Source organism: Littorina saxatilis, linkage group LG4 (genome assembly GCF_037325665.1).
Source record: "Littorina saxatilis isolate snail1 linkage group LG4, US_GU_Lsax_2.0, whole genome shotgun sequence".
Taxonomy (NCBI): domain Eukaryota; kingdom Metazoa; phylum Mollusca; class Gastropoda; order Littorinimorpha; family Littorinidae; genus Littorina; species Littorina saxatilis.
In genome coordinates this window covers 44057851-44201366 of record NC_090248.1, presented here as the reverse complement: position 1 = coordinate 44201366, position 143516 = coordinate 44057851, and the positions used below count along the sequence as shown (strand labels likewise).

General features: G+C 43.0%; 7 protein-coding genes across 9 annotated transcripts in view; 4 read left to right on the top strand and 3 right to left on the bottom strand.

The window, feature by feature from the left end:
- The window catches only part of LOC138964846 (traB domain-containing protein-like), a 9012-nt gene extending 7086 nt beyond the window's left edge, over positions 1-1926 (bottom strand). Inside the window, exons 1-3 of the mRNA XM_070336897.1 lie at positions 1861-1926; positions 1137-1412; positions 1-175 (exon numbers count right to left, since the gene is read on the bottom strand). The exon at positions 1-175 is cut by the window's left edge and continues 88 nt beyond it. Of these exons, the coding sequence (XP_070192998.1) occupies positions 1-175; positions 1137-1412; positions 1861-1882 (473 nt within the window). The 5' untranslated portion in view covers positions 1883-1926. The remainder of the gene's footprint in view (positions 176-1136; positions 1413-1860) is intronic.
- Positions 1927-1932: 6 nt separating this feature from the next.
- On the top strand, positions 1933-20902 carry LOC138964840 (uncharacterized). The gene is made up of 12 exons (XM_070336887.1): positions 1933-2062; positions 3508-3860; positions 6251-6361; positions 8469-8648; positions 9065-9530; positions 10106-10284; positions 11793-11936; positions 12337-12580; positions 14523-14653; positions 15481-15623; positions 16780-16869; positions 19739-20902. Exons 2-12 carry the CDS (start codon positions 3762-3764, stop codon positions 19929-19931), a joined length of 1980 nt encoding a protein of 659 aa, XP_070192988.1. The 5' UTR covers positions 1933-2062; positions 3508-3761; the 3' UTR covers positions 19932-20902.
- A 27783-nt stretch (positions 20903-48685) lies between these two features.
- LOC138964842 (probable cytochrome P450 CYP44) lies at positions 48686-71322 on the top strand. 2 transcript variants are annotated; one of them, XM_070336888.1, is made up of 10 exons: positions 48686-48835; positions 61822-62106; positions 62754-62982; positions 63640-63830; positions 64441-64633; positions 65268-65442; positions 66236-66402; positions 66981-67059; positions 67752-68001; positions 68510-71322. In XM_070336888.1, the coding sequence occupies exons 2-10, from the start codon at positions 61860-61862 to the stop codon at positions 68662-68664; spliced, it is 1686 nt and encodes a 561-aa protein (XP_070192989.1). In that variant the 5' UTR covers positions 48686-48835; positions 61822-61859; the 3' UTR covers positions 68665-71322. The 2 variants fall into 2 exon arrangements, with proteins under 2 accessions (XP_070192989.1, XP_070192990.1); XM_070336889.1 differs by lacking the exon at positions 48686-48835 and adding an exon at positions 60647-60853.
- A 2-nt stretch (positions 71323-71324) lies between these two features.
- Positions 71325-97588, bottom strand: LOC138964839 (polynucleotide 5'-hydroxyl-kinase NOL9-like). The gene is made up of 14 exons (XM_070336886.1): positions 97514-97588; positions 91917-93621; positions 91333-91552; positions 90796-91111; positions 90375-90462; positions 89484-89581; positions 89154-89187; positions 88559-88695; positions 86699-86850; positions 75788-75873; positions 75226-75451; positions 74703-74772; positions 73897-74030; positions 71325-73347 (listed from the first exon to the last, which is right to left on the bottom strand). Exons 2-14 carry the CDS (start codon positions 93575-93577, stop codon positions 73252-73254), a joined length of 3318 nt encoding a protein of 1105 aa, XP_070192987.1. The 5' UTR covers positions 93578-93621; positions 97514-97588; the 3' UTR covers positions 71325-73251.
- A 20-nt stretch (positions 97589-97608) lies between these two features.
- On the top strand, positions 97609-107935 carry LOC138964845 (uncharacterized). Of its 2 annotated transcripts, none has more exons than XM_070336895.1 (6): positions 97609-97715; positions 98306-99239; positions 99543-99790; positions 103432-103515; positions 103885-103961; positions 104638-107935. In XM_070336895.1, exons 2-6 carry the CDS (start codon positions 98321-98323, stop codon positions 104693-104695), a joined length of 1386 nt encoding a protein of 461 aa, XP_070192996.1. In that variant the 5' UTR covers positions 97609-97715; positions 98306-98320; the 3' UTR covers positions 104696-107935. The 2 variants fall into 2 exon arrangements, with proteins under 2 accessions (XP_070192996.1, XP_070192997.1); XM_070336896.1 differs by having other exon boundaries at positions 97625-97689.
- Positions 107936-108134: 199 nt separating this feature from the next.
- Positions 108135-119702, bottom strand: LOC138964849 (U3 small nucleolar ribonucleoprotein protein IMP4-like). Its single transcript, XM_070336901.1, has 9 exons — positions 119537-119702; positions 118187-118295; positions 117774-117857; positions 116951-117060; positions 115547-115679; positions 114335-114489; positions 111621-111715; positions 110404-110474; positions 108135-108896 (listed from the first exon to the last, which is right to left on the bottom strand). The coding sequence occupies exons 1-9, from the start codon at positions 119537-119539 to the stop codon at positions 108787-108789; spliced, it is 870 nt and encodes a 289-aa protein (XP_070193002.1). The 5' UTR covers positions 119540-119702; the 3' UTR covers positions 108135-108786.
- A 226-nt stretch (positions 119703-119928) lies between these two features.
- Positions 119929-132136, top strand: LOC138964836 (pre-mRNA-splicing factor ISY1 homolog). Its single transcript, XM_070336880.1, has 11 exons — positions 119929-120069; positions 120698-120720; positions 122596-122647; positions 123140-123248; positions 124049-124161; positions 126309-126370; positions 126969-127024; positions 127700-127822; positions 129049-129161; positions 130356-130442; positions 130841-132136. The coding sequence occupies exons 1-11, from the start codon at positions 120067-120069 to the stop codon at positions 130946-130948; spliced, it is 849 nt and encodes a 282-aa protein (XP_070192981.1). The 5' UTR covers positions 119929-120066; the 3' UTR covers positions 130949-132136.
- Positions 132137-143516: the final 11380 nt, after the last annotated feature.

Sequence of the window (143516 nt, the reverse complement as noted above, 5' to 3'; positions counted from 1 at the left end):
ACGGTGTCCGGTAATACGGGGTTTGATTCTCGGCGTCTAACCGGAAAAGCCAGCTCCACGTTGTCTTCTACATCTGATTCCTCTCCTTCTTCGCTCACCCAGTCATCGTCATCGACATCATCGTCATCTTCTTCATCGCCATTTTCAAAATCTTCATACCTCTGTACAGGTTGATCTGAAAGTGGAAAATGAAACAGTATAAGATTAATGCAACTCATCAAGAAATAAAAGTTATATGAAGTCTTATATCGCGCGCGTATCTCCAGACTCGGACTCAAGGATCTATTTATGCCGTGTGAGATAGAATTTTTTACACAATACATCACGCATTCACATCGACCAGCAGATCGCAGCCATTTCGGCGCATATCCTACTTTTCACGGCCTATTATTCCAAGTCACACGGGTATTTTGGTGGACATTTTTTATCTATGCCTAACCAATTTTGCCAGGAAAGACCCTTTTGTCAATCGTGGGATCTTTAACGTGCACACCCCAATGTAGTGTACACGAAGGGACCTCGGTTTTTCGTCTCATCCGAAAGACTAGCACTTGAACCCACCACCGAGGTTAGGAAAGAGGGGAGAAAATTGCTAACGCCCTGACCCAGGGTCGAACTCGCAACCTCTCGCTTCCGAGCGCAAGTGCGTTACCACTCGGCCACCCAAAGTGCCAGCTTGTTCTTTCAAGAATACACTGTATGCATGTGTCTTAACGAATAACATTAACCATAAACTCTTTCTTTTTCTTTGCACTTATAATACTCCAGAAGAAGAGTACACCAATCCAAATGATATCCATGAAACTTGATCCAAAACTACCCCTTTGAAAGCGGGACTATGCAGCTTGCAAACATGACTTTGGTATACAGTTAAAACCCTTTTTAAGACCCTCTAATTTATGACTCCCCCCCCCCCCCCCCCCCCTTCTTAGACCCTGTTTTCTCAGGTTTGTTGTTTAAAACCTTCGTAAATTTATCCTCAGTTTAAGATTCCCTCCTTTGGTAAGACCTGGTTTTCTGAGATTTTTGGAGGATTTAAAAGGGGGTTTCCACTGTATCAGTTGTATTGTCTGTACCTGACTTTCTGATCTTCTAACAATTAATCTACTGTAAGATAAATTGTGAGCCACATGTACCTCTGCCAGTAACAGGCTGTTTCCCTTGGGCTGCTGAACGTACTGTGTCACCCATACTGCCATTCAAAGCCGCACTTCCTTCTGGTGATGCCTTGCTGTCAGTCTCTAACAAAACACCATTCATTGCTATCTGTTTGGTAGCATCAAGTCCGTGACCATCCATTGTGGAAGATGAATTTGTTGCTGCTGCTACTTCTGTTTTCTGTGAGTCACTCTGCCCTGAATCTCCACCAGACTGAGCTGCTGGGTTGGTCTTCACCTCCCTTTTTCTAAGACCTGAAAAGAACAGATTTTCAATTAAAAGTAAGACGTACAAATACTATCCTGACACTAAACGCGTACATGTATGTTAATACATGTCAGTGTCACAAGAAAGGTGTATAACTACAAGGAACTGCTTCAGTGGTAGCCTCAAAGCAGTCAATCGCTGGCACACTATACCTGGTCGTAATGGCGAAAATATAAACGTTCAAATGAATGACTGTCGTTATCTCCGGGTTGAATGCATTGGTGTCAGTCTGTTGCAATACAACTTACAAGATGAAGTGAGTAGCACCATATGGACTACGGTTTACTGACACACAAAAATGCACATAAAAAGACCGTCTACAACTTCTAGTAATGTAAATTTAGTTCTCTGTCATTTGCTGTACATCCACACAACAAGGTATGACACGTCGAAGCTGAAATCAAGAGAAAAACGTTTATATTTTCTTGTCATCACCTTCTGCAATATCGTCTGCCATGACTGCAAACACAACTTCCTGTGGGGTGCCGCTTCCTGTGTACACACGAAGTGATGACGTGTTGCGCACTGCCGTCGTGGCTTTTGGCCATTCAGCCAAAATACAAACACAAACTTTGCGTGGTGCGTTGCGGTAAGAGTGTGTAAGGTGATGAAATGAGAGAACTGTGATCATAGAATGGTAAGGAATGAGCGAAAATGTGAACAACTATTTTTCGCGCTTACAGACAAAAAATATCTGCAAACAGAATGGGCTCGAAGTCCTAGAATTAGAAATGTTATCAGTCGCACATGTTGTGTGGATAGCATTTCACTTTTCAGAATGTATGGGGCGATTTATGAGAGATGTTTCCACATGTCTAATAAAGTCCGGTTTGATAGATCTATCTGCACATTTTCTCACCATTTTTTGTATAAATCTTCAAATTCCCACAGTCTAAAGGATAGTGGAAAACATGTATGGACACACACAAAAGAACCAGCATGACACCTCCCTTCCAGGATCACTGAAGTGGTATGGAGTTTAGTGCCGGGCAGTAGTGTGCCGTATTGAAAGATCGCAAAATGACCCATTGACTGTTTCTTGGGTTTAATTTTGATCTGCACAAAGTCAGTGGATCTTTTTCGGTTCAGAGTCAGGTGGATGTGACAGATTTCGTTATTAATGGGTGAGTTATGTTGATCTTCACAAATTAGTGTTGTAATTAAATTCGGGGAGGTATTTCTGCTGCAATCTATAGGCCCCTGAATTTGCATAACTTGCTCTTTTAAGCATAGAAAGTCATTGAATTACCATTTGCATTATGGAGTGAACTGCATGTACAGATGCGTTTTATGTACACTGCATGGGTTGAGAAGGAAAACATCAGCATGGCCATTTAGAGAGAAAAATACTGAGACAAGCATTTGAATGAACCCAGGAAGGGAGACAATTTATGGCGAACAAAAGTATGCTTTTTCTTCCACTAAAAACACAAATGACAAAATTATGCTCACTTTTGGATCTCATTCCATCATGCAGTTACTTTCACTAGTCATTCTTTGGATTGATAACAGTGACTTGTATCACATAATATATATACTCGCAATATAAATAATATGGAACTGCAGCATGGATTGTGCATTTACAACACTAAAGTTAAATATTAATTACTTAACATGTATTGTTCAGGGGGGGGGGGGGGGTGTTTAAAGCTAGAGCTCCTTCACAATTGTTGCGTCTTGCTTTGCCTTTGCACTGAGGTATGTCATTTGCATACTTGAGTGACGATTCTTGCATGAGTCACTGAGTGTCACTGACAGGTGAAGGTCGCTGGCTTGCAAAAGCATGCACACACCAAAAAAGTTAAGACAAAAGAGATAAGTGGCCAGGTGTTCTAACAAAATTATCCTAGCTACAGAATGTAAATTTACCCCATTTTGAGACTCCCTCCTTTTTAAGACCTGATTTTCTCAGATTTTTGGTGGTCTTAAACGGGAGGTTCCGTTGTAGTGGCGGTGATGGCATGTGTGTGTGTGTCTAGATGTGAGTGTATTTCTGTCTGTCAAGCTATGTCAGGGAGTTTGCGTGCATGCAGAAAATGATAAAGTAGCCAAACTGACTAAAAATATGTTCTCTCCCAACAGGAGTCTGGCTGGTATATAGGGAGACGCAGAGACACACTCACACAGACAGCTTGCAGAGACACACTCACACAGATAGCTTGCAGAGACTGACTGAGAATGAGACGCAGAGACACACTCACACAGACAGCTTGCAGAGACTGACTGAGAATGAGCTGATGAGACACTGACAGCTAGCTAAACTCACATCAAGTTTTCCTGGCCAAAACATACTCCAGGCTGGATAAGAAAAAAGTGGATACTTGGTCAGACCGACCATGGGGAACATTGAAGCCCACGACTTTGCTCCGGTGCGGCCAGATGAGAGGAAGGAGCTTAACCTTAGCAGGAAGCCAACTTACAAACAGTATCTAAAGGTAACGATAAAGTATAAATAATGAAGAAATACCAAGGGGTTGATATTCAAAAATTTTGAATGATAACACTGACATTTCTGAGTTGGACAGCACTGCCATTAAGATTGTGAAGAGTTATCGCAGATGCTACATCATGAATCAAATGTGCACAAATAAGAATGTGTCGCTATATTCTAAGAAACAAAGGGGTGGAAGCTCTCTAATAAATTAATTAAATATGGTCCACATGTGCAAGAAGAATTAGGCAACAACAACAAAATAGTCTGTTTACGGTATCCCGACCGACCCTATTTTTTCGCACGACCCTAGCATTTTTTTTTTTGGCATTTGGGAAAAAAAAGAATAAAAAAATTATAAAAAAAAGTCTTTGGTTTTTTGGCAAAATAACTTAAAAATATGTTTATTTGGAAAAAAGAAAAAACAAGTCGCGTAAGGCGAAAATACAACATTTAGTCAAGCTGTCGAACTCACAGAATGAAACTGAACGCACTGCAATTTTTCAGCAAGACCGTATACTCGTAGCATCGTCAGTCCACCGCTCGTGGCAAAGGCAGTGAAATTGACAAGAAGAGCGGGGTAGTAGTTGCGCTGAGAAGGATAGCACACTTTTCTGTACCTCTCTTCGTTTTAACTTTCTGAGCGTGTTTTTAGTCCAATCATATCATATCTATATTTTTTGGAATCAGGAACCGACAAGGAATAAGATGAAAGTGTTTTTAAATTGATTTCGAAAATTTAATTTTGATCATAATATTTTTAATTTTCAGAGCTTGTTTTTAATCCAAATATTTCATATTTATATGTTTTTGGAATCAGAAAATGATGAAGAATAAGATGAACGTAAATTTGGATCGTTATATAAAAAAATTTTTTTTTTACAATTTTCAGATTTTTAATGACCAAAGTCATTAATTAATTTTTAAGCAACCAAGCTGAAATGCAATACCGAAGTCCGGCCTTCGTCAAAGATTGCTTGGCCAAAATTTCAATCAATTTGATTGAAAAATGAGGGTGTGACAGTGCCGCCTCAACTTTTACAAAAAGCCGGATATGACGTCATCAAAGACATTTATCGAAAAAAAGAAAAAAACGTCCGGGGATATCATTCCCAGGAACTCTCATGTAAAATTTCATAAAGATCGGTCCAGTAGTTTAGTCTGAATCGCTCTACACACACACACACACACATACACCACGACCCTCGTCTCGATTCCCCCTCTATGTTAAAACATTTAGTCAAAACTTGACTAAATGTAAAAAGAAAATCCCCACCTACCGACCCTATTTTTTTGGCCTATGTTACCGTAAACAGACTTTTTTTGTGGCCTTAGTAAGAGTAATGCGTAACCATAGACCAAATAGCCTGGACCGCCAACTCGTCACGTGACCCTTCGAGGTTACGACTCTCGACTTTCAGGGGCGCGTCGCGTCCGGTTTGAAAGGCCAGCGATTCGAAGACAGTGAAAAGAAAGCACGCTCCAGTTATTTGTGACAATGGGAGGTGACAATGAACTGGATTTTCCAAAACTCCAAACTAAACTTAACAAAACTCATCGAAAAACATGTTCCGATATGCACTTTTGCGGAGTTTATTTTAGCATTTTCAGATCTTACCTCGGCAACTTCGTCCATGTTTACAATCGACACCGGATATCACGTCCCCCTGATTTCTGAAAGGCTTGTAAGCGTAGGTTCCTAAATGCGAGAGGCCGCTACCTCGTAATAGAGAGAAAGAGCGGAGAGAGAGCTAGTTGGCGGTCCAGGATGAATTGTCTATGGCGTAACTAATCTCATGCCACCTGAGAGTTTAAGAATTACGCATTGGAATGAACAAGCAACTTTCATCCAAAAAGAAAAATGATCACCGCAAGATCATATCAGTCGCAATAGTTTTAGCCTTCGTTAAGTGTGAAATTGTTGGCATTTACTTTCATTTTCAATGGAGGTCTAACGAATGATGTCTCACAACATGCGTGGTCGTCCTTGGCGGTCAAGAAAGCCGCCGCGATCATTGCGCAGACGACACTTCTAGACCGCCAATATATTTTGTGCGCATCACGTGCTCCACATAAATCGGCCGGAAACGAAGCAATTGGGAACCAGGATATGTTAGAGCAGAGATTGGAGTTGAGGCAGGGGTAAATATATATATATATATATATATATAAAACATCAGAAATTGTGAAAGAAACAATTGAAAGTCAGCAGAGACTTTCTTCCGATATATATATATATGTTAAAACAAAAACAGTTTTTGTGCAGGTTAATGGGTGTGCATGCTTGGACAAGTGCTCATAGAGTCATACACACACACACACATGCACACATCCTTATTCACGTACACATGGATACTCATTGTCTAAATGTATACTTTTCATTGTCTCTACCAGCATCTGAATGGAGATGTGCATGAGGCGTGTCTGAGGGAGCTGCCATACAGTTTACGTGACTCCATCAGTCTGTATGAGATCATGAAGGTGGCTTTCAACGCTCTCACTGAGGTATGTCAGGACAGAGCTTTCTTAATGCCTAGAAAGATAAGCTCATGCAGTGTGCGCGCTAAGAACACCTAAAACTTACTTGTGCAATCTCAAAAAGTTTCTTCACAGTACAGTATGACCCTTGGAGTTGGAAAATGTTACATGTGCCTGTAATGTGCTGCCCCTCCAATGACACTTTTAAAACCTATACTAATCTGAGAAAGTCAGGTCTTGACATGGAGAAAGCCTTAAAAAAGAGAAAATAGGTAAATCGACAGATATTATGAACAGAATATGTGGATAAGTAGGGACTTAAAAGGGGTAAGCCTTAAAATTGTGACCCCACAGCTTCTTCCTACCCAGTTTCGCTTACTGCACATTAGCCCTGGGCTGGCCTCTTTTGACAGGTGTCACGTTTATTTCAACAGTGTTTTATTGCGGCTGCTTAAATGCCAGCACAGTTTTGGCCATGAGAAAATGAACTGTCAGGAGAGTACAGTGATTGATTCATAAACCAATCTCTGATGATGACAAATGTAAACTAAGCTTGGTGGTTGAGAGACTGTTAAAGTATCTCCCATCATGCATTGATGACAAAGTTTGAATCCTTACTCCTTAGTTTAAGTCTGAAGAGATTGTTTTATCATTGAGGGCAGTTTGCTTACCATTGAAAACTGCATCAGTGTGCATGTGCACATATGTTTGTGTGTATATATGTATGTGGGGGAAATGGTGGATGGTTGAAGGAGAAAGAGAAGAAACAGAAAGTTGTGTGTGTGTATATATGTATGTGGGGGAAATGGTGGATGGTTGAAGGAGAAAGAGAAGAAACAGAAAGTTGTGTGTGTGTATATATGTATGTGGGGAAATTGGTGGATGGTTGAAGGAGAAAGAGAAGAAACAGAAAGTTGTGTGTGTGTACATGCACAAATGTGACCCTCCACCACAGAATGAGTTGCATGTCACCTTTGCATGATTTTCATATTTTTACATTTTCCTAAAGAGTTTTTTATGCTCTATCCAGTGGTGAAAACCGTTTTAGAAAACAGCGAAAACTGTTTGAGTTATAAGCCTGTGGATAAGGTGACCCTCACACTGTTACCAGACACCCCCCGGACTTATATTAAGCCTAGCGCAGAACCGCGCGGGGTGACATGCGACTCATTCCGTGGTAGAGGGTCACAAATGTGTACTGTTGAGTGTGAGAGACGACGGGCGCAGTGGCGTGGTGGTAAGACGTCGGCCTCCTAATCGGGAGGTCGTGAGTTCGAATCCCGGTCGCTGCCGCCTGGTGGGTTAAGAGTGGAGATTTTTCTGATCTCCCAGGTCAACTTATGTGCAGACCTGCTAGTGACTTAACCCCCTTCGTGTGTACACGCAAGCACAAGACCAAGTGCGCACGGAAAAGATCCTGTAATCCATGTCAGAGTTCGGTGGGTTATGGAAACACGAAAATACCCAGCATGCCTCCCCCGAAATCGGCGTATGCTGCCTGAATGGCGGGGTAAAAACGGTCATACACGTAAAAATCCACTCGTGCTAAAAACATGAGTGAACGTGGGGGTCTATGCCCATGAACGAAGAAGAAGAAGAGTGTGAGAGACAGAGATGTGACTGGGTCATGAAGTAGTCCCCCTTTCACAGCAGCTGCCCTGCACTGACAAGAGTTGTTTTCCGGCCTTGAGTATGTGCTATTTATAGTACAGTGGAACCCCTCCTGTGAGACCCACCAATTTAAGATCTCCCCCCTTTCAAGACCTCTCCCTTTTTTAAGACCTTGCTTTTTCACATTTGTTGTTCATAACCTCTATAAATATACACCCCTTTAAGACTACCTCCTTTTTAAGTCCTGAATTTTTCAGATTTTTGGAGCTCTTAAAAGGGAGGTTCCACTGTAGCTGTAGGTTTCTTATGCGTCAGACAGACAGCACACCTTTCAGATGTAGAGAGCTGTTTGTCTCATTCTCAATTCAAAGCCACCACCACCAACAATAACAAAGTGCCTTTAGATTAAAAAAAAAGACAAGTCCACTTTCACATGGTTTAATTTAAGTTGCCGCCAGAGCTGCCTGGGCGATTGCCTCGCCTGATAACAAGACACATCCACATTCACATTGTTTTACTTTAGTTGCCGCCAGAGCTGCCCCTCCGACTGCCTCACCTGCGACACCTGGACCTGAGTTACAATCAGCTGGAGGAGCTGCCCTGTAGCTTTGGTCTGCTCTTCCACCTGCAGACCTTGCTCATACAGCACAACCGCCTGCATGCCTTGCCCGACACCTTCACGCGCCTCGTCAAGCTGGAAAAGGTTGGTAGAAGGGAACGTGTGATTTCATTTCATTTACTTTAGTATCTAAATGCTGGGGAATTCGGGTGGTTTCCTCCCAGTGGAAAGCTAGCAGCAACAGAGTCGCGCTACCCTGGTGTGTGCGGGTTTAGGTGTAATCAGCCTCCTGAGCTTATGGCAGAATGACTGAGGTCTTTTATGTGCCACTGTGGTGACATGGGGGTGGGACATGGATACCATCTCTGAGTCTACACAAAAGGGGGATTACATTGTGCCACTGCAGTGTTGGATTGGTGAGGTATGACAAACAACACTTCTGATACAAATAATGAACTGATCTCAAAATCGTCAACAAAATGTGACTCAATTGCATGATGCTGGCGAATTTTTCACTTTTGAAAGCAGAGTCCTTGTAAAAGAAATGTGCTTGCTTACAGGTAGACCTGTCACACAACTCCATACGAGAACTTCCCGACGACCTGGGGGAGATGGAGAACCTGCAGTCTTTGAACGTTGCCCACAACAAGCTGAAGCACCTGCCCCTCTCCCTCGGTAATTCCTCCAAGCTCAAACTCCTCCTCGCCGGCAAGAATCGGCTAGACTCGCCCCCGCAGTCTGTGGTGGACGAAGGCTCGGCCAGCACGGTGCAATACCTTCACAAGCAGTTCATGGCGCACCAAGACCGAAATCCCCCCAGACCCTTGACGCCGTTGAACGAGTTTCCTCGTTGCCGTAGTAACCAGCTTCACAGTCCGGTGGTGAGCAACCCCCACACGGCGCACATGCAGTATATTCAGGAGCAGACGCACACCACCAACACCCCCATGCGAATCAAAACGCCCCTCATGCCGCCCTTTGAATCGTCTTCCTTCGATGCTATGGAGCTCCGGGACAGGATTTTGGGTGAGTGGTTTGAATGGTGTTGTAGGCAGAGTGCAGCATAGACTGATGGAGAGATAATCTAGATGTCAAAAGACGCTTGGGAAAAAAAGCTAGGTGTATTTGTAGAGGTTCTTTTCAGATAGTTGCGAGATCTGTTCTCCAGGTAGACGGACGCAGTGGCCCAGTGGATAAGATGCCGGCCTCCCAAGCGGAAGGTTGTGGGTTCGATTCCCGGCCGCACCCGGTGGGTTAAGGGTGGAGATTTTTCCAATCTCCGAGGTCAACATATTCAGACCTGCTAATACCTTATCCCTTTTCATGTGTACAGGCAAGCACAAGACCAAGTGTGCACAGAAAAGATCCTGTAATCCATGTCAGAGTTCGATGGTTTATAGAAACATAAAAATACCAAGCATGCATCCTCGGAAAGCGGTGTATGGCTGCCTAAATGGTAGGGTAAAAACAGTCATACACGTACAAACCCACTCGTGCAAAAAGCATGAATGAACGTGGGAGTTTGTGCCCATGAACGCGGAAGAAGAAGAAGAATATGTCCATCTGTCACTCTCTATTCAGAAAGTTTTTACCCGAAACAGGCTTAATCTACGGGGCAGCAGTAGGCGATGTGGTGGGCCTGGCCACGCGATGGATGACCGCTGACCAGTGTCAGTTTCACTACGGCCACTGTGAGATGCTGGACTTTGACGACACTGTGCAGGACCAACACAGGATTCCGTGGAGACAGGGAGACTGGACCAGCAACTTTGACGTCTTTGTGAGTTCTTCCCCAGTAAATACAGTGGAACCCCCCTTTTAAGGCCTCCACAAATCTGAGAAAATAAGGTCTTAAAAGGGAGGGAGTCTTAAATTAAGGGATGGGGTCTTGACAGGTGGGTTCCACTGTAAATAGTGGCTGATAATGGGATGAATATTATGTGTGAAATGTGAGTGTTATATATATACAGTGGAGTCCAGCTATAACGAACCTGGGTATAACGAAATCCCTCTTTTAACGAACTGCCATTGATTTCCCGGCAGACAGCCTTCTATTTCTTACTTGTTACTTTCCGGCTACATCGAACCTTTCGAACTCATTTGCATAACGAACCCCTCTTTTAACAAACACGTTTTCATCGCCCCAGAGCCGTTTTGTCTCTAAAAGTCACAAGGCTACAACGAACTGATGTCAATAATTGTCTCCAAAGACAAAAATACACAAACACAAGTGCACATCGCGTGATGAGCGAACTCTGAACAAACTAACAGCGGGAGGTGCACAGATCGAACCAAAACCGAAAGTTGTGGTGACGTCATGACATTTTGCGATGTACGTCAGCGAAGCTCATGCACAAGTGGTCTGTCTTGCTAAAAACAATGGCTGACGAACATGGTTTCGAAATCTGGAACTGTTTTTTTGTTTTCTTCGATCCGTGACCGAGTGACGCGATATAGAACCACGCGTTCATTTGAATCAATACTCTCCTCAGGCAGTGAAGTCTCCTAAATTGCTCAACACTGTGGACAGTCCGGAGTGCTGTTATGTCCCGTGAATGAGCGAGTCAAAGTTTTATCGTGAAAACTGACGCTTTTCGTGCACCTCCCGCTGTTAGTTTGCTAGAGCTCTCCATGGATTATATTATGAAGCTGTTGAAAACATGCAGAGATTGTACTCTCCAAGGAAAGATCGATGGGACGATCATTTCTCAAGGTGAGTGGGAAAACTTGTCTTGAGGCCATTTAGGGTTGAAAACTCTACAGCGAATTACTGAACTAAAATGTATCTCCCTTGAGATTCGTTGTACCCGGACTCCACTGTATATCTCTCTCTCGCCATGAGGGAGAGGGGGGAGGGAGGGGGGGCAGCAGTTGTCTGTGAGGTATTTGTCCTAGATAGGCACTTGTGGATGGGGTGAATGTGTGTGTTGTATAGGTGTGTCTGTCTGGGTGTGTGTGTGTTCATTTGTGAGTGCATGCATGTGCATTTGAGTGTGTACAAATGTGTGTGCATTTGTGTGTGTGTGTGTGTGTGTATGCATTTGAGTGTGAAAATATATGTATTGGTGTGATTGTGTGTGCATGTGTGTGTGCTTCATAGTTCTCCAGTGAATAATCTTTGTGCTACCATTGTTCAGATATCCAAATAATTCTTGCGGACTCAGTTATTGTGAGGGGTACAAATAGATGATTTTTGTATCTTATCCTCGTTTGTCTTTTCATCAGATGTTTCCTGAGGGGTGTAAATCGATGGTGCTTGTATCTAATTCTTTTCTGTCTTTTAATCAGATGTTGGTGTTGGACTCGCTGATCAACTGGGCGGGCGTGGTGGATGAACTGGACTTTGCCAAAAGACTGTCAGCGTGGAATGATCATGGTTTTCTGGAACTGGGAGACACGTCAGGAATACTCATTAGTTCTACCATCACACAGGTACTAACTGTTATTTTGACGTAATAGACAAATTCCGGAAATAACTCTGTCAGGTTTGTATGGGTTGTGAAAGAGTGAATGCCCTTGCCTTTTACTCGGACAAACATTGGAGGTGCCAATCACTAGCTCAGGGTGTGTCGGAAACACGTGTGAAGTTATTTGTCAGAGGAAAAGCAAGGGCATTCACTCTTTCACAACCCATACAAACCCGACAGTTATTTCCGAAAATCATCTATTGGAAGATTATGCAGGTGTTTTATGTTGATGTAATTTGATGTTTGTCAGATCAGTTCTGAAACTGGACAGAAGAGCTACAACAGTACAAGACAACAAAAAAAATCAGATTAGTGAAAACGTTTGCTCAGCTTTAGTGTAATATACATTATTTCTCTTTTTTCAGGTGGTGGCAGAAAGAAAATTTACAAAAGGCCCCCACAATGCAGCAGGCACAGTTTTACAGCGTCACAGAACCACAGAAAATGGCAGTATTGTTAGTGACGCTGAAACAGAGAGCATAAGATCAAATTCCAGCATGACGTCATCCCTAGACTCTTCGTGTAGCGGACCAATCAGGGTGCAGGAGACATCGTCGTGCTTGGAGTTTGGAACAGACAATGGAGCTGTTACTCGCGCTGCTGTTTTGGGTGAGAAACAAATCTTAAATGATCAGAGAGAATAAACGAAAATAACTGTTGGGTTTGTATGGGTAGTTAAAGAGTGAATTCCCTTTGCTTTTCCTCTAACAAATAACTTCACACATGCTCCTTTCCACATGTTTCCGACACACCCCTCGCTAGTGATTGGCCCCTCCAATGTTTGTCCAAGTAAAAAGCAAGGTTATTCACTCTTTCATAACCCATACAAACCCGGAATTCGTCTATTAAACGCTGACTGAAACTTTATTGAGGGACGATGTGCAGCATTTATGGAACATCAACACTCACTTTGGATGGGCATGCCAGGGTACTGTGTTTGTGTAACGTTACCTGTGTTCTTTGGAGAGACTTCATTGGCTGTAACCCAAATAATTTAGACGCGGGTAATCCCATGTTCAGCCTTTTGCTTTATTTTGAATGTGACTTTTGGGGGGTTATAAGCACAAGGAGTTTTGTGGCTTTCTTTGGTTTTTGTTTTGTTTTGTTTTTTGATTTTCTGAGCTTCCTCTGGGTTACTGCTAAGTTTGTTTCCAGTTCCTCAGTTTCGAGCTCCCTCCCTATTTCTACATAATTATGTTGCTGAAGGTTGGTAGAATTGGTAGAAAGATCTTCTGATTATCATGTTTTCGTAAGAGCAAGTACCGTATTTTCCGGGTCATAAGGCGCGATTTTTTTCCTCGAGTTTGACCCCTGCGTCTTGTATAACGAAGCACCGTGTATGAAATACGAAAAAAATCAAAAAGACTGCCTGAGTACCAGTCAAACAACTTGTGATAATGCATGTTTCAGCTACTAGGTACTACCCTGGCCAAGTTTCCTCTCAAGACATCAAAGAGACCGCCCCATAGGTTAAATTCGGTCACTAACCCGGTGCAGGAAGTGTTTCCTCTCAGATATGACAGGGGAACCACCTCTCATAGCAAAAACTGGGTCATTGACCCCTGGGAAGAAGGTCAGTGTCTATAAACAAGGCAACCCAGCTATCACAATGGACCTGCCTTTGATCTCGCGGCACGTACAGAGCACACATATTTCCACTCTGTATTCTTCCTTTGATGTGCGGCTTATTTTCATTCTTCGACCGTTTGTTACCGGTATACTTTTTGAATTTTGGTGCGCCCTATCGGCCTCCTGCGCCCAATGGGTGACTGGATTACAATTTTTTTTTTAAAGAAGGGGGTGCGCCTTATGCGCTGTAGCGCCTTGTAACCCGGAAAATACGGTAACAAGGCAGAAAACTGCATTCAATGTAAATCCAAAAACAAAGAGACTACTAACAATTCATTCGCTTGCGGCTTCGTGGCAGGCGGAAGGAAAAACCAGCCAGATGAGTTTTCGTTATTGTTTGTCTGTGCACTTAAAAGACCGTTGGGTCGATATATTTGTGAATGTATTGTTTTGTCAATAACAAACGTTCCAACAACCTACCTTTCTTGTTTTTTGATTCTGCATTCAATGTATTTATTTTCCAACAGGTATTCCAAGCATTCAAGTTGTTTCTTTTTGACAGGTATTCCAAGCATTCAAGTTGTTTCTTTTTGACAGGTATTCCAAGCATTCAAGTTGTTTCTTTTTGACAGGTATTCCAAGCATTCAAGTTGTTTCTTTTTGACAGGTATTCCAAGCATTCAAGTTGTTTCTTTTTGACAGGTATTCCAAGCATTCAAGTTGTTTCTTTTTGACAGGTATTCCAAGCATTCAAGTTGTTTCTTTTTGACAGGTATTCCAAGCATTCAAGTTGTTTCTTTTTGACAGGTATTCCAAGCATTCAAGTTGTTTCTTTTTGACAGGTATTCCAAGCATTCAAGTTGTTTCTTTTTGACAGGTATTCCAAGCATTCAAGTTGTTTCTTTTTGACAGGTATTCCAAGCATTCAAGTTGTTTCTTTTTGACAGGTATTCCAAGCATTCAAGTTGTTTCTTTTTGACAGGTATTCCAAGTTTCCATGATTTGGCAGAGGTGGAGGAGAACTCAGTACGGATCTGTCGAGCAACGCATGCCGACCCTCGATGTTTAGCTAGCTGCGTCTTCGTCTCTCTGCTGGTGGCGTCCATGTTACAGGTAATGTTCATCACAAGTTAAGTTCATTGCAGGTACAGTGGAACCCCCCTTTTAAGACAGTCCAATTTAAGACTCCTCTCCTTTTAAGACCTTGCTTTTTTCTGCTGACAACCTGTGTAAATGTACTTCTATTTGCAGACTTGTGCCGATTTTCTCAGAGTTTTTGATGTCTTAAACGAGGGGTTCCAGTGTAATGTTCATCTGTGACTGTTGTAAGTTGTACTTAAGTTTATGGGAGATTTATAGAGCGCTTGACGTTCTCTAAGCGCTTTACAATGAATTGGTGAGAGGTCAAGGTTGGTGAAGTAGCCCGCACGTTGAACATCTCTCATGCTGGGTATTTTCGTGTTTCTATAACCCACCAAACTCTGACATGGATTAAAGGATCTTTTCCGTGCGCACTTGGTCTTGTGCTTGCGTGTACACATGAAGGGGGTTAAGTCACTAGCAGGTCTGCACATAAGTTGACCTGGGAGATCGGAAAAATCTCAACTTTTAACCCACCAGGCGGCAGCGACCGGGATTCGAACACACGACCTTCCGATTAGGAGGCCGACGTCTTACCACCACGCCACTGCGCCCACTAGCTGATGATTTGAAATCAGGAAATCATGTGTGTTTGCTTTGGTCCAAGTTATTGATTCTCTTGGCGTTGTTTGATTTATCAGGTAGACTAAACATCAGTATTATTATCACATTTGATTCTTGAAAGAGGGCTGTAGGAATCTCATCACAGTGCAAGCTATTTAATTATCATCTATGAATCTACTTCACTGTGACATGCATAGTCAGCTTTAATGTGCGTACATTTGTTAAATTTGTTTCAGGGAAAACTGAGTTCTTCAAACACACTTTCTTCAGACGTGGCAAGCGTGATAGAAACAGCCAAGGAGAGAGCGGAAAGTTATCTCTCTGACCCCAAACACAAGGAACGCTTCTCGCAGTGTCTCAAAGTGGACTCCATTGCTGGGTACGTGTCAGGAGATATGTTTGGTCAACTTGCATGCTGGGGTGGTGTGCATGAGAAAATGCCCACCTGGGTGGGACCCAAGCACTGGGATGTGTTGGTTGAAATCAAAACTCTCAGTTTCAACCAATCTGAACCAATGCTTGGTTCCCACCCAGTGGAGCCCTTTCTTGTGTATACCACCCCTGGTCTACCTGTTTTTCTGTCTGCTTGTCTGTCTCATCTGTCCGTCATCTTTTTGTGTGTATACATGTTTGTTTTGCAGTGTGTTTGACTGCTTGTTTATCTGTCTGTTTGTCTGCTTTTCTCCGTTTGACTACGTCTGTGCACATGTGCATGTCTGTTTTTGTCTCTCGGTCTCTTTATGATTCTGTTCTTTCCTGTTTGTCTGTCTGCTTCTCTCTCTCTCTCTCTTTCTCTCTCTCTCTCTTTCTCTCTCTTTCTCTCTCTCTCTTTCTCTCTCTCTCTCTCTCTCTCTCTCTTTCTCTCTCTCTCTCTCTCTCTGTATGTGCATGTGGGTCTGTGTGTGTCTGTGTGCATGTGACCGTGTGTGTCAAAGTATGTGTTTTAATGTATACCATTACCAATGACCATGTTGGCATGTATGCTATGAACATTTTTTTTTCTCTTTGTCTGATTTAATAACCATGTTTTTATGGTTTTTGTTTTGCTTCTTCTCCTGCTTTAATATTATGCACTGCTTAATTAATTCCCTCTTGGGCGAGGGCTGGATGAAAAAAGATCTTTGCTGTATCTACTCCATTACCCTCGAAAAATAAAGTTGGTTCGTTCGTTCGTTCGTTCGTTCTCTCTCTCTCTCTCTCTCTCTCTCTCTCTCTCTCTCTCTCTCTCTCTCTCTCTCTCTCTCTCTCTCTCTCTCTCTCTCTCTCTCTTTTAATTTTTACTTCTTTAGTGTTTCTGTTTTAGTATAAAATGTGTGTGTGTTTCTTGTTCCAAGGACATAATGTAAGAAGAGGCCCAGCCTTAAATCTTCATCCTTGTCAAATTAATTTCAGATCAGTTCAGTTCAGTTCTCTCTCTCTCTCTATTTCTCTCTCTTGCTCTCTGATTTTCTACCTACCTGTGTGTCTGATAGATTTGATGTTAGAAGGCAGACTGTAAAGACATAGGTTTATAGTCGAGTTGCTCATGTTTTTAGGCTGGGAGCAAGGGAGAAAGAAGAAATGAGTCATACATTTAAACCGGTGACTGCTGCAGTGCTGGCATTGCAGTGGAATGGCAACTTCAGGTACGCAGTCCTTCTCACGTTTTGATGTTGTCAAACTTTTACTTTAACTGTCTTATTTCAAACTTTTTTCATCTATTTGTAGTTTATAACTCTTAGGAAATGTTTGTACTTAACCAGGAATTGGAGCCTATAGGGTTTTAAGGTCTAAGCTAAAAAGAACTTTCATAAAGTTTGAAAACATTTCCCATTGTTGTCAGTAAAAAGAGTTGACAGTAACTATTGTTGATAAGCATGCTTCAGTACCGTACTTTCCGGGTCATAAGACGCGACTTTTTTCCTCGAGTTCGACCCCTGCGTCTTGTATAACGAAGCGCCTAATCCGTGTATGAAATACGAAAAAAATCAAAGAGACCGCTTGAGTACCAGTCAAACAACTTGTGATAATGCATGTTTCAGCTACTAGGTACTGCCCTGCCTTTGATCTGGCCCACACACGGATTTCCACTCTGTTAAACTCGGTCACTGACCGGTCACTGACCCCGATGCAGGAAGTGTTTCCTCTCTCAGATATGACAGGGGAACCACCTCTCATGGCAAAAACTGGGTCATTGACCCCTGGGAAGAAGGTCGTGTCTTTTAACAAGGCCACCCAGCTATCACAATGCCTTTGATCTGGCCGCACACACAGAGCACACATATTTTCACTCAGTTAAAGTCGGTCACTGACCGGTCACTGACCCCGATGCAGGAAGTGTTTCCTCTCTCAGATATGACAGGGGAACCACCTCTCATGGCAAAACCTGGGTCATTTTGGTGCGCCCTATCAGCCCCCTGCGTCCAATGGGTGACTGGATTACAATTTTTTTTAAAAAGAAGGGGGTGCGTCTTAGATAACGAAGCGCCTTGTCACCCGGAAAGTACGGTAGTTGTTTAAATACTGGCTGTCCTCTTGGCTTTCATATGTAGGGGTACAGCGACACTAACAATTCGACAGAGGTACTGTATCACCTTTCCGAGCTCATATTCTGAAGGCTGCTAGGTTGTTTGCATTCTGTGAAGACTTAATTAAGGCAATCTTGCAGAAAATGAAAAGTCAAATGATTTCACAATAGTGATAATGATAATGACAGCTTATGATAGTTTGAATTGAAAAAATATTCTGTGTTCTCCGCGCATATTTCATTTCATTTCGTTTACTCTATTACCCCACGGCGGTTCCCCCTTTCACAGATGGCATGATTAAGTTTGCTGCTGGCGCCTGCCCATGCAGCCCCTGCCCTGCTTATCTGTTATCACATTCCTGGCCCCGCTGGGGCTTCAGCCTTCTTTGTTCCACTTGCTGGCAGCAGAAAATGAGTCAATTTCCCACGGTTTAATTGCCTTCCTGCCACTGCCTGGCAGCAGAACCAGATTTTTTTATCTAGTTTATATCTTGAAGAGCCCTGTCTGGAGCACTTTCCATGTGGTTTCGTCTTAAAGACTTTTTGTCTTGTATTAGTTTCTGATCATCAGAGTACATGTACGCTGTGTGTTTCATTTGTGTGGCATTGTGTTGTGACAGGCAAATTTTTCACCCACTGTTCAGCAGAAAAGAAAGGATTGAATCATAGTATTATTACAAGTGACATCACACACAGTTATTTTGTGCAGCAGTGTGACCTAATATTTCCAGTTTTCTTCTTTGTCTTCATGTGACAGTGTATGTTTGGTATGCAGTGTGTTTCATAATGGAGCATACTGAAACTGAACATCTAATTTGTGTTAATGCATTGTGTAGACTGTGTGGGGAACGCTCTGCAAGAACAAAAAAAGATCGACATTGTAATGTGAAACTGTGTGTGGACTATGCGGACAAACTGAAAAACTTTTTTAACATTGATGTATCTTCTGATATTAGTGCAAAACATTCGACCACGTTTTGTCAGAAGTGCTATTCAAAGCAAGTAAACCGTACGCCCTCAAACACAACAGCTGATCGTGTTAAGGAACAAGCTCAAGCCATTAGTAACATTTGGTGTCAGTATGATTCCAGCCGACCCTGGTTTGCTGGTGTCAGTATAATGTGAACAGCCTTCTTTAAATCTACCCCAAGATACATGGAAGTAAATCTAGCTATAACAACAACAACAACTGCCGTGTGCTGACATTTTGGAATACTGTTTTCCTACTTGGATACCTGTAAGCGGGCTCAAGAAAAGATACCTCACACACACAAGGTAAAAATCTTTTAAGTGTCAGCATGAACATCTGTTAACATTAACCTTGCAGATTTGTTTTTAATGTGTTCTGTCTTCAAAAGTGGACCGTGGCGCGATCTGTAGCCACTCAAATACATGTCATTAATTACATTGTGCCGTGTGTACTGTTCTCTGTCTGTCTTCTTTCAGCAGGCTACAGCAGTGGCACACCTACAGCATAGTGGTCATATTTAGTATCGTTTGAAAGTTTATGGTCTTGACTACAAGGCTATGTGTAAATAACACACATGCTGACATCGTAATTCAAGAGAACTAACAAGATAGAAGTGTTTTCAAAACACACAGCTTACTCGCAAGGCAGAGATAGCAGTGCGTAGCTGCCGAGAGGTTGAGCTAGGCCGCACTCTGGCCTGCTAGTAGAAGGGAGCTTTTCTCTTAGCCTTCTACTGCTGAGATGGCTTGTGTGGGTGATGCTATCGCGCGGTTGTACAGTCACTACTGTGTAGCCAGCGCTGAACCGGGGGATGGGTGATTAATTACCGCTGGCGGCCTGGCACTGAGGAAGGGGTGATAAAGGGGTCAGATTCCGGCTGTGTCTGTGAACTAAACCTAATAGCAGAAACTGCCGTGACCCCAATGCTGGGAAATTCAGGTCGCTTCCTCCCAGTGACGTATTTGACGTAAGTATTCCATAAAATAATCTTGCCGGCTTTTTGCTCTCTTTTTTTCAGAGATTTTCTGATGCAGCTAGCCATGGAGGGGGGGGACAGTAACAGCAACTGCTGTGTGGGGGGAGCGATTATGGGACTACGCACGGGCTACAAACGACTGCCAGCTGCCTGGATTCAGGGACTTCGAGCGAAGCAGCTCACATGGCTCAACCTTCGCATCAACCATTTGTTAGACATGATGGGACTTCCATAAAGGGTTGTAAAAACGGTTGAATTTTTGCGGTGGTTACTGTTGTTGATGTTGTTTGTTATCGGGTGATTCTGAGCTTTGAAATGAGCCAATACACAATGTTTTTCAAATTTGACTGGACTTGATAAATGATACACAATGTACAGTGTTAGACAAAGAGGAGAGAGGGTTCATTGATAGTGACAAAGAAGGGGGCCAAGAGAGGGAGTTGTGTGTGTGTGTGCGTGCATGCATGTGTGTGTTTGTGCATGTGTGCGTGCAAGCATGCATGCGTAAATAAACAGACATTTATGCTCATAACAAAATGATGCCTGTTTATGCCTCTGAATTGTTTGCAAAATGTACAAAGTATACAGCATTCAAATTTGTGATCGTCCTCACTGATTGTGGTTTAAAGAATGGTTACCAGGGTTCAGGTGGATTATGCTCATACACGGTTATGTTAAATAATGCTTTTGCACATGTACGTGTGTGTGTGTGTGTGTGTTTTAACCGAATGTGATGTAGGGCTTTTTAAAAGTGTCATGTTTAAAAACAATGTTTGCTTGTGATTCATTACTTTACACTGGTTTGTGATCAGGGTTTGCCTGAACCGGCACGGTTGGCCTAGTGGTAAGGCGTCCGCCCCGTGATCGGGAGGTCGTGGGTTCGAACCCCGGCCGGGTCATACCTAAGACTTTAAAATTGGCAATCTAGTGGCTGCTCCGCCTGGCGTCTGGCATTATGGGGTTAGTGCTAGGACTGGTTGGTCCGGTGTCAGAATAATGTGACTGGGTGAGACATGAAGCCTGTGCTGCGACTTCTGTCTTGTGTGTGGCGCACGTTATATGTCAAAGCAGCACCGCCCTGATATGGCCCTTCGTGGTCGGCTGGGCGTTAAGCAAACAAAACAAAAAAACAAAAACAAGAGGCGAAGCCTTCAAGGCTCACGTAAGAAATCGACAAACAGTAACACAAACTCAATCACTCCGTCACACACACACACACACACCCACACGCACGCGCGCACGTACGCACGCACGCATGCATGCACGCACACGTACACACACACAGACACACACACACACACATACACACACACACACACACACACACACACACAGAAAGAGCATAGGTGAAACTGTGCAAGAAAGCGAGACACTAGATCTAGATCTGTCTGTCTGCATGTAGCCTACTTACAGGGACACGACTGCCAACTAGTCTCGGCCCGCTCAAAAAAACAATGACCGAGACTTTCAGTAATTCCTTCGCGTGAAGTCAAACCCTCTTACGTCATAATGTGACATCAATGTAATGTGACGTCTTCAAATGTTAGAGTTTCTACCACATACATACATACGCACAGACAGACAAAAGTTAGCATCGCATAGGCTACACTTACGTGAGCCAAAAAGGGTTTGCCCCCACCCCAAAAATATGTGTGTTACTTTTTATTTAACAAATTAAAGTACATGATGCTCATCTATATTTGCTGACCTAGTTCAGAGCGATGTAGAAGTTGAACAGAATTAGTATCTTGCATTAATTTAAATTGTCAGAGTTGTGCTATGTTCTGCTTTTGTACTTGCTACAGTGGAATCCCCCTTTTAAGACCTCCAAAAATCTGAGAAAATCAGGTCTTAAAAAGGAGGGAGTCTTAAAATGGGGGTACATTTACACAGGTTATGAACAGAACATCTGAAAAAACAGGGTCTTAAAAGGGAGGGAGTCTTAAAAGGGGGGTTCCACTGTATTTGTTTTCCGGACCTTCATAAACTATGGGAAGGCTGGTAATTATGTACTGTCTAATCGTTGATCATGTTGCCGATTTCAAATCATATCACTTTATCAAGAGTTGATGACCATGATTTGTGACTTTAGTTTTGAGATATTATAACTGTAAATGTAATTTGCCTGCCATATCAGTGAGGAAGGAATATTTATGAATCGGACGAATCCAAGAAATCCTTAGAGTTAGTAATTATGTGCGTGTGTGGGTGCATGTGTGTGTATACATGCTTGTGTGTGCAAAAAAACAAGAGACAAAAATCATACACACATATATTTGGAAGATGATGTTTGGTGTATGCTGTATATCCTTTTTTCAGCACCATATTCCTGCAAAGCAGACTTGGCACTCCACAATTTACTGCAATGTTGTGCGCAGCAAATTAATCTACTATGAAATTGTCATATTTAAATTCATGCAATCATTAAAACATTTAGGCAGCATCTGTCTGCTTTCACCATGTCTGTTTAATTGGTTTCATTTGACTTTTTGTGTGTTCCTTTCCCATTTTGGCTTTTTGGCTTTTCTATTTCTTCAATTTGGGCTGTTACTAAACAGTGGAGAAAAAAACAAACTCTTTCTCACTATATAAATGAGTAGTTTCAGTAAATGGAGTGTTAAGTATCCAATGTTTTTTTTATAATCATCAAAATTGATTTGCAAATTTGTACAACAGGGTTTTTCGTCCTCTTATGTTATGTGCTTGTTGTGCTTTTATTGTTCAGAGGACTGTACAGGTCATGATTGGTCAATTGACAATATTCATGTTTGTCATTCACTAAACTAACAGAGTTATGAAGTACGCAGGGTTATCTGCATGGGTATTTTGGTTTCAAACTCATAGATGCTTTATGGTTTTGGTTTTTGTGCTTTGAAATGCAGCAATATGTGCTTGTGCCATTCAAGATATTACAGCAAAGGGTTTTTTCTTGGATCTTATGGTTTACTTGTTTATTTGTCTTTATTTTGTTGCTTTTTGTACAATAGTTCTTATTCAATGTTAAGTGTAGCTTGCTTTGAAATCTTTGTATTGTTATGCATGCCAAATTGCCAACTAAATGAGGTTGATATTCAACAGAGTTGAAATGTACTGTGTTGAGCTTATTTCAAAGGCAACTGTTAAACCATAATCCTTCATGTTTCAGCTGTCATTCATGTACTTACCAACATTGGCAGTTGAGCTTTTGCTTGCCACTTTGAAAGCTTCAGTGAAATCAAAAAGGTAATTTATTGACTCACCTGAGTAATCAATGAGTCACAGTAACGAGCAGTAGTCAGATGTACAGCGAGCCTGTCAGCTGACTGACTGGCCGTTCATCTCTGGGCAAACTTCTTCTTCTTCTTCTGCGTTCACGACCATGCTTGCTTGTCAGTAACGTCTTTAGAGCAAAGTCCACAGTCTGCCGCAGAGGACAAACCTAATGTTGACGTTTTCTCAAATGCTATTGAAGATAGATCTTTAAAACTTCACATTCTTTCAGGGTTTGATGACCTCCAGACATGAATTAAAAGTCTGATTGACCCTCGTCAGATTTCAAGATCACAGCTTGAGTGTCAAGTTTGTGTACAAATTACCATTTTCTTCAAATTTTTCAAAGCTGGATCTATAATTGATTGAAAGTTCACACACTTCCAGGCTTAGATGACCTCTAGACATCGACAAAGTCTGGTTGACCATTGGAGAACTTCAACATCACAGCAGGGTCAAGTTTTGGTCATTTTCTTGAAAGTTTATGGAGCCAAAACTTTTAAACTTCACCCACTTACCTGACATGGTTGACCCTAGTCAAATTTCAGGTATAAGAATCGAAAATCATTATTTTTTTGAATGCAAAGCATAGATTAGGAAGTTGTGTGTGTGTGTGTGTGCCTGCATATATGTGTAACTTATTCACATTGCGTACGATGAAGGAGAGTCTTATTGCTGTTTATTGCACTCTTACTGTTGTGTTGTTTGATATGTGCATAATTGACAGTACGTTGTGTGAACTTCAGTTGCAGTAACTGGTTTATGTGATGTGTGTGTGTGTGTGTGTGTGTGTTTGAATTTTTTTTTGTAACGCAGTTAATGCACATATGGCTGACGGGCGCAGTGGCGTGGTGGTAAGACGTCGGCCTCCTAATCGGGAGGTCGTGAGTTCAAATCCCGGTCGCTGCCGCCTGGTGGTTTGAGAGTGGAGATTTTTCCGATCTCCCAGTCCCAGGTCAGCTTATGTGCAGACCTGCTAGTGCCTTAACCCCCTTCGTGTGTACACGCAAGCACAAGACCAAGTGCGCACAGAAAAGATCCTGTAATCCATGTCAGAGTTCGGTGGGTTATAGAAACACGAAAATACCCAGCATGCCTCCCCCGAAATCAGAGTATGCTGCCTGAATGGCAGGGTAAAAACGGTCATACACATAAAAATCCACTCGTGCTAAAAACATGAGTGAACGTGGGAGTCGTAAGCCCATGAACAAAGAAGAAGAAGCACATATGGCTATTTTGAAATTTCAACATTATTTATTGTGGTGCTTTGGCACTTTACCAGCATATAAAACAATCCTTAGAGAGAGACAGAGACTCTGTGTGTGTGTGTGTGTGTGTGTGTGTGTGTGTGTGTGTGTGTGTGTGTGTGTGTGTGTGTGTGTGTGTGTGTGTGTGTGTGTGGGAACATGCATGGGTACATGTGTGCTACGGCTACAAAGCTATCCTAAATCAAAGATACCAAATGCTTAACGTGTACATGATGCTTGGGAAGGAGCAACTGTATATCATTAGATTTTGCTTGCAAAGTAATTATATGAATATTTTTGATACATGGTAAAAGACAGATCATTGAAAACAAAAATGGATTGATTTTTTATCATTCTCAGAATCAAAAAACAAGAAAGGTAGGTTGTTGGAACATTTGTTATTGACAAACTAATTATTGTTACAGTCAACTAAATTATCATTCTCAGAAACTGGCCAGAGATGGCAACAAGTAATTGGTTTTGTAATTTGTGAGGGTCCAATTCCTGTACCTGGTGATGTGTGGGAATGGAAATTTGGTAATGATTTTGCTACTAATGTTTTGTTCTCAAACACTGCTGTACCTTTGGGTTGGTAGATGGTGGTAAGCTTTTGAGAGAAAAAAAAGCTAATTTATTTGTTGTGGATTTTGTTACCACATGTAAGTAAACTTTTCTTTAAATGAAAAATAACCTCAATGTTATATGTTGGTTCCCTAATTGTCTTTTGGAACTTGCAGTTTGCTTGTTTGAAATGTTCTTGTTTTAACGGATGGAGAATTATAGACGATTTTAGGAAATAACTGTCAGGATTGTATGGGTTGTGAAAGAGTGAGTACCCTTGCTTTTCCTCAGACAAACTTATGAGCACGTGGTTCCTGTAATCGTGTATGAGACACACACCTTTGCTAGTAACTGGCCTTTTATGTCATGGTGATAATAATGTCATGGTGATAATAATGTCATGGTGATAATAATGTCATGGTGATAATAATGTCATGGTGATAATAATGTCATGGTGATAATAATGTCATGGTGATAATAATGTCATGGTGATAATAATTTCATGGTGATAATAATGTCACGTGAGGGTGTGTGTGTCTCATACACGTGTACAGGAACCACGTGTCGTAAGTTTGTCCGAGAAAAACCAAGGGAACTCACTCTCCCACAACCCATACAAAGCTGGCTGAGTTATTTTCGGAATTCGTCTATTGATAATATGAAACCACTTTAATAGTTTTATCTGTTAGTCCTAATGCGATAAGTATGTGTTGATTAAAAATGAAAATCAAGTATCTGTAACAGACTGCAGATTATATTATGTTTTGTTTAAATTGACTTTATCCTGTAAATGGATTACTCTGTGATCAATGAATGTCTCCTTTTGTGATACATTGTTATAATTATATAAGCATGAAAATTACTTGTACTTTTTATTTGTCATTAACTTCAGCCTGTGAAAGTAAGGGTGACAAACAATGACATTTGAATCATGACAAACTGTTCCAAAAGTGAAGTAACACATGACAAATTCTATCTTTTTTGTTTTATTGTATATTTCAATGCTATTGTGTCACTTGACATTATGTTGAATGTATTGTACAGAGAGGGCGAACTGGAGAAGAAATGAAAACAATCACTTGACTTCAATTTTGATTTAATCTCTTGTACGTGTGTGTGTGTAGATGTGTGTGTGTGTGCGTGCATATACACATGCATGTTTGTCTTTTTCTCTTGACACAGGCAGATGGCATAGCGTAACAGAGGGCTTCTGTACATACATTTCTTTATTCTCTAAGAACTTGCTCTGTCTCACTCTCTCTCTCTCTCTTTTTCTTTCTTTTTTATAAAGGCCTTAATTGAGCCTGAATTTGGCTTTGCAAAGTCTTTTTACCGAAAATTCAGTGCCAAAGCTTTGTGCAGCGAGCTTCCTAAAATATACTTAGTGAATATGTCTTCTCGGGATTGATACAAGGCTTAAGTAGGAAGAATAGATGTATGTAATACATATATATTTTATTTATTTGCAGCATGAACTACTGTGTACATAATGTGTACAAAAACTAACACACAGGAGAATACCAGAAGCGTATTCAGATCACACACACTAACTCATGTGCACACGCAGACACACATAAAAACACACCGAACATATGCACAAATAAACGCAGAATACTGTAAAAAGAATTCACGCGTTAACCTAAGAGAATTTCAATGTCATATTAGGGTAAATTTTGGGTCAAAAAGAACAGTTTCTTAAACGTTTATAGTTCCAGAGCTTTAAAACTTCGCCAACTTACATGTACGTTCGATGACCATCAGACATGGCCAGAGCTTGGTGGATCCATGTCAATTTTCAAGGTTGAGTTCAGGTAAAAGAATCCTCTCTAACCCTAGCATTCTTTTAGTTGAAACATGGTCGCGAAAAGAAAAGAAAAAATCTAAAAGAATGCGATTTTTGGCCGACTTCTGGAAGGCCCCTTTGGACCGGTACCACTGTACTGAAGTTATCTGACATCTTAGGGCTGGACACCAAGTAAGTTACCAGACGATTTTCGGAAATAACTCCGTCGGGTTTGTATGGGTTGTGAAAGAGTGAATGCCCTTGCTTTTCCTCTGACAAATAAAGTCACACGTGCTCCTGTCCCCATGTTTCCGACACACCCCTCGCTAGTGATTGCCCCTCCAATGTTTTTCCGCTAGTAAAAGTTAAGGGTATTCACTGTTTCACAACCGGCATACACTGACCGACAGAGTTATTTTCGGAATTCGCCTATTGCTTGTCACAAGCACAGTCACTTGCCGTGAGTGGGATAAGGTCGGAAATAAGTTAAATTGTTGCAAAATCCGCCTGCCATGTTGCAAAAAATGCCACAGAATAATTCCCACTACTAGCGGGTTTGATGACATGAAGATTATAATCAAATGTGACAAAAAGGAAATCAAGCTGTGTGTTACGTCCATATCATGTATGATCAGTCATGCCTTATCTTTTGTTTTGATTCCTGTTCGGGTTCTTATACAGTGAAACACATTTTTAAGACCCAACATTTCAGACTTACCCCTTTTTAAGACCATGATTTTTCAGATTTCCGGTATATTACCCCCATTTTAAGACTCCCCGGCTTGTGTGTGTGTGTGAGTGTGTGTGTGTGGTGTGTGTGAGTGTGTGTGGTGTGTGTGTGTGTGTGTGTGTCACAGTGTGTGCGTGAGTGTGAGTGTGCGTCTGTGTGTCTGGCACAATGCGAGTGTGTGCGTTTGATCGTGTGTCACGTGCGCGTGTGTGCGTGCATGGGTCAGTGCGTGCAAATGGATGTTTTTCTGTCTGAGCAGTGTGTGCATGTGCAATCATGCATGCATGTTTTTCTATACCATATTCTTCGTCTTCTTCCTGAATATTAAAACAAATAAAATTTGCCTCAGTATAGACTGAAAATTGAAAGATCGAGTTTAGCAGCGATTTAATATTTTCCTTGTTTAATTTTCAGTTTCCTTCTTTAAATCCTCCCTATCAAAAGTCACTAAAGAACCTTGAAATAGAATAGCCGAAACGTAGAATGCCCCAGAAACAAACAAAGCGTTACAAAAACAAGGAAGTACTGTGCAGGTAAAGACCATGAATCTACAATTCTCCGCAGTTCGCCATCTTGCTGGTAGTCCTGTGGGTTGTTCGCTTTTCCTACTGCTGTCCTCCATGCTGGTAGTCAAGGGTATGGAATTGCAGCACGCGATTTGCGGGGATATGTTCACAAAGTGTGATATGGTGCGTTGCCTCAACGATGAGAGGAATTGTCAGTATCCGTACAAGCTGGCCCCTGGCATTTGTGGCGGCTGCTGCCCTGACCGCTGTGTATTGGAGCCAGTTGGTAAGGGCTAAAAGTTTGTGTGTGTGTGTGTATGTGTGTGTGTGTGTGTGTGTGTGTGTATGTATGTGTGCACTATGGCGGGAATAGTTTTCAGTGTGTCTGCATGTGTATTCAAGCTCCTAGTTGTGTGTGTGTGTGTGTGTGTGTGTGTGTGTGTGTGTGTGTCTGTATGTTTGTGTGTGTGTGCGCATATGTGTGTGTGAGTGTGTGTGTTTGTGTGTGTGTTTGTCTGCCTGTCTGTCTGTCTGCCTGTCTGCCTGCCTGTCCGTGTATTTCTCAGTTTGTTTCATTGGTGTTTTTCTTTCATAAGAAGGATATACAGCCTACATGCACACACAAACTATAGTTCATTCTCAAATGCTTTTCCAGACGAGGGTTTTCCGTGTAGCAAAGAGGGTTTCACCATTAAGGTTGGGGAATCGACAGACTTTGCCGCTATTCTCAAACGTGAGACCCGAGGAGCTCGGGTGGGACGGAGAGCAGCTAGAAGTCTTCACCGCATAACTGACGATCCCTGCAAATACTGTATGGTTTGACTTGTGACCGCGTCACAAAAACCTGCGTACGACGTCATCCTGTAACGGAGTCATCCAGTGACGTCAAAAGGACCAATAACTGATGATCCCTGCAGATCTGGTTCGACGTGTGACTGCGTCACCAATACCTGCGTACGACGTCATCCTGTAACGGAGTAATCTAGTGACGTCAAAATGACCAAATAACTGATGACACCTACGGATCTGGTTTCACGTGTGGCCGCGTCACCAATATCTGCAAACGACGTCATCCTGTAACGGAGTTATCCAGTGACAGTGACGTCAAAATGAAAAAGTGAAACTGATGTGTTTTTTCAGGGGTGCGATGTGATTTGAATGGCTTTGAGGACTTAATGTCATGGTGATTAAATATGTCAAGTACTTTTTTCGAGATTAAATTAGGTTACTAAAGTGTGTGTGTGTGTGTGTGTGTGTGTGTGTGTGTGTGTGTGTGTGTGTGTGTGTGTGTGTGTGTGTGTGTGTGTGTGTGTGTGTGTGTGTCATGAAAACAAACCAAAACAAGCGAGAGATATTAGTCACATGAAGGAAAATAAGAACGTAAGCTCTCATCCACGAGGAGAGATCAAATTAGGGAGAAAAACGCTTACGAAGAGGAGAGTAAATATTGAAAAGTTGGAAGGGAAAATCACACAATGAAATAATACGAGAAAAACACCACTCTTATTCAACTTATTTGAAGTTAAACTTTCTGCAAAGTTTCTCAAGGGGCGAAAGCAGTACACCTCGGAGTGTGTCAACGAAATGTACTTCAGTGAACACAATGACACGGTTTGCACGTGCTATAGGCAAACGCAGTGCAGATACTTGGCGACAGAAGAGCCCTGTTCACTTTCCACTTGACCCTGTATTGACTCTACGCGAAGAGAGTCTCCGATTTCTCAGGTGACGAATATATAGGTGCAAGCTCTTTGAATTGGTGAATCGTTTCATGTTTTGTCGCTTAAAGGCACAGTAAGCCTCCCGTAAACCACCACACTGGAGCTCCCCGAGCGTCTACATACAGTACAAGCATACTTCCATTTGAACGCTCACCGAACGGGAACATCCTGGCTGCTTTCTGTCGAGCGTGAGAAATTTTCAAAGAATTTATTTTCGTGGACTTGCTCCTCTACAACAATGGCGCCTCGTTTTGGTGCTGGACGGCTGTTATGAATATTCAATACCGGAAATCACGCCCGGACAGTAAGCCTCCCGTAAACCATCACAGATACTGTCAGGCTTTTACACACAGTACAAACACCCTTCCATTTGAACGCTCACCAAACGGGAACATCCTAGGTGCCCTACGTAAAGAGCGAGCAATTTTTAAAGAATTAATTTTGCAGATTGTCTCGAACACTTTTTGGACCCATCCTGAACTCAGGTCAAACATGAGTTACTTCCCTTCGGGTCTCATTCTATCGATGTAAACTGGCGATAGCCGTGGATCGATGATTATCAAAATGTTTTTGGACCGTGGTGCGTTTTTGCGCTAGACCTAACTTTTAAAATCTAAAATTGACAGCTTAACACAAACATTCTTTAATCATAAAAGAATTCTTTTTTCATCAAGACAAGATCAGTACAATTCGAAGTTGTGAAAGTTTGAAAAAAGAAAAGCCCGGAAGCAGGGTCACGCAAGGGTCGTAGCAGACGACGGTTTATGCATATCGCCGTTCCTCTCAACAGCCATCGCTAGAGTTCTTGTGAACCACAGCCGTTTGTTTCGTGCATAAAAACGTGCTATTGTAAATAAGCTCACATCGAGTCGCATTCAAATGACTAACTGACGACTACATTGTGAAAAAGGGGAAACTGGATCACACAGGTTCACGATGGCTCAGGGGTAAGATAAACCACGCAAAAATAAATTCTTTGAAAATTGTTGGCTCTTTACGGAGGGCACATAGGATGTTCTCAATCGGTGAGTGTTTAAATGAAAGGGTGTTTGTACTGTGTGTAAAAGCCTGACCGTATCTGTGATGGTTTACGGGAGGCTTAGGACCTACTGTGCCTTTAAACGTGTCGGGTGAAGCGTGAGCCGGTAGAGCTTTATCGTTTACATTGGTGTCATTTTACGAACTTTGTACAGGGGAAAAAACGTGACGGTTCACAAAATGAATCATACAATCATTCATTCGCTCGGCTTCCTGACGAGTGGACGTAAACTGATAGAACTATCAAGATACGTTTTGTGTGAATATTTGTTTGTCTGTTCACTTAAAAGACCGTTGGGTCGAAATATCTGTGAATGTATTGTTTTGTCAATAACAAACGTTCCAACAACCTACCTGTCTTGTTTTTTGATTCTGAATTTTGGAACGTTGGCAGTCTCTTCGTTTTTGGATTTGGTTCACAAAATGGATTTAGTTATCTAGACGGTATGTCTATAAAATGTATGAAAAGGCCGGGATTTCTGCTTAAATTTGGTTTAAGCCAGGATTAAATTATACCGTTCTGCAAAGGAGGGGGGGGGGGGGGGTGCGTATATTGGGCGCCCCAACTATGAGTGTCTGGGATTTCACACTTTTCTTCAAGTTTGTAAAGTAAAAGTACTGGACAATTAAGAAGTTACATACGAATTAGCCAGTATAACGTAATTATACAAATAAGTATCAGTGATTTTTTGCTCTTGGAATGACATTTAAAAAAAGGTGTTCCCATTTGAGATAACTTTGTAACACGTTTTATTTTATGCTCCTCAAGAATACAACTTTGGGCAACGTGCCACGTAAAACTACACGCAACAAGGATTCAGTAGGTACCAAACATGCCTTGGTCAGAAGTAGAATGTAAATGAATCTTTATAAAGAAGTAGGCTACTTCAAACGACAGCCACAGCCACGGTTGGGTTCACGGCATCAAACCGATGCGACTTTCCGTCATATCATACACGTAATCAATCACATAGATGACTAATAAACATGTAAACTACATGTATACGTCTGTGGTCGGACATAAGAAAGGAGAGCTTCCCCCGGGCCTGTGCATGTGTTGTTCGTTGTGCGTGTGTAAATTTACACAACAAACTGACCACTATTGATCTCAATACAATGGTGTGCACGGGTGCTACATTATTTGTGTAGAAGTTTTTTCTTGTACATTTAATGCGTACATTTTTTTCCACAATACTGTTTGTCCTTTATGACTTTGTTGTAAGAGACATTTCGAAATAACATTATTTTTACATTTATTCCTGTTTTTTATATTTAGTCAAGTTTTGACTAAATATTTTAACATCGAGGGGGAATCGAAACGAGGGTCGTGGTGTATGTGTGTGTGTGTGTGTGTGTGTGCGTGCGTGCATGCGTGCGTGCGTGTAGAGCGATTCAGACCAAACTACTGGACCGATCTTTATGAAATTTGACATGAGAGTTCCTGGGATTGATATCCCCATACGTTTTTTTCATTTTTTTGATAAATGTCTTTGATGACGTCATATCCGGCTTTTCGTGAAAGTTGAGGCGGCACTGTCACGCTCTCATTTTTCAACCAAATTGGTTGAAATTTTGGTCAAGTAATCTTCGACGAAGCCCGGGGTTCGGTATTGCATTTCAGCTTGGTGGCTTAAAAATTAATTAATGACTTTGGTCATTAAAAGTCTGAAAATTGTAAAAAAAAATAAAAATTTATAAAACGATCCAAATTTACGTTTATCTTATTCTCCATCATTTGCTGATTCCAAAAACATAGAAATATGTTATATTCGGATTAAAAACAAGCTCTGAAAATTAAATATATAACAATTATTATCAAAATTAAATTGTCCAAATCAATTTAAAAACACTTTCATCTTATTCCTTGTCGGTTCCTGATTCCAAAAACATATAGATATGATATGTTTGGATTAAAAACACGCTCAGAAAGTTAAAACAAAGAGAGGTACAGAAAAGCGTGCTATCCTTCTTAGCGCAACTACTACCCCGCTCTTCTTGTCAATTTCACTGCCTTTGCCATGAGCGGTGGCCTGACGATGCTACGAGTATGGCATTGCGTTTCATTCTGTGAGTTCGACAGCTACTTGACTAAATATTGTATTTTCGCCTTACGCGACTTGTTTTTCTTCTTTCCCATCATTCCTTTGCTCTTAAAATAATGCATAACAACTACCACAAATTTCAACAAAAACAGATTGCAACAACATTCCTATTTTAAGCTCAGCCACACGCCGACATGGAAGCTCAATCGTTCTTTCAAACTCATCTTCTCTTTGTCGTATTTGATTTCTTTCTATTTCATAAGTCGAGTGCATATGATTTCGGCTCGTGTTCATCGTGAGATGGACTTAGTTTCTTGTCTTTTGTTGTTGTGGGTGAGCTACAAAAAACAATATTACACCCACTCCCGCTTTTTTTCAACCCCTCCCCTACTTTCATTGTTTTGGGACAGCTTTAAGGTGAGAGTTGCAGCTTAAAAATAATGATATACAAGTGTTTTATAGTCATATTAAAACTGTTACGTGCCATTACTGACTTCAGAGCTTACTTGCGTATTGCTGTTGGCCATGACAAATTTGCTTTTCTGTTTGTGTGCGTTTCAGTTTAAATAAAAAGAAGTAAAAGTAGCCACTGGGCAAGCTCACTTTTCTGAATGTGTGGCATATTTAAGATGAACAAAGTTGGTAGACAACTTCAGTTCATAAAATTAAAAGTTTACCCCTTGCTACTGCTGCATAGCTGTGTCTTATTTGTTATTAAAGATCAGCTGCAAGCAGAACGAGACTATAAAGATATGTATTTGATGTTTGGTTTAATTCTGTTGTTTTCGAAGAGAAGTTCATCCTGAAAGGATGTAAAATTATGAAGTTGAAACTGCTGCACAATTATCTGGAACTTTCTCAAGGACTGGAGGTAACTCATGGCATATGAACCAAATTTGAAATTTTCTTCCGGTGTTAAACGATCAAATTATGTTGATTCTAAGTTTTTAAATTGTCTCACAACCTGTTGTTAAATGTATAAGCAACTTCACAACAAAAAACTTGTAGAATATTCAGGAACTTTGAAGGAGGTAACTCTTGGTATCATGACAAACCGGCGAATGCTTGTACGATTAACCGTTCTCACTTGTCAAAATTAGGTGAGCACTTTTGTCTTTTATGAGTCATTCTTTCATAAATTTACAAAGCTCCCATGTGATAGTTACTTGGGCACATGTTGGCTCTTCTAACACCTGGGCGAAGCCGGGTCCTAACTGCTGGACAGACAGACAGACACACACAAGCAGCCAAACACAGACGTACGGTTGGAAGACACACAGACAACAACCCGCGTCAGGATTGTTCAGGTCTATGTGCACCTTTGACAATTGTCTGAAATTAAATATAACAGCCATGTTTCTGGTATCACGATTTCTTTCTTCTGCACAACTCGTGCCTAACACCTGGGGTCCCAAATCACAGCACGCAGTCTCAGCTTTCCCCCGCTACAGGTAAGACGAGACATCTGGGTGGCGTTGTCACAGACATTTGATCCGACAGCTACTGGCACGCAACGAAAAGTTGTTATAAGTGTTTTGTTGCTGTAGACAGCCTGGCACATAACAATCCGCTGAAAACGTAACATTGGCTTTGATGGGTCATGGGATATGTACGTTTCACCACCGATTTATCCATGAAATCGCGTTGTATCTCGTCTCGACAGGGTGAATCTTATCTGGGAAACACCTAGGCAAAGCCGGGTCCTGAATGCTAGTTTTGTTATAAAAAAAAAAATCATTGAAAATACATGTACGAGTACCGACTTGCAAAACAAACTGGACATCCTAATGGGTTAAGCTTAGCTTCTGGTAATGTATGCCGAAACTAGATGAATACCCGCTTCGCCGGGTACGGCTTCGCTGGGAAGAAGTTGAGCCGAATACCCGGCTGCGCCGGGGACCCCGGCTTTGCCGGGTGTACGCCGGCTTTGCCGGCGCACCGCACGAAGGAAGGGAGATAAACGCGCAAAACACTGGAGAAGAGTAATACCCGGCTTCGCCGGGACAGTGACCTTCAAAAAATAGTATAACGGGAATATGGATTGAGCGTTGTCGACAGTGACCTTCTAAAAATAGAAACGGGAATATGGATTGACGCCACACGAAGGAAGGGAGATAAACGCTGAAAACACTGGAGAAGATAAGGAAGAGTTACTGGGAATGGATCCAGAGAAAAACCAAAATCGGTTCAGCGCTGCGCGCTGAGAGCACGTGTTGAAATATCTCATCGACCAGGTTGTGTCCGGGGTGTACCTGAATATGGCCACCAAATTTGAAAGAGATCCATCGAGAACTTTGGCCGTGCATCGCGGACACACACACACACACACACACACACACACACACACACACACACACACACACACACACACACACACACACACAGACACAAGTCGTATATATATATAGATAGATATGAAGTGGGTACACTAATATTTTGCTAGTAAGCAACTTGCATCATTGTGCTTCATTTATTAATGACTAGAGGAATACCCGGCTTCGCCGGGGTGAATCGCGAGACAGAGACAGACAGCGTGGCGGTTCACCACAATCACCTTTGAAGGCGAAGTCCTGTCAAACGCGATTGAGAATTTTAGAGCTTATTTCTAAGCCCTATATTATCTGTTATGGCTTCTCAAATGCCAGAACATACAGACAGACAAAAGTCGCCAGACCCCATCACAAACAGAACTCTACAATCCACAGGTGTTGCCTCCACACACACACACACACATAGACACAGACACAGAAGCCGTATATATCTATCTATATATAGAGATAGATGACAGTGGATTTTTCGCGTGGCTATAAATTGATTCGACCTTTTCACTTTTACAGTAAGTTACGGGTACATGCAAGGAAAGCCCACAACTTCTAAGGCGAACAACTCTGCAGAGTCTGCTGTGAAGGGCGACGGTAGTCTCCCTGTCACACTCGACCCCCTTTGAATGAACTTAGGTCACTCTCAGGTGGAATGGGAACAGCACGAAAATGATTCAGTGGCCTGAACATTTCATGTGGAGTCCCATCGCTGTCGACGACGCCAAATGTAACTGAGTGCCTAAACACCACAATCACCTTTAAAGGCAAAGTCCACTCAAACGGGATTGAGATTAACTGTTATGGCTTCTCGAAGGAAGGCTTGAACTTACTGACACACCAATGCCGCTAGACCACATCACAAACAGAACTCTACAATCCACAGGTGTTGCCCACAAACACACACACACACACACACAGAAGCCGTATATATATATATATGTATATCTATATCTATAAATATATAGAGATAGATGACAGTGTATTTTTCGCGTGGCTATAAATTGATTCGACCTTTTTACTTTTACAGTAAGAACAACTTACGGGTGCAATCGTGACATTCTAAAAAGAGTAACGTAGTAACGGGAATATGGATTGAAGCCACACGAAGGAAGGGAGATAAACGCTGAAAACACTGGAGAAGATAAGGAAGAGTTACTGGGAATGGTGAAAAGAACAGAAAAACCAAAATCGGTTCAGCGCTGCGCGCTGAGAGCACGTGTTGAAATATCTCATCGATGAGATTGTGTCCGGGGTGTAGCTGAATACGGTGTCCACATTTGAAAAAGATCCACCGAGAACTTTGGCGTTGTGATGTGGTCTAGCGGCTTTGGTGTGCCGGTATGGGGGCCCGGGTAGCTCAGGTGGAACCAACATCGGTTCAGCGCTGCGCGCTGAGAGCACGTGTTGAAATATCTCATGCTCATCGATGAGGTTGTGTCCGGGGTCTCTCTGAATAAGCCCACCAAATTTGAAGCAGATCCATCGAGAACTTTGGCCGCGCATCGCGCACAGACAGACAGACAGACAGACACAAGTCGTATATATATATAGATAGACTAGTGTCTGTCTGTCTGTCTGTTCGCGATGCACGGCCAAAGTTCTTGGTGGATTTTTTTCAAATTTGGACACCGTATTCAGCTACACCCCGGACACAATCTCATCGATGAGATATTTCAACACGTACTCTCAGCGCGCAGCGCTGTGCGCGCTGAACCGATTTTGGTTTTTTTTTTGGTCTGGATCCACTACCAGTAACTCTTCCTTATCTTCTCCAGTGTTTTCAGCCGCGATTATCTCCCTTCCTCCGTGTGGCGTCAATCCATATTCCCGTCAATCCATATTCCCGTGTTGACAACTTCCTTGGCGAGTGCGAACTTCCTAAATTAAGTGAAGACGAAATGCAACAATGTGAAGGTATAATTACCATTGAAGAAGCCTCCAATGCTCTTAGGATGATGAAAAACGGGTCTTCGCCCAGTCTGGACGGTCTGACTACTGAATTTGTTAAAATATTTTGGTGTAAACTGAAGGATGTAATTGTGCAATCCTTTAATTACTCTTTTGATCATGGTTCTTTGTCCTACACCCAAAGGGCAGCAGTTTTAACCTTATTGCATAAAGGAAAAGATCTGCAAAAAAACAAACTTACAAACTGGCGACCCATCTCACTGACAAACACTGATTACAAAATTTTAGCCAAGTCTCTTGCAAATCGACTGAGTAAAGTAATAAATAAAGTGGTCAATGAGGACCAGGTCGGTTATATGAAAGGAAGGCATGTCTCATCCACTATAAGAACTATAGACGATGTGATTGAATATTGCAGAATTAATAGGAAACCTGGGATTTTATTAGCCTTGGATTTTCAAAAGGCATTCGACAGTATATCCAAAAAATATATGATTTGTGCATTTCGTAAATTTGGCTTTGGAAAAGATTTTATACAATGGGTAAATGTGTTGTTTAATGAAACCAGAAGTTGTATTGTGTACAATGGGTGGCTGTCGGAAAACTTTGATGTAAAATGTGGCATTAGACAAGGATGTCCGTTCTCACCGATGGCATTTATTATTGGTCTGGAATTTCTGGCTATACGATTTAGGCAGAGCAACGAAGTAAAAGGCCTTAATGTAACTTGTAGAAATATTTTAAAAATTCTATTATACGCCGATGATATCACTTTGTTTTTGAGAGACGCGGATGACGTTACAATGGTTCTACAGATTATAGACGTATTTTCGGAGGTGTCAGGCTTGTGCTTGAATAAGCTAAAGTCTGAAGCAATAGGAATTGGATCAAGTAAAAATATCAATTTTAATTTTGAGGTAAAATGTGTTCGGCAGATTAAAATATTAGGAGTAAACTTTAACAGCGAGAAAAGCGCATCCGAAATTGAACTAAACTGGTCAAGTAAAATTGATAAAATTAAGCAAAGCATCTTCACTTGGGAAAAAAGGAACCTGGGCATTCCTGGAAAAATTTGCATTATCAAAACTTTTCTGCTCTCGCAGTTAGTTTATTTAATGCAATCTATTTGTATCCCTGACAAAGTGCTGCAGGAAATAAACACAATATTATATCGTTTTTTGTGGAGGAAAAAAGACTGTAATAAAAAAGCATTTGAAAAAGTAAAAAGAGTTGTTTTAAATAGCAGTACCGAAAAGGGTGGTATTGATATGATAGACGTCAAAACAATGCAAAACTCCTTCTTATGTCAATGGTTAAGCAAACTCTCATCTGGCAACCTTTCATGCAAATGGACATGGATCCCAAACAAATATTTTGAAGGGTTCGGTTGTGGCTTTGCCTGCTTTACTACAGCTATTCGACCGTCTAATAAAATCGATATTTTGGACAGCTGTTGCTCGAACATGGTTAGAACATAATACAATTTCTCAGAACGATTGCGTGCAAGACAACTGCTTATGGAACAATCCAAGTATAAGTTATCAAAATAACGTTCTGTATTATGAGAACTGGGCCCGGTCAGGCATTACGTATGTAGGAGACATGTTAGGTAATCACGGTATCAAGTCCTATCCCGCTATCCAAGTAAGTGTTTACGCTTCACCTGGCCTCTACTTGGAATATATTGTAGTTCGATCAGCAGTATCTGAATATATTAAGAAAAGCAATTATGATCCTAACCAACCTGTATTGAAAAGACAAAACAATCTTCTTTTCAATAAAACGAGTATTAAAAGTGCCAGGCAATTCCGTGAATATATTGTTGAAGAAAAGTACACTACCCCGAGATCTATCAACTTCTGGCGTGATATGTTTGGCATTAATGTCGACCAGTCACATTGGAACCTGGCCAAAAATGTAACCCAAGAATCCAGATTAAGAGAGCTGCACTGGAAAATATTACACACGATTTATCCAACAAATGTTCTTCTGTATAAAATTGGAATACGAGATAGTGTGAGATGCCCCTTCTGTCCAACCGAAATAGATTACGTTGAACATTTTTTTGTTAATTGTAAGAAAATAAAAGTGCTATGGAGATACGTTGAACAAATTATTTATGAGAAATATAAAATAAGAATAGTCTTTGGAGTAGAACATATTTTGTGTGGTTATATCAATGGTGCTGACTCAATAAAATGCAAATATATAAATCACTTGATTTTATTAGGAAAGATGTGCATAAGCAAATATAGATACGGAACTCCCACTGATATTATAATAATGTTTGACAAAGAGAAACAAATACGAAACGTAGAATAGTGTATCTATATACTTCTTTTCTGGCTTCCCTCACCGCCCCCTCTTTCTTTCGTTTCGCTAAAAGGAGAACGGTACCGGGGTAAAGGCGGAACTTACATTGTTATACTAAACACCACTTGTATGAAAAGAGAACTGTTACTAAGAAAACTTTAGCACGCTTACAATTTGCTTTTCCTCTTACTTATTGTGATTGTTACTATGTTAACTCCATCATGACACCGCCACAAACAACACCTAAGTCAACCCAAACACAGACATATATGTAAGACAATAACCAACATTAAAGATGCAAGATTTTGTCCATTGTAGAAAACCACATACAATTGATAAATTTATAAAACGCCAATGAAGAAGGACGCTCAGCTGTAGAGAGAAAGAAAGAAAGAAGAGAAAAGGAAGAAGAAAAAAAATAAATAAATAAAAAAAAAATTAGGGTTTCATTCTTTTCATTTATTTTTCAGCTTGAAGCGGACTGCATGCAACTGAGGCAAAAAAAAAAAAAAAAAAGAAGAAAAGGAAAAAAAAAAATTCCCGTTACTACGTTACTATTTTTAGAAGGTCACTGCACGTTACTATTTTTAGAAGGTCTCCAGTGTTTTGCGCGTTTATCTCCTTTCCTTCGTGCGCCGGCGAAGCCGGCGTACACCCGGCAAAGCCGGGTCCCAGGCGCAGCCTGGTATTCGGCTCTATTTCTTCCCGGCGAAGCGGGTAATCATCTAGTGTATCATATTTTTGCTCAGGGACGCCGAACTTTGCACACCTGCAAGGCCTGTCCTCAATCAACCGTGTCTTTCCATTCTGACCGTCCTCTTGCTGCCTTGTGTTGGCTGGAGCGAAAGAATGCGTCCGCATTCGCCTGTTTTGCTACAGTGTTTGTGTTCCATGTGGCTGTTTGGACTTCTGGGCTGAGCGTACACGATAAAGTTACCACCTAAACGGGAGCCTCCCGCAGTGTATGGTTGGTTGAACCTGAGGTGTGTTGTGATTTCAACGAATCAGTACCCGCAGTTTGTTCTGTCCCCTTTGGGTGGCACCTCAGCCCTGGCTATCAACTGCCAACTGATGCATAACCGTGCCGTGGTGTAATTGTTTCGGTGGTGTTTTTGTGTTCCCGGAGATATATACCAAACTCTTTGTTTCGTTAAAGCCCCTTCGCTGCGGAACGCAGGTGCTTTTTGTCTGTGTTTGTGTCTTTGTAGCCTATCCCGTTCCTTGTGATCGTGGTTTGTTTGTTTGTTTAACGCCCAGACGACCACGAAGGGCCATACCAGGGCGGTGCTGCTTTGACATATAACGTGCGCCACACACAAGACAGAAGTCCGGCGCAGCACAGGCTTCATGTCTCACCCAGTCACATTATTCTGACACCGGACCAACCAGTCCTAGCACTAACCCCATAATGCCAGACGCCAGGCGGAGCAGCCACTAGATTGCCAATTTTCAAGTCTTAGGTATGACCCGGCCGGGGTTCGAACCCACGACCTCCCGATCACGGGGCGGACGCCTTACCACTAGGCCAACCGTGCCGGTGTGTGATCGTGGTGACTAACCCCAGATCTATACACTGTTTAAGGATACTGTTCTGTGCTTCGGTGTGCTAGGATTTCCTATGTTGCTCCCACAGGAGCTTGTATCCAACCACCGGTCGATAATTATTTACTCCTGCATGCTTATTATTTACTGCTGCATGCTTACCCTTACTACTACTTAAATAGTAGTAGTAAGGAGACTGTAATAAGGCGTAAATAAATGGAATAAGGAGTAAATAATGATCGACCGGCGATTGGATACAGGCTCCTGTGGTTGCTCCTCCGTGTCTGTGTGTGTGTGCGTGTGTGGGTGCAGAGCGATTCAGAGTAAACTACTGGACCGATCTTTATGAAATTTTACATGAGAGTTCCTGGGTATGATATCCCCAGACTTTTTTTCATTTTTTGGATAAATGTCTTTGATGACGTCATATCCGGCTTTTTGTAAAAGTTGAGTCACACCCTCATTTTACAATCAAATTGATTGAATTTTTGGCCAAGCAATTTTCGACGAAGGCCGGACTTTGGTATTGCATTTCAGCTTGGAGGCTTAAAAATTAATTAATGACTTTGGTCATTAAAAATCTGAAAATTGAAATTAAAATTATTTTTTTATAAAATGATCCAAAATTACGTTCATCTTATTCTTCATCATTTTCTGATTCCAAAAACATATAAATATGTAATATTCGGATTAAAAACAAGTTCTGAAAATTAAAAATATAAAAATTATGATTAAAATCAAATTTCCGAAATCGATTTAAAAACAATTTCAGAATTCTTTTTTCATCAAGACAATATCAGTACTATTCGAAGTGGTGAAAGTTTCAAAAAAGAAAAGCCCGGAAGCAGGGTTACGCAAGGGTCGTAGCAGACGACGGTTTATGCATATCGCCGTTCCTCTCAACAGTCAAAAGCCATCGCTAGAGTTCTTGTGAACCACAGCTGTTTGTTTCGTGCATAAAAACGTGCTATTGTAGATAAGCTCACATCGAGTCGCATTCAAATTACTAACTGACGACTACATTGTGAAAAGGGGAAACTGGATCACACGGGTTCACGATGGCTCAGGGGTAAGATAAACCACGCAAAAATAAATTATTTGAAAATTGTTCGCTCTCTACGGAGGGCACCTAGGATGTTCTCAATCGGTGAGTGTTTAAATGAAAGGGTGTTTGTACTGTGTGTAAAAGCCTGACAGTATCTGTAATGGTTTACGGGAGGCTTTCTGTGCTTTTAACAGTGGACATGCTTATTAATGTTGAAGGCCATGTACGTTCATTCACTCGGTTTTGAAAAATTAACGGACAACACTGAGTGCACCCCCCCCCCCCCCCCTTTAAGACTTTGCTTTTTGAGTCACTTGAGAAAATGTGACTCTATGTAATCCGTCCGTAGACACCACCTTAACGTTGGACTTTTCTCGGAAACTATCAAAGCGATCGGGCTCATATTTTGTTTAGTCGTGACCTCCAATGACCTCTACACTTTAACGATGGTTTCGTTGACCTTTGACCTTTTTCAAGGTCACAGGTCAGCGTCAAAGGAAAAATTAGACATTTTATATCTTTTCTCGGAAACTATCAAAGCGATCGGGCTCATATTTTGTTTAGTCGTGACCTCCAATGACCTCTACACTTTAACGATGGTTTCGTTGATCTTTGACCTTTTTCAAGGTCACAGGTCAGCGTCAAAGGAAAAATTAGACATTTTATATCTTTGACAAAGTTCATCGGATGTGATTGAAACTTTGTAGGATTATTCTTTACATCAAAGTATTTACATCTGTAGCCTTTTACGAACGTTATCAGAAAAACAAGGGAGATAACTAGCCTTTTCTGTTCGGCAACACACAACTTAACGTTGGGCTTTTCTCGGAAACTATAAAAGTGACCGGGCTCAAATTTTATGTGAACGTGACTCATTGTGTTGTGAATAGCAATTTCTTCCTGTCCATCTGATGCCTCATATAATATTCAGAACTGCGAAAGTGACTCGATCGAGCGTTTGCTCTTCTTGTTTCATATTTCTGTTCATAACATCTGTGAATGTACCTCCATTTCAAGACTCCGTGAATATTAAGACCTGGCTTTCTCCCATTTTGGAGGCTTGAAATGGAGTTTCTATGGCACTTTGAGAGACTCGGCCACCCTGTGTTGGATTATCACGTTTGCACCCGCCGGCAGTCCCCTTTTGTTAAACAGGGGGACAACACCCCCCCCCCCTTTTAAGACCCCCCTCTCCCAATTTAAGACTTCCCCCCTTTTAAGACCCTGCTTTCTCAGATTTTCTATTCATAATGTCTGTAAATTTCCCTCCATTTTAAGACTACCTGCTTTTAAAAACCCGATCTTCGCAGAGCTTCGGAGGTCTTAAAAAGGGGGTTCTACTGTGTCGCTTTGCAAATCTCATGTCCTATATCACGGGGGATAACCTGACATAAGCGGGGCAGAGGGTGTACGCGGGGCCTGACACGATTGAAGGCACGTTTTGTCAGTTTTCTTGGATTTGTTTGATTTACGTTGGGATTTAAAGTAAGCTACAGATTCAGCGATGCCTTACATTGTTTCTCGATGCATAAAATGCCATAGAGCGGTTATTTGTCCGTAAATTACCCTCAAAGCTGAACATGTCGGCGATCGAGCGCCGGAAATGGCTGTTCGATGGGTTTTGGAAATAGAAATGTGCTTTATTTCACAAAATCAGCTCGTATTTGACATCGGTTTGGGATTTTAATGGACGATGGAGTCATTGAAGATGCAAACAAGTGCTAATTCGGGGGTAGAATATATCGACCCTGTAGACGAGAGGCGGTCACATGTGAGAGATGAGCGTACGCGGGGCTGCAGATTCATAATTTGTTTTGATCAGTAACATACAGTCTTTTGTTATAAAAAATTTTTTTTAATCAAATCAATCATTAGATCTCTCTCTCTCTCTCTCTCTCTCTCTCTCTCTCTCTCTCTCTCTCTCTCTCTCTCTCTCTCTCTCTCTCTCTCTCTCTCTCTCAATGATAGATAAAATCCATGATAATCTGCACTCGCCAAAAACATCAACTTTTAGAAATAACTCCGAGTCTGTCCCTAAATGAGCACCCCATTGAGCAAGTAGCTGAGCACCGTTTATTGGGACTAATTGTAGATAATAATCTGAGATGGCATACTCACAGCAATGAAATTTGCAAGGAAATTGCTAATTATGTGTTATCAAATTTCTCTTATCAAAGTTGCAATGCATTATTAATTTTGACACACGAATTCTTTTACAAGGCCCACATGGCACATAAAACCCCACATTGATTATGCTTCTATAGTCTGGGACGGGTGTAGTGAGGTTCACTTGAAGAAGTCGCTCCAGCCGGAAGAGCTGATAAGTTAATTCTGCCCAGTTCATCTCTTCCTACCAACGAAAAGATGGAAAGTATAGGGATGTTAAGCTTAAAGAAGCAGATTTTAATAAATGTTCATTTATGTACAAGTCGTCTATCACGAAGCCCCAACCTATCTTGTACAACTCTTCAAATCATCTCCGTCATATTATCCAAACATTAGAAATAACCTTGTTTTGCCAAGGCCCCGCATTGATTTGCTTAAAACAAGTGTTTCTAATATGGTGCATAACTTTGGAATTCACTGCCTGTAAATATCAGGTCATTTCTGTCATTATCTTCTTTTAAAGTTCGTCCTTAATTGAGCACGAAGTCGACTTGGTGAAGCATTGCGAAGTCTTTATACCGAAAACCCACAGCTACCGCAAAGTACTTTGTACCCTACTTCGCTTTGCAAGTTTTGACATGCGAAGCTACGCCATAGCTCTGCGACGAAGTTGGGGTTTTTGATTCAAGATGGACCGAGAAATCACACTCGAAATAGCAGAGTGCATTCCCTTAACTTCGCGCGAAGCTATGCTGAAACTTTAGTCCGTCCCAAATGGTTTAGAGAACGATTTAAATCTTCTCAAGAAAAAAGCAGTTCTAACCTTATCGAACACACTTGCAATAGCATTTACTGAATAGCATTAAATGACACAGTTCGTTTGAATGGCTATTTAGCTCGCGTAAACCACACACCTGTTTTCGTGGTTTATCTAACCCCTGAGCCATCGTGAACCCGTGTGATCCACTTTCCTTTTTTTACAATTTAGTAGTCAGTTTGTGATTTCAATGCGACTCGCTGTATCTGCAATAGCACGTTATTGTGTACCCCTGAATCTAAAACACAACAAACGGCTGCAAGTCACACGAACTAAGCTGTGGCGGTTGACCGTTCAAAGAAACTGGCGACATGCAGAACATTCGTCTGCTACGAGAAACACGTTTTGCGGGACACGCTTCCGGGCTACCGTGCTTTTTATATTTAGTCAAGTTTTGACTAAATATTTTAACATCGAGGGGGAATCGAAACGAGGGTCGTGGTGTATGTGTGTGTGTATGTGTGTGTGTGTGTGTGTGTGCGTGCGTGTAGAGCGATTCAGACCAAACTACTGGACCGATCTTTATGAAATTTGACATGAGAGTTCCTGGGATTGATATCCCCATACGTTTTTCTCATTTTTTTGATAAATGTCTTTGATGACGTCATATCCGGCTTTTCGTGAAAGTTGAGGCGGCACTGTCACGCCCTCATTTTTCAACCAAATTGGTTGAAATTTTGGTCAAGTAATCTTCGACGAAGCCCGGGGTTCGGTATTGCATTTCAGCTTGGTGGCTTAAAAATTAATTAATGACTTTGGTCATTAAAAATCTGAAAATTGTAAAAAAAAATAAAAATTTATAAAACGATCCAAATTTACGTTTATCTTATTCTCCATCATTTGCTGATTCCAAAAACATATAAATATGTTATATTCGGATTAAAAACAAGCTCTGAAAATTAAATATATAAAAATTATTATCAAAATTAAATTGTCCAAATCAATTTAAAAACACTTTCATCTTATTCCTTGTCGGTTCCTGATTCCAAAAACATATAGATATGATATGTTTGGATTAAAAACACGCTCAGAAAGTTAAAACAAAGAGAGGTACAGAAAAGCGTGCTATCCTTCTTAGCGCAACTACTACCCCGCTCTTCTTGTCAATTTCACTGCCTTTGCCATGAGCGGTGGACTGACGATGCTACGAGTATACGGTCTTGCTGAAAAATGGCAGCTACTTGACTAAATATTGTATTTTCGCCTTACGCGACTTGTTATATTTAGTCAAGTTTTGACTAAATATTTTAACATCGAGGGGGAATCGAAACGAGGGTCGTGGTGTATGTGCGTGTGTGCGTGTGTGCGTGTGTGTGTGTGTGTGTAGAGCGATTCAGACTAAACTACTGGACCGATCTTTATGAAATTTGACATGAGAGTTCCTGGGTATGAAATCCCCGAACGTTTTTTTCATTTTTTTGATAAATGTCTTTGATGACGTCATATCCGGCTTTTCGTGAAAGTTGAGGCGGCACTGTCACGCCCTCATTTTTCAACCAAATTGGTTTAAATTTTGGTCAAGTAATCTTCGACGAAGCCCGGGGTTCGGTATTGCATTTCAGCTTGGTGGCTTAAAAATTAATTAATGACTTTGGTCATTAAAAATCTGAAAATTGTAAAAAAAAATAAAAATTTATAAAACGATCCAAATTTACGTTTATCATATTCTCCATCATTTGCTGATTCCAAAAACATATAAATATGTTATATTCGGATTAAAAACAAGCTCTGAAAATTAAATATATAAAAATTATTATCAAAATTAAATAGTCCAAATCAATTTAAAAACACTTTCATCTTATTCCTTGTCGGTTCCTGATTCCAAAAACATATAGATATGATATGTTTGGATTAAAAACACGCTCAGAAAGTTAAAACAAAGAGAGGCACAGAAAAGCGTGCTATCCTTCTTAGCGCAACTACTACCCCGCTCTTCTTGCCATGAGCGGTGGACTGACGATGCTACGAGTATACGGTCTTGCTGAAAAATGGCATTGCGTTCAGTTTCATTCTGTGAGTTCGACAGCTACTTGACTAAATATTGTATTTTCGCCTTACGCGACTTGTTATATTTAGTCAAGTTTTGACTAAATATTTTAACATCGAGGGGGAATCGAAACGAGGGTCGTGGTGTATGTGTGTCTGTCTGTGCGTGTGTGTGTGTGTGTGTGTGTGTGTGTGTGTGTGTGTGTGTGTAGAGCGATTCAGACTAAACTACTGGACCGATCTTTATGAAATTTGACATGAGAGTTCCTGGGTATGAAATCCCCGAACGTTTTTTTCATTTTTTTTGATAAATGTCTTTGATGACGTCATATCCGGCTTTTCGTGAAAGTTGAGGCGGCACTGTCACGCCCTCATTTTTCAACCAAATTGGTTGAAATTTTGGTCAAGTAATCTTCGACGAAGCCCGGACTTCGGTATTGCATTTCAGCTTGGTGGCTTAAAAATTAATTAATGACTTTGGTCATTAAAAATCGGAAAATTGTAAAAAAAAATAAAAATGTATAAAACGATCCAAATTTACGTTTATCTTATTCTCCATCATTTGCTGATTCCAAAAACATATAAATATGTTATATTCGGATTAAAAACAAGCTCTGAAAATTAAATATATAAAAATTATTATCAAAATTAAATTGTCCAAATCAATTTAAAAACACTTTCATCTTATTCCTTGTCGGTTCCTGATTCCAAAAACATATAGATATGATATGTTTGGATTAAAAACACGCTCAGAAAGTTAAAACAAAGAGATGTACAGAAAAGCGTGCTATCCTTCTTAGCGCAACTACTACCCCGCTCTTCTTGTCAATTTCACTGCCTATGCCGTGAGCCGTGGACTACGAGTATACGGTCTTGCTGCGTTGCATTGCGTTCAGTTTCATTCTGTGAGTTCGACAGCTATTTGACTAAATGTTGTATTTTCGCCTTACGCGACTTGTTTTAAACTTTCAAAACTTCGAGTTGTACTGATCTTGTCTTGATGAAAAAATAATTCTTTTATGATTTAAGAATGTTTGTGTAACAAGCTGTCAATTTATTATTTAGATTTTAAAAGTTAGGTCTAGCGCCAAAACGAGCCGTCCAATTGTCTGATCAGACAATCCGGCTGGCCACGCACAAATACTTTTTTGAAAATTGCTCGCTCTTTACGGAGAGCACCAAGGATGTTCTCCAGCGGTGAGTGTTTAAACGAAAGGGTGTTTGTACTGTGTGCCTGACAGAGTCTGTGATGGTTTACGGGAAGCTGAGTGTGCCTTTAAGGGACGAATTCTCGTTCCGGAAGCTTCGCGAAGTCGACTTCGTCCAATTCAGGACATGCTTAAAAGACAGAGCTCTCCGAAAGCACCTCTCTAACGACTAGATGTGCATACTGTGCGTGTGTGTGTGTGTGTGTGTGTGTGTGTGTGTGTGTGTGTGTGTGTGTGTGTGTGTGTGTGTGTGCCACGGTGTGTGTGTGTGTGTGTGTGTGTGTGTGCCGTTATCTTAGGGCAACAGCTATAGGGTACGTGTGTTTCTAGGTTGATGAACATTTTGTACCCACGTGCTTCTGCTGACCCATTCGCGGTCGGCAGCCCCGCGTATGCTCATCCCTCACATGTGACCTCCTCTCGTCCATGAGAGTCGGTCGATATATTCTACCCCCGAAATAGCACTTCTTTGCATCTTCAATGATTCCATCGTCACCAAGAATCCCAAACCGATGTCATATACGAGCTGATTTTGGGAAATAAAGCACAGTTCTACTTCCAAACCCCATCGAACAGCCATTTCCGGCGCTCGATCGCCGACATTTTCAGCTTTGAGGGTAATTTACGGGCAAATATGAACCGCTCTATGGCATTTTATGCATCGATAAACAAATTAAGGCATCGCTGAATCTGTAGCTTACCTTAAATCCCGACGTAAATCAAACAAATCCAAGAAAACTGACAAAACGTGCCTTCAATCGTGTCAGGCCCCGCGTACACCCTCTGCCCCGCTTATGTCAGGTTATCCCCCGTGTATATAGCTTATGTAAAGCCCCCAAAAGTCGTCAGTCCCCTTTACTGGATGACGTCAGTTATGGTTTGCGCTTTGTGATTTGGACACGATTTTAACTCAGTCCCTGATCGCTTGGGGCGGTTGCGTGAGTGTTCTATGCCTTGCAAGCATTGCTTCAGTGAACACTCTCTGACGTTCAGACAGCTGTCGGGAAAAGTTACAGGTACTTTTATTTTTCTCCGTTGCACACATTTCTGGCCGTTTGTGAGAAAGGTTATTTTCACTGAACTTTTTTGGGTCTGTTTTGTTTCTGTTGCCGTTGGATTTTTTGGTGGTGGTGGTTTCGTGTGTGTGTGAGTGTGTGTGTGTGTGTGTTCAGACATAAATCATGCTCATAAAGTGAAAATAGCCTAGCTCAAACTTGGCATATTGGGGTAAAGTCACAATGCCAAACTTAGCATGGGCGGAACCTTACAGCGGCTATAAAAAAAGCTGAAATCAGTCCTATCACACGGACCAACATTCATAGAAGTTTTTAATTCAAACGTTGGATCTGAATGTTCTATTTTTAGTATATTATGCACGAATGAAAGGATATGTTTTTAATGGCCCTCCCTCAAAGAAGAATACGGCCTATCATAAACAACATGTTGGATTAGTAACGATGTTTTCTTAATAATCTGACCATATTTTTTTTAAACAACTTCCATATCCTTGTCTTTTCCTCAGGTTGGATAGGTTCCTAGCTCTCTTTCGAAGCTATGGTGTTTGTGGTTTTTACATTTAGTCACGTTTTGACTAAATGTTTTAACATAGACCGGGAATCGAGACGAGGGTGGTGGCGTATGTGTGTGCAGAGACATACCGTAAAGTACCTTGTAAGCGCCCACCCCCCCCCCCCCCCCTGTGCACCAATTCAGACCCAAAGTAGGGGGTGGGCGCTTACTAGGTACTACACCCTATGCACGAGCAGTTTTCAGTAAGAGAAATGTGATCTTTGATCACTTCGTAATCATATCTTCTTTCTTTTTACATTTAGTCAAGTTTTGACTAAATGTTTTAACGTCACAGAGGGGGAATCGAGACGAGGGTCGTGGTGTGTGTGTGTGTGTGTGTGTGTGTGTGTCTGTGCGTGTGTAGAGCGATTCAGACCAAACTACTGGACCGATCTTTATGAAATTTGACATGAGAGTTCCTGGGAATGATATCCCCGGACGTTTTTTTCTTTTTTCGATAAATGTCTTTGATGACGTCATATCCGGCTTTTTGTAAAAGTTGAGGCGGCAATGTCACACCCTCATTTTTCAATCAAATTGATTGAAATTTTTGTAAAGCAATCTTCGACGAAGGCCGGACTTTGGTATTGCATTTCAGCTTGGTGGCTTAAAAATTAATTAATGACTTTGGTCATTAAAAATCTGAAAATTGTAATATTTTTTTTTATATAAAACGATCCAAATTTACGTTCATCTTATTCTACATCATTTCCTGATTCCAAAAACATATAAATATGTTATATTTGGATTAAAAACAAGCTCTGAAAATTAAAACTATAAAAATTATGATCAAAATTAAATTTCCGAAATCGATTTAAAAATAATTTCATCTTATTCCTTGTCTGTTCCTGATTCCAAAAACATATAGATATGATGTGTTTGGATTAAAAACACGCTCAGAAAGTTAAAACGAAGAGAGGTACAGAAAAGCGTGCCATGCAGCACAGCGAAACCACTACCGCGCTGAACAGGCTCGTCAGTTTCACTCCGTTTTGCACAAGCGGCGGACTACGGTCATTGTGAAAAAATGCAGTGCGTTCAGTTTCATTCTGTGAGTTCCACAGCTTGACTAAATGTAGTAATTTCGCCTTACGCGACTTGTTTCATCTTCCATTGTTTTTCTTGTTCGTATTGTCATTAGAAGAGCTTAGGGAGACAAATGTCGTCGCATCCTTTTTACATTTAGTCAAGTTTTGACTAAATATTTTAACATAGAGGGGGAATTGAGACGAGGGTCGTGGTGTGTGTGTGTGTGTGTGTGTGTGTGTGTGTGTGTGTGTGTGTGTGTGTGTGTGGAGCGATTCAGACTAAACTACTGGACCGATCTTTATGAAATTTGACATGAGAGCTCCTGGGAATGATATCCCCGGACGTTTTTTTCTTTTTTCGATAAATGTCTTTGATGACGTCATATCCGGCTTCTTGTAAAAGTTGAGGCGGCACTGTCACACCCTCGTTTTTCAATCAAATTGATTGAAATTTCGGCCAAGCAATCTTCGACGAAGGCCGGACTTCGGTATTGCATTTCAGCTTGGTGGCTTAAAAATTAATTAATGACTTTGGTCATTAAAAATCTGAAAATTGTAAAAAAAATATTTTTTTTATAAAACGATCCAAATTTACGTTCATTTTATTCTTCATCATTTTCTGATTCCAAAAACATATAAATATGTTATAATTAGATTAAAAACAAGCTCTGAAAATTAAAAATATAAAAATTATGATTAAAATTAAATTTCCTAAATCGTTTTAAAAACTATTTCATCTTATTCCTTGTCTGTTCCTGATTCCGAAAACATATAGATATGATATGTTTGGATTAAAAACACGCTCAGAAAGTTAAAACGAAGAGAGGAACAGTAAAGCGTGCTTTGAAGCACAGCGCAACCGCTACCACGCCACAGCTTGACTAAATCATAGATATCCTTGACTAACTGTAGTAATTTCGCCTTACGCGACTTGTTACATTTAGTCAAGTTTTGACTAAATGTTTTAACATAGAGGGGGGAATCGAGACGAGGGTCGTGGTGTGTGTGTGTGTGTGTGTGTGTGTGTGTGTGTGTGTGTGTGTGTGTGTGGAGAGAGCGATTCAGAGTAAACTACTAGACCGATCTTTATGAAATTTGACATGAGAGAACCTGGGTATGATATCCCCAGACCTTGTTTTTCAGTTTTTCGATAAATGTCTTTGATGACGTCATATCCGGCATTTTGTAAAAGTTGAGGCAGCACTGTCACACCCTCATTTTTCAATCAAATTGATTGAAATTTTGGCCAAGCAATCTTCGACGAAGGCCGGACTTTGGTATTGCATTTCAGCTTGGAGGCTTAAAAATTAATTAATGACTTTGGTCATTAAAAATCTGAAAATTGTAATTAAAATTATATTTTTTATAAAAAGATCCAAAATTACGTTTATCGTATTCTTTATCACTTTATGATTCCAAAAACATATAATTATGTTATATTTGGATTAAAAACAACCTCTGAAAATTAAAAATATAAAAATTATGATTAAAATTAAATTTCCGAAATCGATTTAAAAACAATTGTATCTTATTCCTTGTCCGTTCCTGATTCCAAAAACATATAGATATGATATGTTTGGATTAAAAACACGTTCAGAGAGTTAAAAAGAATAGAGATATAGAAAAGCGTGCTATCCTCCTCAGCGCAACCGCTACCGCGCTTTTCTGGATTGTCAATTTTACTGCCTTTGCCACGAGCGGTTTGTTTGTTTGTTTATTTGTTGCTTAACGTCCAGCCGACTACGCAGAGCCATATCAGGACGAGGAAGGGGGGGATGAAGGGGGCCACTTGTCAAGCGATTCCTGTTTACAAATGCACTAACCCATTACTTGTGTCCCAGCAGGCTTTAGTAAAACTAAATTAATACCTACTGGAAGATTACCAGTTTCCAGTATGTTAAAATAGGCTTAACCTATCTACTGCTGGACTTACATCAGAACACTAACAGATTAAACTATACATGAATCGCGAGACAAGCGGCAAGAGAAGAGATTTTTGGAAAAAAAATACAGGTGAATGAGCAAGAAGGCAGAAAAAAGAAAAGAATTCATGAAGAAAAAGAGAGCATGACAGGAAAGAGGAACCAAAAATCTACCTAACAGCAAACTAGAAAGCTCCTGCGGTTCCAAAAACAGGAGGGGCGTTTAATTTCATAACCGCAGTGCCCCACTGCGGGAGCCACGAGCGGTGGACAGACGATGCTACGGTCTTGCGGAAAAAATGCAATGCGTTCAGTTTCATTCTGTGAGTTCGACTGAGCTTGACTAAATGTAGTTTTCGCCCGCGACTGTCTTGTCTGCAGAGGTGCCGCTGTCGGCCGCACTGTGTCTCTGTTTCCCTTGAACAAGGGGTACGTCTTCTGGATATGGGCAGCAGTCTATTTTACTTGGCCAAAGACTGTTTTCGGCAGAAAGAGAGAGAGAGAGAGAGAGTGTCACGTTTCAATATATCACTTAAGGTGATTATGAAACGGTTAGTTACTTCTAACTAACTAACCACACCACGACCCACTCTCGCAGTCATACAATTAAATAGAGACAACAAAAGTATAAGTTTCAGACGCCTGTTTATGTAAAAACTCGCCACCTCCCTCGAGACTTCACTCAAACTATGTTCTTTTACGTTCACAAAACGTAAAAGACCCGTGGTCACTGACAAAATGCCAGTTAGAATATAGAAAATTATAGTAACACGCTGATCCCGTGTAAAGATAAGAAAATACGACTGTTCTGCTCAAAAGTGCTAATTAATGCAGGTGTCACACACCCCACGTTGTCACTACTCGAATATAATCACAGACAGGAAAAATGACAACGGTGGACAACGGGGTGCATAAGACATGGTGCACTTAGCTTTCTTTGGCCACTGGGTGGACGGCCTGTAATTAGTCTTTTTAGCCTCCACAACTGCTCCGTCGAATGAAGTGCTGGTTAGCGTGGTGACGAAGCAGGGAACTGTGGAGGCATCAGGCGCCGCACCCAGTCGCTGGTTAGCTGGTTAGCCGGTTCGCTGGTTAGCTGGTTAGCCGGTTCGCTGGTTAGCCGGTTTGCTGGTTATGTCCGGTCCCGGTTACCACGTCTGCAGCTAGCAGTGTCCCGCAAAAGGCAGCCGTACAGAAGATAGGAAGGCTGCAAACAGAAAGCATCGGTGCACTAAACATGTCAGCTACCCCTCACCCTCCACCTTTAAACATGTCATCTTTACATATCTCATCGAGCACGTGGGCCTGCACAAATGGACTTTTCACAACAACAAAACAGCCGTTTTCCGTCCTTCTCTCCCTATCTGCAAAAACCATATACCGGTACAGATTAGTATTTTAGCGTCACAGAGAGCAAATTATGCGCTAACCTGGAAAGAACAACAGAGAGTATTTCATTCCACAAACACAGACTCGTCAAATGGACTTTTCACAACAACAAAACAGCCGTTTTCCGTCCTTCTCTCCCTATCTGCAAAAACCATATACCGGTACAGATTAGTATTTTAGCGTCACAGAGAGCAAATTATGCGCTAACCTGGAAAGAACAACAGAGAGTATTTCATTCCACAAACACAGACTCGTCAACAGCGTTAAATAATGATTTATTACCTCAAACAGCCTATGAATGTAGCACTCTCATGGAAGCAAAACCCGCTTCCTCCCTGGAATGGCCTCTGTTCGTCAACAGTGACACAACATCCAACCTCTTGCCGACTACTTTATGCGGTGAAACAGAGTGTTCCCCACACGGCGAAGAGAAATTGACGACTCGTCCTCAGCAAACATGTAACTGTGAGCAGGTGGTATCTCGTTGAAGTTCCTTCTTCTTCTTCGGCGTTCCAGGATTTTTGGCCTCAGGTCAGACTTCAAGTTTTGTAGCTTGAATAAAGCTAGTGGTCAGGATCAGGGAGTCTTTGGTGCCCCAGAGTTGCTCCTGCAGTGTGGCACCTTGTGGCCAGTGATCTGTTCTGGCTTCCTGGTGGAGCGGGCAGGTCTGCAGGATGTGCTCCGGGGTCTGTGGGCCTGTTTCGCACAGGCAGTTCGGTGTGTGCGACAGACCAAGGCGGTGCATGTGGGCACGCAGTCGACAGTGTCCAGTCCGTAGGCGGAAGAGGATGGTCTGCTGATGGCGCTGTAAGTTGGGCATCTGATCATCAGATGGCAGGCTGTGTTGGGCATTCCAGGTGGTTTGGTAGTGTCTTTTCACCAGGGTTTTGGCTTCACTGTAAGAGACTGTTGGTCTTGTCTGCTCCAGATGGCTGCCAGTCTTGGCCAGTCTGTCCGCTTCCTCGTTCCCTGAGAGGCCACAGTGAGCAGGGATCCACTGGACAGCGACGTTTGTGCTCTGGGAGAGAGTACAAAGAAGACGCTGGGTGTCTCGTTCCAGCTGCTCTTTGGGCGACTGCAGGCTTTGGACGGCGGATCTGCAGTCGGTCAGGAAGACGGCGTGAGAGGGTGGGTGTTCGCTGACCAGGCTAACTGCTTCTCTGAGAGCGGTGAGTTCTGCCCGGTAGTTGGATGACAGCTCTCCGGCAGGCAGGGATCTTGAAAGGGTGTGTCCGTCTGGGTAGCGTACCAGGATCCCGCTTCCTCCGTTTTTGATGGCACCATCTGAGGACCCGTCAGTGTAGATGTGAGTCCATACTGAGGCGTTGTAGTCCTGGTGCATCATCTCCAGCGTGAGGTTCTTGAGGACTGCGTCCTGCTGCTCTCTCTTGCTGGTCACTCCTGGCATGTCAGTAACAAAGAGCACCTTGCTGAGCTGGCTGTTCCACTCTTCAGCGTCTTTGAGGGGCTCTTGTTCTTCAGGGGTGCGTGGTAGGAAGCTGGTTTGGGTTCTCTCTAGCTGCTTGGCCAGATGGTTGAAACTGCTTCTTTTCAGCCTGTTCTTCGTCAGCTGTTGGGTGTGCTGGTGTGCTGGGTGAGAGGGGAGTCGTTGCAGCTTCTCGTACTGCACGATGACCTTCTCTTCTCGTCGGTGGTCCAGGGAAGGGAGTCTGGTGGTGGCTTCAAGGGCGTGTATGGGCGTTGTTTTCAGTCCCCCTGTGATGATGCGCATGCTTGCGTTCTGCACTTTGTTGAGCCGGCTGGTGTTGCTCTTCGCAGCTGTGGCCCAGGCTGCAGCTCCATACTCCATCACAGGGCGGACGTGTCCCGTATACACCTGTCTGAGGATGTTGCTGCTGGCTCCCCACTTTGTGCCAGCCAGTTTCTTCATGATGGAGAGTCTTCTCGTAGCCCTCTTCTCCGCCTCTTTGATGTGTGGGTTCCAGGTGAGCTTCTTGTCTAGCTTGATACCTAGGTAGGTAGGGGTGTCTTCCTGTGGTATTGCCTGGTTGTTGATGGTCAGTTGGAGGGTCTCTTTGGAATTGGAGAGGGAGAAGCAGGTGGCTACGGTCTTGAGGCTGTTCACGGTGACACACCAGTCTGTCGCCCACTTAGAGGTGATGTTGAGGGCCTCCTGCATCCGGACTTTGGTGGTTGCGGTGGACTCGGCAGCGCTCCACATCGCAAGGTCATCGGCGTGTAGGGCTTTGGAGATGTGTCTGGACAGACTGTTGGTGATGTCGTTGATGAAGACGACGAAGAGGGTGGGGGATATTACTCCTCCCTGGGGGACTCCTTCCCTGATCTTCACAGCGTAGCTCAGGTTGCCGTCAAGCTTGACTCTCGCGGTTCTGTGGCACAGGAAGCTCTTGATCCAGTTGAACATTCGTCCAGCGATTCCTGCCATCACACCTTGTCGAAGGCCTTGGAGAGGTCAATGAAGGTGGCAATGACTTTCTTCTTCTCCTGGAAGGCATTCTCTATTGATTGGGTGAGGTAGATCAGCTGGTCTTCAGTACTCCTGTTCTTCCTGAAGGCAGACTGTTCATTGGTGATCAGGTTGTTGGTTTCCAGGTGCCACATCAGCCTCTTGTTGATCATGCGCTCGAGGGTCTTGCCGAGGCAGCTGAGTAGACTGATTGGTCTGTAGCTTGTCTTTTGCTTGCGGTTCTTGTCCTTCTTCAGGATGGGTATGATGATGGCCTCTTTCCATGCTGAGGGGAAGACTCCGGATCTCCACGACTGGTTCAAGAGCTCAAGGAGCTTAGTTCTGGCAGCAGGCCCGAGGTGCTTGATCATCTCGTTGCAGACTCCATCCTTTCCGGGCGCTTTCTTGCACTTGAGTCTTTTGATCGCATCGACGAGCTCTGCCATGGTAAGATCTGAGGTCATTGGTGGGGCTGCATTTCTCTGCTGTCGGAGTCTGGTTTCAAGTTGTTCTGCAACTTCCTTCTTTCTTTGGGGTGGGACTTTGATGGTGCTCTCGGTCTCAAAGACGTCGGCAAGGAGATTTGCTGCTCTTTTTCCAGTGTGGAAGGTTCCGCTGTCTTCTAGTACTGTAGGTCCCCGCGTGGCCATGCTGTCTTCGTTTAGAATTTTGGTGAGACGCCAGAGTTTCCCTGTGTCTGAATCGAGGCCAATGGTGGAGGTGATTTCCTGCCAGCTTTGTTGCAGTTCTTGTGTCTTGGTCTTGTTGAAATCCTCCTTCAGTTGGTTGTGCATGGTCGTTGTTTCAGCGGATGGGGACTGCTCCATGCTTTCTCTGGCTTCTGAAAGTCGCTGGTGCAGGCAGGCCAGCCTTTGACTCCAGTAAGGTTTGTAGTCCTTCCTGAAGCCACGGGGGATGGACTTCCTGGCAGCCGCTAGGATGGTCTGTGTCAGCTCTTTTACGTTGTGGTTGATGTCCTCCGTGAAGGTGATGTTGCGAAGGCTTTCTGCGTGGAGCTGGTACTTGGTCCATTTGGCTTTCTTGAAGTTCCAGCTGGCTTTCTTTCTGTGGTACTCCAGGATGGTCTGCATGTCAGCAATGGAGAGGGTGATGGGTAAGTGGTCACTTCCTCCCAGTTGGTCGTTGACAGTTCTGGTGGTCCTTTTTTCTACCTCTTCTGTGGCTATGGCAAGGTCAGGGGTTGAGCTTTTCTTCCAAGCTCTGGAGTAGTAGGATGGCTTGTCATCTGGCTGGTTGATAAGGATGAGCTGGTTGTCGGTCATCCAGTCCTGTATGTCTTCTCCTCTTGCGTCAGTACTGTCGTAGCCCCATGCTGGGGAGTGGCCGTTGAAGTCGCCAACGATGAGATGTTTCTCGTTTGGGAGCTGGATGGTGTGGAGGTCCAGCTTGGTGGTAGGTGGGCTATAGACGTTGGTGATGGAGAGTTCTTCTCCCTGCAGGAAGGTCTTGATGGTGATGTACTCAAGGTCGCCGTCTGCCGTCTGTGCCGTCATAGCTGCCGGGATGTTGTGTCGGACTAGGGTGAGGACTCCACCCTTGTGTCCGGTCGGCCGGTCCCGTCGGAAGGTGTCATAACCTCTGACGAAGAATCTGCGGTCTTCTTTCAGGTGGGTCTCCTGGATGCAGATAATGTCGATGTTGTTGTCTCTCAGAAAAGCCTGTAGCTCTGGTTTCTTTCTCTGGACGCCTTCTGCATTCCACTGCACAACCCTGATGGCTGTCGCTGGATGTTGAGTTCGACCAGTCGCTCTACTCTGTCTTCCCCTGGTTCCCGAGTCAACAGAGCCGCCAGTCGCTGAGGTGGACCCCCTTGAGGCTGAGGGTCCGGCACCGTTCCCGCCTGGCAAAGGTCCACGGGAACGACACCATATCGAAATATCTGTCTGAATCTGAGGCATAATCCATAGTGGTGGCGTGCGAGCTCGTCTCCCAAGAACTTAGTTTAGGTTCCCACACTGTGTCCGGAAACACAGTCAGCATCGCTCCGACTTCGTTGGGGGGTGGTTTGAATTCGGAGTGTCCTTCTCCTAGACCGGTTGCCTGCCATGGCTGATGAGTCCGGTCTGCCCATGGTTTGAATTCAGAGTGTCCCTCTCCTAGACCGGTTGCCTGCCATGGCTGATGAGTCCGGTCTGCCCATGGTTTTATTTACATGAGTATCCTTCTCATGCCCCTTATGACTCGAGGAGAGTTTGCTGATATTAGTCTGACCTCTCTCCGTTGACCTGTCCAGCATGCGAGACGCTACCAGAAGTTTTGACACTCCCGCTGGCATAGCTCTCGGGGTCATAGAAGTACTCAAGCTCCCACACCTCGTCAAGGAATCAGCCGTGTGTGGAGTTGAAGTTCCAATAGAGCCCTATCTGTGCTAGCAGAAACGGCACGTAGATAGAAGAAAATATCTAGACGTGATGAAAACCATCAAACTCTATGGACGAAAAAACACCGATCCTTCTCCTCTTGCCGCTGACTGTCAAGTGTCCAGTTATCATGTCTCTGACAGACAACCTTGACAAAAACACGTGACTAACCTTGTCACATATCAAGTTCAGCTATCCACAATTCTGCCTCGCAAGCAGAAACACCCCCGAAAAATCCGTGCGGCACAATCTCCCTGCTCTGCGCTGTCAGCAAAACTCTGCCGTATAGCCCCGACTCACGCACAGGCGCTTTCTGTCACAATTGACCAAGAGAAGGCACCCCACCGAGTGACACTTTCTTGGTCTATGTCACTAGATCGTGACAGAGAGAGAGAGAGAGAGAGAGAAATCAGAGAGAGAGACCAGAGAGAGAGATCAGAGAGAGAGAGAGAGAGATCAGAGAGAGAGAGAGAGAGAGAGAGAGAGATCAGAGATCGAGAGATCAGAGGGGGTGACTGAGAGAGAGAGAGTGAGAGAGAGAGAGAGAGACTGAGACTGAGAGAGAGAGAGAGAGAGAGAGAGAGAGAGAGAGAGAGAGAGAGAGAGAGAAGTCGGAAGTCGGAAATTTTATTTGTTAGGCCTCCGGCCCATAACAAGAGAAGTAGAGGTTACATGCCGAGTCTCAGTGATTATCAAAAATAATGGTCGAAGTTAGCGGATCATGAAAAATGCGAGCTTCAGCGAGCTTTTTCATGACCGCGAACTGAGACCATTATTTTTAATAATCACTGAGACGAGGTATGTAACCTCTTTATTCCTCCGTTCTTCAGTTATTCAAAGAAAAGAGGAGTTTTTGTGCGAAAGTTTGATCGAATCCAAATCACTCAACCAGTCTACCTGCGCTGGCGATTGAATAATGCGCGGTTGTATAGTTCAGGGAAAATCAATCAATTATGTTAACACTTCTTGTCAGTTTCCCTGTTTTGGACTAAAATCAAGTACACAGTTATGTTGTTATTCTGCTGTGCCAGTAAAGGCAGATAGTGTGTGTTATGGTCCTGTTTTGGTATCGCTTAGGAAATGTTCTTTCTTCGAATGGGACAAGCAGACGAACTTTTGCACCCGTGTTCCAACGTTAAAAACTGTATGAAGTTCCGTTTTCTGGGGCAAAATAGTGTATGAAACCGCTGTATGTTCTTTAAATTGATGCGATGTGTGCATTTGGTTGCGTGTGATCTGTTTATAAAATGAAATATTGTCAAAAACTAACCGTCGGATTGCAGTCTCTTGTCCAAGCAACTCAGTTCAGAAAATTTGGAAGGGGAACTACTCTTGTCGTACGAGAGTTACTTGCCTTGGGAGTTTGCGTGCACTCATAAGAGATCTAAAGCGAGTTTCTCTGCACTGATCGTTAGATTTGGATTTAGAAAACAACCAAACTCATAGATTTTATATGGAGATTAATGTGTTCAAGCCTGTAGTTGCCAGTTTAAATGCAGTATGTTTGTATTGTTTGGTCTGGAGATGTATATTTCGTACATTGGAGCGTTCGGAACTTTTCAATCGCTAAAGTAGTTCCCTCAAAGTCTAACTCATCAACCTGTGAGCTATCGAGGATTCAGGCCCGTTGTTGGGTAAGTGATTTTGGTTGTTGGGTAAGTTACCGAAAAATAACTAGCCCTACACCTTTACAGAGAGAAAGAAGCAGAGGGGGGAATAAAGAGAGATCTTCTGATCTGATTTGACGTCTCGACCGCCATGTAACTTTCGCTTCTTCTTTTCCTTCATCCGGCCTGGTGACGTAACAGGGTATCGCGATTCTCTCGCCATTCTCGTATCCTTTTTCTATCAACCCCAAACTCACTTGCTGTTTGCGACACATTTCCATTGGCATTATTATCCAAATTGTCAAGAGCTGACAGCTTAAATGCAACGATGTACGATTTGATCCGCGGCATCTTGTAATCATTGACTTGCAGGCGTTTAGATCCAAGGCGTGCAGACACTGTGACGTGATAGGGTTTGCAAGAAAGGAAAATCATTCACAAAACTAGCAGATCAAGTGCGGAATTTTTATTTTCCCTGATTTCAATGGTGTAAAGTGGGGGGTGGGCGCTCACTCGATACTGACTGGGCGCTTACAAGGTACTTTACGGTACTTTGAAGAGATGCAGCGAAGCGTGACCTCGCGGCGATTGTCAGCCATCATCCCGTACTACGTTGTTGTTCGCTTGCTCTCTGACACCGATTTGAAGTGCTTTTTTGTCATATTTCTTTGGATATATCCAGCTTCAGACGAGATATATATATATCAGTGGTAAGTAAACTTCAGTGATTCATATTCTGTAGCTTCCGTAGTGGAGTTAGAGTTCTATTTTATTGTCAACGTTCAGAAAATAAAAGAAGGAAAAGAAAACAAAAGACTTGTAGTTGCCCACTTTGTGGATGAAAGGCGCACACTTGGCCCCCTGTAACAGGGCCTGTTCCGACAATGAAGGCTCGCTCACCCGAGTTGGTTACAAATTCGCTTGATCGGGCAGGTTAAAATTAATATTAAAAGTCCTACGGTTTTGAGCCATTAAGGACTTGAGTGTTTGTCCGCTTTCAGATCGGGCAGGTCTCAGTCGATGTCCCATATATAGGTCCTGGTTACCTCAGAGGACGTTAAACCCCTATAGTCAGGTCTCAGTTTTGCTTTCGGGTTGAAGTAAGGCCCGGCGCTCACCTATGTAACTTCAGCAGGACAGACGACGCACTGCAGATTATCCCAGCCCGCTACACGTTGCGTGAAAGGAAAACAGGCCAAGTACTCGTCGATCATAATCCCTATCGCAGCATCAATAATATGCAGTGCGTCATCTGTGGCTGTGCCGCTGAAACTGCGCAGATATAATCTGCCCTTAAGGAAAACAGTCAGTTGGCGGTCGTTTCTTTTCACACAAGCATTTTCAGGTGGAAAGTTGAGCGGTGTACTGCAAGTCAGCGGGCTATCGCGGGCAATCTTGTGTTAAAGAGGCTTTGAATTTGATCGACCAGACTCTCAGAAATACAGCGGAGAAGATAACTTGAATTCCTTCCAAACTATCACAGGTCTAGTCACTTGAATTCCTTCCAAACTATCACAGGTCTGACTAGACCATCAATCCGTTAAAAACATTAAAAAAAACAAAAACAACGCCGATACCAGATATTCAAATTACAACTGTAAACATTCTTCGTGAAGTTTGAACCCAGAAGCGCAACTGAGAGAACGAACTTAAATCATATTGAATTTTTTCCCAACAGTCACAGGTCACTGAGGTAAGGCATCAACCCGGTCAGAGATGTCGAAACCAACCAAAACACTGCAGCGGATGCGGACCCTTCTTCAACAGCGACACTCCGCGACCTCCATCGACAGAAGGTTCAAATCCACGCAAGCCCCTGCGGCTGCCCCTGCGACCAAAGACGACCAGGGGGAAGGGGCGACCGGTCGCAGCGTGGATGGCGGTCATGGTAAGAAGAATCTGGACGACATCCCTGGACCTAGCGGACTGCCCTACGTTGGATCCATGCTCAAGTACAGATTGGGTGAGCTTTTTTTTTTAATGAATTCATTTTGTAAAAGCTATCGGTGAAATTTTCAGAATTTAATTCTTCAAACATCCTTACTCAGTCCTCACTAGGAAGCAGTCAGGGTGTTGATTTTAGGTACGTGTCCAAGTGGAAGGATGGCCGCCAGATCCCATGTAAAACTAAAACTCTTGCCAGATCTGTGAGAATGGTGAGCCGATCTGTTTTCACTGACTGGACGGAGTGTGCCTTTAAATAAACGTAATTCAAACAGGGCCGGACTAGGCTAAGAGGAGGGGGGGTTGCCAGTGGTGGTCCTGAAGCCCCCTGAAGCTGATGGGTAGGTTATATTCTGAGATAGGAAAATGGTCGCTCCTTGCATGAAACGGCATCAGTAAAATAAACAATAATAAAAAATGTTTTAAACAAGTGAGGTATATGTTTAGGCTAGGGGGGGTGGGGGGGGGGGGGGGTTGCGCAACCCCCATAACCCCCCCGGTAGTCCGGCCCTGTCAAACCATCAATTTGCCCAACAAAAAGCAGTCAGGGAATTCATTTTTGGTATACATGTGTCGAAGTCGAGGGATGGCCATATCCCATGTAAAACTAAAACGCTGTGCCTTGTAATACACTGATAAAGTCGAACCATCAATTTGTCCCAACAGGAACCCCAGGGATCGACGGTATGAAGGACATCCTAACGGACCACTATCACAAATATGGCGGCCTGGTGAGCGAGAAAGTGGCGGGAAAGACGCGCGTGCACGTCTTTGACCCTGAGCATGTCAAGGACGTGTACCGCCAAGAAGGAAAATGGCCGCTGATCGAACCGCTGGTGGAAACCACACAGCTCTTCCGTGAGCACTTTCAGCACTCTCCCGGTCTGGGAAACACGTGAGTTGAGCTTATGATGAAGGGTAGTGTGGGTAAACTTACTCAGTGACGATCAACTTGACAAGACAGTGGAGGTGATATCACAAAATTAATCAGATTCGATACCGATAAATGCACAGCCTGGTGGTGACCTTAGGAGTAAGTTTGACGTCAGAGATTTTACTTTGGAAGAGAGCAACCAAGACACGAACAGGTCTACAAGAACATGTAAAGGTCCATTGATTAAGAAGAGACGTCTTAGTTTAATTAGTTGGCGGATATTGTGATTAAAGAACACCGAGGTGCACAGTTAAGTTATTCCGTATGTGACGTCACATTCACAGCTCTCAGTGGTGTCTTTAACTGGAGATGTTGCCGCAAGTTGCCCAAACTTGGAGACACATGCCTGTGTTACTTTGCTACAACTAAAGCCATTTCGTTGTAAAAAAAACACAACAAAATAAAAACAATTAAAAAAACACTCGTTTTGAATGAGAATTTCTTCTCATGTACATGGGGTGATACTTTTTGTCGGGTTTTGTACCTTTATGTCTACGTCTCAGTTCGAGAATCCCACTGTTGGTTTTTGTGTTTCCTACAAATCCATCTATCAAAGCGTTCATGTATTCGGGCCAGTAAGTTAGAAATGCTCTTACGTTTTTTTTGTGGTCATCGCAGTAACGGCAACGAGTGGTACCGCATGAGGAGTGGCGTTCACCAGCTGATGATGCGACCCAAGGAGGTGGCGGCTTACCTCCCCCTTGTGGATGACGTAGCCAAGGACTTCGTCAACCACCTGGATGACGTCACAGACAGCGACCACCACATCAAGGACCTCACCATGGACGTGGCGAAGTGGAACCTGGAAAGTGAGTATAATGGCACCCCCGATTTCAAAATGTCTCTCATTTCAGACTTGCCTTTTCGGATTTTCTGTTGATTTTTTCTTTTACTTTTCATTTTCATCACTGTTATTGTCCCATCGCTGGGAACTTCGGGTCGCTCCCTCCAAGTGGAAAGCTAGCAGCAACTGAGTCGCGCTACCCAGGTGTGTGGATGTTTAGGTGTAATCAGCCACCTGCACTTATGGCAGAATGACCGAGGTCTTTTATGTGCCCCAGTGGTGACACGGGGGTGGGACATGGATACCGTCTCTGAGTCTGCACATAAAGTTGACCCGTGTCGGTTCCGGCCCGGATTTGAACCCGTGACCCTAGGATCACAAGTCCAGTGACTGAGCTACCGGGCCCCAGGCCTTTGCCATTAGTTTGAGACTCTCTCCTTATTACATTTACACTACTGGGTATGCGTGTGCGTGTATGTGTGCCTTTAGCGGAGTAATTTCTCCAAACATTTTCACGAAATCTAAGAGGGGCAAATATTAACTATCATCACTGCTGTTTTTGTAAGTACTTTAAAAGCATTCCGCCGATGATGTCTTTCAACTGACGACTTCACCTCGATCCTTTTATTCTCCAGATTCAGCAAACATCGCCATGGAGGAGCGAAAGAATTTCTTTACGACCAACTCAGAGAAGGCAGAAAAGTGGATCGAGGCGCAGACAGCCATCATGAGAGAGGCGGGGCTTCTGCGCTACGCGTTGCCATGGTATCGCTTTATGCCCACACCCAAGTGGAAGAACCTTGTGAAGGCCGAGGAATATTTGACAAGGTGAGGGGTAGTGAAATGGATGACACTTTTTTGACGGGCATATTGGTCGAGTGGATAAAACGCCCACCTCCCAAGCGGAAGGTCGAGTGTTCAATCCCGGCCGCGCCTAGTGGGTTAAGGGTGGAGATTTTTCCGATCTCCCAGGTCAACTTATGTGAAGACCTGTTAGTGTCTTAGCCCCCTTCGTGTGAACACGCAAGCACACGACCAAATACGCTCGTAAAACCTCCTGTAATTCATGTCAGAGTTTGGTGGGTTATAGAAACACGAACATTCTAAGCATGCATCCCCCTAAATCGGCGTATATGGCTGCCTGAATGGTAGGGTAAAAACGGTTATAAACGTAAAAACCCACTCGTGCAAAACATGAGTGAAATTGGGAGCTTCAGCCCATGAACGAAGAAGAAGAAGAAGAATGAAACTTCACATCAGGAAATCAACCATTCCTTGTGTGAACACTGAATCTCCTAGTAGATTTTCCCGAAGATGAACAAAGTTGAAAAACAAAACAGAATTCTGTACTCACTTATACAAGGACAGCACACACACAAATATGTCAAATTTTCGCCCATGTGGGCTTCTTCAGGACTTACTGAATTTTAAGGTTCAAAAGTCGGATTTCTGTTTTTGGCAGCGAGTGTCAGAAGATGGTGGAGGAAGCCCTGGGCAGACTGAAGGCGGCAGAGGAGCGGCACACCCTGCAGGACCACGAGTTCCGCTTCCTGCGTGGCTTGCAGGCCAGCTCCGTACTCAACAGTAAGGATATCGTCACCCTCGTCCTGTCCGTCATGACTGACGGGCTGCCTTCGGTAAGCCAACGAAATATCAGTTCAGCTTAATGACATACTATACCGATACATGGACAGCCTGGCGGTGATCTTGCGCCGACGTAATTCGATGTCACTTCCTTGGGAGAGATGCAGAAGAAAGAGACAGAATTTTTATGTGACACCGTTATATACGGTAGGATGTCTTTTAAAACATTGATGTTTCGTCATCGTCAAAGAAAAATGGTGTTTTGTCAGCGTAAAAGAAAAATGGTGGGCTTTCAGCGTCAAAGAAAAATGGTATTTCGTCAGGGTCACAAAAACACGGTGGGCTGTCTGCGTCAAAGAGAGATGGTGTTTTGTCAGCGTCAAAGAAAAATGATGGGCTGTCAGCGTCAGAGAAAAATGGTGTTTCGTCAGCGTGAAAGAAAAATGGTGGGCTGCCAGCGTCAAAGAAAAATGAAGTTTTGACAGAGTCACAGAAAAATGATATTTTGTCAGCGCTGAAGAAAAATGGTGTCTTTATTGTCAGCGCAAAAAGGGAATGGTGTTTTTCAGCATCAAAGAGAAATGGCGGTTCGTCAGCGTCAAAGAAAATACAGTATGTCGTCGTGATCGTAAAAGCTCTAGGCTTTAGCGATTTCACCAATTATCAGTGAATCTCTGATGATTACCAGAACCATTCTATGCAAAGAAATGCAGGAGATCTACACGTCTTTGAAACTTTCCCCCTGTTTTGGGGGGTCAAAATTCGAAAAATTATCCGGAAACCATTTTCAAAATCCGTAATAATAGAAACATTCATTTTATATTAATGTGAGTGTGTGTTGTGCAGACTGCCCCCACAGTGCTGAGCATTCTGTACTGCCTGGCAACCAACCCCACCCAGCAGGACCGTCTCCGCGATGAGGTCAACTCACTGTCGTCACTGGACGAACCCCTCACCAATGACGCCATCAACAAGATGACGTATCTCAAAGCTTGCATCAAGGAGACGCTCAGGTAAGGAGACGTTCAGGCAAATTCGTCAAGACAGCTGATGTCTTTTTCCTAATTATGTGTGTGTGTGTGTGTATGTTTGCATGTGTGCGTGCCTGCCTGTGTGTCTGTGCGCGTGTGTATTTGTTTGTGTGTGTGCTTGTATGTGAGTGCGTGTCTCTGGGTGTGTCTGTGTGTGATGTGTGTTTGTGTGTGGGTGCTTGTATGACAGTATCTGTGTGTGTGTGTGTGTGTGTGTGTGTGTGTGTGTGTATGTGTGTGTGTGTGTGTGCATGCGTGCGTGCATGCGAGTGTGTGTGTGTGTGTGTGTGCGTGCTGGTGTATGGGTGTGTGCGTGCTCGCGGTTGTGTGTGTGTGTGTGCGTGTGTGTGTGTTCGTGTATAAAAAGATTTTTCCACTAAAATTAAGATAAAGTTTAAACCTTGGTGTGTCTCCGGACAAGGAGCACGCGTGGAGACATACCAGTCGCTAGTGATTGGCCCTAATATGTCATGCGGGAAAGCTTGCCTCGAAATTTGAAAGAGTATTCACTCTTTCACAATAAATCCGGCAGAGTTATTTCTGGAATTCCTCTATTCCAGGTTATTCCCCGTTACCTTGGAGATATCGCGAGTGTGTCCAGCTGATATGACCGTCGGTGACTACCTGCTTCCCGAAGGGGTGGGTGACATATTTTGTTTGAACTAAATGTTCATGTAGCCTTCATGCCATGGCCTCTTCTTTTGGTATATACAACTACAATGTATAACTGGGATTTAACATTTCCCTCCTCCACCTCATGATCGTGATGATTTTCAGTCCGTGTGGGGGGGGGGGGGGGTGCGCATGTGTTTGCGTGCGTGCGTGCGTTCGTGTGTGTGTCGTTTGTTCTTTCCGTGACACATAAACAGCCTGAAATTACTGGAGAAAAAAGCTTAGCTTATCACTAGATAATAAGCCTTTTGATTTCATCAAAAGACCCTCGTTTTAACTGATCAATTTGCTTGTGTATTCCTTTATGTGAGTGCTTGCGTGTATTCCTCTCTCCTTGAAAGGCAAATTCATGTCTGCATACGCGTTTGTCATTTTCTCAAGCTTAACATTTCTAAGTATTTTTCGACTGACGGCAATAGCCGATGTTCTGAAATAACCCTGTTGGGTTTGTATGGGTTGTGAAAGAGCGAATACCCTTGCTTTTAGACAAATAAATCCATAAGTGCTCCTTATCCGCGTGTTTCCGACACACCCATCGCTTGTGATTGGCTCGTGAATTATTTGTCCCAGAAAAAACAAGTGTATTCACCCTTTCAGAGCCAGAGTTTTTTTTCGGAATTCGTCTATTAAACTAACATTTGTCATCTGATTTTACGCAGACATGCCTGAAGATCAACAATTTCGTGGCTCACCGCGACTCCAACTACTTTCCTGACCCTGACACGTTTCACCCCGAGAGGTGGTTACGTCACACGAGGGAGGAGCTTGAGGCCCAGAGGGAGGAGTCTAGCAATGGGCAGGGCTCCGGGCAGCCAATCAGTGCCAATGTGGGAGGAGAGTCGTCGTCAGATCTGACCAATCATCCTTATCGTTTCATCCCTTTCGGTCATGGGCCGAGGATGTGTCCAGGTACAGGAATTCGTGTGTGTGTGTGTGTGTGTGTGTGTTTTACTTTTTGTATGGTATGTGTGTGGTCGTGTGTGTGTGTGTAAAATATAAATGACATCAATTAACAATCTGACCTAAAGAATTTAAAACATCACGTGCATAGTTCATACTTGAATCATCCTATGTGTTTAATACCATCTGTTTCTGCATCAGCTTGGAAGTACTTGAGTTAGACTTGCTGTCCGGAAGGTTGTTACAATTTTTGAGGATGACCCTGTATCATCCACGCTGTTGAAATTTGGCATGTGTCCAAATGAGAGATGGTCTTATCTCACTTAAAAGCCTATCCAGATCTACGACGTTCAGTCAAATTGTTCACACGAGAAGGACTGTGCCTTTTAAGCCTAGCGTCAGTCTCGAGTAGCATTCATTGCTGAAGAGACGATAAACAATAATAAGCAACCAACCTTTTAAGCCTTCAAGTGTCCCTATCGTTACCACTTCTACCTGCTTCTCTCTTACTTGCTAGGTCGTCGAATCGCGGAACAGGACCTTCAGGCGGTGACAGCCCGACTGGTGCAGAAGTTTCACGTGCAGTGGCATGGCGGCACCATGGGACAGAGGTGGGAGACACTCATGAAGCCTGACTGCCCACTCGACTTCACTTTCCATGCTCGTGGTTAGGGCAGAAAAGAACTTTCGCTTGTGGAGTAACCCATTTCTGGGCTAGTTCTAGCTAGGTTGTTAGAATGAAGCCTGATTTTCTTGGCTATTTCTAGCTAGATTGTTAGAATGAAGCCTGATTTTTTGGGCTAGTTCTATAGCTAGAATATTAAAATGAGGCCTGATTGCCCACTGGACTTCATTTTCCACGCCCATGGTTAACTTGTAAGTCAAAAAAAGAACTTCTATTTTCTGGACTAGATTTAGTAGAATGAAGCGAGATTGTCCATTGGACTTCACTTTCCACGCCCGCGGTTAACTTGTAAGGTGAAAAAAAAACTTCTATTTGCTGGTGGAACCATTTCTGGACTAGATTTAAATAGACTAGTAGAATGAAGTGTGATTGTCCATTGGACTTCACTTTCCACACCCGCGGTTAACTTGTAAGGTGGAGAAGAAAAAAACTTCTTTTTGCTGGTGGAACCATTTCTGGACTGTATCTAGCTAGACTAGTAGAATGAAGCGTGGTTAACTTGCTAGGGAAAATGTCTTATGCTAGTGGAGACATTTCTTGACTAGATCCAGCCTAGCTGAGTGTCCACTGGAGTTTCCCATTGTTCGCTGGAGTTCACTTTTCAAGCTTGTAGCTAAGTCCAAGGTCGAACAGGAAAAAACTTTTGATGGTGAAACTAGTTCTGGTCTACATCAAGACTGGTTGAATGTCTCCCCGATCTTCAGCCCTGAAAGCACGGTGTACTGGACAGATTATGTAACGAGTACTATGGATCGTGTAGCTTACCTTGCTCATGGCTAGGCTAAGTTAGAAGGGGAGGGGGGCTTTCACGAACTAGAACTTTCGCTGATGAAACAATTCTTGGACTAGATCTAGCTATAGACTAGTAGAATCGCCGTCCCCCGCCAAGTTGTCAAAGCTGGGTGGACTGGACAGATTATTTTACAAGCGCTGTGGAGCTTGCAGCTAACAGTGCTTGTGGTTAGGCTAAGTTTGAGGGAAAAAACTTTCACCCTTAGGTGGAACCATTTGTGGACTATATCCTGAGCGCAATGGCCTAGTGGATAAGACGCCGGCCTCCCATATGGAAGGTTGCGGGTTCCAATCTCGGTCGTGTGTGGTGGGCTAGAGGCGGTCCTGAATTGAGCCCGAAGTCAACTTCGCCAACACTTCGCGAAGTCTTTTTACCAAAAACTCGGTGCTAAAGCTCTGTGCGGTCAACTTCGCCAAACATACTTCTCATAGTCGACTTCACCCAATTAATAAGAGGCTTAAGGGTCGAGATTTTTCGATTTCCCAGGTCAACTGATGTGCAGACCTGTTAGTGTACAAGCAAGCAAAAGACCAAGTGCGCACGGTAAAGATCTTGTATTGTTTGTGGGTTATAAAAACATTATTCAGAGTTTGTGGGTTATAAAAACACGAAAATACCCAGCAGACTAGCAGCTACATGTATTAGTGTTTACGACAATTTTCCATTTTAATGGACAATAAAGTGTTTTTATTGTTATCGTTAATTACTTGAAGAAAGTGCTGTTGGGATGTTGACTGGCTTAGACTTGGAGTTGTTTTATTCACACCATAGTGCTTTCACACTGCCAAAGATGACAGGGCTATGTACTAAATCACATTACTGTAAATTGCACATCAGTTTTTTCTTCAAGTGTGCTGATGATAAGTTTTGATCTTGAGGCAATCCATTGAAGTGGATGCCATACAGTGGTACCTGTGATGAAAGGACACCTTTGGGACCAGCCAACAGTGTCCCTACATTGCAGGTGACCTGTCATGACAGGTATATTTTGGTCGAGATAATAGAGGGACAACAAAAGGTGTCCTTGGTTTTTTTTTGTTTTTTTGTTTTTTTCACAGTTTGCTTGGTTCGCGTTATTGGATTTCCAATAGCGAGTCTTTCTTTCATTGCGCACAGGTTAGTCTCATGTTTGTATAAGTATGCCGTCTTCATTTCTTCACATCACAAGGTATTTCCTTCACTTAGACACTGATCAGCCCATGTGCAATCTGATCACCGCTACCAACGCGTTCAAACTGTCTGTCTCTCTCCAAGACGAAGTCCTCGCTGAGGTTTTTTTTTTCTTTTTAAATTTTATTCAATTGTCCTTGCTAAGGGAGGTGTCCTCCCATTGAAGGGTCCACTGATTTGCAGGTACCGCTGTAATAAAATTGTTTTGATCTTAATGATTTATGTCGGGTTCTTGGAGGTTCCCTCAATAAACAGGGCTTTATGTACCATTGGCTAAAAAGTACTACTCCTTTGAACAACACTGACAAAATACTGCAGACTGTTAGTTTTGGACTGCCAATTATTATACAGTGGAACCCCCCTTTTAAGACCCCCCCCAATTTAAGACTTCTTCCTTGATTTTTCTAAATTTCTGTTCATAATATCTGTAAATCAGTTTTAAAACTCCCTCCTTTTTCAGACCTGATTTTCTCAGAGTTTTGAAGGTTTTAAAATGGGGGTTCCACTGTAATTTATAAATGTCACAGACTAATGTTAACATGACCAGAGAAGTAATTTAAGCTCGGTGAATGTTGTAGAGTAATTCTGCAATGAATCTATCCATTGTGAATGTACATCGAATATCATTCTACATTTTGCACAATCTGTGTAGATGCAAACAATAAAACCAACCAAATCAAAATACATTGTTTGGAAAAAACTTTAATGAACTATTTCAGCATTTAAATAAGAGTATAATGCATGTTAAAAAAAAAGGGTGTGTGTGTGGGTGGAGGCATGCGTGCATGTTTGAAAACACTATACATGTACAAACTCAGACAAGCTAACTTGCAAGTGCATGTACATAACCAAACTTTTAAAAACATTTCACAAAATTAGAAAATGGATTAAAAAAAAAAGTAACAAAATCCGATTGCATATATGTACATGTCTTGGTAAACTAAACCAACCAGAGAATGTACTCCCCCCAAAATTATCTTTGTATTAAGCTTTCTTGAGACCATTTGCAATGCAAAGCATATCACGTTATAAAGAAAATGCATTCTTTCAGGAGAAAAAGCAACCAAAGAGAGAATATATATATATAACTTTAAAAAAAATTATCTATGCAATAATCTTTCTATTATCAATGCAAAGCATGTCTGGTCTCAGAAATGAAGTGCATTCTTTGACAGAAAAACAAGAAAAATTGGTACTGTTTTCTCAGTGTACAACATCACTATACCCTTGTTTGATAATGAAGACAATGAGGTCTGAGATCAAAGTAAACTTAATGGTTATGATTTTTGTTTTAATTTATCTCCTGTCCATGAACAAACTTTTTTTTTTAAATCAGTGATCTCTATCCTCCCTTCTTTTGTTGGCAAGTTATTAAAGCATGTCATTACATTGGAAATAAGATCTTTAAAAAATATCAGCAAAATGAAAAGAAATTTGAAAGTTTTGCCAAATTCACATCATCTTAAAAATTGCAATGAAAAACTCAAGTTATTCCTCATTTGAAGCCTGGCGTAAAACAATCCTGCCCTCCCCATCAAATAAAAAAATGATTTTATAGCATACCTACATCAGGCCATCCTCTTTTATCAATCCAAGGATTCATAGCCTTCTCAAACATAAACCACATGGACATTTCTGACAATTCAAGCTCTGAATGCTAATTTTACACAAGAGAAACAGAGAAACATATTATTGTAAGGATTTTAATATTTAAAAATCTTTACTTGCCTGTCTCTCTTGATTATTGTTAATGTCAGATATCATGCTGAAACATTACATTTTTGTGCCAAAATTCACATTGATGAGAGACCATCAAAATCAGCTAACCAACAAACAAAAAGAACATTTAAAAAATGCAGAAAAAGGGGAAATATAACAAAACTACAAACTGCTGACACACACTTCAATTATGACCTTTCAGAAACAATTTTCAACCAAAAAATAAAAGTAAAACAACTTAATATATACAGTTAAAAAAACAGTGATTGAGAAACAAATACTGTATGGACTCTGCAAATGTAAAACATTGTCAAAACAGCAACAGAAAGAACAGATTAACTAAACAAAAATAGCAAAACATGCACTTGCAAAAAAACTGACGACAAACATGATTGAACTAATTTTTGATTTTAAAACTGACCACAAACATGATTGAACCAAAATAAAACAAAAACCAGAAATAGTGTAGAAAAAAACCAAACCCATACATACAAACATGGCTCAATTACACTGCATCTCAAATAATTTGAGACTTTACTCTCGAGAAATCCATTCACTGGGAAAATCAACAAGGTAAACAAACCAAGCAACAAAACAAGGCATGTAGTCAAATCAGACGTCTATTCATTACAGTGGAACCCCCCTTTTAAGACCCCCCAATTTAAGACTTCCTCCCTTTTAAGACCCTGTTTTCTCAGACTTTTTCTTCATAACCTCTGTAAATTGACCCCCATCTTAGATTCTCTCCCGTTTAAGACCTGATTTTCTCAGATTTTGGAGGTCTTAAAATGGGGTTTCACGGAAGTAGCAAAGCCTTTGGCGGTAGCAGGGATGTCTTTGACAATAGCAGGCCAAGTGACCACAAATCATACACAGTTGAGAGTGTTGAAGACTAGTTGCGACGAGGCATTCGACTACGCGGTCGCACAGGAGCCAAAGCCATGGCTGGTTCCAGGGCGTCAATGTACGGAACATCCTCCATGTGACTCTGAAACCAAAAGCAAACATCAGAATTAGAACTCCCGCCTGCTTCTGAGAAGACCCAAACTCCTCAACAACAAAACGCTAACATAAACCTTTCAACTCCTGATTGCTTGTGAAAAGCCCATGACTTCATTAGCAACATGCAAACGCCAGTTTTCCATCAAAGCCCAATTTCAAGAAGTAACCCTTATCTTCAAATCTGGATGCTTTGTCTTTAGATACAAGCAATTACATAAAATGTCTGAACAGAAAACAACAAAAACACCTTGGCTCCAGAAAACGTGAACATTTAAGAACAGTCAGCAAGTATTTCTTCATTCAACCAGGAATATGCGAGTACATGCTTACATGCACACACACACTGACACATGCTTACATGCACACACACACTGACACATGCATAAACAAACACGTGCGCACACGAACACACACACACTCGCGTGAAAAGACGCAAGCACAAAAACACACAGACGCAGACGCAAGCACACACACACACAAACCCCCGCCACCTACACTGGCGCAATAAGTTTACAGTACAGCATCATCAACCCACCTGTTTGAGGAAGAGTTGGTCAGGGATGTTGACCGACCCCCTCAACAGTGTGTTGACCTGTGCCAGGCGGTCAGGGGACATGGGGGTCACCACGAACAGCGTCTGTTTCTTGTGGTCAATGGCACGCACTAGACCTGAAATGTAACATTGAGAAATATTGGCAATGTGAGATGAAAAGACAGAGAAAAACGGTGAGAGAGAGAGAGACTTTTGGATGGTTTATTGTACTTGTGGCCATTGGCCCATTTACAAACCAGGGAAGAGGGGATGTGTGTTAGGGGAGATTATTGGAACTACCTTCACTTATACATATATACGTATCCAATAATCATTTACAATTACAACGGTACTATCTCTAACATTTTAGTGGAGAGAGAGAGGATGGGGGGAGAAAGACCAGGAGAGAGAGAGAGAGAGACAACAGCTGTGTGTGTGAGAAAGATAGGACGTGAGGTATTCCAAGGGAGAAGGACAGAGAATGTTGGTAAGCTCATTGGTTTATAACCTGTTTTTACATTTCATTCCAGTTCTGTGTGTATGTGTGTATGTGTGTCTGTTTTTTTGTCTGTGTGATCTGACATTACTGAGTTTCTTTATCTTTCTTTATCTTTCTTTATTATACTTCACAAACACTCCCCAAGATCCAGCTACAGATGTGCATTATTTTCACATCATCACTGAACTAAAAATACTTCTCCCCACCAGGTGTGTAAATTTAACTTTTTTTCCACTTCAAGAAACAAGCATACCCACATCCCCCTCCCACCTAATCCAAGAAAAGATCATCATTAAGGGAAATGAATTACCGTATCCAAGGCATTGGCAGATGGGCGTCTCCTCAAAGAAGAGAGGAAGGTCCTCGCTGATTCTGACAGCCTGAAAAAGTTAAACAGAATTTGTTTTGTCATACATGTACCTCCTTAACAGTGTGCCTTCTCTGGCAATGCATCATGTTTCAGTACAGTCACTTCACTGTGGCCAAGCATATCTCGTGGTCAGCCTTTGGTCAAACTTTTTCTTTATTGATCAAATTTTACAAGATCCAAAACCTTCCAAGCGGCTGCATTACATACACACACATGCACTCACCCACAGACACACATCCACACACAAAACCAGACATCCAGATAAACACACACACACACACACACACACAGTGGCACAAAAAGTTGACAAACACAAACACAAAACCACATACACGGTGGTGCGCACAGACACACAAACACACACACACACACACACACACAAACTATCTCTCTCTCAAAAATCAATAAGCTAGAGAAGTAGAAAAACAGACAGACAAACTCTATCCCCAACCCCATCCCTTACCTCTGACAAATCAGCTCTGCACAGGGCAACAACGGAAGCATTCAGCGTGTCCACAACCAGCCTACGAGGCACCACGCTGTGGCAGACATGAACAGCAAACCTGTTCCACGGCACCATGTACGGGACAGCAGAGGTCAAGGTCACAGTGGTAGGAAATCCTTGCATCAGGTGGGACAGAAGGGCAAGGTCACGCATGTTCTTTGGGGTCAGCTTGACCCGAGTGTGACTGTAAGCAAAGAGAGCACAGCAATGGTTAAAAAAAAAAAAGGAGAAAAACAACAAAACAGAAAACATCACACAGACAGGGGACAAAATTCCCAGTTTTTCACAGGATAGGACCAACAAAAAACTGTGAGGGGGGGAGTTGTCTTAAAACAGGTCTTGAAAGGGGGGTTCCACTGTTTTATAGCAATGCCTCCACAAGCTGAAAGGACAAAGAACAGATACAGTGGAACCCCCTTTTAAGACACCCCAATTTAAGACCTTATGTTTTCAGATTTTCTTCTTTTTTTTCATAAAAAGGGGGGTTCCACTGTACAACAAAACTGTCTCCTCAACTTACTCAAAGCGTGAAGTGACCAGAGACTTGACCGCAACCAGCTGGTGTTTCTTTCTCTTTGACCCAGCGTCATCAGCATCTCCCACCACCTGTTGGTCAGTTTTGAGAAAAAGAGAACAGAATTGAGACCATCATAATCAGTACGGTCAGAAACATCGGATCTCACATCCATGAATGTTGTAAAGAAAACGCACCCCACTGGCCACAAGTCTAACACAGCCTTGTCGAACGCCATTTAAACAGCATCTGATGAAGACGTTTTAACTACATGTACTATGTGTGGATATTATCAAATACAAAATATCTAACTGTAAGTATTTATGTGCGAGGCTAAACTTGAACGTACCCTGACTAACTATCTAAGAGGGAGAAAAAATGACAAAGTTTCAATCAATCAGTCAGTCCGATGGCAATCCGTGTACATGAATTTAAGAGCCTGTTCAGTTCTCTCTTGAAAATGAAATCAAGCGCTCATGGTTTCCTCGACAACCACAGCCTGATTAAAATAGTTCAAGCCTATCGCTGACAAGTGCAACCATAACCACTACTACATGTGTACATGTACTAACGCTTATCAACAGAAATAATGCAGACGGTGATGACAAACAAAATATAACACACAGGAAGTGTGCACAAGACATCCATCAAAATAGGACAGACAAAAATAAGCCCTATAGCTACTGTCAGCTCCAAACTTTCAAATGACAGTGGATTTCCCCTTTTAGGACACCATGATTTTAGACTTCTCCCGTATAAAGATCTTTTTTTACATTTAGTCAAGTTTTGACTAAATGTTTTAACATAGAGGGGGAATCGAGACGTGGGTCGTGGTGTATGTGTGTGTGTCTGTCTGTCTGTCTGTGCGTGTGTGTGTGTAGAGCGATTCAGACCAAACTACTGGACCGATCTTTATGAAATTTGACATGAGAGTTCCTGGGAATGATATCCCCGGACGTTTTTTTCTTTTTTTCGATAAATACCTTTGATGACGTCATATTCGGCTTTTTGTAAAAGTTGAGGCGGCACTGTCACACCCTCATTTTTCAATCAAATTGATTGAAATTTTTGTAAAGCAATCTTTGACGAAGGCCGGACTTCGGTATTGCATTTCAGCTTGGTGGCTTAAAAATTAATTAATGACTTTGTTCATTAAAAATCTGAAAATTGTAATTTTTTTTTATATAAAACGATCCAAATTTACGTTCATCTTATTCTACATCATTTCCTGATTCCAAAAACATATAAATATGTTATATTTGGATTAAAAACAAGCTCTGAAAATTAAAAATATAAAAATATAAAATTTCAAAAATAAATTTTGATTTAATTAATATACTTACCAACTCACATAGATAGCATTAACTTCAGTTAAAGTGCTAGGACACTGAACTACGCTTCACCCCAAAGGGGAAGCAACCCCCTAAAAAAGAACGGCATTGACCTATAACCCAAGCTATACAAGAGTCGAGGTCATACCGTCACGTGACCTATCACGCGTGACTCGACCGCCGCCGTGCTGGAAACTCACTCCTACTGAAGTGATCTGTTCATTTTTAGGGAAACCCTAAGCAAAACTTCGTTTTGTGATAAGACATGGAAGCACTCTTACATGGCAACGTGGGAAAATAACTCTGAAACAAAAACCGTATGCCATACAAGGCATGGTCCTTGATGGTTATTTACACTACCGGTGTACTGCGCCTGCGCAGGATGTATACCGGTGAAACCCATTCCGTATTGAAACATATAACCCCTTAAAAAAATTTGCGGGGCAGGCCGGGAGGGAATCCAATATGTGAGTTGGTAAGTATATTAATTAAATCAAAATTTATTTTTGAAATTTTATATTAAATTACATATTCTTACGCAACTCACATAGATAGCAGATTGCTAATTTAGGTGGTGGGCAAATGAACTCACAGTTAACATCTTGCAAGTATCTGGCCTGTAGCTACAAAAGCTGGCAAACCGAAATTAATGTTCTGCCGAGCACCAGATACGTTCCCAGGAAAACATAAAAAGACATCTTCTGCGGAAGATGTCTAGTAGATGTGTATTAAAATAGCGGGTACTTAAAATACCCCGCCGATAGAAAACTCATGACTATGTCCTTGAACGGTCAATGAGCTGCATTCATGACTTATGTAAGTCTCTCAGACTTGAGAACAGATAAAGAAGAGGCCTACACTCTGACCTCTTGAGCCCGTGCTGCCTGAAAAGGGAGGACTGACTGCCCCCCCCCCCTTTTCCCTGCCACCACTGTAGGCATTGCCTAATCAATGTGGCAGTCCATTTAGCTAAGGTTGACTTCACTAAATCATTGCCTCTAGAAAAGTTGATGGAAATAAACAAAAGCCTTTGTTCTGGTGATCTAAACAGATCAGTTTGTTTGTTTATTTGTTGCTTAACGTCCAGCCGACTACACAGAGCCATATCAGGACGAGGAAGGAGGGGATGAAGGGGGCCACTTGTCAAGCGAGTCAGAAATATATTTAAACTCGAAATGTACAATTGTTAAATATGGCTCTAGCAGAGCCAAAATATTGCAAATTGGTAGAATTGTATTATCGGATCTGGTTACCCCTGTTTCTGCTTATTTGTCAGAAATTTTGAATTAAACCTAAGCGCTATAGATCAGTCTTTCTCCAAAGAGATGTCTAAAGCAAAAACCAGACAGAAAATGCACTTACTCGCACTTCTCTCAGAAGCTACTAGAGTAAGTATGACGGCTTCCCGTATTTAGAATAACAAGGCTAATTTGTCAAGGATTAAACAATCCGAACTCAAAAACTCCGAAACTAGGAGCAAATCCCAAGCCGGGACTGGAGATTTGCTTTCAGCCAACCAAAGGGAGGTTCCCTTAATCACGCTGGCTAAAAAGAACCCAAGTGAAAAAATGTTTTGCGACCTAGCTGTGTCAGTGCAACTGATATCGCATAAAGTCTTAATTCAGAGACGTGGGAGAAAATTCGGAAAGCCAGGATAGGTGGTTCGCCACCCGCATTGAACGGAGAGAAGTGGGGTTCTTTAAAAATACGCCAATTGTTCCAAGCCAGTCAAAGTGAAACAAAAACGAAGACGCTGAACCCCTATGGAATCTCTAGACCAAATCCAGAGATGAGGCAGAAGCCCCTGAGCGTCTCGATGATTCCCGTACAGTAGACACCCGTGTGGCTCGAGTGTAAAAAACGGCGCCTTCTTGCCAGCCTAAAGGACTGGCAAACAAGATTGAATGGGCCCATAATGTGAGACCAACAGGCCGCTCAAAGTAGAATCGAGAGTATTATCCGGGAACGGGGAGACGAACATTTAGCAGAAGGTGATAGTACCGAGAGGCAAAACTTCTATCAGCGGCTTCTCCAAATTCACCAGAAGGAGTAGAAGCGCATAGCGAGATAGAGTCCGATCCAAGTGGACATTCCTGGCCGACCGACTAGAGTCTGCCAAGCCATAGAGCCTCTCAGAAGGTACTTCACTGCTAATAAGAATTCGTGGTGGTAAAAGCCACATCAAAACCTCGCATGCTCGCTGTGGCAGTGATAGGGAGCGAGATGCCACCCCCTGCTTCTCGTGATAAAAGACCACTGTGATGTTGTCCGATTGAATCAACACCTGTTCTCCCCTGACAAGGGGAAAGAATTCCACAAGAGACAGAACTGCTTCGCTGGTGGAGAGAGAACCAACGGGAACGCCCTGTAAGAGCAGTGGTGTGAGAATCCAAAGATTGGTTGTGTCTGTGAACCAGTCAAGAAAAGACACTAACAGTAACATGTTCCGGCTCTTCATTTGATTGCTTATCAAACGAAACCAGAGCCCTGAAGAACTGAATTAAATAAAAAGTAGCCACTTCCGATCCATTTTGTATATCCAAAGGTGGAAGTAAACATAGGCACGATCTATATAAGTGACCCAAAAGGAAGGGCCCCAGTGCCTCCCTCAATAAAGTGAGAGTTCTAATCGCCCCTCCAGCCGCTGTGGGAAAACACAGAGGCAGAGAGAAGAACGCTAAGACTCCAGTTGACAAGTGCCAAGAGTATGCAAGAAATCGTGCTATTGTTTGCCCACTGAACCCTACCGCTAAATCGCCTCGAGGAGATAAAGTGGTGGGTATTTGGCAACGTGCCACACCGAGAAGAAGATAAAACCCAAAGCTGAGAACGGCCAGCTTAGCGCTTTTCTCTGATAAGAAAAGCCGAGGCGTGCCGTGGGCTTTTCCTTTTGCTGTGAGATTCTCTCTGTTAAAGAGTCCGCGTGCAAAGAGGAGGATTCGCAAAGAAAAACCCTCGAGCAAGGAAGAGATTTAAGTCTCACCGACAGAACAATACTGTCGGCCGAGGCCTTTTCCCAGAAGAACAGCAAAGCTAAGCCCTTTGAATATGTGTCCCGACAGAACACAAAGGCATCCCATCCCGTGAGTACGAAACCGCACAAGGGAAAGAATGAATCAAAATCTTGCACCAAGACGATAATAGAAAGAAGTGCGGCCACGATCTTCCACAGCCAGGAGATCATTGTTCTTGAAAACAGACAGTTTCTCCTTGCTATGAACATTAAAGATGTATGATCGACAAGTACGGTGCAACCGGAAGCGGTTCCGTAGTACGAAGAAAAGAATAAACTAAGTTCTTAGGCTTGGTGTAACCTAGGCCTACGGATATCGCTCAGCGAGTGAAGCGTTACTTGCGCGGGTGACGCAAGCGAAAGCAACGCCGCATCGCTGCCCACAAAGGAAGTGATGGAAAAGGAGAATCATATGAGAAAACTTCCGCAAGTTCAATTCTAGAGCCAGACAAGAAAGCGTCCCTGCGTGTGTAAGCCGCATGTGCGTACAACCGTGCCGCGACTGACATTTGTTCGGCTGAAACCTTAGCCAAAGAGGCCAGGAGTATGAGGACGTCTTTCACGCTAGCGTCGTTTCGAAAATCGAAAGGATTCAACAACACCGCGACCGACCGCGAAAGAGATCGAAGAAGTGTCTCTGAAAGAGACGCAAGTTCCAACGAGTATCTTCCCGTCTCCCCCAAACCAAGTAATGCGCCTTCAGAGTAAGCGCAAGCTTTGTCCAACGATAGACATCCTCCCTGAGATTAGCCAACTCCGGAGTGACCGGAAGCGGTGCACCCGGCAAAGCGTAAGTCTCAATAAGACTGTGATGACGACGGGAGAGAGCAAACTTGCGTGAATGAAACGAAGTGCTCGCTTCCGTAACTGGTCTGAGGCAAGCCATGGCTGAGCAGCATCAGGAGCCTGACCGTGTGCAGCCAGTAAAGGCACAGTATCCACAGGCAAGCTATTCTCAGAACCCGAAGTTCTAGCCAGCACCTTGGAAAGTTCGCAAGCAACAGAAGGAGACTCGCTAAAACGATATCCCTGAACTTCCGTTAAAGCAGGGCGGAAATCACACACCACTGAGGGTGGTGGTGCCGCAGAGCTTGTCATAGCTGTCACCCCTTCAGCGAAGTACTTGGCAGACACCTGAGCTGCAGTAACCATAGCTGGTTTAAGTTAGAGTGACAACTTGCCATCAACTTCCTCCTCAGAAACTGAGTGAGAATCATCGAACTCCGAATCTGCTGAGGCTGGACCGTGAAAGTCGCTGTGACTAGCTGCGTCACTAAAACGATCCACCACAGGCGAGGCTGATTGCAAAACAGAAGAACCGTGCAAAGCCTGCCCGAAAGCAGCTTCCTGCCCAAAAGGAGGAAGTTGAGACATGTACACATTCACCGAGACATAAAAGTCTGCCCGTGAGTACATCTGTCTCGTTGTCCGGTGTCAACCCCCCGTGAGTTCCGCTTGCTAAGAGCGATAGCCTCCGGGGAGTCGAACTTTCACCCCCCGGCCGTGGCGGGGGGGCTACTAGTTCCGGCCCAACTTGTTGTCCGGTGTTGACCCCCCGAGTTCCGCTTGCTAAGAGCGATAGCCTCGGGAAAGTCAAACTTTCACCCCCCAGCCGCGGCGGGGGGGCTACTAGTTCCGGCCCAACTTGTTGTCCGGTGTTGACCCCCCGAGTTCCGCTTGCTAAGAGCGATAGCCTCGGGAAAGTCAAACTTTCACCCCCCAGCCGCGGCGGGGGGGCTACTAGTTCCGGCCCAACTGGAACACTTTCACCAGAGAACCTGGCTACCGGTGAACCTGACTAACCTGTAGAGCGTGAACGCTCCTCGTATGAAGTAAACACACTCCTCTGCGTGCACGTCAGCCGAAGTGACTGTGCATGAAGGCGGAACCTCGATGCGTGACAACAAACTGCGTCGCCCACTCCCGCCGGGAGCGAGCGCAAACTCGACGAATGGCAACATGTTATACATTTGGGTCGAAAACATCTCAAAAAGGGAAGAAAAACTATCTTAAACACAAGTATTCTCTTTCCCACTGCGTTTGTCTTGGCTGAAGTAACCTAAATTTAACCTGCTTCAGCACGATTGGACTCATAGGGTCCAAAATTAACAGACATTCTTTCTTTCTTCTTTATATGGTGTTTAACGTCGTTTTCAACCATACAAGGTTATTTAACAGACGTAATAGTTAGAGACTGAAATGGTAGTGCCTTTGCCTTTCTCTTTATGCGAAACGTAAAAGGAGAAACCTCAGCAGCTACTGACTAGTCTGTGGTTTCTAATTCTCCTTGTCAGCCATTGCTGACAAAAACCAGTCTGAGATATGATATTGATAAACAACAATCAGACCGAACAACGGAGAAAGAAAGAAACGCAAGCAAAAGCAAATAAATTAAAACGAGCTCACCCAAACTTGTGCATGAGAAGCAGGGACCTGTAGACGGGGTGAAACACTGTCCAGAAGACAGTAGGCTAAAAGCCTGCAGCGTAGTGTAAAAAGCGTCCGAGCTATCTGGTAGCTGAAGTAGGAGTGAGTTTCCAGCACGGCGGCGGTCGAGTCACGCGTGATAGGTCACGTGACGGTATGACCTCGACTCTTGTATAGCTTGGGTTATAGGTCAATGCCGTTCTTTTTTAGGGGGTTGCTTCCCCTTTGGGGTGAAGCGTAGTTCAGTGTCCTAGCACTTTAACTGAAGTTAATGCTATCTATGTGAGTTGCGTAAGAATATGTAATTTAATTATGATCAAAATTAAATTTCCGAAATCGATTTAAAAACAATTTCATCTTATTCCTTGTCGGTTCCTGATTCCAAAAACATATAGATATGATATGTTTGGATTAAAAACACGCTCAGAAAGTTAAAACGAAGAGAGGTACAGAAAAGCGTCCTATGCAGCAGAGCGAAACCACTACCGCGCTGAACAGGCTCGTCAGTTTCACTCCGTTTTGCACAAGCGGCGGACTACGGTCATTGGGAAAAAATGCAGTGCGTTCAGTTTTATTCTGTGAGTTCCACAGCTTGACTAAATGTAGTAATTTCGCCTTACGCGACTTGTTTTTTTCTCTAGAAGTTCTGATCACAACCTCTATAAATTTACCTCCATTGGCTGCATTATAAGACTTCCTCCTTTATAAGACAAGATTTTCTCAGATCTTAAAAAAAAGGGGGGGGGGGGGTCCTCTGTAAATGCATTCAATGATCCATGAACAGTTTACAACGATCCCTTCTCTCATTCCTGACCATCAAAACAAGCAGACTTAAAGCACAAATCTTTCTTCGTTTTTACTTTCTTGGTGTTTTGTTTTGTTTTTGTCACCATCTATTTCTTACACTTTAACAACCGGTTGCTAGGACTGCATTATGTTCAAACTTCAAACTGTAAATCCTAGGAGCCCTACATAGGAACACAATTCATGACAGTTTCGAAACATACAGGTATACCTGACAGTCAAACTGGAAATAAATGTTTGAACTTTTCCCCTAAAACGCTAAACAGGAATAAACCGGAAAATTAGCACTCCTGTTAACATGATGACATGACAATGAACTCAATCCCTTAGGAGAATGATACACAGCCAGAGAAATGGGAAGAAAAAGACAACACACACAAGAAAACCAAGCATGTACCTTATGAGAAGGGCATCAGGCCTGGTTGTTCCACAAAACGTGTGACCCATAACTACGGAGAATGCAGCTGATACAGGGCTATCAGTGAACAGGGATGGCGGCAGGGGTTGGGGGAATGCCAGCAGGATTTGGGGGTAGAGGAACAGTGGTAAGGGAGGGAGGTTTCCATGGCGACAACTGAAGTAATGTTTTCTTCTTTTAAAAAAAATAAAAAGGAAAAAAAAACGACAAAATATTTTCCCATAAGAATTCTTGAATATTAAAAGCATTAAAATGTTGTTATTAAAGTATGAATTGAATAAAAAACAATCTTTTGATATATTTGCAAAAGAAGAGACCAACACAAAATAATGTTAAAAAAACAAAGAAAAAAACAACGTTGAACAATTCAAAAGATGAAATTTTCATCAACTATTTTTTTCCAAAATGTTTTGGCAAATACAGTGAATAAAGACTCGGTGAGAAGAAGGGGGGGGGGGGGGGGTGGGTAGAGGGGAGAGCTGGGACCAGGGAACAGCAATTGCTCAGATTTTGAGGGACAAGTTGGCAGTGATCAGTAGACTATTGATGGAGCAGTGTAGGAAAAAAGCTGATGACAGCTCCATCAGATAACCACAGCTCCATACATCAAACCACCAGCAGTGGATTGGGCAAGAAGAGAAGCAGTGAGTCAGTGACCAAAGCAGACACCGATGTAGGGATTGCCAGGAAAAAGTCAGCAGCGATCAATGGACTATGGGTGGAGCTGGGGCATGGCAACTTTTGTGCTGATAACTGCTCCATCAAATATCCACACATCTAATCCACTGGCAGTCGATCAATGGACTATGGATGGAAGGGGGCAAGGTGCCTTTAGTGCTGATAACTGCTCCACAAGCCCATACCACTGGCAGTTGATTTGGCAAGAAGAGATGCAACCAGCGACTACAGCAGACACTGATAACGGAATTGCAAGGGACAAACGGGAGGTGATCTGGTAGAGATCAGCAAACCCCGAATGCAGTTAGGTAAAGGTGGCTTGTGTTGAGATGACGGCTCCATCAAAGAACCACGGCAAGTCAGTTGCGCTGGACTTACCGCTTGGGCGTTTTGTGGTCAACTTGGAGCGGGCTTTCGGGGGAGAAAGGATGTTTGCACAAAACCAAGCCCGCCAAGGGACAGTGCAAAACTGCCTTCCAGCAAGCATTTTAAGGCCTCTAAAACAGTGACTGGCCAAGTAACAAGGAGTCGGGGAATGGAAGAGTGGCTGGGAAAGGGGCAGGGGGATTGGTGGGGGTGTGGGGTAGGATCAGGCCTGTTGCTTGGGTCACCTGCAGATTTTTAGCATGGAAGTGGGGTGGGCCAGTGAGATGGAGAGAGGCCTGTTGCTCAGGAATAGGACACTTGAAAGTTTTTAGCATGGGAGTGGGGTGGGGCAGTGAGGTGGGGAATAGACAGGCCTCTTGCTCAGAACACACGAAAGTTCTCAGCATGGGTGTGGGGTTGGCCAGTGCAGTGGAACATAAGTCACATTCAAAGGCCTCTTGCTGTGGACATCTGAAAGTTTTCAGAATGGGAGTGGGGTGGGCCAGTGAGGTGGGGCATACTGAGGCCTCTTGCTCGGGACACCTGAACGTTTTCAGCATGGTAGTATTGGGTGGGGCAGTGAGGACGGGGGTATACCCGACCCCTCAGGCTTTTCAACCTGAACCTTGAAGAGTAGCTTATGAAGTTAGTGCTAGTTCCTATGAGTGAGAACGGTGGTTGCATCTCTCCATGAATTTCAATATGATACTGGTATTTCAGAGTTTGGGAATTCTGGGATTTTGATAAGGAATTGGGGGATGGGATGGAGATATGAAGATACCAGCATTTAAGTAGGGACTTTGTAGTTCAAACTGATGCCGTTCTCCCTCTCGATAGACTGACCCTTGTTTCACATAAACAGGCTCCACAGCTATCTCTTGTAAATCCATGTTGCTGAGCATATGATAAATAAGAATGGAGAGAGGTTATCATATACCTGAATTTCAACATTCCTCTTATTTTAAGTCAATAGCTAAAGGGTTGAAACTGAGTAGAACTCAAGAATCAAAAGGGGCTTTCAATGGGAGCTTTTGGAGTGATGGATAAGGGACTATAACGGATTCACTTCAAATAGGGGTTTGTAGGTGAGGTGAGCTTCACTGCTGAAACAGTTGCATGTTACTCAAGCCAGCATCAGGGATTTGGAAAAGGTATTTGACTGATGAGAGTCAATACTGACGCGGTTGCAAGATGTAATTCAAATCAGCAACACGGACTCTGACAGACCTTTCGATGCGACTGTTTCTGGTTGGTGAGTTTCAATGAAACTGAACCAGTTGCATCTGGACATAATTCAAAACAGCAACAGGGACTCTGATGGGACCTTTGCAAGGACAGGCTTGGTATTGCAACTGTTTTACGTTGATGAGTCTCAATGATGAACCAGTTGCCGTTGTCACTGAAGACATCATAGCAACTGTCTCACTTTGCAGGCGAGTTCCAAGGGCGAGCTTCAAAGTGAAACATTTGCATTCGGGTATGACTGAAAACAGCGGGACGGGACCTTGGGCTGAAAACAGGTTCTGAAGGGAATTCTGGGACTGGGTGCTGCAACTGTTTCAATTTGAAGCACAGGAACTCCGGTAGCTGTGTTTCAATGCTATAACAGCTGTTTCAATCTGAAGCACAGGAACTCCGGTAGCTATAACAGCTGCTTTTGGGTAAGGAAACAAGAACTTTTCAGAAATGAGGACTGGGGATCATGTCCGTTTCACTCCCAACAGGGAATCATGGGGCCTGGCTTCATTTCAAAGCCAGCATCTTCAGCAGAAGTGGGGGACACAGAATTTCTGCCTTGGATGATCTTCAGGGTGAAGAAACATTGGTGCATAACTACCGCGACAAGGGCGGGGGTAAGGAATTCAAGGGGGATCACCCACGGGCTCCGTGTTGTACACCCAGCCAGCCTCAAGAGCAGGGTACTCTGGGGTGATGGCGGGAAAATTGAGAACGTTGGAGGCGAGATTCAGCTGGATGACCAGGTCTGGCGTGATGAGGTGAAGGATGTCCACGAACAGCTTCAGTCCAATTCCTGCCGTACAAAAATACAGTTATTATACAAAATACAGGTCATAAGCATAGCTTGTTGTGCTCCAGTTGTTTAATTGATTGTATGCAGCATTGTTATTTGTAATTATCTGAATTAAAACTGTTTAAACCAGCAATTTGTACCACCACTTTGAGCTGTATTTTCTGTCAGTTCTAAGATAAATTATTTACCTGTGTAAATTCTAACATACCCTATATGTTTCAAGTTCAAATGCAAATTTATATTACCTGTAAAGGATGAAATCATTTTTCTTATTGTTTCTGTACATTTTATTTATATATTGTTCATAGTCAGACTTTTTTTTTTTTTTTGTGTTTTTTGTTTGTTTTGTACCTTACACCTGTTCCTTGTTCCGGTATTCTCTCACGCCGCCCCGTCCCTGCATTCGCTGCTCCATCCACATCTGAATTTCGTTCCGCTGCCAGACCTGTCGATTTTACAGACGCTCCAGGGAGGGATGTCGGGTCGCTGCGGTAGGCTACCCTCGGAAGTTGACACTGCACTTCTGCTGAGTCACTTCGACGGTGTTCAGTAGTGGGTCTGTCCCGAGCTAACGGACTCAGCCCACTACCTACTATGCCCCCTACTAACGACATTGACTGCTAAGTCGCGGAGCCAGACTAAGTGAGCGTCCCCTCCAGAGAGCAGACCGCCACCACGTCCCTCCGTCGACCCCCCAGAACGTCACACGTTGAAGACTGACAGCAGAAGTACTATTCAGGGAAGGATGGAACAGGAACACTGAGACCAAGGTCACCATGAGAGCTCCGGGCATGAAGGGCCACAAGAGCAAGGACATTTTATAATTTTGGATGATTAATGAGATGAGGATGATTATAATGATGATGCTATGGATTTCCAATTTGGTTTGAGACTACGTGACAGGGCAGCACTCTACGCTTACTGTCATAGTATATCCTGGTGTCAACCAGGCCCGAGAACTGCCGCACCTGCGGTGTTGGTCAGGTAAACAGAACCTGAGCACCCTCAAAGTCGCATTCGTTAAGTGAATGACACTCGGCTGTGTGATTCCAGCCTTCCCATAGGAACCATAGCACTTCCACTCTGGGTAGGAGCCGACCGTAGCCCGAAAAACCCACATGACCCTGATGGGATTCGAACCCACGACCTCCCGGCCCGCAGCCCGATGCGCTAACCACTGCGCTACGGGGGCCGGTTTTCATAGTCAGACTTTTTGTTGTTGTTATAGATTGTCCATAGTCATTGTTTCTGTACATTTGTTGTTGTTGTATAAATTGTTCATAGTCAGACATTGTTTATAACTTTGTTCATAGGCAGTCCAGTATTCACAGGCTTATTCATTTATTTTAACATGTAAAATATTCCACTTGCACACAACCTGTAGAGCACAGTTCAGTTTTGGTAGCTCATCTTTACAGCTACTTTAATCCACTGCAACTATCTCTCGGATGAAACCATAAATTCAGTAACATCAACAAGTACAGAGGAATTGCACTATATCGCGTTCCACTATATTGCGAATTCGGCTTTATCACGATGACATGCTTGGACCCTGAAAAAAACAACGGACCAACATTTTTCCATGCAAAAATAAAAAAATTAATAAAAAAAGTACTTTTCTTTTCTGTTTTACTCGTCTTTTAGACTGATGTTTTTTACCCCAAAGACCGCGATGAAGCGGAATTCTACTGTAGATGTAAGCACACACCTTCGTTCCAGCCCATGGTGTTGACGATGAGGGGTGGCGCTGGCTCCATCTGGTGGTAGGCCTGGAAGACCTGTTGCAGACACTGGATGTAGCGGGTGGGGCCGTCCCCAGGGCTCACCAGTCCGTAGAAACACATGCTGCACACCACAAGATTGTTTTTGTTTTAAATTGTACAAAGTATTCAGAAATCAACAAAAACGGTTAATTAATCGAACATCCTTTAGGTTTTTAGTAACAGACAGGTTTGACTGTATTACTTATTTAAAGACTCAGCTCTAGACTTAAGGGTTTTATCATTTTAAACTAAGATGATGGTAATTCGCAACACAATTCAAACATACATGCTAGGTTTCTTCAGTATGTTTTTTTTTCTCAGAGGAAATTGATTTCTATGTGTCAAACGGTTAGGCTCTGTTTCAAAATATGTGCAAATCTACGATGACAAATATGCACTGCACCTTATAACCATTAACAAGACATACAAGAGGAATGGAAGTTTAAGACTGGCACTTGCACAAAAACTGAGTAATGATGAAAAACACACACAGAAGCACACAAGTACAAACACAAACTAAAACAATGGTGAATGACATACCTCTCTGCAGTTCTCTGATGACAAAATGGAGGACCTGAAAGCAAAAGAACACAGTCCATATCAAACATAATGACAAACACTGAAGAACACAATTTTCTGTTTTCTAAATCAAATGAAATCAAAAATCCAAGAAAGAAAAGCAAAGAAAGCATCAATCATACTGTCAGGCACAACTTCAGCTTTGAAGTGGTCAATTTTTCCAACAAAATACTGTCAAGTAAAAGTTAAATTCTCTCTGTCTTTCTTTCTCTCTGTTCAGAAACTGTCCACAATAGTCATAGAAGTCCAGAAAAATTCAAACTGCTATTTTCCCACAAAATGTAATCTTACCAAACATAGGTTTGTCCACAACTGTAAGTGCCACTGTGCCAGGAGGAGAGAACTCTGTCTGCCCAACATCACAGTCCAAGTAGCACACTTTGGGAAAACTGAAAAACAAATGGTTCTTCTTAAAATTAGACATGGGTCATAGCTCAGTGCTTCGTGCAATGCATCAAAGTGTTTCTGATCCCAGGGTTAGAACTCTACCTGCATACCTGGATCAGGAAAAGAATATTTGTACAATGGAACCCCCTTTTAAGACCCCTCCCCTAAACAGATTTTCTGTTCATAACCTCTGTAAATTTACCTCCATTTTAAGACACCCTCCATTTTAAGACCCGATTTCTTCAGATTTGGGGAGGTCTAAAAAGGGGGTTCCACTGTACAGCTTTCCAGAGTCAACTGTACATCATACAGTGGTACCTGTGATGAAAGGACACCCTTGGGACCAGCCACAAGTGGCCCTACATTGCAGGTGGCCTTTCATGACAGGTATACTTTAGTAGAGGTAATATAAACGGGATGAGAGAAGGTGTCTTTTTAAGGGAGGTGTTCTCTCATGGGAGGGTCCACACATCGCAGGTACTGCTGTATATGTGAAGATTTCTGCCTGCTGGTCCTGCCTTTGCGTGCACAGTAAGCACATGTTAAAGATCACACACTAAGTAACCCGCAAAAGCAGGTATTGCAGACAGTGGCACACCTGAAACAGAATCCACAATCTCCTGATGACAGCATCTAACTGCCCTTGTAGCAACCACACACAAAAAAACAGTCAAAAAAACCTCTTGTGTAACTACAATCACTAGGAGCAAGAGCCAATGTTCGCATTAAAAAAAAAAAGAGAAAGGTAAATGTATACAGGTAAGCATCACCCAACAAACATACACAAATTCTCACCTGTTTAGAGCAGAGTTGACCATGTAGCGACTGAAGGTAGACTTTCCGCAGTTGACCCCTCCACACAAAACTGCAATAGGTGCAAGTTCTGAAAAAAAGATAAGCTACTGGAATTGGTGTTTCAAAAACAAGTGTTGAGCGCTTAATGGTCAAAGATATTCTCAGGCCTTGGTCTTTGGTAATGTATTAATTAATTTTTGATCTGATGCACTGTTCTAACCACCTGGCCAGATGAATGTCCGATAGCTTGGACACTTAGGATGTTTTCTGACACAACAATTTGTTGCAGCTTGGACAATTCGACCGATTTAAAAAAAAATCCAGGTCCAACTGATCTACTGTCCTATGTGTTTTGTTGGCTTTTTCAACATGACCACTATAGGCATCCCAAACAACAACCAAAGACAGTATTCATACTCACTGGACTCTTTCACAGCACTGTTCCACTTCTTCAATGCGTCCTCAAAATCATCCGATACTTTCAGAAACGATGACATGGCCTGGTCGCTGGTTAAGAAGGCAGCTCCAACCTTGTTAGGGTCCGGAGGAGGTGCTGTCTGTGGGTTTGGAGCCTTGTCAAAGCAGTAGCGGAAAATTTGTGTGAAAGGGGGGTGGGCACAGATGAAGTCTGCCGCCGGGTAATCCAGCTTCGTGGCCAGGAAGATGACTGCTCCTGTTGGGAAGTCCTTGGTGACTTTTTCATCCAGGCCCAGTGCTCGCGCAGCTTTTCTCAATGCCTGAGAAACAATAAAAAATATATACAATATGATGCCAATGATTAATTAGGATGCAATAACAATAAACTGTTAAAAAGGGTACTTTCACTTTCAGATCTTGCTAACTATGATTTCAGCATAGATCTATGCACTCTGATTCCTAAAATCACAATTCACAAAATGAATTTATATTAGAGTTTCTGATCTTAGTTCTTCCTTATGCACTGAGGTCAGCCACCAACCTTCTTATCTTTTTCAGCAGAACAGGTTGTTATGGTCAGTAGACTGGAGGTTGTTGGTGAGAAGAGGTCATGAGTCTTTGACCCCTGAGGGGTCATGACGTGTCCCATAACACTAATTGCCCCGGCCACCACGCGGACCTTAGCACGACCTCTGATGCAGATGTCCTGGGGGTGCGTTAGCAGCACAGCCATTCCCGCCTCGCAAGGCAGAATCTTCATTCTGGTGGAAGGAAAACATTTCAAATTATAAAAATTAATTAAAAAAAACACACAGTTACTGAGTTGGTGAGTAACATCAGTACGATGTTCCATTCAGAAATCATAAATTCCCTGGCTAGGCCTAGGGTCTTTAGAGCAAGTACTGTAGCCTCAGAAAACAGAATAAAATAAAAAGGCAAAAGCAAAAAAAGGCTCCATATTGATTACTGAATCATTATGTCTAACACAATTATTATGTCTGTGCGCAAAGGTAAAAAGTACTAACACACAATTTTTTTTATAATTTATAGACCTACCTTTTTGATTATTTTTCATTAAATTGTCTTGCAGAACAAAATTCAAAATTATCTCCACAAAGGACTTACCTTGCATCTTCATCGGAGCGCTTCTCCTTCTTGGGAGCAGGAACAGGTGTTTTCTTTGCATCTTTGCTTTCCGCTTGCTTGGCTTTTGACTTCTTATCTCCTCTGTGATTCTTGTCCTTCTCTTCGTCCTTTTTCTTTGGCTGTCTGTCCCTCCTCTCGTCTCTCCATGATCTTCTCCTCCCTTCGCGATCTGAATCTTGATCACTGTCACTGTTAGCGCGGAAATCCGGTGATCTGTCTTTCTGAGAGTTTCTGTTACCTCCCCGCTGCCAGTCGCGTCGCTCGGTTGAACCCTGTCTCTTACGTTTCGAGCCTGACAAAACATCAGTACCGTTTCTACCGTCTCTGCTGAAATTAGTTCTGCGTTGTCGATCAAATTCATCGTCAGAGTGGTGGTACGTTCTGCGGTCATAGTCTGGAGTTCTCTGTCTGCCGCTATAGCCGTCTCTGTGGGAAGGGTTTGCCTTTCTATTCGAGTCTGAGTCTCGTCGCCTCAACGCCTGGTCTCTCGGGCGATCCAGGAAGCGGTCATCATCCTCTTGCCTTGAGCGATTTCTATTACTGTCCTCGTACTTGGAGTGAGGTCTTTCATCGCGAGAAGTACCGCGCCTGCCTGAGTCCTCGTTCCCCTGGCTAAAGCGAAACTCGTTGCGACTTTCTCCGAATCGTGGTAAAGCCGTGGTGCTGCTGCTCTCCTCGATCTGCTTCTTGACGCTGGTGGGAATTTGAACATCCATTAACGACTGAATCTTTGATGACCCACCGACTGCAGGGTTCTGAAGACTGGCCACCTTTTGTTTCTTGTTCTTTCCTTTCGTGTTTTTCTTTGATGCTTTGACTTTTTTCTTTTTCAGAGACGGTGCAGGGGCTACCATCCGCCCTTTGTCGGAATTCACCGGGTAGTCTGGATAGTTTCGTGTGTTTGGACGGTCGTTTTCCGAGCTGTATTGTTGTTCGTCTCTCCAGACTTTAGCCGGTGGGGGTGAAGGGCTGTGGTAGTTATCGTCACTCAGTATTCTCTTCCTAGTCTGCCTGTAATCATCATAGTCATCGTCTGTGCTCCATCGTCGCTGATCTTCGTTGTCAGAAAACTGCTGACTGCTCTGTTTCTTTCTCCGGAGACTCTCATGCAGACATTCTTCATCAGAATCCGAGTACTGCGCCGACACTCTCGCAACTTTCACAGCTGTGTCTCTTGGAGGTTCCACGCTCAGGTAATCATCCTGGTGTCTGCTGCCAGCTCGTTCTCTGTTGGTCACAGAATAATTATCTCGTCTGTCGAGTTCCTCCCTCTCCCAACTTCTATCAAACTGCTCATCCGCACAATAGCGAGCTTGTGTATGGTCACTGCTGCTGTTTCTACGGACATTCTCATCATACCTGGGGTCTCTTGAATACGAATTGTTCTCCAGTCTCTGATTGTCATAGTCATTGTAGTCCTTATAGGTTCTGTTGTCGTATGATCTACCAACAGGGCTGGTGCTTCGTCTGCCCTGGTGGCTATCTATGTTGCTGTCATCTCTCCACTCTGTGCTGTGGTTTCTTCCACTGCGCGGTGGTGACTTGTAGCTGTCCCCTTGAGGATTTCTGTAGGAGCGTGATTGTCGCTGATGCACCTGGTCCTCTGAGTAGACTTGAAAGGCTGATGCTTTTTTGGACATCACTGCAGCTGGCTGGTTCACGGAGAACACACAATACTGCACACCTGCAACATTTTCATAAACACTTTTTCATTTTCATCTTTATTTTTGCTTTTACACATGTGCGTATACACACACAGGACAAAAGACAATCTATAACTCCTGCCCCCAAAGCAAAAAAATGGCTAAATCGGGTTATTGACAAAACATAATTATTTTTCTGTTTTTAATACTGTGTGCGGGCTGCTTCCCCCCCCCCCCCCCCCCCCCCAAACTAAAATGGGCTATGACAAAGTTTAGTTTCCCAGTACAGTCCCTTTTTCCTCTACACAGTGCATGAGAATTGCATAATTTGTAATGTAAGTTGTAACCTTACTCTTTAGGTACGTATAGATATCCAAGTTTCCCAATTGCTTCGTTTCCGGTCGATTTATGTGGAGCACGTGATGAGCACAAAAAAATATTGGCGGTCTAGAAGTGTCGTCTGCGCAATGATCGCGGCGGCTTTCTTGACCGCCAAGGACGACCGCGCACGTTGTGAGACGTCATTCGTTAGACCTCATTAGGGACACTCAATGAATGAGTCCCATCATTAGTTCAACAACCTATAGATACATTGGTCTGTATTGCATGCATAATTTGTAACTTGTGTGACCATCGTACTCATACAAACTTGATTTCATAAATATTTCTGTGTCCAGTTGGTTCTTGAATCTGTTAAGGTTAGTGGCCGCTTTAGTCTTTTATTTATTTATTTACTAGCAGTCAGGCCCGGCTTCGCCCGGGAGTAAGCGGAGCCCTGTAGCAATTTAAGACGCTCGCTATCCCATTATCATTACCTCCTTTGTTTGGATACAAAAAAAGAGTTATCTCCCTTACCTTCTAGAAATTTCCGGAACTGTCCAGTTAATTTTTCTTTCTTCATTTCTTCCCCTCATAGGAGCAATAGCGAGTCTCTAATATCACTGGCATGATGTGCTTGCTACAGGTGAACAGTAGGCACTGAACTGGTCTTGCACCATATAGGCTGTATTCAATAAATGGGAGGTCCATAATCTGAGAAAGGAAACAATGAATCAAGAAACTAAAACCCAGGTGCACATCTGCGGCACCTAGGGAGTGTACGTGCACACTATCTTGTTCCTGCCTCTTGCCATCTCAGAGGTATGGCGACCACAGACAAAAAAGAGTTATCTCCCTTACCTTCTAGAAATTTCCGGAACTGTCCAGTTAATTTTTCATTCTTCATTTCTTCCCCTCATAGGAGCAATTATAGCGAGTCTCTAATATCACTGGCATGATGTGCTTGCTACAGGTGAACAGTAGGCACTGAACTGGTCTTGCACAGGTGAACAGTTATCTCCCTTACCTTCTAGAAATTTCCGAAACTGTCGAGTTAATTTTTCATTCTTCATTTCTTCCCCTCATAGGAGCAATAGCAAGTCTCTAATATCACTGGCATGATGTGCTTGCTACAGGTGAACAGTAGGCACTGAACTGGTCTTGCACCATATAGGCTGTATTCAATAAATGGGAGGTCCATAATCTGAGAAAGGAAACAATGAATCAAGAAACTAAAACCCAGGTGCACATCTGCGGCACCTAGGGAGTGTACGTGCACACTATCTTGTTCCTGCCTCTTGCTATCTCAGAGGTATGGCGACCACAGACAAAAAAGAGTTATCTCCCTTACCTTCTAGAAATTTCCGGAACTGTCCAGTTAATTTTTCATTCTTCATTTCTTCCCCTCATACAGGGGTGAGTTTTGGCGCTCGCCCGCTCGCCCCCGGCGACTTCAAATCGCGTCGGGCGGGTTCGAAATTCCTCTAAAATCGCCCGCCTGGCGAGTTCAAATTTCGCTGAAGCACAAAGTTGTTAGGCAACGTAGTCAATCGGAACGGCCGGCGAACAAATATCTCTGCGGGCGATCTCAAAATCTGTCAGTTCTCTACTGCCTACTCATCCCCCCCCCCCTTCCCCCACTTTCAGAAGGACTCCGGACTACCACCAATCAAGGCCAGACACATTGGCTAGACAGCTACCCCCCTCCGCCTCACTTGACCGTGTCATCACCCCTCCAGTGCCACGAGCCGCTGGCGATTGCATCATCAGTCAAAATAGTTAAACCCCCCTTCGTCCCCCCTCTTTGCGCTATTCACTTCACCCCCTCTCTTATATCTTATCCTGCGCTCACCAATCCTTCAGAGATTTTCACATGTTGTAAAACAGTTTCCTCTCAGATAAAAACTCGGTCATTGACCCTGAGTAAGAAGGTCAGTGTCTCGACAGGCAGCTGTGTTCAGATTGCAAGTACCGGTCATTGACCCAGGTCTCAAGGCCAACCAGCTTTTACAATGCATCTGCCTTTGATCTGACCGCCCATCCAGAGCAAACATATTCCCCCTAGCCCTCTGTATTTTTCCTTTGATGTGCCTGCTATGTACCACTGATCCAGTTTCTGGGAAATGTATAATTATGTCATTGACTGCAGGGATACTCATTGAGACCATTTTCCAAAATATATTGCTGACCAACTTAGTACAAGTAGTGACAGTACTACTGCTGTCAATTATTTCCCTTCAACTAAGGAAGTAAAAAAAAAAATTCTAGGATCAGGAAATCTGAACATCTGTTTGTTTTCATTAGGAAATAGAAATTAAATATAATGCTTTTGATTATTTATGACTTAAGCTGTGGTAAATTTGGCTGGTATGCAACTTTTATACTTCTGCTTGATCTAACAGTAATATTAATAACACAGGCATAAAGAAAAAGAAACAAAACAAGAAAGCAACTTAGAATTTTTTCTTTTTTTTTAGTCAGCTTTTTATACTTGGTTTTACACAACAAAAAACATAATTTGAATTTAAAAAAAATGCTGATTTACTCTTTTGTAGTGTGTGTTTATGTGGTAAGTAGAGTTCCATAGTAAATTACTTTGTAAATTGTGTGGTAGGGGGTACATAAAGGGGGTAACTTTTAGTGAGGTTTAGTGTGTGATTGGGTGACAGGGTGTGAATGTGGTTTTGATTTCTTGTTTCTTTGTGGCGGCTTTTATTTTAAATTCTTTATAAAAACAAGGTTAATTATCATTATATTAAGACATAGCACTTTAGTCATCAAGTTTTGTGTGTGTTTGTGGTAGTTATTAGTAGTGCAAATCCACATGTATGCATTATAAGTATGAATGTACGTCTTTTTTTGTGTATGTGGTTAGCACGCGACGAGCCGCTGGGGCGGTTGTAAGAAATCCCGGCAGGTTGGGGGCCGGTTGGGATTTTGGGGGGCCGGTTCAATTTTTGACTTACCGGCCCCCCTGGCCGGTAGCAAAAAAAGTTAAGGTACACCCCTGCTCATAGGAGCAATAGCAAGTCTCTAATATCACTGGCATGATGTGCTTGCTACAGGTGAACAGTAGGCACTGAACTGGTCTTGCACCATATAGGCTGTATTCAATAAATGGGAGGTCCATAATCTGAGAAAGGAAACAATGAATCAAGAAACTAAAACCCAGGTGCACATCTGCGGCACCTAGGGAGTGTACGTGCACACTATCTTGTTCCTGCCTCTTGCCATCTCAGAGGTATGGCGACCACAGACAGACAGACACACAGACAGACAGACAGACACTCTCTTTTATTTATATGTATAGATTAAGGAGATTTCTATAGCGCATAACTAAAAGCTCTATGCGCTTTACAATATCTTAAACCGATTCTCCGTAATCCCTGCAAGTTAAATCCTGTACTTTTGTAATTTTACATTGAAACCGGCTGCCTAAAAGTACAACTAAGAAAAGCAAAAATGAAGCAGCATTGTAACTTTTCCCCAGTTTCAGAGGGGTCAAGCACAGATGTTTCTCTGGGTCAAAAAAGTAAAACAGACAATGAACGTACACGCCAAATATGTTTTGCAACACACGGATTACTTGTGTACGCGATTGCTTCAGTCACAGACCTCTAGGATTTCTGAATGTGCATCAAAAGTCACGTTGATCTGTCCAAGTTGTTTACACCACTTCACGTGCCGGAAAAGCTTAGATCCGGAAGTCACCAATGCGCATGACAACAATGGCTTCCGCCTCTCAACACTAGAATGTCCCGTGATATTAAAAGCGAAATTTGTCACTTGAGGTATAACGTAAAGCTTAAGAATTTAGGTAAGTTAGTCTGATGTATTTATGTCAAGATTACCTTCATATTTCACCGATAATAAATGTGGAGACATATTGTAAAAGTGCTGGTTCTTTCGCTTATGCAATTGAACGACATTTCGTCTGCAATGTGAAAAATGTAAACAAACCAGTTGATGTGCTGGAATTGTCTAGTTTACATTGGGCATTACATTATTCGAATGTTAGACGCAAAGGTTGGACTCACAGTTTATGTTCTATCTTCACCACATAAATTATGCAGATGCCTGGTTCTGTCATTTCAGAGCGTGGTACATAATGCATTCATATTCTATTGATTCAAGTGTGCCAGTTCTGCAACAATAATTTGACATTGATTGGAATTTAATCATTGGTATGACATGACGCATGGTTTGTGTTTTGTATTGGATAATGTTCTGAATACATCCTTGCTCGAAGATGTGGTCAGTAGACTATAAACATAATGTAGATTGCTACCACTAATTATATCTCAAGATCTGGACTCCAAGTGTGATCGGCGATCGAAAAGAAGAAGAAGATGTAGATTGCTCATTTGATGCATCAATTGATTCGAAAACATGTGTTGTCTTTTGCAGTGGCAGTTTTCTTCAATGGATCCAGGCAGTGTCCAGGAACAGGTAAACACTAAGACCAAGGATCACAGCTGCACAGAAGGACTTTCATTAAAACAAGAGAATAGTAAATCTGCCGTCTCTGCCCGCAGCGGGGTCAAAAATGGTCCCAAGACCAGAAGTGATAAAGCTGGCAGGGAGGCTGACATAGCGGATGATCAAAGCTTGCATGAGAGAGATGAGACTGATGATGACACTGAGGTGATGCAGTCCAACGGTGACATCTTTTCACCAGACTCAGAAGTGGTGACGGTGATCTGCAGTTCAGATGTGAAAAAGACTGAAGGAGATGGTTCAGACAGGGGGGCAGATAAAGACGGCTGTGATGGGTACGACACGCACTCCGACTCCATTGAAACCCTGGAAGAGGAGAGTCCGCATGATGTCTCCCAGGAACAGCTCAGCGAGTCATTGCTGAAGCAGATTCGCTTGACCAGCAAAAGCACCGAAAGCGGCGATGTGTTTGATGAACAGACCAAAGACTCAGCCTTACTGTCAGACCCGTCAGCTGAGGGTGAAACGGCCGAAGACTCTAGATCCACTGATAGTCACGAAGTAATTGCAGAAACCACACCCACAGGGCTTTCATCTGTGTCGCGTCCGGGAAGCTTGTCTTTACCACGGCCCCTTCAGTACTACGAACGCAACCGCAGTACCAGTGAACCACAAGGAAAAAAACATGCTCAAGCAGTGCGTGCTGAGGCCTCGGGTCATCAGCGCACTCGCAGTGAGGCTGTGGACATTTACACTATGAAAGTGCGGGGAGACCTCGGGTATGGGGATGACATCATGTCCAGGAGTCTACCGCACGGAACCATTCTGCGCAAAGGGGAGATGATCGAGTTTGTTGCTGATGACTTGACGGAGATCATCAAGAGAAGCAGCCCCATGTCTAAAGGTGAAGTGCAGTTACTTTGTCAGAATTATTGAATTAAATATGTATATAATGTGTCATTTGAGAACAAAGTATACATCATGAATTCTAGAAAATTGATAGAAAATAAATATGTGTGTGTGTGTGCCTGCCTGTGTGTGCAGGCATGCATGCGTCTGTGTGTTCGAGATTCAGGTTTGATTAGTGTTCTTATTTGTTTACTCTGGTCTGCATTTCAGTCATTTAAGTTTCACACAGTCCCTTTGGACTCTTTTTCGTTCTAAGCAACTGCTTTATAATGTTCATTATCATCAACTGTTTCATCAGACTCCGAAAGCATGGGAAGTCGCCGATCTAGCCAGCGTAGCATTGCCAGCACTTCAAGCTGTGCAACCTCCACGTCAGTTGCCACGTCGTCAGGACTGTCTAGATCTCCCAGCAGCCTCCTCACACAGAGTCCGGACGCTGCTCCGCCCATCGACCCTGAAGCCGTCATGGAGTTGGAGATGTGTGCGAGACGTGTGGCGGACAACGTGGACCACATGATGGGAAACCTACGCAACAACCTGCATAAGGTGAGCGTTGTGAGAATGCCGCTGCTGTTGGAAAGGACTTTAGTTTCTAACTGACTTTGGCCCAAGGAGAGTACAGTGATACCTGGGATGTGAGACCCCTCCGATGAGAGAATACAGCAGTCCCTGCAATGTACGGCCCCCGGCGTGAGCGGACACCTGACATGTACGGACACATTTGCTCGGCACGGAGTGTTTTCCTTCTATATTTGCCCCCCCTTAAACGGACACCTGCAAAACGTGGACGCGGACACTCATTTTCGGTCCCAACAGCAGGTCATACCTCCAATGTACGGACAGACCATTGTCAAATTTTCACAACAAAATCGATAACAGAGCAGTCCGGCTCTTGGTACAAAGATCACAGCCGCAATGGCGTGATGACAGTCACTGATAACTTGAGTGCACGTGTACCCATCAGGAGGGGGGGGGGGGGGTAGTTTTGGTTAGGAGTGGAGTACATGCAAAGATGCCAACATGAAACTGCACTGAGCTCTTTATTCTTGTCTGTTGGACGTAAACAACAGAAACCACAGTCGATCAAGGTCCTGAGCGAAAGAGAGTGAAAAACCGGCCACAGTTCTCAGCATCGTGTGTCTGTGTGTAACCTCTTTCATTGACAAGATACTCTTGTTTCCCCTTAGCCTTGACCAGTGAGTCGGTTGCCTAATCCAGGCCTAATCTATGAACCCTTCAGTTGTCTTGCTTTTTCAAAAGTTACGACACAGTCAACTGGTTTTGCTCTGAGTGAACAGTGTAGCTGGCCTCTCTGGCCACAGCCCCCAACAGTACATGGCTGGAGGGAGTGAGAGAGAGGGAGGGGGGGGGGGGTGGGGGTGGAGGGGTAGCTGGCTAAACTCTGTGGGTGTCCGGTGTCACTGCATGTCAGCAGGAAGAGCGTTGGAGAGAAATAGAGAGGTGTACTCTTCCACACAATTTCCAAGCATCAGTTGTCGCGGCTTGGGGTAGGCATTAGTGAGGGAGAGTGGGAGCTGTGTTATGTACAGTGTATTTCCGACTGAAGAGTGAAAAGTCACTGCCATGCCACATGATCGGCATGCAGTCAATAAAGCCAGACAAGAAAAAAATAAATTACATGATTATGACATGCAGCTCTATCTGCTGCTATTTATTCAAACTGGTTTTCAATCTTATTCTTGCTAAGCATCTGCACACGCTCCTCTGTGCTGTGTGTGTGTGGCTGCTTTCTTATGTCAGTGCATGGGCCATGGTGAGTGTGTTCACTACCTTGAGGATTTATTTTATCTCTTCTTTTCAAAACTTTTCATACAAATCATTTTTACAGAACGTTTAAAGAAGTATTAGAGACTGTGCCAAAAGGTCAGGTGTCATGTCTACTGTCCCGAATGACACACGATTGCTGACATTTCACCATTGCCAACAGAATAAACAAATAAGAAATAGGTAGAAAATGAATGTGAAAACTGACTTTAATTGTTGATCAGTATTTTCTATACCACTAACAAATAATCTACTTGCACATAGCTGTTTGGCAAATGTATGTTGCATGGGACACACTGACATGAAAGTGGAAGATGTTTTTCCCTCTAGAGAAACTACATATCAAGTTACACTTTTTGTGCTCTTCCATTCCAGTTGGCAATCAATTGTTAACGCATGTTATTAGAAAAAATAGAACGAAAACAGATTAGATAGAATGAAAAATGTACTGGTGATGTCATTTGGGACATACTGACATGAAAACGTCACCTTTTGGCACAGTCTCATTAGGAGTTTATTGTTATTGTTTAGTAGCCACAAGAAGTGATTAGCATAGACTCAATCCTGTTGTTTGTGTGTCTCTGTGTGAGTGTATGGGGGAGGGGGTGGTGTGGTCACCCCTCCCGTGACCGGACACCTGCAATGTACGGACAGTTTTGCTATGGCCCAAGAGTGTCCGTTCATGAGAGGGACTGCTGTACCTCCCAATAAAGGACACATTCTCGAGTCTTCTTTGTTATCTTGCCCAATAAAGGACACATTCTCTAGTCTTCTTTGTTATCTTGCCCAATAAAAAACGCTCGCGCTGGACCCGAGTACTCTTCAGATTGGCTCGCTCCCCCAGTATGAAAGTTTTTGTCTTGTGCACGTTTAAGACCAAGTGATTGATCTGTGTGAATTACAGGCATTCCCTTTGCTATATAAATACATTGCATGCGAGCCGAGGATGTGCGTGGTGACTGGCCTTTCTCTTTTATTTGTAATTTGATCACAGTGAAAATGCACACACACACATTCACACACACACACACACACACACACACACACACACACTCTCTCTCCCTCACTCCCTCTCTCTCTTCCTCTCTATCTCTCTCTCTTACACACACACACACACACACACACACACACGAGTACAGACTCATGCATGCGCATGCACACACGTACACACACACACACACACACACACACACACACAGTAACACTAACACATGTGCACAAAATGAACACACACACACACCGCGCGAGAGAAAAAGACGTCAAATACTTTTGACCGTGACGTAATCTTTTTATGACGCTATATTTCTCGTCAATGTGTGACGCGTTCGGCTGTTCTATGAGACTGCCTGGCTGGCTGTGGCTCCGCGAATTCCCCCCGCCGCCAAGTCGTTTTTTTGTGGTTTATTTCGCATTTAGGTCCCAGGTAACATTATGAAGTTTTAATACGATCAATCGGACCTATTATCAAGTTAGTGTATCAACTTTTGAACGAACTGCGCCCAGTAGTTTCCCAGCAATAAGCTGTTAAGTCGAGACACACACACAGACACACAGACAATTAAAGTCTGCTGGACCCTTGTACTAGCGTACTCGGGGATAAAGGTCATATTCTATATAGTCTTCTTTGTTATTTTGATTGGAATATACCTGTTATGAAAGACCACCACAAATGTAGGGACAATTAAGACTGGTCCTATGGCTGTCTTTTTACACCAGTTTGCACTGTTCTCATCTTCTTCTTCTGCGTTCGTGGGCTGAAACTCCCACGTACACTCGTGTGTTTTTTTTGCACGAGTGGAATTTTACGTGTATGACCGTTTTTTACCCCGCCATTTAGGCAGCCAGACGCCGTTTTCGGAGGAAGCATGCTGGGTATTTTCGTGTTTCTATAACCCACCGAACTCTGACATGGATTACAGGATCTTTTTCGTTGCGCACTTGGTCTTGTGCTTGCGTGTACACACGGGGGTGTTCGGACACCGAGGAGAGTCTGCACACAAAGTTGACTGAGAAATAAATCTCTCGCCGAACGTGGGGACGAACTCACACTGACAGCGGCCAACTGGATACAAATCCAGCGCGCTACCGACTGAGCTACATCCCCGCCCCACTGTTCTCATAATAATGGTGCTTTTTTGAGAATGTTGTGAAAACATAAAGGAATGGCAGTACTTTTGATCACTAGAAAGTGATAATGGACAAATTATAAGAAGAACATATTTTTTAAACCAAATGTCTCAGTTAAATAAAGAAATGTCACCTTGGCAGCATGGTTTCCTCTTGATACACATCTCTGGAGAATAACACATAAATAATTTTGTGTCAAAATGATAGTACCTTACTGAACAAGAATTTCACTGTCGTTGCCTTCTCAACAAGATGTTTCGATGGTCCTGTTTCAGATGTCAGCCATCACTGTGGGCTGTTTGGAAGCTTACAAAACCTCTGTGGACATCACCTGTGACTCTGTGGATTCCAGCATCAAGGTTTGTCATTAATAAACTAGCATTTTCTTTTACGTACGACAAGAGTATCAACGTGTGTGTGTGTGTGTGTGTGTGTAAAACTGTTAAACTGACTAACTGCATGCCTCTGGCTGTGTGTGTGTGTGTGTGTTTGTGCATGAATGTGTGTGTGTGTGTGTGTGAGTATGTGTGTATATTATGCGTTTGAAATCGTAATAAGGAGAGATTTTCTATTGGGACGGCTCTGCTGTTTGCCTCTAGCTGTGTGTGTGAAATCTATTGTTTGATTCGGGTAATTTTTTGTCCAGTTTAGTAATGCATGTTATCGCATGCATGATTTCCCATCTTTGATTGAATTTTTGTAACAAGTTGTTAATTTTGTGTGTGCAGTCAATGTATGCCTTGATGGCAAAGTGTGAGGAACTGAACACGACCATGGAGCCTGTAAAGCAGATCGGAGCTCAAATGTATCCTTGTACTTGTAGATTACTATCATAGCAGATAATGAACTGGTGTTTTGCTTAGCAACACACACACATTCATGCACATGTGCAGGCACACATAAACACACACAGTAACACATGCAGGCACGCACAGGCATGCATACATGCATGTGCACACACACACACACACACACACACACACACATTCACACACACACACACACATTCCCACACACACACACACACACCACACACACCACACACACACATTCACACACACACACACACCACACACACACCACACACACACACCACACACACACACACACACACATTCAGTTTTCGTTTGTTGACACACGTTTTTGTGGTGCACAATGACTTCACACATATACATCAGTCTGTGAAGGGGTGTGTGTCCGCTGACATGGTTCTGAAGTGAACTTCAGTTCTATTTTTGAAATTGCAGGGCTTAAAAGTAGAAGTGAAGATATGTTTCAGTCTTTCATCCATGGGCTTAGATTATATATGATGATTTAAGGCTCGTATTTTTGTTTGTGGGCCCCCAAGGATTTTGTCTTTTGCAGAGTATAAACGATTTGTGATAAGTTTGCATACTTTCTTCTGTCCCATATTTAACGTAAAGAGGAATGCTGTATTGTGCTGAAGACACTTAGGAATATTTCTCTTAACTCTTTTCCAGCAAAGAGATCAAACGACTTTTGGACAGATTTGAGGAACAGCTATTGGATAAGCCTTAGCTTCGTTGGAGAAACACCAGGATGATGAAACCTTCACTACTAAAGATTGTGCATATTTGTTGCGGATTTGGTTTGACGTTTTCTGTTTGAATCATTCCAATAACTGTTCTGCTACTTAAAAAAAGTGCTTCGTATGGACAAACCAAAGACAGTTTGTCAAGATTTACCCGCCTGTTTGTGTACTGAAGTGCTTTCTGTTGAATTCTTTGCAAAACTGTTGAATGTGACGTAACGATGGATGTTGAATAACTGGCGAAAACGTATGACAGGAAACTAGTTTCTTATAGGAAAAAAATACGGCAGAACTTCCTGTGAGATATTGTTCCCATGACAGACCATGCATCTCTTTGGTTCATAAGCAAATATAACTTTATGTATCGATTGAACATTGCCATTGGATTTTCCTTCTTTGAGCCATATGATGTCAGAGTCTGACCAAAATTCATATTTAGGCGGCTAGCCAAGACTACAAAATAGTGCATGTTTGTGTGCGTTCAATGGTAAAAAATAAAAAGGAGTTCCAACTAAAATCGATCGACACATAAATGTTATTAATATGTTTGACCAAAATATGACATTTGACACAGATCTCCACAGTCATTGTTCACCTCGACCGCTAGCCCCGGTCTCTGAGGAACACTGACTGTCTCGATCTGTGTAAAATGTCATATTTTGGTCAAAAAAACAAATAACGTACGTATAAGGCCACTTGTCTTGATAGGCCATTTCTTTTGTCATATTCCTGTTTGTTTTGTTTATTAATATTTTCTTGTTTGTGTATTATTATTTTTTGTTTGCTTTGGCTATGAACTCAATCACAGTTCTGCTGTAGGAGACAAACCATAAGGGGCCGGGTAGCTCAGTGGGTAGAGCACTGGACTTGTGATCCTGAGGTCACAGGTTTGAATACTGGCAGGGACATAAACGAGTCAACTTTATGTGCAGGCTCAGAGGTGGTATCCATGTGCCACCCCCGTGTCACCACAGTGGCACAAAAGACCTCTGTCGTTCTGCCATAAGTGCAGGTGGCTGAATACACCTAAGCATGCACACACCTGGGTAGCGCTACTCTTGTTGCTGCTAGCTTTTCACTGGGAGGAAGCGACCTGAATTTCCCAGCATTGGGATTTTAGAGTAAGTGAAATGAAAATTAAATGAAATAAGCTATGAGTCAGGGTACAAGAAGTTAAGGCACATGACAGCACTTGTAACTGTTGTGATGGAAGGTGCTATTGAGTAGAGTATGAGAATATATTTCCACTGGCTCAATGTGCTGTGTTGAGTTTTGTTGTTGTTGTTGTTGTTGATTGAATGAAAAGTTTCGTATGGGATGAATTTTTTTTATTCAAATAAAGTATTTTTTTCATCTGCTCATTGTATTGTTTTTGCCTTGTTAATGTCATTGTTCAAAGGTTAGAATGAGATAGTGGAACTAAGTCATAGCCAGGAGATTACAGTATGCAGAGTGTTATGTTCTAGCTGCTTGTGTGTGCAGTTAAACATGTGCCATTTTACATTTTGGTAGGTGTAGTATTAAAACTTGTTATCGGGATCACGCTAACTGAAAAGACAGGGGAATTTTTGTAATCCATCATAGCTGTTGACTCATCAAAGTTTATTATTAACTAGAGGAATGCCCGCTTCGCCGGGTGAATCGCAAGATTCTTGCAAATACCGTACGGGATTGACGCCACACGAAGGAAGGGAGATAAACGCGCAAAACACTGGAGAAGATAAGGAAGAGTTACTGGGAATGGATCTACAGAAAAACCGAAATCGGTTCACCGCGCCGCGCTTAGAGCACGTGTTGAAAATTTTCATCGACCAGATTGTGTCCGGGGTCTACGTGAATATGCCCACCAAATTTGAAGCAGATCCATCGAGAACTTTGGCCGTGCATCGCGAAGTGACAGACAGACACACACAAGCCGTATATAGATATAGATAGAAGATGTCATTGATGATCTATAACTAGCTGTTCGTGACAATTGCTTTGACCCTTGTTTGTGGGATGTAACTCTTTTCCCACCTAAGACATATTATATAGTGGCTCTCGCTGTCTGTTTGCCAAAGTAGCATTGAAGAAGACTTACCACCATTGCTTTGAGGGGAGAGTACCGCTGCTGTGGCTGCATTACATAAAATTGGTGTTGCTTCCCTTGCGCTTTCAGCCACATTTTTCACTGCTAGTTACTTTAAAGACATGTCAATGACCTTCACTATCAAATTTAAGTGTAAAAAAATATTGTTTGTTTAATTAATTTAGATAAAAAAGTGAGAATTTACATGCAATTAAATGTTGCTGCAGCAGTCAAATGCTTGTGCCCTCTGCGATGATTCTGCGACTCCACCGAATTATTTTTTTTTGTACGTCTTCTTCACCCCCTCCAAGATATTTTAACTATGTCCGGTGCATTGCACAACTCTTTAAGAGTTGAAAACTATGTCCGGGGCATTGCACAATTCTTTCTGGGAATTGCTGAATCCTTGCATTAACTCTTTTCTGATGTTTTACCCATGTGAAATGATCACAACACTCTCAAAACAAGTGGTGAACAGAGAGAAAAAGTGTTCCTCAATCTTGTGGAGGAGAGATGTGTGGAAGTAAACTTCAGTGGTACCTGCGATGTAAGGCCAGTCTGATGAGGACACCTCTGTTAAAAGGACACTTTTGTTGTCTTTTTTCTACCAAAAATATACCTGCCATTACAACCCACCTGAAATGTAAGGACACATTTGCCTAGTCCCAAAGGTGTCCTTTCACGACAGGTACTACTGTATGATCAAAGCAAAGCTGTGTTATGAATAGCTGTATGGTTTCAGCATTGTCAATACGGCGCAAAGCTTTACTGATTTTGCATAAGTCGTCCCACCTGTTTTTTCTGAGTGCACAAGATTAGGGCTTTGGAGATATCCCACCTGAAAATTTAGCTCTGTCTATTTTGGCACAGGTGTATGTTGGTAGGACTCCGGCTTTCTTAGTCAGCAGCATACAGTACGCTGTGCAACTGTTTTAGTTTAGCGTTTTCTGTTTTCCTTCAAGCTTTTACTTGAAATGAATATGAAGGTACACTGTAGGTATTAATTACTAAAAGAATTTGAATTCTTTTGTTTGTTCAATTCAAAGTGCAATATGGTTTAAGTGTAAATTTATTGCTGCTGTATTCATGTTGCTTCTTGTTTTTTGAGATTATTTGTTACTGATGCGTTGGAATATCAAATACATTTGCAATGTGAAAATGTGTCTTCTTTGTTATTTGGTGTACTGATGGGTTTGAAAACCCAGTTCACTCTCAAGCAACAGAAACTCTTCACTGTACAAGGTTTTGAAGGTGTGCAGACTTCATGTCAGAGCTTTTATTTTATATGGACTGAAGATCGTAGGCTGCTTGTAGGTAAAACACACACACAACCGAGAAGGCATTTTTGACAATGAACATACTCTGAATATACATTTTATTCTCTTACCCCTCTATTAGACACAGGCTCCATACAAAAACTGATGCAACCACACACACAGACATTTTAACACACCATAGACCAAATAGCCTGGACTGCCAACTCGTCACGTGACCCTTCGAGGTTACGACGCTCGACTTTCAGGGGCGCTTAGCGTCCGGTTTGAAAGGCCAGCGATTCGAAGACAGTGAAAAGAAAGCACGCTCCAGTTATTTGTGACAATGGGAGATGACAATGAACTGGATTTTCCAAAACTCCAAACTAAACTTAACAAAACTCATCGAAAAACATGTTCCATATGCACTTTAGCGGAGTTTATTTTAGCATTTTCAGAACTTACCTTGGCAACTTCGTCCATGTTTACAATCGACACCAGATATGACATCCCCCTGATTTCTGAAAGGCCATGTAAGCGTAGGTTCCTAAATGCGAGAGGCCGCTACCTCGTAATAGAGAGAAAGAGCGGAGAGAGAGCTAGTTGGTGGTCCAGGATAAATGGTCTATGAACACACACACACACACAGGCTCCATATAAACACTGATGCGGAACACACACACACACACACACACACACACACACACACACTCACTCTCTCTCTCCCTCTCCTTCTCACACAGTGTCAAATGCATGTTCAATCCGCCAGGAACTTCCTCTTTTTGGCAGTGTTCATGAAGGGCCTGTATACCCATTCCACGTCAGACATGTGAGCCACGTCCAGAGTGCCGCGGATCACTTGATATACTGAAATACACAACATTGCAAAGTTTTAATTATAATTACACATTAACATGCTTCCATTTGAAACTTCTCGGTCTTCATCGGGGATTGACGCCCGACAAAAGCTAATTGAAGCCCGACGGAGCGAACTTTGGGAGGGCGTCAATCCCCGATGAAGACCGAGAAGTTTCAAATGGAAGCATGTTAATGTTATTGTAATTCAATCTGACGACGATCTCTTTCCTGCTTTCATGCGGTTGTAAACAGACAGAATTGGTTCTGTTCTGTTCACACACTACTTTCAGTCCACCCACCTGCAAGGGTCAAGTCCCAAGAAATATGTCTCTGTATTCATATCGTATCACTCTGCTCCGGGGGTTTTTTTCACACACATTTTCACTTCTTTTTTGACGGGTTTCTGGACAGCAAACTCTAAAACAAATTCTTTTCATCACAAAAGCGATCTTTGGAATTGACTGACGTAGTCCGGAAGATTTCATGCATCAACTTACGTCACGGTATTCGACGTCATCACTTCGCATACCTTATGGTCTCGGTATTTCGTTGGCCTTCATATTTCCTACTTGTAAAAATTACCCTCAAAGCTAACCGAGACTAAGTTGAGGCTGTATCAATGCGCCTCGCCAGCAGGTTGTTAATGGATTTTTTTAGCGAGTGGTTATCGACAATTAATGACTGGTAATTTTTAATGAGTTGGGGCATTCTGACCAATCACAGGATCTGTTTCATTAAAACTCAAACTTGATTGAATTACAATAAAGATTATAGCACATTTATACAGCGCTTCCCTGCAGCATGGAGCGTTTTACAATTGAAAACTATACAGATACAATGGAACCCCCTTTAAGACATTCACAAATCTGAAAAAATCAGGCCTTAAAAACAAGGGAGTCTTAAAATGGAGGTAAATTTACAGGTCAAAAAAAGGAGGGAGTCTTAAAATGGAGGTAAATTTACAGAGGGTATGAACAGAACATGTGAAAAAGCCGGGTCCCAAGAGGGAGGAAGTCTTTAATTGGGGGGTCTTAAAAGGGGGGTTCCACTGTACTACGTTGAGACTGGTATGTACTTCTGCATTGAGTGGGAAAAGTTAATCATAGTTCGGAACACTGGCAAGCTGTCCAGCACTTCTTCATCATCTTATCTCTTTACATGAACAAACAAATGTGCACAAATAAGAACAAAATGTTCAAATTTTGCTTCCGGCTAAGAACGTCTTTACGTCACTGTTCTCACTCTACCCTTTCATCTGCTGCACAGCTTAGTTCCAGGGGTGCCAAATTTGAGACCAAAAAATACACTTACACCCAAATGCTTCAAACCATAATATCTGAGATGCACAGTCAATTTGGAGTATTCAGATGTGACTTTTGCCAAGATGCAGCAAGCAAGAAAATATGTGAAATAAGCATGCTCAAACCCAACGCTTGAGCTACATTTTTCTGCTCAAGTGTATTGGCAATAGAGCGACCAAATCAGGGCAGCCAATAATGAGCTGAAGTCTACTTACGCTTCATGTCAAAACGAGGTCCAACTTCTGTCAGCTGCAGCTCTCTGTCAACGTACTTGAAGGTGTGATGCCTGCAAGTTGAAAGCAGTGTTTAATCACTGAAATGGCTCCTAAACCCATGCAAATTTCAACAGAAAAAACAAAACATTCTAGAAAAGCCACTCTGATGGTGAAAGGACATGAACATGCAAAAATCAAATATGTTGACCCCATATGTTGGCGGGGTAAAAACGGTCATACACGTAAAAGCCGTGGGAGTTTCAGCCCATGAACGAACAAACAAACAAACAGCTCAGCCACCATTTTAGAACTCTCTCCTTTGTAAGACCTGATTTTCTGAGACTTTTGGAGGTCCTAAAAGAGAAGTTCCACCGTACAATCTTCTTCTTCTGCGTTCGTGGGCTGAAACTCCCACGTACACTCGTGTTTTTTGCACGAGTGGAATTTTAGGTGTATGACCGTTTTTTTACCCCGCCAATTAGGCAGCCATACACCGTTTTCGGAGGAAGCATGTTGGGTATTTTCGTGTTTCTATAACCCACCGAACTCTGACATGGATTACAGGATCTTTTTCGTGCGCACTTGGTCTTGTGCTTGCGTGTACACACGGGGGTGTTCGGACACCGAGGAGAGTGTGCACACAAAGTTGACTCTGAGAAATAAATCTCTCGCCGAACGTGGGGACGAACTCACGCTGACAGCGGCCAACTGGATACAAATCCAGCGCGCTACCGACTGAGCTACATCCCCGCCCCCACCGTACAATGATATGTACATTTTGTTATTACATTTGAAAACCAAATGAAATGTTTTTCACTTAAAAAAAAGAAAGCGAGTCACCCGAGCATCATCTTATATCAGAACAATCACATTTGAGCAATACATCCACCTTTATATCTCCAACCATAACCCACCAGGCAGCCGCGGCCGGGATTTAAACTCACGACCTTCCCATTAGGAGGCCTGGGTCTTATCCCCTTGGCCACTGTGCCTGTCTACCTTTATAAAATTTTACTGTGCTATGCCCATCCCCCTCCTGAACAATCTGCATTTCTTAATCCTCGCTGGTGAATAAAGAACTATTGCCAGTAAACATTCTCCACCCACCATGCTAAGAATAGCAAAATAAGACAAATTTATTATTTTCTCTTAGATGACATGTTCTTATTTTTACCTACGCCCTCAAAAGGACAGACAAAAAGAAAACCATTTCTTACCTGAAGTGAACGAAATCATCCTTGTTGATGAACGACATGATGCGTCGACTGTCCTCCTTGTTTACAGGGAAAACGTGTTTAAGCACGTTCTTCACCTGCACAAAGCAACATTCTGAGTGGGGAAGGCTAGAAATACTGACAAGACAGATGAAATAAGACAACACGTAGAGAGGAAAAAATGAACCTGGAAAAAGAACCGTTAAATGTCGATTCGAATTTTCAAATTTGTAATGACCAAACTCATTAATTAGCTTTTATTGTCCAGTTTCCCCTCCATATTCTTGTCAAACCTTGGTTTCCCCTCCATATTCTTGTCAAACCTTGGTTTCCCCTCCATATTCTTGTCAAACCTTGGTTTCCCCTCCATATTCTGTTCAAACCTTGGTTTCCCCTCCATATTCTTGTCAAACCTTGGTTTCCCCTCCATATTCTGTTCAAACCTTGGTTTCCCCTCCATATTCTGTTCAAACCTTGGTTTCCCCTCCATATTCTTGTCAAACCTTGGTTTCCCCTCCATATTCTGTTCAAACCTTGGTTTCCCCTCCATATTCTTGTCAAACCTTGGTTTCCCCTCCATATTCTGTTCAAACCTTGGTTTCCCCTCCATATTCTGTTCAAACCTTGGTTTCCCCTCCATATTCTTGTCAAAGCTTGGTTTCCCCTCCATATTCTGTTCAAACCTTGGTTTCCCCTCCATATTCTGTTCAAACCTTGGTTTCCCCTCCATATTCTGTTCAAACCTTGGTTTCCTCTCCATATTCTGTTCAAACCTTGGTTTCCCCTCCATATTCTGTTCAAACCTTGGTTTCCCCTCCATATTCTTGTCAAACCTTGGTTTCCCCTCCATATTCTGTTCAAACCTTGGTTTCCCCTCCATATTCTGTTCAAACCTTGGTTTCCCCTCTATATTCTGTTCAAACCTTGGTTTCCCCTCCATATTCTGTTCAAACCTTGGTTTCCCCTCCATATTCTGTTCAAACCTTGTTCGTTCCGTGTTGCGTCTGCTTTTTGTTGCCTTTTGTGCTTGTTAAAAAAGTAAATTCTAAGGGGCTTATTGTCCGTCAGGTCTTAATTGCCTATATTGGACATGAATTGGTTTATACGATTCGAGTTTTACGCCCTCACGGCTTTTTGATGTTTGCGTGTTTAGGTGGTATCAGCCATCTGCACTTATGGTAGAATGACCAAGATCTTTAACGTGCCATTGTGGTGACACGGGGGTGGGAGATGGATACCGTCTCTGGGTCTGCACATAAAGTTGACCCGTGTCCGTCCCGGCCCGGATTCGAACCAGCGACCTCTCGATCACAAGTCCAGTGCTCTACCACCTGAGCTACCCGGGCCCCCTTGTGCTTGTTTGTTCCTGATGAAGCTTACATAAGCGAAAATTCATTACGTCTTGTGCTGTTCTTGTATCGGTGAGTAAAGACATTTTTTTTTTAAACTTTGTTTATTGTCCATTATATACAAACTGTGGATGTAAAATTGTGGGTTGGCTACTATTAAAACATTAAATGCAATTATATATGAATACATTTTTTTGTGTTGCTGTGTGTGCCCTCTACTTTTTATATTTAGTCAAGTTTTGACTAAATATTTTAACATCGAGGGGGAATCGAAACGAGGGTCGTGGTGTATGTGCGTGTGTGTGTGTGTGTGTGTGTGTGTGTGTGTAGAGCGACTCAGACTAAACTACTGGACCGATCTTTATGAAATTTGACATGAGAGTTCCTGGGTATGAAATCCCCGAACGTTTTTTTCATTGTTTTGATAAATGTCTTTGATGACGTCATATCCGGCTTTTCGTGAAAGTTGAGGCGGCACTGTCACGCCCTCATTTTTCAACCAAATTGGTTGAAATTTTGGTCAAGTAATCTTCGACGAAGCCCGGGGTTCGGTATTGCATTTCAGCTTGGTGGCTTAAAAATTAATTAATGACTTTGGTCATTAAAAATCTGAAAATTGTAAAAAAAAATAAAAATTTATAAAACGATCCAAATTTACATTTATCTTATTCTCCATCATTTGCTGATTCCAAAAACATATAAATATGTTATATTCGGATTAAAAACAAGCTCTGAAAATTAAATATATAAAAATTATTATCAAAATTAAATTGTCCAAATCAATTTAAAAACACTTTCATCTTATTCCTTGTCGGTTCCTGATTCCAAAAACATATAGATATGATATGTTTGGATTAAAAACACGCTCAGAAAGTTAAAACAAAGAGAGGTACAGAAAAGCGTGCTATCCTTCTTAGCGCAACTACTACCCCGCTCTTCTTGTCAATTTCACTGCCTTTGCCATGAGCGGTGGACTGACGATGCTACGAGCATACGGTCTTGCTGAAAAATGGCAGCTACTTGACTAAATATTGTATTTTCGCCTTACGCAACTTGTTTCTTTTCTCATCCTACTTTTTGTTTCTTTAAAAAAATAACATAAAAGCAATTTACAAAAAGAAGTGCAACATCTCCTTAACCTTTATCCCTTTCAAAATCTGCAACATTCTTAACTGCATTTTCTTAAGTATATATGTGCTTCACTTCATCTCCAATCAAATTACTTATTGTGAACTTCATTATCTGTCTCTATTTTATTTTCAGATGGTTCACATACAGACAAACACACAGACAGACACACACACACATTGACACACACCTGTATACATTAAGCTTTTTTTTTTTAAATCACTGCTTAAGAATTCTCACCCTTGTTCCAAGTTTTGAAGTGAATCCCTCAAAGATGAGATGCGGGAACACTTCTGACATTGTTCCCACCCCGGGGATATCGTGACGCATCACCACATTGGAAAGGGTGAAATACGCTGTTGGACCATAGGGCAGGTGAGAGACGATCAAACCATCTGCAAACGACAAACAAAGCACTGTAAATGTGTTCTAAGCAATATTATCCGTCACAACAGGATAAGGTCAAGAAAAACCCTCAATGTTTCTGATTTCCTGACCGACTTTATTTTTTCCTCCAGACCCTAGAACTCTTTCGGCACCTTACAAAAAAATGTCACTAAAAATTACAAAACTCGCTTTTGCAGACTTTAACAGGAAAGGTACTCTTCTCAGACATCAAGTGGACATTGTTTGCACAATTTCTGGCCATTAAACAACCACATCTACCCGTGTAAATAATTTACAAACTTCAATACAATTTTTTGTTAAAAGTATTCAACCTAAAGATATGATTTGTGGGCCTTGTCATCGGTAACAAACTTTCTTTTGTTGCCCAATGTCAAGTCTTTATTATGACAGTGGCTGGGACATGCTGAGGTAAGAATGCACTTTAAAAGAAAGCGTGTACAATCTGTCTACAAACCAACAGCACTATTCAGTCAATCTTTGTAATTTACAGCATTTTATTGCTCTTTACCGCACCTCCTTTTAGGCAAAACTTCTCTACGTAACCAGACAGCGGTTCAGATAACCTTTCAACCTCCTTTCAACCAGAAAACAATAAGTTTATTTGTTTGAACGAAAGATTTTGAACCAGCATGAGACGGGCGTATTGACCGAGTGGATAAGACATCGGCCTCACCTATGCGGATGGTCGCTGGTTTGAATCCCGGCAGCGCCTAGTGAGTTAAGGGTGGAGATTTTTTCCGACCTCCCAGGTCAACTTATGTGCAGACCTGCTGGTGCCTTATCCCCCTTCGTGTGTACACCCAAGCACAAGACCAAGTGCGCACGGAAAAGATCTTGTAATCCATGTCATAGTTCAGTGGGTTACAGAAACACGAAAATACCCAGCATGCTTCCCCTGAAAGCAGCATATGGCTACCTAAATGGTTGGGTAAAAATGGTCATGCAGGTAAAAAGCCACTCATGAGTTCCAGCCCATGATTGAAGGAGAAGAAGAAGAAAAAGAACCAGCAAGAGTTAACATTTGTGATTTGTCATTCCACATACCTGGGACACCCCGGTGTTCATGCACAATGACAACATCAGTGACATCGTTAGCTCTGCAAGCTTCCATCAGCTGACCGCTTTCATAATTACCACGGTTAATTCGTTGGCTGTTTGGGATGATCAGTTTCATCTCCTGCAACACAGGAAGAGTTTCACATTATTTTTGTAACAGTAACTTAAACTGAACTAAAAAGGGACACCACATTTTAAAGAAGCAAATTCAAACTTTTAATGCAGGATGACTAAAAACTTTTCAAAATATATTTCACAATTCACAATAGAAATGCCAATTTTGTTTCATGTAAACAGAACAAAGGTCTAACTCTTCTGAATATGAATGGTATAAAGTTCTATAACCTTAGCTTTCTTTTTTCTTCATTCTTTTGAATGTTAGTAGTACCGTATTTGACGGACTACAAGCCGCAACATAAAAAAAAATAATCGCATTGCGGCTTATATAAAGATGCGGCTAAAACGTTACCTAAACTTGAATAGCATTCACCTAATGGAAGTCGCCGCGGATTTTCATTTCGCTCGATTAGCGATTACCGGTACTTTATTAGCTATCTATTCAAGACTCGGCGCTTTTGTCTTTCTTTCGCGAATCTTCGTTTGTCAACAAGTCGTCGTGACAAGATACCATACAGAAAAACACTGGATGTATCAGGATCTCGCGCGTGTGAGATTTGGTTTTTTTTGTGTCTCGCGATAGTTGGAGGAGCGAGAGCCGCCATGTTGTGTTTTCGTCTGCTCGAAATGTGCGCAAAAGTCGTAAATCATACCAAAAAAGCTTATTCCGGGCGGGACTACATGTGTGTGTTGGTTACAAATTGTGTGTGTGTGATATTTTTCTTCAAACTTTTTCACTTTTCTTCTTTGTTTCACTTGTTTATTCTCAGAGCCGATTTCGCCAAATACCGTACTTTCGTTTGCCTGGTTGTTTTGATTGATTGACACGATCTGACTATTTTTTTTTCGACGGCGGCTAATATAGTGTGACGCGGCCTATACGTGGCTCGTCCCAATTTTTTTTTAAAAGTCGGGGGTGCGGCTTATAAAACGGTGCGTCTTGTAATCCGTCAAATACGGTATATGTTTTGGATTACAGTGGAACCCCCCTTTAAAGACCTCCAAAAATCTGAGAAAATCGGGTTTTAAAGAGGAGGGAATCTTAAAAATGGGGGTAATTGTACAGAGGTTATGAACAGAAAGTCTGAGAAAACAAGGTCTTAAAAAGGAGGGAATCTTAAAAATGGGGGTAATTGTACAGAGGTTATGAACAGAAAGTCTGAGAAAACAAGGTCTTAAAAAGGAGGAAGTCTTAAAAAGGAGGAAGTCTTAAAAGGGGGGTTCCAGTGTACTGCTTTTGCGTTCAGAAAATAACCAAAAGCAACCTTGCCTTACCTTTGCAAACTGTTTGAGTTTGGATGAGGGGTTACGAGATGTGGTCACCATGACTTTGGGATCCTCCACCATTGCCCACCTGTACTCATCATCCTCACTCGTTGTCAAACCTGCACGACCACAAACCTGCTATATTCACACTATATACCAACGTCACAACTGGTATACACTAATCTTCGCTATCTTGAAGACAAATCTTGTTGTACAATAGACGAATTTCAAAAATAACCCGTTTGTATGGGTTGTGAAAGAGTGAATACCCCTGCTTTGGACAAACATTGGAGGGGCCAATCACTAGCGAGGGGTGTGTTTGAAAACACGTGTACAGGAGCACGTGTGAAGTCTTTGTCAGAGGAAAAGCAAGGGCATTCACTCTTTCACAACCCATACAAACCGTACAGAGTTATTTCCGAAAATTGTCCATTATAAAAGTTAAAACAGTCCAATTTATGAGAAATGAAGGCTAACAAACAATACATGCCTTTCTTCTTTGTATGGGAAACGCTTCAAAATCCTGATGTCATTAAAAAGGATAAACAGTTAAACCTGTCCATAAAGACCATCCACCGGGCCAACAAAAAGTGGTTCTTAGAGTATTACTATTAGGCAGGTGGTCATTATGAAAAGGTAAATCATAGGTGAGAACCTCGTCAGGAATCCTTTCGGGTGGTTGTAATGGATAAGTGGTCTGTTATTAAGAAGTAGTCGCAGGGGCAGGTTTGACTGTACCAAGCATGTGATCACTGTTCCTCAAGTTCCTGTCATCCATTAGTGCATGTGAAGAAAGTAAAATCTTCAATTGAAATTTAAATGACAGCTATACCTTCTCCTCCTTCGTCATCCCAGGCCAGAGATTTCTGTATTTCCACTGCATCCTTCTTCAAGTCACTTGGAATGGGGGCATTTTCTGCAGAAATAACACAGCTTTGGTTAATTCACACAAAAACAACACACAACAACTTTGTCTTTTTTCTATGTTTTGTAATCTCTAATATTGGTAATGGTATGTAGCTGGAATCATGGTGTTTTACAAGAGTTACGTCAGCTTCTCAGGAACAAAGCTTCAAGCTTTTTGTCTCAACTTTTAACACAATTAATGAATTATGCAGTTTCATATATAATCTTTGATCGCAGGGCTCGTCAGTTTTTTTCACTTGTCAAAAACAGTCTCCCAATCAGCGCTCTCTCTTTAATTACCATTCTGATTTATAAATAGTTAGCCACAACACTACTCACCTTCCAATGCACGTTTAATGCGATCCTTTTTATCTTTAATAGATCTTTCCTTGTCCTCTACAGACTTCCGGTAAAGAAATTCACGCCTGAGACGTGCCTGTCTGCGAATCTGTAAATAAAAAAACAATGTAATCATTACGAAATTTAAATAGTCTGTTCACAATGAGGAGATAAGATAAAATTAAAAATATATGGTTTAACCTGATAGTGATAATGAAAACTTCAAAAGTAAACATTCTTTAACAAAAATTCTGTTCAGATCAATAAGGTCTAACAAAAAATTCAGTGTTTCTGGTTCCCCTAAAACCTTTTCTTTTCCCTCAACTCTAGAACTATTTTTGACCCTTCTAAAAAAAATCAAAATAATTAAAACTGACTCAACTCAATTTAGCAGACTTGACAAGAAAAGCTACTCTCCTCTGCCATGTACTGTGTAGGGGACACAGCTCGCATGAGTTCCCGATAATTAAAAGCCATATATATGTATGCGCCTGGGTGAAAAAAACATTTATATTATTAAAATCCTAAGGCCTAAAAAAATAAATAGGTGTGGTTACGGTAACCCGACCTACCCTATTTTCAGGGGCCGACCCTATAACTTTTTATTACATTTGTCAAAAAAAACCAAAAAAACAACAACAAGAAAACGAGTGCAGAAAACGCAATGAAAGCGAAAGAGCCCGAGTCGCACACTTATTTCCCTGTCAAGTAGGTTTAATTTGTACACATTAGAAAAAAAAGTTAAAAAAAAAAAAGTGATTGCCTACCCTATTTTTTTGGCTATGTTACCGTAACCACACCTATTTTTTGGGGGGGGCCTAAAAAAGAATAAAAATATTATGGTACCGACCTACCGACACTATTTTGTTTTGGGCTTGTCATAGGAAATAAACATTTTATTTTTGCTGGCCTAAATTACATTCACCAACTTAACGTACAAAAAGTACTAGAAAAACAGCCGTTTTCTTCGGCAACTGGTTTCAGAGGTACAAACAAACAATCAGGATTAAGTTCAACTGTTTCTGTTGTGTTACTCATTTACTGTAAGTGTAACTAACTTGTAAGCCTATGACATGTCAGTATGTGCTGAGATTTGCCCTTACAGTCTTGATTTGTTGACAGTGCATTTGGTCTCTGGTTCACACTCACAGTATTGTAGCTATACATGATCTCTGGTCTGAGCAACGATCCTTTAATCCCCTAAAATTCTCTGTGTGATGGAATGTATCAACAATGAATACACAGGATGGACAAACATAGTACTAAAAGGCAGGGTATCAGAACCTACAGCCGTACAGGCTGCAGTGTCATTACATCAAGCAAAACCTGTATGCATGTATTGTTACCTACCATTTTACGTGTGTTGTTGTTACTGTCAGTAGATGCAAATCAACCAGCGCAAAATCAAGCGCCTGTTATCAAACAATGAGTTAACACAACTGAAGAAATTTGTCCTCAAAAACAGTATTCCAGCCAAGGGTGCTTCCTCGTCAAAACAACGTGGTACAACCGGAAGCCGTGGTGCGGAAGTGAAACGCTACAAAACTACCCTATAATAATCCTTTTGGTTTTTAACTCGTTGTAGCTAACATCTAAATGAAAAGAACACGTAAAGTGTTGTCATTAAAACATATATTAAAAATCGTTCCTTCAGATAAATCATAATAATACTTGCTTTTTTGAGGAGGATAACATTTACTGCTATGATACTAAAGTTTATCACTTAGTTTACAAGGTAGACTTCCTGTGGCATGGCGTCGATTTCGACGTTCGGCTGATTATCGTGTTCTTGATTTGGTCTTGTAGTCAAAACCTGCATTTGTTTTACAAAAACAGTGGTCCAACATAACAAGAAAAAGCTGAAGATCTATTGATTCAAAATGGTAAGTGTGTTCACCAAGGAAACCTTTGTCACTTCATTATTGCATTACTCCGAATTCAGCATTCGCGTTCAAAAACTCTTTCTTAGTCTTACACACAACATCACTCACTGACTCAGTAACTGAGTGAGATCTTCAAATCTGGAGACCAGCGATAAGAATTATTCACAAGTTTAGTGTGCAGTTTTATGGAACCAGATTAAAGAGTAGATCATTTCGGGAAATGACCCGAATAGTATGACTTTCCGTCTGACAAGTAACTTGAATGATGAGCAAGTGCATGATTCAAAACAAAGTCGAAGTGAAACCTGAATATATAAGTAAATAACGATCACCCAAGTGGACGTTATATACAGGTGGTCGCTATGGAAAGATGAAATTACATGGGGATAAAAACTTGATTGGGATCGTTAAGGTTGGATATTGTGGGCAAGTGGTTGTTTTCAAGCGGCAGTCGCAAGGGCAGATTCAACTGTATGTATTGTATTTAGAAATTAGAAGGCATGTCAATTGACGGAATTGTCATGATTGATCTGATGTCCCTCTTTAGTATAGTTTTTTTAGTTTTTTTTATTATTCATTTATTCATTGTTCTTTGTACTAACTCTTTTCACTTTACTTGCACTTGCAGGCTCGCAACAGTGAAAAAGCGATGTAAGTTGCATCTTCCTTTTTTGGGGGACTTTTTTTTTAGTTTTAACATTTGATGCACTTTGTCAGTTTGTTGTGTCTGTATGCCATGATGTGTTCCCAAATTGTGGCTCTAGCGAAAAAATAAAAAAATATCTTCAAAACTTTTGCGAGGAAGTATAAATTACTATAATTTCTATAAACTTTCATCTGTTTTGAGTGTTTATTGGTACTCATCGTCAGTTTTAATTATATCATGTACATATTGTCTGTCTTTTTATTTTACAATTTTTTGTAATAATTTACTATTTGTACAGCAGTCCCTCTCATGAACGGACACCCTTGGGCCATAGCAAAACTGTCCGTACATTGCAGGTGTCCGGTCACGGGAGGGGTGACCACACCACCCCCTCCGCCATACATTCACACAGAGACACACAAACAACAGGATTGAATCTATGCTAATCACTTCTTGTGGCTACTAAACAATAACAATAAACTCCTAATACTTATAATAATAATAATACTAATAATCATAATTGTATGAAAAGTGTTGAAAAGAAGAGATAAAATAAATCCTCAAGGCAGTGAACACACTCACCATGCACTGACATACGAAAGCAGCCACACAAACACAGCACAGAGGAGCGTGTGCAGATGCTTTGAAAGAATAAGCTTGAAAACCAGTTTGAAGAAATAGCAGCAGATAGAGCTGCATGTCATAGTCATGTAATTTATTTTCTTCTTGTCTGGCTTTATTGACTGCATGCCGATCATGTGGCATGGCAGTGACTTTTCACTCTTCAGTCGGAAATACACAGTACACAACACAGCTCCCACTCTCCCTCACTAATGCCTACCCCAAGCCGTGACAACTGATGCTTGGAAATTGTGTGGAAGAGTACACCTCTCTATTTCTCTCCAATGCTCTTCCTGCTGACATGTAGTGACACCGGACACCCCACAGAGTTTAGCCAGCTACCCCTCCACCCCCCCCCCTCCCTCTCTCTCACTCCCTCCAGCCATGTACTGTTTGGGGCTGTGACCAGAGAGGCCAGCTGCACTGTTCACTCAGAGCAAAACCAGTTGACTGTGTCGTAACTTTTGACAAAGCAAGACAACTGAAGGGTTCACAGATTAGGCAACCGACTCACTGGTCAAGGCTGAGGGGAAACAAGAGTATCTTGTCAATGAAAGAGGTTACACACAGACACACGATGCTGAGAACTGTGGCCGGGTTTTCACTCTCTTTCGCTCAGGACCTTCATCGACTGTACATGTGGTTTCTGTTGTTTACGTCCAACAGACAAGAATAAAGAGCACAGTGCAGTTTCATGTTGGCATCTTCGCATGTACTCCACTCCTGACCAAAACTACCCCCCCCCCCCCCCTCTCTCCTGATGGGCACACGTGCACTCAAGTTATCAGTGACTGTCATCACGCCATTGCGGCTGTGATCTTTGTACCAAGAGCCGGACTGCTCTGTTATCGACTTTGTTGTGGTGAACATTTGACGATGGTCTGTCCGTACATTGGAGGTATGACCTGCTGTTGGGACCGAAAATGAGTGTCCGTGTCCACGTTTTGCAGGTGTCCGTTTAAGGGGGGGCAAATATAGAAGGAAAACACTCCGTGCCGAGCAAATGTGTCCGTACATGTCAGGTGTCCGCTCACGCCGGGGGCCGTACATTGCAGGGACTGCTGTATGCTTTTAGAAATTAGTCTTACAGATAAAGTGGACATTTTTCAAAGACAGAATATAATATGGTGATGGTTTTGAGTTTAACACCTGTAGGTAAATGCACTTGCATGCTTTTTGTGCCATTTTGTGTGTGTTTTTCTTGTACGGGCAGACAAACATAAATCAATGATTAATGATATTGTGTTCAATTTGCTCAGGACAACCCTTGCTCGGTGGAGAGCATCACAAGAAGGGGGGTTAAAACTCAAGGTAAGTCATACGTAGCCTTCGAATGGTGTGCTTGTTTTAATTGGTAACATGTTCAAAGTGTAATCACACGTCATTAGACTTGTAAAACTGTAGCACTGGCAATGATTAACTATTTTGATTTAAAATTAAGAACAACGAGAAAATGTTATGGTTAAATGGACAAAAGAAAGGCATAAATCAGCTGGGGGGGGGGGGGGGGGGGGGGGGGGGGGGGAGGATGGCCTTCATTTTCTGAGACCAAATATATGTTGAATTCAACATTATATTGACAAATTATTGCTTATTTGCGGTACTTTTGGGACTCTTTACTCATGTTGAGATAACTAACGGAAGTCAGAAAGACACCTTTTTTGGGCTGTATCACTATCAGTGGTTGTTTATCAAACCCTCTGGCTCCTGTCCTCATTAAACAGTTAAATAATGTGAATGCCTCCAAGTGTCATTACTGTACTCAGTTTGAATTGAGTGAAGATTTGGCATTTTATTTTTCAGGAGCGAAGACCTTACCTGGCCACAGATTGTGAGGATCTTCACCAAGCAGAAAAATGGCGGCGGCAGATCTTGGGAGAGATTTCCAGGAAGGTGGCACAAATCCAAAATGGTAATGCATACACAGTGACACTTGCAATTAATGATACATAAATGTACACATGGTCTTAGCATGTGGGAAAGCTTGATTTAGAAGTGAAAATGCAATATATATGCTTTGCAATGGAAAGTAATTTTCACTGTAAAGCGCATTTTTTTTAATCTGTCTTGATCAGATAGTCATTTTTGTGGGAGTCTTTGGTTTAGGTACTATATAATCAATAAGAAGTGCTGGTGAACTTTCAGATCAAGTTTCAATTCCCATTAGATTGTAGTCTCTTGCATTCTATTCTAAATTTTTTTCTCTCCATGCTGCCTATTTTTTTTACAGGTTTCAAAATATTGTGGAACTATTCTTCTTCTGCGTTCGTGGGCTGAAACTCCCACGTACACTCATGTTTTTTACACGAGTGGAATTTTACGTGTATGACCGTTTTTTACCCAGCCATTTAGGCAGCCATACGCCGTTTTCGGAGGAAGCATGCTGGGTATTTTCGTGTTTCTATAACCCACCGAACTCTGACATGGATTACAGGATCTTTTTCGTGCGCACTTGGTCTTGTGCTTGCGTGTACACACGGGGGTGTTCGGTCATCGAGGAGAGTCTGCACACAAAGTTGACTCTGAGAAATAAATTTCTCGCCGAACGTGGGGACGAACTCACGCTGACAGCGGCCAACTGGATACAAATCCAGCGCGCTACCGACTGAGCTACATCCCCGCCCGTCGAACTATTCAATATAAAGATGGCTAGTGCAGATATCAGCATAATGTTGAGTCTGTGTAACCAACTGACTTGCAATCTCTTTACAGCTGGTCTAGGAGAGTTCAAACTGCGTGACCTGAACGATGAAATCAACAAACTGCTGCGTGAGAAGGGTCACTGGGAAGACAGGATTATTGAGCTTAATGGCCCTGACTACCGGGTAAGACCTGTTTGTTCTGTGTGATGTTTTATTTTTAATTACAGACTACCTCTATCCTTGCATCTTGATAAAAGCATACAATAAGCCCAACAAAAAAAAGTTGTATGTTTCTGGTAATGTCCATGGCTACAAAAAATAGGGTAGGTAGGTAGGGATTTTTGTTTTGTTTTTTTGGTCAGGGTAGAAAATAACTATACAGTGATGCAAAGAGACTGGACTTACTATACAAAGAGAAAGACAACACATTACAAAACAAATGAGACAAAAGGGATGCGGGGTTATCCCCCTTGTGTCGTCTGCCATCTGTTACTTTCGTTTTGACGCTTTTTTTCTTCTTTTTTTTTTTACAAATGCAATAAAAAAAAGTCTAGGGTCAGCGGGAAAAAACTAGGTAGGGTCGGGTAACCAGAAACATACAACTTTTTTTTTTGGCCTAAGAAAACTCAGGCTGTTTGCCAGGAATTGGTGGCAACCATTAGAAAAAAAAAAGTTTTACAACAAAACCAAGTGAAACATGACTGTATAACATTCCAGAAAGTAAGGAAAGCAAGAACATTTGAGTCGCTTGTTCATTCAATGAATGTTGTTGTGTAAGGTGCCAGCTCTGGCTTATTACACCCCCGGTATAGGGGTGTGTATAGGATTCGGTCGATGTGTTTGTTTGTTTGTGTTCGCATATAGATCTCAAGAATGAACGGACCGATCGTCACCAAACTTGGTGAACAGGTTCTATACATTCCTGAGACGGTCCTTACAAAAATTTGGACCAGTCAAACACACGGTTAGGGAGTTATTGGTGGATTAAGATTCTACAAGGACTTATAGAGGGACATATTAATGGTAAAAGGGAAATAACCTTCTCAGTTGGTGGCAGTGAGAATGGTTATTTCCCTTTGACCAACGGGGGTGTTTTTCCTACCTCGGAGGAATTTCTTGTTCTTCCTGAAGTGCATTGTCACCGGCAAGCAGTGAAATATTGAGAGAAAAAAAGCCATTTAAAGTTGAACTCTCCTTTTGAGACCTTTTAAAAATCTGAAAAAGTCAGGTCCTAAAAAGGAGGGAGTCTTAAAATGGGAGTAAATTTACACAGGTGATGAACAGGAAGTTTAAAAGAAAACCCAGGAAGTCTTAAAATGGGGGGGAAGGGGGGGGGCTTAAAAGGGGGTTTGCACTGTACCACAGATTCTTTGGATTTGACACTTCTCTGTCAAATCTCCAAAACTGTAGCTATGGTCTGAGCGGGGGGTCTAATAATGGTGTATTTTTGTTCCCTTTTTATATTTAGTCAAGTTTTGTTTAACATTTAACGTTGAGGGGGGAATCGAGACAAGGGTCGTGGTGTATGTGTGTGTGTGTGTCTGTCTGTGTGTGTGTGTGTACAGCGATTCAGACTACTGGACCGATCTTTATGAAATTTGACATGAGAGTTCCTGGGAATGATATCCCCGGACGTTTTTTTCTTTTTTTCGATAAATACCTTTGATGACGTCATATCCGGCTTTTTGTAAAAGTTGAGGCGGCACTGTCACACCCTCATTTTTCAATCAAATTGATTGAAATTTTGGCCCAGCAATCTTCGACGAAGGCCGGACTTCGGTATTGCATTTCAGCTTGGTGGCTTAAAAATTAATTAATGACTTTGGTCATTAAAAATCTGAAAATTGTAAAAAAATAAAAATGTTTTTAAAACGATCCAAATTTACGTTTATCTTATTCTTCATCCTTTTCTGATTCCAAGAACATATAAATATGTTATATTCGGATTAAAAACAAGCTCTGAAAATTAAAAAATATAAAAATTATTATTAAAATAAAATTTCCGAAATCGATTTAAAAACAATTTCATCTTATTCCTTGTGGGTTCCTGATTCCAAAAACATATAGATGTGATATGTTTGGATTAAAAACACGCTCAGAAAGTTAAAAAGAATAGAGATAAAGAAAAGCGTGCTATCCTTCTCAGCGCAACTACTACCCCGCTTTTCTTGTCAATTTCACTGCCTGTGCATCGAGCTGTGGACTGACGATGCTACGAGTATACGCTCTTGCTGTAAAAATGCAGTGAGTTCAGTTTCATTCTGTTCGTTCGACAGCTTGACTAAATGTTGTCATTTCGCCTTACGCGACTTGTTTTATTTTTTTTTTAGAAAATTGGTCCTAAAATGCTGGATGCAGAAGGCAAGGAAGTCCCCGGAAACAAAGGCTACAAGTAAGTAGAAATATGCGCTTTTTACCTGACATTTTTGCTCTGCCAGTTGTGCCACTTTGCTATCATGTGTAATGTTTTCAATGTTCAAAGCAAGATTGTCTTGTTTGCAAAGACTCTGTAACTTGTTTTGCTGATTCTGTCATGAAACATGTTCATCGAATGGCAGTTATGCTTGTTTTTTTTTCTCAGTACAATAAACTTCTTCTTCTTCTTCTTGTCGATCACTCCATCATGGGAGTGAAATGCGTTGCACTGTCGTTACGCGCACTTTGGCCCAGCGCATCCGTCTTCAGCAGTGGTTTCTTCTCCGACTTTTCCTTGTCATAGGAGACTTGCCGTCCATGGCTGCAGAACGTCCCCCGTCCTTGGTTTTTTGTCTGAGTGATCCTTCTCATACCCCATTAGCCTCGGGGAGAGGTGGCTGAATTAGTCTGACCTCTACCCTTTGACCTGTCCAGCTTGGGTGGCCCTACCAGGAGTTTACACTCCCGCTGGCATAGCTCTCCGGGTCATCGAGGCACTCAAACCACCACACCGCGCTAAGGAATCAGCCTTGTGGTGGGTACAATAAACTGACAATGTCCATTTTTGCTTGCAGGTATTTTGGAGCTGCCAAGGACCTGCCTGGTGTCAGAGAATTGTTTGAACAAGAACGTGAGTAAAGCTTTCCCTGTATTGCTCCTTTTAAAAATCGTCTTTGCTGTTTGTTTTCTTGTTTTCTTTCCTCTCTCTCTCTCTCTCTCTCTCTCTCTCTCTCTCTCTCTCTCTCTCTCTCTCTCTCTCTCTCTCTCTCCCTCTCTCTCTCTCTCTTCCTCTCTCTCTCTCTATCTCTGTCTCTGTCTGTCTCTCTCTCTCTGTCTCTCTCTCTCTTCACGAAATGTGAGTAAAGTGCTATTGTTTAAAATTTTGAAATTCAGATACTTCAACAACAAATATTTTGCTGTTTAGTACTTTTAGTGTGAATTTAGTGATACTAACTTTGTTTAAACTTTTAAAAAAAAAGTTTTCTTTGCTCTCTTTCTCTCTCTTTCTCTTATTCCTAATCTTGTATTATAATTGGAGTGTATATGTGTGAGTGTGTGTGTGTGTGTGTTTTCCAGGACATATTGTAAGAAAAGGCCTAGCCTTAAATCTATATCCTTGTAAAATCAAGTTCAGTTCTCCCTCTGTCTCTCTCTCGCTCTCTCTCTATCTCTCTCGCTCTCTCTCTCTCTCTCTCTCTCTCTCTCTCTTTCTCTCTCTCTCTCTCTCTCTCTCTCTCTCTCTCTCTCTCTCTCTCTCTTTCTCTCTCTCTCTCGCTAAATCAAGTTTTCTTTGTCATTTGAATAGCACCCCCAACCGCTCGCAAGAATCGAGCAGAGCTGATGAAGGACATTGATGCTGACTATTATGGCTACAGGGATGAAGATGATGGTTTGATTGCCCCCCTTGAACAGGAGGCAGAAAAGGCTGGTGAGTTTGAATTCTGAAATAGCCTTTTGACCAGCTGTCTTGCGTGTTAGAGGTCTCTGGACTAAAATACATGGATGTGTTACAGTGTATTTTGGTTTGATAAGAAGCTCAAGTAGTTTGTTTAATTTGGTGGAACCTCCTCTAAAAGACTGTCAAAAATCTGAGAAAATCAGGTCTTTAAAAGGAGGAAGTCTTAAAATGGGGGTAAACTTACAGGGGTTATGAACAGAAAATCCACTGTATTTGAGAACTGCTAGAAAGTGCAGTGGCATTTTCAAACAATTTTTGTGGGTCTCCAGGGGAGAAGTTGAAAGCGTATTATGATAAGGCTGACAGTACCACAGTAAGCAAGATAGAAACTACACAATTGTTCATTTTCATCGACATTTCACAGTTACCAAGTTGACTGTGCACCAGGGTTGAGTGGAGTGAAGGGCAAATTTAGGAGAATCAGATTTAATTGTTCATAACAAACTACTGTGCAAATGCTGTGAAACGCATTATGAACAGAGCCCGTCAGGATCATACAAAAATATCCTTTCTTGCAAGATGCATGTTAGTTACTTAAAAGACCAAGAAACAAAGGAATTTCGCCATTGGTGTGAAGATCCTATGACAGGTTCCATTGCAATATACTGTGGTACGTTAAATTTGAGGCCCCTCGGATGAGAGGACACCCCCCAAGAAAGAACACATTCTGTTGCCCCTTTGTCAAGTATCTTGACCAAACGATACCTGTCATAACAGGCCACCTCTTTAGCTGGTCCCAATGGTGTCCTTTCATCGCAGGTACAACTGCACCTGTTTGAAACAGCCAACAATGTTGTTTCATGAAAGACACAGTATGGTTAAACTTAAAGACCAAAGGATGAAAGGAGGTTGCTCCGATGCTCTTCATGCTGGAGACAACCTCCAGCCAGAGGTTTCACAACATCGTTATCTTTGTGTTGTAAGTAAAGGGTTGTGGTGCCAGAAGAAAAATGTCCATGTTTTTCTACAATTTCTTCTGCGTTCGTGGGCTGAAACTCCCACGTACACTCGTGTTTTTTTGCACGAGTGGAATTTTACGTGTATGACCGTTTTTACCCCGCCATTAAGGCAGCCATACGCCGCTTTCGGAGAAAAGTTTTTGTACAATGAAAATGGACATTAAAGTTTCCTTATCGTATCTTATCATATTTTATCGAGAGTTAGCTGTAAACAAAATGTTTATCTCTGTCTTCCAGCTGTGGCGAGCAAGGTGGCAGAGTGGAAGGAGAGGGTGGCGAAGATCGCCAGCGGTGAGATTACCCGTGACGAGGATCTGGACCCTGATGAGAATCTCTACCCAGCTGAAGAGGTGAGCATGAACCAGCTTCTGTATTGATGTTCTGTCTGTGTTACTGGTTCTTTTGTATTCGTCTCTCAGCAGGGTTCCACATCACGTAGAATTAAAGGTATAATACCCTTTGACCCTCCAAATCACGTACGAGATGCTCTCTGAAGAGGTATAAATACGTAACTGTTTTCTTCCAAAGAGGTAAAAAAACCGTACGAGTCAAACGCTGAAAGGATATAGCTTTTGCTAGTTTACACGCAACAGCACGCAGGCCGCCTGCTCTACTGAGACCACTAAAGTACACGCCGTGTTCGTGCCACTCCTCTGTCGACACTGACACGCCGTGAAGCAGAGGTTGCCTCCCTTGTCCTCAAACTGCGCGATATCTTTTAACTGATCATCTCGATGGCACTGTTCGCTTTAGCCTATCCGGTTCTGTCGCCTGCTCAAAAAAATGCCTCGCAAAACGAAACAACAAAAACCCGACCCCAAACAGACAAAATTGTCGTTTGGCGGTTGCAGCCAGAGCAGCAGTGAGTCAGTATCAGTCAGTATCATTATGGGTTGCAGCAAGAGCAGCAGTGAGTCAGGGAAAGACAAGGTGTTCCAGCAAAAATGGATGAATGAGTTTCCGTGGCTTGTCACAACGTCAAAATGGCAAATGTGATAACTACCAGACAGGCAATCATATGGGAAAAAAATGACATTTCATGGATAAACCGATTGTCACTCATACCCTGTGAAAAATCTGGAAGGAGTATAAAAACCCTTTACTTTTTTCCTGAAAGGGTATGAATACCCTTGACTTTTGGGGTTGTGTGGAACCCTGCTCAGTATCTGGGTTTTTTTCAGGCAGCACCAGCATTCACTTTTTACACATTTTGCTTGTCGTCTCCTCTGGTACCAACACCAACGTGTTCTTCCCCCGAAAGCGGCGTATGGCTGGCTAAATGGCGGGTAAAAACAATCATACACATAAAAACCCACTCGTGCAAGGGAGTTTCAGCCCATGAACGCAGATGAAGGAGAAAAAGTACACGTGTTCAGCTTTGTTCTGAGTGTGCATTCAAAATTGTATGTGGTTGCTGATTAAATATGAGATTTACCTTGTACCTGTTGTTTTGGAGGCATGCTTTAGAATTTAAGGCTTATAGTTTATAGCTCAGAGTAAGCTGGAGGTGGATGTGATGCTAACCCACACTGTCTTTTTATCAGATACAGGTGGAGGATATTCAGGAGAAAGAGGAGGAAACAGAAAAGGAACACTTTATCGCTCACGTCCCTGTTCCTTCACAAAAAGAGGTAAAGCGTTTATTTCGTCATTATTTTGTAAAAGACATGCCAGACTCATTTTACTAAGAAGGACACGACGGAAGTAATTGTTTTGTTGTTGTTGTTTTTGTTGTGTTGGTCTTTCGTTTGTAGACATAATTCCGTGTTCCCATGCCTGTTTTGAACAGAATTCGATTGGGAAATATGTGGTACTTGTACATTGGTGTCTGTCATGGGCGGACACTTCTGGTCAAAACGAGGAGAGTACTTTTATTTGAGAGGTTTTTTTCCTGATTGTTTTGAACATCTCATAGCAGTTTGCATTTCATTCACTCACACACACACACACACACACACAGTCACCAATGTGCAACCTTACGCAAGTGAAGGGAATTAAAGGGTACTGATCTGTCTGACGTGTATTGCAGATTGAAGAAGCCATTGTACAGAGGAAAAAGACAGAGCTGTTGAAGAGATACGCTACCACCGCTCTCATGGAGGAGGAAGAAGCCGTCAAAGAGATGATGGGGGTATGACCCAGTGCAACACAGTGGATTTTGTGGAAAAAGAGAAATGGCAGGAAACGTACCTCTTCCAAGCAGTTTGTTCCGTTTCAGTCGTGGCCTTTGCAGTCATTCGTCCATTCCATTTGCTATGTGGTTTTTGACACAATAAGGAGGAACAGATTGAAATGGATTTTCAGCAAGTGTTAAAACAAGGTGTTCAAAGGGTGATTCGGCCGTACCACTGTACCTGTTTGAAACACCCAAAAATGTTTGTCACGTTTACATGCTTGTCTGGTTTCCTTGATTCGAGGCAGCAGTGGTAACCACAGGCTATGAAGATGGTATTAAAAAAGAGAGAGTATGCACAACATTCACCACAGACTTCATCATGAGAATCTAATCTGTCTGTGTACATGGATAGTGCAGAGGTTAGGGTGCTTCTAAACTGCGTTGGACATGTATGCATGTTTTCTTGAAGAAATTCTCATGAGCACCAGATGAAGCAATAACATACAGAGAAGTGGATAGTTTATGAACTGTACTGTCATAAGATGGTTTTCTCAGCGGCACTTTTTTTAATTGAGAAATTACCGTTCATCACAGTGACTTTGCTTATGGAATACAGGAGAGGAGGTAGTAGGCAAAAGAGAAAAGGGATGAAGATTTATCCAACTGACAAGCCTTGAGTAGGGAAAGAAGCGAGAGAGGAGACAGAGAAAGAGAGAGCGATGGTGTGCGTGTGATTGAGAGTGTGTTCTCTTGTGTGTGTGTGTGTGTGTGTGTGTGTGTGTGTGTGTGTGTGTGTGTGTGTGTGTGACCTTGTATGAAGTGTAATTGGAGAGCACAGAGTAGTGTAAGTGATGATCATGATTTCTGTCCCCTGCTTGCATGTAACTGTGCACATGTGTCTTTTGAAAGAAAAAAATGGTTAAACTGATGTCGTTTCTGAAAAGAATGAACTTGGGTGTCAGAAAGTATTTGAGTCATTAGACTTCTAGTTGTACACATCTCATTCCCATTACTGTAGTAAAAATATTGTATCACAATCATTTTGTAAGATTCATATTTTGCAGCAGAATGTATTTTGACGTGGATGTACACCAAACAGTGTGCAGCACAGGTATCTTTATTTCAGTCCAGAAATTACTTCTGTGCTAGATCACATTACATGTACTGAAATTGCTGCAAAAATTGTTTGAATAACATGATGGAACATGATGTAACAGATATATAATGTCATGTCTCTTCCTGGTGTGTGAGTGAATGTGTGGTTTAAAATTCATTACATTTTCTTCCAGTGAATTCTTTGTGTGGTGTTTCTGTCTGTCTCTATAGAGTCTCTCTGTCTCTCTCTGTTTCTGTCTCTTTCTTCCTCACACACACACAACATGAGTTCATGCAAACTCTGTCCCTCACACACACAAACTGTCACACACACACACACACTGTACTTTCAGCTGTGTCCTTGTCGCATCAGTTTCACCCCGCCCCCCCCCCCCCCCCTACACACAAACACGAGAGGGGGGGGGGGGGGGAGTCAGTATCGATTCTGGAGGTCATCAGGAGGTAACCACCCCTTGTGTTCCCACTGATGATAATCGGCATCACACTCGCACGTGACAACAATGGTTGGCTTTAATACTCCCTGTCCGGTGCAAGGTCATTGATGCGTAAAGCACACATTGTCCTCGGTTGATCTTTCTGGACCGGCCTCCGTCTAGCAGAACTATTGTAGCGTTTATCGCGTGGTGCATGCTCTCATACTGGTAAGCTTTTAGTCTGACGGCCATGTGTCTGTGATAGTGCTGTGCTAGAACTTTACCTGCGGGTTTTGGTGTCACTGGGCCGTGTTCGAGTACAATGTTTTTGTCCTAAATGTTCATGTCACTTTAGTTCAACACGCTGCTAATTGTCGAGAAGGAGAAGAGAGTGTTAGGAAACGCTACCGTTGCTGAGCTTTGGTTCAGTTTTGTGTGTTGCATGTAGTTGACTTATTTGTACTTTGTGGGAAAGTACCGATATTATATTTTGTAAACACAATATTTATGTTTGGACGAGAATGCAGGTGAACTTTCTAGTCCTGTCAAAACAAGTTGTTTACCATGCTGTTTTAGTCGTGAGTTCGTGGCGTTCGTTCGGATTAGTGTGTCGGCGCTTTTGATGTACGTCAGAGAGAATGTCGCTAGGTTAGTCCATGCACGGCTCGTATAATGTAGTTGTATCGTGTTCGGTCTGGAATATTCTCGAGATTGAGTATTTACTATATATGCCAGCGCGATTTGAATGTTAAAAAAGCTTCTATTTGAGTTCTGCTACGATGTGCAGTTGTATGTATTGAATGCTGAATAAATCCTCGAACTCAATTTGACGAGTTGTTTTCTGTTGCTGCGAAGACGGGCGACGTAGAATAAAAGAACACAACTATACGACGTTTGAGAACTTGTGGCAATCTCAAGTGTCGTGTAACAATTGGGGGCCAAGCCAAGGATCTACGTTTAACGCCAAGGGTTTTCCAGCAACAAGGACTAGCGTCAAGACAGTCACAGGAGGTAGCCATCAATCGGGTGTATCCTGAGGGATCAGTATTGAGACTACGGAACCGTGGATTCGGTGTGACTGGTGAAGAGTTTGGTAATCGCCGCAGCTCGGTACGGTGAGCGACGCCGGAGTGTATCGGGATTACAGAGGTTAGCTGCCGTTTGGACGAGACGGACTTCGTCGCGGAGCTAGTGCATTAATACTACGAAATACGACTGAGGTACGTCGTGTACGTATCGTGAGCAGAGTGCGCCGTCACGTTAGACGAGGAGGGTGGCAGCCTGCGTCTACGAAGGTGAACAGCGACGAGAGAAGCATCGGAGGTGCAGTAGAGACTGTGTTCTTTTAGAAGACTACATTCGTCTACGTTCGTGGCTGTGAAATAATACAGACGAACGCACCGGAAAAGACCAGAATGGCTGAGTTCTGGGCAAAAGGAGTTGAACTGGGACTGAAAGGCAAGCAGCTGACGGAGTTCGTCGAGTCCCAGACACGACTGCAAGCGCAGCGTGAAGAAAGACAAGCGCAGCGTGAAGAAAGACAAGCGCAGCGTGAGCGTGAAGAAAGACAAGCGCAGCGTGAGCGAGAAGAAAAAGAAAGACAAGCGCAGCGTGAGCGTGAAGAAAGACAAGCGCAGCGTGAAGAAAGAGAAGCACAGCGTGAAGAAAGGCAAATGGAGCTGAAACGCGTAGAGCTCCAGATAGAAATGGAGACGAAGCGCTTAGAGCTTCAGACAGAAATGGTGCGTGTTCAAAATGAGCAAGCGGCACCACGCCAAAGAGATAACCAGCAGCAAATGCTACACAGGGCACCGAAACTTCCAGCATTCGCTGACGGGAAGGACCAGATCGACTGCTACCTTGCAAGATTCGAGAGGTTCGCTGAGAGTGCTAGTTGGCAGCGCGACGACTGGGCGATTCTACTCAGCGCACATTTGACTGGGGCAGCACTTGAGGTCTACACTAGACTTTCAAATGATGACGCCAGAGACTATGATGTACTGAAGGAAGCTCTGTTGCGTTGCTACAACTTCACTGAAAGGGGCTACCGTCAACGCTTCCGCGAATGCCAGCCATTGTCTGGAGAGACACCGAGCCAGTTTGTGGAGCGCCTGTCGTCATACCTGCAGAAGTGGGTGGAGTTATCAGGTGAAGAGCAGTCATACGAGAGTCTGCGGGACTTGATCGTGAAGGAGCAGTTCCTTAATGCCTGCCCGAAGGACCTGGCGACCCGCTTGGAAGAGCAAAAACTGCGGGGTTTGAAGGACATTACTGATGCTGCTGAGCGTTATCTCATTGCTCATGGAAGGACCCTGGGGACGTCAAAGTCATCGAAACCTTTCCAGAAGAGCGGGAACCAGGGAAACCAACCTGCCAAGGGACAAACTGAGTCCGCACCATCATCCAATGAAGGGCAGAACATAACGTGTTTCCATTGCAATGCCAAGGGTCACCGAGTCGCCAACTGTCCCCAAAAGAAAAATAACGGACATGTCAATGACAAAGCGCAAGAACATCGACGGAGATATTACGACAACAAGAGGCAAACGAGTGGCTCGAACCAACAAGTATGTGCGAGCAGCGTCATACTACCAAGGGCTGCCGAGCAAGTGGATACACCATCGGACGTGGAAGAATGTCTATCTGATGGCCAGCTTCTACTCGCTAATGGCAAGTCAATCTCTGTCGTCGCCAGCGCAGCTGTGTCAGTGTCGAACATGCCCGTGTCGAAGGGATTTGTTGAGAAGCAGGAAGTGACTGTTCTCAGAGATTCGGGCTGCAATGGAGTCATTGTCAAAGAGGATCTGGTGCCAACAGAGAAGTTCACTGGTGACTTCAAGTGGACGCTCATGGCTGACAGCAAATGCGTGAGGGCACCAGTGGCAAAGATCCAGATAGATACTCCATACTTCACCGGAGAAGTTGAGGCCGTCTGCCTGAAGAAGCCCTTGTACGATCTATTAATTGGGAACATTGGGGGTGCGAGACGTCCTGATGACCCTGATGTCGAATGGAGAATGGGCGCAGCTCAGCCTGCTGTTGAGGAGGAAGACCCACTGCCATTCGCGAATGAAGATATCAGCGAACTGTTACGAGATGACAGAGCAACTGTGCATCGCCGCGACCAGCCGCAGGTTGTAAGCGCTGTGACGACCAGAGCCCAGGCGAAGAAGGACAAAACAACTACGCCACTCAGGGTCACCAACAGTTCTGCAACTGCTGTCGTGGACAGGGATCGGCTGATTCAGCTACAGGAAGCTGATTCGACCTTAACAAAGTACAGGAGTCGTCCTGTCAAGGAGATGACTAAGGGCGAAGGCACTGTGCAATTTGAAGTGAAGGCCAAGATCCTGTACAGAGTGTTCCAGCACGCGAGAGTCAACGGTGGGAAGCCATTACGTCAAGTTCTGGTGCCTCAACCGCGTAGGCGCCAGGTGATGGAGGTGGCCCACGACTCTATTATGGGAGGTCACCTGGGGGTCAAGAAGACATCGGACAGAATCCAGGCTGCGTTTTACTGGCCAGGACTGCATGCAGATGTGACTCGATTCTGCCGATCGTGCGATATTTGCCAGAAAACCATACCTCGAGGAAGGGTCCCGAAAGTGCCGTTGCAGAAGATGCCTTTGATCGACCGACCTTTTAAGAGGGTGGCCATTGACCTCATCGGCGAGATAAAACCGCCAAGTGAAGCGGGTCATCGTTGGGTACTGACCCTGGTAGACTATGCAACCAGGTACCCAGAAGCCGTGCCTCTGAAGAAAATTGACACCGAGACTGTTGCCGAGGCACTTGTGGACATTTTCAGCAGAATTGGGGTTCCTGAAGAGATCCTCACAGACCTGGGGACACAGTTTGTCTCTGAATGCATGGAAGAGGTCAACAGGCTGCTGAGCATTCGTCACTTGACTACGACACCCTATCACCCGATGTGCAATGGGCTGGTCGAAAAATTCAATGCGACGCTGAAGTCCACGCTGAAGAAACTATGCAGTGAGCAGCCAAGGCAGTGGCATCGCTACATCAATGCCTTGCTATTTGCATACAGGGAGGTGCCACAAGAGTCCACTGGATTCTCCCCGTTCGAGCTGATGTACGGGCGGACCGTGAGAGGCCCGATGCAAATACTAAAGGAATTGTGGACGAAAGATGTGGACACACCTGAAGTGAAGAACAGTTACCAGTACGTGTTCGAGTTGCAAGAGAAACTGGAGGAGACTCTCGAGATTGCGAGAGAAAACTTGAGAAAGTCTCAGGATAGCGGAAAGCACTACTACGACCGCAAAGCCGTAAACAGGAAGTTTACACCAGGTAACAAAGTGCTGATACTGCTTCCCACTGATCACAACAAACTACTGATGCAGTGGAAAGGCCCATACGAGGTTGAGGCCGTGGTAGGGATCAACGACTACAAGGTGAATGTCGGCAAGAAGTCCAAGATCTACCACGCTAACCTCCTGAAACTGTATGTGGAGAGACCTCCGGAAGCAGTACAGGTCGCAGCAAGTGTGGAAGAACCAGCCGAACTAGACGAGTTCGACGGCGAGGAACTACTGGAGTTGGGAGACCTCCACAAGAAAGAGGGAGTGGATGACGTCAAGTTAGGACCTGACCTGACAGAAGATCAGCAGAAGGAGCTGCATGATTTTATGGGCGACTTCACCCATAGGTTCTCTGATGTTCCAGGCTCTACGTCCTTGGTCGAACATGAAGTCCACCTCACATCTGACGTTCCTGTTCGCTCAAAACCATACCCTATCCCGTTTCAGGCTCGGGAATCCTTGAAGAAGGACATCGATAGCATGTTGAAGATGGGGGTCATCCGTGAGTCATCATCCCCTTACTCATCTCCCGTTGTTGTTGTCAAGAAGAAAGACGGTACAAACAGGGTATGCATTGACTTCAGGAAAGTGAATAAGATCACCGTGTTTGACCCTGAACCAATGCCGACGGCGGCTGATCTGTTCCGACGGTTGACTGGCAGTAAGATCTTCTCAAAGATCGATCTCAGCAAGGGATATTGGCAGATTCCTGTGCGCGAAGAGGACATACCAAAAACCGCCTTTGCAACTCCAGACGGAACGTATGAGTGCCTGCGGATGCCTTTTGGCATGGTGAACAGTGGTGCTACCCTGAAGAGGGGAATGCGAAAAATGCTCAAAGGAATGAAGAATGTTATGTACTACTGGGATGATCTGCTAGTCCACACGGAGACCTTTGAGGAGCATCTGGAGACTTTGAGGGAATTGTTTTCCCGCCTGACAAAAGCTAATCTGACCCAGCAAGTGCATTTTGGGGACCGACAACGTTGACTTCATAGGTCATTCACTGAAGGAAGGTCAAAAGGGGCTTTTGTTGGAAAACGTCACCAAGATCCTCAATGCGCCACGTCCTGAAACCAAGAAGCAGGTGCGATCCTTCCTTGGATTGGCTGGGTACTACAGAGAGTTCATTCCAAACTTCGCCGCCATAACGGCGCCTTTGTCGGACATGACCCGAAAAGGATGCCCCAACCGAATACTCTGGGGACCAGCTCAGGAGAAGGCATACCAGACCGTGCGCGACCTGATGTCACGAGACCCGGTGCTACGCCTTCCTGATACTGCCAAAGAGTTCATCTTGCGTACAGACGCATCGGACGAAGGGATCGGCGCCATGCTGATGCAAGAGCATGGAGGTAAACCGTTTCCGGTCAGCTATGCCAGCAAGAAGCTGTCAGGAGCCGAGAAGAACTACTCGACCATGGAGAAAGAGTGTTTAGCCATTGTGTGGGGAATCAAGAAATTTGAACTCTACCTCCAAGGGGTGAAATTCGTGCTTCAGACTGATCACAAACCCCTCACCTACCTGAACTCTGCGAAGTTTGTGAATAATCGTATCATGAGGTGGGTGATGTACTTGCAGAACTTTGATATGCGAGTGGAATCGATCAAAGGTTCAGACAATGTTGGAGCAGATTTTCTCAGCCGAGTATGTGAGTAAAACTGTGTTCATTCTCCAACAGACTAATGTACATACCTGGATTTCAATCTGTTATGTATACATAATATGTGTACAGGTAGCGTTTCAATGATTGAAAGAAATTAGGTAAATTTCTTCTGGTGTTGGGGGTAATGTTAGGAAACGCTACCGTTGCTGAGCTTTGGTTCAGTTTTGTGTGTTGCATGTAGTTGACTTATTTGTACTTAAACAAAAAGGAGACCACTCAAAGATGAGGGGGTGACTGGAAGCTTTATTCATGCTTCAATAAAAACCATAATAAAATAATGCAAAATGTCGCGCTTGAAATGAGATTAAAAGACATGTACATATTTTCACTGAGGATTTGCTGCGCGCATAATAAACATCCCACAGTGGCGCATAAATATCAAAACATAGTATACTCCACAACAGCAGGATGGATAATCCTGTCTTGGCCCACACAAACATACGCGCTAAAAAAACAAAGGAAAAACAACAACCACACACAACGAATTAATACTCAGACACACGCACATAATTATTTCTTTCTTGTAACATAAGCATAACCAACACCATACAACAAACAAGCATATAAAAAAAAATACATGCAGAGGCAGTTAATTCTTCATAATTATTAAAAAAAAAAAGGATAAGGCATTCCAGTCACACTAAGCTCAAAAGGGTGGGAGGGAGGGGAAACATTTTTGTGTGCGCACTCGCGTGAGTTTGGCAGCGAACTGACGCAGTGGGCTCAGGCCTGTGTTCACAGCGACACGCGCACGTGAACTTGCTGATTCACTCAGCGTAGCGACAGCCGTGGGAGCTAAGGGCCTAAATACAGGCGACGTTAATCCCTAGTAGTTTAAAATACATTTCTGCGAAATTCCTATTAAACAAAAAGGAGACCACTCAAAGATGAGGGGGTGACTGGAAGCTTTATTCATGCTTCAATAAAAACCATAATAAAATAATGCAAAATGTCGCGCTTGAAATGAGATTAAAAGACATGTACATATTTTCACTGAGGATTTGCTGCGCGCATAATAAACATCCCACAGTGGCGCATAAATATCAAAACATAGTATACTCCACAACAGCAGGATGGATAATCCTGTCTTGGCCCAATTGTCCAAATCCACTTCACTCACTCTACCTTTAAAGTCCCTTTAGTGCGCTGTCACAGATTAAAATGTCCCTTTTACGTTTTGACAGCGCACTGCCTCTGTGCGATTGCGGAAGCAATCCGATCACCAGGGATGGCAATGTAAGCTAGGCAAGCGTATGAGCGCCAGTCTCCAATCTGGCGAATTGTCTCTATCGGAAGACCGACTTGATAAGCCCAGGAAGCACCCCCTCTGCGGAAACTGTGCCCGGCGTACTGCTTGGGATCAACACCTGCCTGCTGCAGGCACTGCTTAACTTTTGACACGAAGGACGAGGGGGTCAGGGGGGAGAAGGGGGGGTTGCCGGACGAGGCCACGAAGGCGGGGCCGTCGGGCGGGGCGTGGGGGGGGGGGGGGGGGGGCCTGAAAGCTTGGAAAATCGCAGCGACCGGGCAGAGCAGAGCAGAGGGCATCCTCCTGAAAGTCCAGAGTCAAAGTGCGATTTTTGAACTGAATAACCTTGGACCAACTAATGGTGATGCGCACAGCGTCTGGGTAGAACACAGTCTTGTCTTCTCAAGTGTTTGGTAATCCATACAGACAGTCCCTAGACATCAATTAATAATCTACAAATAAAATAAAACAAGGTAAAACATGACTGTCAAAACGGGGGGTGACTAGCAGTTTCAGTTACCAGACACGAGCAATTTACGTAAGCGTTCGTGACCTCCCGACTCGTGAAGGCGGGAGACTGCGTCTGCAACGACGTTCCTGGCGCCGGGGTAGTATACCGCCTTCAGCCGGAAGTTGTAAGTGGCCGACGCCCAGAAGACCCTGCGCAAGGACTGCATGACGAAGCTGTCTCTGCACGAGCCCTTGTTGATGATGGCCACCGCCGCCTGGTTGTCGGAGTGGACGAACACCTTCTTGCCCGCCCACAGGTGAGACCAGCGAGTGACCGCCGGTTCGAGGGCGAGCACCTCCTTGTAGCTGATGTGCAAAGAGGCGGCGCGAGGCCAGTGGGTCTGCCAGTGCGTGTAGACCCAATCGCCCTGGTTGAACGCCCCCGCCGCCTCCGTGCAAGCGTCGATGCTGATGGGTGTGGCTGGTCGGCAGTCGACTAGTGGCATGGTACCGTTGAAGGTTCGCAAGAACCTAAGCCACCAGTCGATGTCGAGGCGCATCTCTTTGGTGACTCTGGAGCGATGCCACGGGCAGCGCAGCGTAGCGATGCGATCGAGGAGCCGCCGAAGGTGAAAGCGGCCCCCGTAGATGCACTGAGAAGCCCAGTTTAGCTTCCCAGCTAGGCTCTGGAGCTGGCGTTTGGAGACCTTGGTGCTGGAGAAGACGCCCTGCAGATCTTGCGTGAGGTCCTTCACCTTGGCGTCGGGCAGCTCCATGGTCATAGCGACGGTGTCCAGCGTGATGCCCAGGAAGGTTAGACGCTGGGTAGGGCCCTCCACCTTGGAGTAGTTGATGGCGAAGCCAAGCTGCCTCACTAAACGCATGAGGGTGTTCAGCGCGGCTTGACATAGCTCGGAGGTCTCAGCAGTCAGCAGGAAATCGTCCATGTAGGCGACCACACCCTTGTGGCCTTGAGCATGCATCATGTGGCGGATGGCTTGCGAAAGTTCGTGGAATACCTCGGGGGATCGCCGCGCGCCGAAGGGCAGACGAGTGTCTACCATAAACGTCTCTGTTGGCGATCCCTCGAAGTTCCAGGCTACGCCTGTAGCCGGATAGTTCGAGGGGTGAATGCGCACTGACCTGTATGCGCTGGCCAGGTCGAGTTTAGCGAGATAGCAGCCTGGTGTGATGAGATCTACGGCATCTTGAAGCTTCTGGAACTGGAACGGCGAGCTGTGTGCGAAGTCATTTAAGGCGCTGCCGACGGGGCGACTGCAGTCGTGGATGATGCGCACTTTATCACCGTCTTTCTTGGGGATAGCGCCGAGAGCCGACACGATGGTGGGTTTGCTGTCACACTGCTTATAATGTCCGTGCTCAAGCTCCACCTTAATCTGCTTCTCCACCTTATGACGGGTGGCGCCCTCTGTCGCTGACTTGTAGTTTTTCTGGTACACGCTGTCGGTGATGTCGTCAACGTCGACGATGCTGAAGCCTTCTTTGACGCCTTCCAGGATGTAGTCTCTTTTGGGGTAGTCCGCGGGCAGCAGACGGTGCCAGGCTTCGTACACGAGGCCCGCTTCACGCACTGGCTGGCTCAGTGGCGCGGGGGAGCGTTTTTTTCAGACCCGAATTGCCCGCCGGAAGCTGTAGCCGTGGACCGCATCGTTGGGGGGTTGGTTTGGGGTGACTGGTCGCTGGGTGCGTTGGAGAGTTGGTTGTGGCGATATTTGCAGGCCTTGCCAAAGGAACACGAACCGCGTGCCTTAAACTGTTTGCACTCGGGTACGGCCTGCCGCTGCGAAACTGTTGGGGTGCTGCGTTGTGCTCTGGGCTCCATCTTCGCCTCCATGTAGGGCGGGTACGTGCCCCACGGGAAGCTGTGCTCTGCCTGCAGCTCACGATACTGGTAGTCGAAGTCAAGGACCGACTCCCAGCTGTAACGTTCGGCATACTCCATGACGTTGACGGTGTGGGCCAGGTAGAATTCGACGTCTTGGCGCGGCAAGGCCCCCGTCTGCAAAAGGTTGTTCATTAGTCTACAGTTCGCTGCCACCCACTCCTCCATACGAATGCCGGAGTAGGGGTGCTGATCGTCCGTGCGGACAACCAGTCGCTGCTCTGTGTCAACTATCAGTTCTTTCTTCTGCGATTGTCTTCTCTTCTTTGTTTTCTCAGTGAGAAAGTCAGTGATGTGAGCAGTTTTCTTCCTATGCGCTTTGATTGTGAGTGTCAGACGGGGGTCGAAACAGGCAAAACGATCGGCGTGCGGGGTGGACACTGTTTGTGGTTGATTTTGCTGTGGGTCGCGTAAAAAAAGTTCGTCAAAACGCTTACCGGCGTCCGTCAGTGCCGTTCCGTTTCTGATGTCTGCCATCGTAATCTGGGGGATGGAGCTGGATGCACCCCCCTCGCCGGCTGTAAGAACTTGCTGAAGGTCATCGATGCCGGCTTGACGCGTGTCTTTTTGAAAAGTTCCAATCGCCGTGCGGAGAGCCTTGCGTTGACCAAGCGTGACACCCAGCGTGGCCATGTCTTCTTCTGTCAGCGTGGAGAGGAGATGTTCAGACACAATGTCTTCCTTTTGCAACGCCTGCAAAGTCTTTTTTGTTAGACTGTTCGAATTACACCACTCTTCGAAGTTGAATTCCTCTCCCATCTTGGCAAAAGGCTTGTTTCTTGACAGCAGCGAAAATTTTTTGTGTGCGCACTCGCGTGAGTTTGGCAGCGAACTGACGCAGTGGGCTCAGGCCTGTGTTCACAGCGACACGCGCACGTGAACTTGCTGATTCACTCAGCGTAGCGACAGCCGTGGGAGCTAAGGGCCTAAATACAGGCGACGTTAATCCCTAGTAGTTTAAAATACATTTCTGCGAAATTCCTATTTGTGGGAAAGTACCGATATTATATTTTGTAAACACAATATTTATGTTTGGACGAGAATGCAGGTGAACTTTCTAGTCCTGTCAAAACAAGTTGTTTACCATGCTGTTTTAGTCGTGAGTTCGTGGCGTTCGTTCGGATTAGTGTGTCGGCGCTTTTGATGTACGTCAGAGAGAATGTCGCTAGTTTAGTCCATGCACGGCTCGTATAATGTAGTTGTATCGTGTTCGGTCTGGAATATTCTCGAGATTGAGTATTTACTATATATGCCAGCGCGATTTGAATGTTAAAAAAGCTTCTATTTGAGTTCTGCTACGATGTGCAGTTGTATGTATTGAATGCTGAATAAATCCTCGAACTCAATTTGACGAGTTGTTTTCTGTTGCTGCGAAGACGGGCGACGTAGAATAAAAGAACACAACTATACGACGTTTGAGAACTTGTGGCAATCTCAAGTGTCGTGTAACAGAGAGAGAGAGAGAGAGA

Coding starts and splice junctions, on each gene's coding strand:
- LOC138964840 (XM_070336887.1), top strand. CDS start 3,762: ATGGGGAACATTGAAGCCCACGACTTTGCTCCGGTGCGGCCAGATGAG. Junction 11,937..12,336: donor TTAGTTCTACCATCACACAG/GTACTAACTGTT, acceptor CTCTTTTTTCAG/GTGGTGGCAGAAAGAAAATT. Junction 15,624..16,779: donor AAAGTGGACTCCATTGCTGG/GTACGTGTCAGG, acceptor TCATGTTTTTAG/GCTGGGAGCAAGGGAGAAAG.
- LOC138964842 (XM_070336888.1), top strand. CDS start 61,860: ATGTCGAAACCAACCAAAACACTGCAGCGGATGCGGACCCTTCTTCAA. Junction 63,831..64,440: donor GGCGAAGTGGAACCTGGAAA/GTGAGTATAATG, acceptor TTTATTCTCCAG/ATTCAGCAAACATCGCCATG. Junction 66,403..66,980: donor TGCATCAAGGAGACGCTCAG/GTAAGGAGACGT, acceptor CCTCTATTCCAG/GTTATTCCCCGTTACCTTGG.
- LOC138964839 (XM_070336886.1), bottom strand. CDS start 93,577: ATGTCCAAAAAAGCATCAGCCTTTCAAGTCTACTCAGAGGACCAGGTG. Junction 90,463..90,795: donor CAGTGCTGTGAAAGAGTCCA/GTGAGTATGAAT, acceptor TCTTTTTTTCAG/AACTTGCACCTATTGCAGTT. Junction 88,696..89,153: donor CATCAGAGAACTGCAGAGAG/GTATGTCATTCA, acceptor TGTGGTGTGCAG/CATGTGTTTCTACGGACTGG.
- LOC138964845 (XM_070336895.1), top strand. CDS start 98,321: ATGGATCCAGGCAGTGTCCAGGAACAGGTAAACACTAAGACCAAGGAT. Junction 103,516..103,884: donor CTGTGGATTCCAGCATCAAG/GTTTGTCATTAA, acceptor TTGTGTGTGCAG/TCAATGTATGCCTTGATGGC. Junction 103,962..104,637: donor AAGCAGATCGGAGCTCAAAT/GTATCCTTGTAC, acceptor ACTCTTTTCCAG/CAAAGAGATCAAACGACTTT.
- LOC138964849 (XM_070336901.1), bottom strand. Junction 114,490..115,546: donor TGAACACCGGGGTGTCCCAG/GTATGTGGAATG, acceptor TGTCGTTTGCAG/ATGGTTTGATCGTCTCTCAC. Junction 110,475..111,620: donor GATGATTTCGTTCACTTCAG/GTAAGAAATGGT, acceptor TTCAACTTGCAG/GCATCACACCTTCAAGTACG.
- LOC138964836 (XM_070336880.1), top strand. Junction 120,721..122,595: donor CGCAACAGTGAAAAAGCGAT/GTAAGTTGCATC, acceptor CAATTTGCTCAG/GACAACCCTTGCTCGGTGGA. Junction 122,648..123,139: donor AAGGGGGGTTAAAACTCAAG/GTAAGTCATACG, acceptor TTTATTTTTCAG/GAGCGAAGACCTTACCTGGC.